Raw genomic sequence first — 144179 nt, forward strand, 5'->3', positions numbered from 1 at the left:
ATTTTGCTCCTTGTTGCCTTTAAGGCCTTTAAGGCAACAAGAAACAAAAATGTTGCCTATTTAAACCAATTTTGGCACTTTTTAACTTACTTTTACAATTTTACGACCTTTTCATACTCTCTAACCCCTTTTCACCACTTTTTTTTAAGGAGAGTTTTGTCACCTGTAACCCATTTTGCCAGTTTTTACTTTTTTGCCTCTTTTTCCAATTAATAAATAAATTTTTTCTTAAAGTTATTTCAGATCCCTCTGAATATATCATAAGGGAAATTGCAGTTAATTGGAGGGAGGAGAAACGTGTGGGCAAACAGCCTGATCTGTTCTTCACTGTGCATTTTTACATTTCACTTTTCTTGTCAGGAAAAATACTGAGCTCTGCTTGCAGCACTAGGTAAAATACCATAATTTTCATCATCACCAATCTTTACAAACACCATCGTTTCAAACATTAGTTAAATGGGCCATCAAAGGACAACCATAAAGCCTAATGAGCTTATAAAAGTCAATGAGATCTAAACAATGATGGCGATGTGTGAGTGAGATGATGGCTTATATTAATGCCCTGCTGAAACACTGCTGAAGTAATAGCAGGAAAAATTAATGCATGATGTGCATTCCAGGAGCCCCATTGTAGGAGAGATTCAAAATAAGTTAGAAAACTGTACTCAGGATTTTAAAAAGTGTAATGACTTTAAAAGTTTTGCACAAACTGTTTACACAGTGTTGCACATGCATTTAGGCAGATATAAACAACACATCCTCCTTAATGGAAAAATAAATACTAGCTATCTAATCATGCATGCTTCCTATTTCAGGCTCCTTCTGAACTTAAAGTCCAAAGGTTTGTGAGAGGATAAAAGATATGTCTGAAAAAGGCCTTTGGTGCTGTCTCAGGGTTAAATACATAGGGCTTACATTTTGAAATGTGTACAAGGAAAAGATGTCAAAAGAAATTTGAGAACATAAAAAACCTCACCAGACCTCTCTGTCATAAAACTCAAGAACAAACTGAAACATTTTATTTCATTTTACAGATTATCCAGTTGCATCAGGTGTGCTCACACAGAAAGAAAGGGAAGGGGCTAATCCTTCACTAACACCTTATCTAAAAACATCTTAAATTAATCTCCCTTCATTTAACACCATTTTCTCTGCCTGCCTTCACAGTGGACTCTGTCAGAGCCAAGGTTGATTCACATCTTTAAATCCCAATAGTGACAGAAGTGTTGCACATGTAACAGAAGAGCTGCTGAATTTTCTCCTATCAATCAGTTACAGAAATATCCTTGTAATGTTATTTCATACGGTGAGAAAAGGGTGAACAAACAACCAAGAAATTAGAGTGATCAACATCAAATAACAGCAGTATTTTTCAAAAGTAATTTTCTGTGATGTGCAAAGAACAAGGGAAGAATGTGACATTGTTTGGAAGAGTTTAGGAGATGACATTTCAGAGTTGGCACTTTGGTGCACTTGACTTTAATTTGCAAGCTGTCAAGAAGATAGACAGATAAATCCACTGAAAGTAAAAGAAATACATATTAAAATCTTGCAGAAATCTCTGCCTTTGCTGGATGTGCACTGGTTGCTTTGACTGACATCAGCATGAGATGACTTAACAGTGAGAAAGAGACAATTTTCTTCTTTTCTGCACAAATGTTTCAAATGATTGCTTATTTCACACAAGGTACAAGCCGGACTGTGTCGTACCCTTTTAAACATTCAACAACCAAAGAAAGAGTGACTTACAGGCCAGTTTCACATAAAAAGCAATCACACAGAAATGTTGCAGGGAAAACTCACATGGCTCGATTTTTCTCCCAGTACAGACGAGTTAGGAAACACCTGCCACTGCTGCTGATAGACAGAGAAAAAATGCAGATTTTCTTTCTTTCTTATGCTGGCTAACAGCTTCCATTTATGCTGTATTAATTATGCAAGCATTTGTCACATAAAATATCTTATTTAATTCAAGTTGTGGGGAAAATCTGAAATAAAGCTGAGGTTAGTCCAAAAAAATACTCTATTTCACCTTGATGTTGTCTTAAAGCTTCTGTGAGGAGTTTTTGTCAGGTATTAAACAAGAAGAAATCAATACTGACACTTCTGTACAACCAAACCACACGATCTTTAAGAAGACTGACGTTTTTTTTCTGTAGTTGATTGATATGCCTGTCAGCTCTGCGGTGGGGCAGGTGTCAGAAGAGGCTGCAGAAACGGCCTTATATGTGCAAAAGATTCATTGTGAGTTGTAAGGTTAACAGTTAAAATAAAGAAGTATGATTTTTAAATCAAAAGGAGCAATTTTAACTAGTACATGACAGGATAAGCAAAGAAATACAAATTCCTGCTTTGTCCACAGGGAGCGCCAAATCAACACAAACAAAAACTCTCCCACAGGAGCTTTAATGATGCTCGATTTAAAGCTTTTTTTGTCTTAATGTGTAAACAACACATAATTCTTTAAACTTGATGTAATTTTAAACCTCAAATTACACAAACTAAAAATGCCCCCCCAAAAAACAATAATAATCTCACCCATGTTGTTAAAAGCTGGACAGATTGGAATAAATTGCTGGAATTGAACAGACAGCACTTTTCCTTTAAATTAAGCCTATAATACACTTTTCATTCAAGCCTACAGGTATGCAATAATCACTGTGGGGCTCTTGAACTTCACCTACATTTTGTACACTGATCAGCAATACCATTATCCCTATGCATCCAATACAACAGCTCTACCATAAAGTCTACTTCCACTTCCTGACTAAACCACTATTGATGAATAGATTTATTAAATATATGTTATGAAAAAGATAACTTTCCCTCAAAGTCCAAAAAGAAAGATTTTACCGTATTAAGACCAAATGGACTGAGGTCCCTTTAAGGCAAAAGCCTCCCATGTTCTTTTATAAACGATTCAAGGCAATGCTATATAAAAAAAAAATTAATAGACTGTGGTTCTTGTTTCCATCTCATTCTGCTTGTGTGCCCAAATGTACATATGATTGTGAGTGTAGTTCTGCAGTTATATGAATTGCTTTTCTTAATAGAGAACATGTTAAAAACACTGAAAAAGCCTCTGCATTGAGAGTTTTTGTTGATATTGACAGAAAAGAGAAAATTCTACTTTATTATTATCATGGAAGGAAGTGGTGGTGTACTAAAACAAATCCTTCTCTATGAATATTAAGAGTGATTTTCTAGTGGTGGGTATGGACCCACAAGTGGGTAGCGGAGCAGTTTTCAGTGCCTCATTAAAGGGTGCCTGACCAAAAGTTTAGGATGTATGGTAGCCCTTGCAAAACTTTTTCTACTGAGAGCCACATACAGAAATATAAAGGGATGATGAAGACACTTTCATATACTTCACCTTAAGGATATTTAAGTTAGTAAAACTATTTTTATGCAGGTTAAGATACGCTAAGTAACTGAGTTTGCTCAGTTGGCTGGTTAATGGCTAATGAGGTCAATTACCAATCATGTTGAGGAGGCCATTCAGAGTCCAGCTGGCCCTGGTTGGCCCTGTCTATTGCTAGCCTTGGGCCTGCTATCAGTACTGCTATTTACTGTGGTAATCAATTAAGGTGTTATAAATCAAGATATTGTTATTTAGGTTGCCAATATGTTTACCATTTCAAGTGTTGTCTCAATTTAGTCACAAAGAACCCCATCAATAAATTCATCTTGCCAAAATGTTTGTTAACAGAATTAGCACAGTAGGCAGTCTTGAACTGAATCTAAGAAGTACAATACAGTCATGCACAAGCTTCATGTTCTGATGTGGGTTATATTTAATTCAAGTTTCAGAGCTTACCGCAGGCCTATCAAAAAATGGACTAATGGTTGCATTGGCTGACAGGCCATAGTTTGGACACCCCTGCCCTAAGTGGACATACAGTGCTTAACAAATTTATTAGACCACCACCCAAAGTAAGGTTTATGCCAAATCCGCCCTAAATTAACAGCATTGGTAATTACTAAAATATTTTTTTATGTTTCTGCAATGGTTAATACACCAATATGTAGAAGCTCATAAACCAAATTGATATCTTTAATGCTAAAATATAATTATTATTGTTATCCATGAATTTTCAAATTTACTAATTTACAAAAAAAACTGAAAAAATAGTAAAGCACATTATTATTTCTGTATTAATATGTCAAATTATAGTTTTTACTCACATTCCTGAACATAAAAATGAGTTTTAGTGGTTGAATGTTATGCTTGATTAATTTCTGACTTCTCAGAGAAGCCCAGAGAGCCGGCTCAAATTTGGGTATAAAAAGGTGAATTCAGTTTGAAATTCCTCATTCCTGTTCAAAATGGTAAAACGGTGAGAGCTCACTGAAAATTAAAGAGTCCGCATTAAAGCACTTTGTCTCTGAGACAAATATGACAGGTGGTCTAATAAATTTGTTAAGCACTGTATGTCCATAGAATTTATTTGAATGAATTCTCCTGTGAAAACAAGAACTATAGATTAAGACTTTTCTTTATCTTGAATCTAACCCAACATTGTTGCTTTTCCCAAGATTACAATAGTATTCCTTGAGAAATAACCAGAACTTCCATATTATTAGGAGAAACGTAGTCATATAAAGTGTATGAATGCATATCTTCCCTTAGTTTCTGTATTAGCTGTTGTACCGGATTGCATAATGCTATTGCTGATTGGTGAATACTGAATAACATCCTTCTCTTTCATACATAAAATAAACAAAAATGTCATATTCATACATGCATAATGCATGAATTCCTGTGTTTATAAATGAATATTCCAGTTTTTATTACTGATCTCCCATTTAAACCAATGCTAGTGTGTGAGACAAACTGAAGCTGACAAACATTAAATCAAAGTGCATCTAATCACAGCCTTAAGTTTGTTTGTAGTGAAAAAAAAACAGAAAAAACATACAGTGGTCTTCATGTTTCAAGCAGTTAATGAATATCAAGGTGAATGAGCAAACAATCCCATCTGTCCAGTTCCTTGTGTTGCGAGGTTCTCCTCATTATCGCCTTCTTTGAGACAGAACTTAATATCGTTGTTTGTTCCAGTGTGTTTCCAGTGACTTAATCAAAAGTGACATCAGAATAAAAGCATGTTTTTTCTGTTTTAAACTGTGACTCTTTCATGGGCTTTAAACAGACATAAAAACATACAAACTGCTCTGAAGAAACATAGTTTGGCTCAGCAGCCAGAAAATATCCACACATACACCCATCACACAAACATGCAAGCGATCATTCCAGTACCAAACTGCACCAGAAATGCAATCTGCCACTCTGCATGCACATTTTTTTTGTTTTCAGGAAAGGGTCTAATGCTGTTCGTAGCTCTCTTTTGGTTCAAGTCACCATGTGTAGCAGATTTGTTGCAGTTAATTAGTTTCAACATGGCAGTGTTTGGTAGCATCAGTTGGACCTGAAAGAGTGAAATCTTCGTTTTTGTGTGCGTACATGCGTGTCTACAAAGAGGCAAGGTGTGAGCGTGTCAAGTGGCTGGTTTTTTCGTGTCACTGAAGCTGCGTGTGCCATCAGGAAGAGGGGTGACAGTACATTCTTTATGTCTCTGTGTTAAATAAAAGGGGGTCTTTTTTTAAGCATTCAAAACACAGTGCTCACCCCTTCATTTTTAGCAAAATTAGTGTCTTTTTTTCCTCCATATTGGCTCAGTGTGGGAGCAGGGAAGTATCAGTACAGTGGTGTTTTTTCTGTGACAGTAGAACATGTTTCCAGCATGTTTTTCCTCTCCTCAACTCAAGTACATACGGTTTGTCTTTATCAATGAGAGGTGCGAGGTTTTTTTGTGTTGAGGAGGAATAAAATAGAAACAGGTTGGGAAGGAGCAGTGAGGAGGCATGTCTGTGTATATGAGGGCAGCAGCGAGCTCCCCTCCTTCTCCCTTGCTATAGCAGCTCTTCCCTCTGCTTTTTGCCTCTCACAGGACCCTGGCCATTCCTCAGAGAGCCGTTCTGGGGCCGCAGGAGATGCCCGCGCTCCTGCTCTGTCCACGGGACCCCACCCTGCCCGTCGTCGCTGTCCAGGTCAGAGTCCGAGTGCATGAGTGCAGAGGAGGTGGGGGCGGGCACTGGCTTCAAGCGGACTTTAGAGCAGGTGGTTGTAGGAAAAAAGAAGGGACAATATGAAATTAAAAGAAGAATATTTATTGAATGCTTCTGTCTAATGGGTTCTTCAAACAGGTGGATCATTTAATGCCAAATAAACAACAACTGTAAATAATCTGAGCTCCTCAGTGGCAAAAACTAGTATTTTTCATGGAATAACTTTGTCTCTGCAGCTGGAAAATATGAAAACATTTCATTTAAGCTCTTAAATATCGCTGACATCAAGCCAAAACCTCCTATCACCAAAATCACCACTTTTGAGGGTATGAAAAAAAAAATTGTTTCAATTGATTTTACTTCTGGATGGTGACAGTCAGCATCTTTTTGACACCTTTTACTGGTTAAAAATGTGGAAAAAACTCACTGACAGATGGAAATAAAAAAATTAAAATAATGAAAAATGGACATATGAGGTTTGGCCCAACGCCAGAAATGGCCCAGGTTTTAACAGACAACCACTACCCTTCAACATCCAATAACCTCCTAAGTCCCTGCATGTAAATATAAGGACTTCACATAACATAACATGTAACATATTTATAATTTTCAACATTTGAATTTTGGGGATGATTGTCTGAAAATTTCATTAGAAGATTTTGGGGAAGTTTGCTTTAATTTTTTTAAGCATTTTTATAAGAAATAAAGGAATTTGTTCAGGGTTTTTTACGCTTAACATTTTCAAGCATTTTGATGGAAATTTGAAAATGTATTTGTAATTTTGGGGAATTTGATTTTAATTTTTGGGATATTTTACATACAGTTTGACAGATTGTAAATCTATTTTTTATATTTTGGGGAGTGAGGCTGTCCTTTTCTGGGGAATATATTTGCAAGCTTTAGGGAATTCAATGAGCAATTTTAGGAGGAATTGGCTTTAAAATTTTGGAGCACTTGCTCGAAAATTTAGTTCAGTTTATATGGAATTTTGGGGATATAATTTATTGGAATAATTTGGCTTTATGAGAAAATTTCACTGAAACATTTGAGGACATTTAGGGGTACTTTTTAAAGGATACTGTGTAAATATGTTAAAGAGATTTCACAGAAAGTTTAGGCAATTGCTTTGAAATTCTAGGGAATTCCTGTAGGTTTTAGAAAGAGAAATTTCCAAGAAATTGTTACTCCGCCTAATCATCTGTTCTAAAAGAAATCCAGTGCTGTATTTTAAGAAACAGGATCTTCTGGAGATATGTGGACATCATTTTGGTCTAAACTACTTCCTGTTCAATGACGAGGCTGAGGTTTTAAACGTATCCCAAGTCCCACTGATCCCAAATAAGATGAGAAACTAAAAACACAGTCTAATCTAAAACCCAGCTGCCAGGAGGCTAAAGTGGCCTTATCGTGTACATTTCAAGATTTATGTCTTCACCCTGTGAAACCTTTGGAGCAGCTTTTCATAATTTAAAAATCAAAAGCCTTACAGTGTATGGGATGTGAGTTAATATCGGTGACAAAATCAGCAGCATGCAGTGTTGTTTGTGATGAGATGGGCGAGGAGCAAGGAAAGGGGTAGATGAAAAGACATCAGGATCATCTACCAGGCACATTTCTTTGATTTTCTTTCACTTTCCTCACTCAACAATGTTTGTTAGCTTGCTTTATAGAGTGGGGATAGTTGTGCATTGATAATATCGAAATTTGTCAATAGATCTGATCAATGCTTTGAGTGAAGAAGAAACTGGTGTTGGTAAGGTTTCAGGACTGATAAATCAGTCCTAAAATGATTTAGGACGTGATGGATTATCATCTGACAGTGATCTAGGGTTCTTTCTGTGGTTAATCAGCTGTTCTTTGTCTGAGGTTAAATAATTGCTCTTGATCACTGCTATAAATGAAAATCAGTGCACTCAAATAATGGGTCAGTTTTACCTGCTGGCTGTTTTGGGTATACAGAGATCCCTGGCAGTTTTAGTGTTAAATTAAAGCATCATTCATTTTCTCAGCTCCTCGACATTAAAGGTAAATTTCACTAAAAAGTATTAATGTGTTTGTGTGTTCTCACCAGCTCGAGGTGGCTGTAGCTCCAGACTGTCTTGCTCATCAGCTTCCAGTATTTTGTACCTGCTTTTGCTTCTTCGCACTTTACTTTTACGCCTGCAAGGATTAAAAAGGACATACCAAATCTCATCAGTAAGTGTACAGGAGAATGACAAATACAATGCAAAGAATTCAAATGGCACATCAACAATCGTCAGAGAAAAAAACTAATGAGCTTTATCCCTTAGGAGGGTTTGGCAGTATGTCTAACTTAGAAAGGATTTGAAGTTTAATGCCAAGCATTACATCCCATGTGTTGAAAATGTCAACAAAAATCAGACCAATATTTGATATTTTTGAACTCTGCTCACCTGTTGCAGCAACACACCATTCCCCAGACCACAGTTGCTATAGCAACCACAATCATAAAGGATGCTATAGTCACATAGAGTACGCTCCACTCTGAAAAACAAAGCAAAAGCAAGTGTATTACTGCGGTTAATTGGACAAGATGTTACCTATAACCACCATTACATAGGTGAGTCTGAAGGATATGGGCTCTATTAAAGTGCTTGAAGAGAAGAATAGTCTCATCTCACCACAGTTGCTTTCTGCATCTCCCAGCTGAGCTCTGATGAAGTTCTCCATCCAGAACGGGTGACAGACACACCGCCGCGTGAACGAGTCACACTCGCCGTGACTCGAGCAGTTTAACTGACAGACTGAGGAGAGAGAAGGGGGGTTAAACTAGAGCTTAAATATGACAGAGTGGAAGCAGACTAGAAGTAAAAGGAAGTTTACAGTATGCACAATACACAAAATAAACCAACAATACATGAACTCAATAAGACAACAGTTAAAAGGTTGCAGAAAAGTGGAAAGGGTAAGATAAAACTTGTAGAGACAGCTCAAAAATCTTAGAAATTTGGTCTTTGCCCTTTGCCACCATCTGACCATTAACTAGAGGTCAAAGCAGCTCTGCTCTTATGATCTGCCTGTGGCTTTTACCTCAAAGCAACCATCGAGACAAACAGTCTAAGAGCACTGCATTCTAAAGAGATATTTAAGGATTTAATAAAGTAAGTGCATTTACCAATCCTTATGTCATTTCTATAAAAGTAGCGCCTGTTTCTCCTCATGTGTCTCTACAATTATCTGGTACTCACTGACTGTATCCACCCGCCGGGCCTTATAGATGAGAAAGTCATTCTTCTGTTTGCGCAGTTTGTTGCGAAGACTGAGTGCAACGCTGCGGCCCGACAGAGGAGGGCGTCCTGGACCGCCAGACACCAGGAAGACCAAACGAGTACTGAGAAGAGAAGAAGAAAGGCTTTGTGCTCAAAAATCAGATTAAGTTCATAAAAAAAGAAAAACTTGGGGAAAGTAAAAGAAAACATGCAGACAAGTTTGACTGAGTTTTTTCCTTACCTGTGCTCATTAAATGCACTGATCTCTCTCACAATGATGTCGCTGTCAAGCACACCCAATAAAACCCCGACTTGCCTCAGCAGCATGTCGCGCTGACGGTGGGACACCTGCGATACGGTGACCTCCAGAACCAGCTCCACCAGGTCGCGCTCCCATATGTCTGACAAACAGAGCAAGAGAGTGAGAGAGAGGTGAGAGAAAGTAACACAGGAGGGCAGAGGAGGAAACATGAATAGGACAGGAGGGTAGTAAAAGAGAGGCTAATGGATCCACCTGACGCTCTGAAATCTGGGAAAGAGGCCAGAGCACCAAGAGAAGGATAAGTCTCTGGCTGGGTTTGTGTCTGTTCACCGTATGCTGCAGTCTGAGCTGCTCAACCTTTTACTGCTGGCTGTTAAATCTCTCACAAGGTAAAATGTAATGTACATACAGGGGCTTTTTTGAAAGAAAAACCAATCTCTCATACATGCAAAGGGATATCTTGTGATTAAATCTGAGTGCATATAACATAGATTTGTGCATACATGTGCTTTTGTGTGTCATTTGATCATATATACACCTCTCAATCTCCTCCTGTTATACAAACAGGTGCTAACATATCACACATCAATGTATTCTGGAGTGCAGAAGCGAGTTCTGACACCACACCCCTTACGCTGACTGCAGCACATATTTAACTTACAGATAAATGTCAAAGAGAAATGTCAGTGGAACAGATTGCTGTAAAGTTCAGTGACTGTATTGTTAGTTTTTGTTACGTTTCCTCTGGCCTTTCCTTCTCTGCACTGCTAATCTGTTTAAGAACGCTGCAAGAGCCTCATTTATCAACAGAGCTGCTCATCACGTTGCTATAGCTACACATTTTGGCATTAAATATTAATTTCAACAAATCTGCACAGAAAAATGAGCATATAGACATAAATTAGTGTCATACTAACTGACATGTTAGATTCCAGATTAGAGAAAACGTATTTTAGGTGTATTTTAACATTCTAGTTTGTCCCATACCTGTTCTGTTAAAAATGAAGGTAGTGGGGCTCATGACCTATACTGCAGCCAGTCAGGAGGGGGAGCTCTAAATGTTTTGGCTTCATACCCTGTCACTTTGTCCATCTTTATATCTTCCTGAGACCCAAACTTTTGTTTGGAATGCGTTTTTTATTTTGAATATGTGGGATCAGAAGAGTATGAAACCTAAGACCTGTCTTTGAGCAGAAAGTAGGCTTATTTTACTGTACAAAAAAAAAAAATGTAATATTTCAATTCTTTACTTGTTGGAAGTGATTTTCACAGCAAATAGGTTTTTAAAGTGCTAAAGATGGCTGCTTCAAGACAAACTCCAGCAGATAAAACTTTGCTGAGTTGACCAGTTGGTACAGGGCAAGGAAGAAATGGTGCTGTAATTTTTCTAATGATGGACCACAAGAACTTGTTAAAGCCAAGTATCACTAAATTTTCACTTTAAGCTCTGGAGGTCTTAGTAATTTCCTTTAAATCGAATAAAGATTTCCAGAATGTTTAAAAAAAATCCCCCCAACTTCCCTAAAATTTCAAAGACAATGTCAACAATTTCAGAGAAAATTCTTGAACATTTAAAAAACAAAATTCACAAAAACTTCCACAGAATATCCTGGAAAAATCCCCAAATATTAGATTGAAACGTTCTGAAAAAAAAAAACAACTTTAGATTTAAATATGAACTTCCCTGCATATTCCATGGAAAATTCCTCAAATTTTCAAGCAAAATTGTGTCAATAATTTCCCCCTTTAAAAATTCTAAAAATTTCCAAAATCCCCCAAACATACAAACAAATTTCCTTAATTTTATTTTTACAAAAATTCAGTAAAGTATTAAAGGAAAATGTCTCTAAAATATCTAATCAAATTTCTAAAAATGTGAACAAGTTCCTCAAAGCCCTTAGGATCTCAGGAGAATATTTAATTCAAAGACATATTAAAAATATAATATTTTTTTTGTCTCATCGTAGTGTAGAGTGTCCAACCAGAAGATGTATTAGTGGGATTTATGTGTAAAAAAAAACACTTAAAAAGGAGTTAGAACCTATTTAAATTCTTGCCAGACCACCAAATCTCAATCCTTTAAAGCAGAGTATTTCACATTGGTTTAAATGGGTTTAACATTTTTTAAAGGTCATGCAGCAAGTATAAATATGTGTGAGGACTGCATCTGTGACTACTGGAACTAAGTTTATACGTCTTATTTTGTTTTGTTGGACTTGAACTGCTGAAGGGCACCCATTAAAAGAGCCTATGGTCTCCGTGGGTCATCCCTGCTTCAATAAAGGAGCATAAATAAAAATATTAAATACAGTCATTTTTATCTTTAAGAGTGAGCCTACCTGGTTTGACCTCCACTGTGCCGCTGTCTGTGCTCGTCTGTCCTTTACTGTCAGTTACAGTCAGAGTAAAGCTGTATTTCCCCTCCACCAGGTTACCAAGAAATAGCACCGCCTGGTGGTCAGAGTTGTTCAGTACATCCTATTGAAACAAATGATAAAAAGCAAGGAAATTATTTATTTCTTCATCTTTAATACTGTAGATGTTAGATGTGTAGCAGATCAGAGTCAGATAAAAGGTTTTTAATATTCAGTCAAAGGTATAAAAGGTGATTCTCACTCCAGCTGCAGGACTGCTGTCATCCCTGGCCCACAGGTAGCTGACTCCACCTTTGTCATCTTTAGAGTGAGATCCATCCAGCATGGCGGTCCTGACAGGCAGAGCGACGGCTGGACTCGAGATGACATGAGCCACAGGAGGCTGGTCGACTTCTAGTAGGAAAAACGTGATGAAACACATGATTAAAGAAAATATCAAAAATGTTGCTGTTGTAACTACAGATTCAAAATCTCTGACTATCCTTCAACAAAAGGTTTCAAGAACCTGATAAAAGACTTAAAGGTGTAGGAGACATTATACAAAAAGTTGGCATGCCAAAGAGGTGGAGCTGAGGCCAGCAGTACGAGTATCTTGAAAATGCAGATCTAGCTTGACGAGCCCTGAGTCCTCTACTCTTGGGCTCAAGAGTAGGGCTCTTGAAGCATAAACTATGGCACATGAGACATGGGAGTGACATAAAAGGCCATAGCTAAGATGCTTTATTTTAGATGGAATTAGTCTGTCAACAACAGTCATAGCAGATGAGTCAAATAACTTTACCTGTAGTTTGCATTCTTTCTTGAATTTACTGGACACTGACCATGGTAAAAGTTGTCTATTTCTATCTTTGTTCCACCAGGGACAGTCATCTTTATCTAAGTGAATTATACTTGCAGCTATCTTTGCAGATCTGAACTGTTCAATTGATACATGATAGTTGCATTCAAGATCTAAAATATGTATCCTATCACAGCTACAGCATGGTCGTCTATCAAAACCTCAGCATTAACCTTGAACTGTAGATCCAGTTCATATTTTAACAATAACAAATGAACCAGAGACAATACAATTACTGAAAGCAGGCTGTCAGCATGTTTCTGTCTGCTGTAAAAAATGGATGTTTTAATATGGGAATCTAAAGAAGAACACTTGCTTTTTGCAGCCAGCTTCAAGCAGACACTCTAAAAACAGCAGCCATGTACACTTCACTATTGGCTTCATGTTTCAGCACCAGTGGTTGCTGCATGACGCTTCCTTAGTTACAAATTTATCAAATCATAATCCTCACCTGCCTGACTTCAATCCCTGTCAGCTGTTTTTCTAAACGGAGAGGGATTAGTCTAAACATCTGCTAACCTTCTCTGACGATGACCGTCACAGTGTCGCTGCTCTGCAGCATCCTCTCATCAGTCACGGTCAGGGTGAACTCGTACGTGCCAACCTCAAGGCCTGTCACCGTGGCAACAGCGCTGTCTGCATTCTCGATCTTTACACCATTAGGACCCCTGATGGAGGAACAGATGGACAGACACAGAAAATGAGAGATTTTACTGTTAGAGGAAATGTAAACCTCATAATAGTGAGTAATCTGATGTGACAACAGGACTACTGCTCACAAACAGGGCTGTTAACAGACTGATTTACCATTTGTAAACTTGACTTTTTTGCACTATACCACTTTAATGATTTAGTATTAGTACACATCATATTACTTTGTTCAATATCTATTTACTGCTGTAACTTTTTCTCCATTTTTGCAGCATAACACTTTTATACCCAGTCAATTTTGTATAACTCTGTTATATATTTATTGCCTGTGTGTTTTTGGAGCGACTGCACTATAACCATGCTGTTTACTCAGTACCGGTCCATTTTATGTAACTGTATATATCAATTTCTGTTTCTTTTTGCAATAAAACAACTCTTGTCACTGGATCTTAATTCTTCTTGCATAACTAAGTTTATTGGTCAAAGATCTATATTTAAAATAATTCTCCATGCTTTTCATGTTTGTATATAGACGTACAAAAACTGCAGTGCTGCTGCTCTTAGTGCCTTGAATAGTCCCCCAAGGACAAACACAATTTTTGAATTGAATTGAGCAGTGTTGGAACTTGTGTTTTATTAGTTTATTTTTTTATAACTGGATTACAATGTACTTGTTGTTAAGCATTTATTTAATAAAAGTGTGTCTCTGACTGACTTGGTTTGTTTCCAGTGGTAGGTGGCAATCTTCTGGTCATCACTGCTTTTGCTGCCGTCAAGCGTGGTCCGATCGACAGGCAGAGTCAGCTCTTTCTCCGGCCCTGCATCTGCTGTAGGAGGCTTGTTGTTTTCTGAGAGGCAGCAAGAGTAACAGGGACATCATGAGGAAGTTTAAATACAATTTCTGTCTAAAAATCCCTGAGACAGACACTAGGAGGCTCAAAGCCAACATGAAAAACCACATGAGAAAAATCCCATTAAACAAACACCAGTTAACAAAGCAGATTCTCCCTCAACTATCAGAAGTTTCGTTCAAATAGTTTAGCACGCAAAACCCTTTAAACTGTAAAGTTAGTTCTAAAATCAAGTAAAGGTACATTTAGCTACTACAGTGCAGTTTTTTGCAACAAACAACCCACTGAAACGATGTCTGTGGAAACTCTCTGCTCTTTTTGAAAGATTTCTTAAAACATTTGCTTTCTTTCAAGTCTGGCAGGTTGTCTTTGTGTGTACTCTAGTGGAATCATAAAGGAAGAAACTTCAATCCTCGATGTGCATCTTCATATATTCACTCCCGGACCTGATGCTATGTTATTAACCCCTTGGCATCCCTTCATTTCCAGTCTCTTTTGAGCTATGCTTTCTTAAAAAGGATAAAAGTAAATGTGTATGGGTTGGTGCAATATCATTTCCATGTATTCTGAATTTCCATATAAAACACAGCTGATACTGCACCTGATACCACATTAAGGGAATGAAGTTGTTTCTCATTATCTGAGCAGGTACACAGAGAAGGCCACGTGTGCATTTTTGAGCTATTTAACAATCATGGGTGACAAAAGAGCAAACTGTAAATGCACAGCCAAATTGTTAAGTGGAGGACTGACTGATGGCTCCTTTGTTGCTCTAACACATGCCAACATGTAATTTCAAGTGTTTTGCATACTGTTGGAAGTTGTGTTACTGAAATGTTTTGAAAGGGTTACATAAAAATGACGTGTAATGGCACATGTATGTTTAAAAAGGCTAATGTTGACTGTTAAAATGTCAGCAACGGATGCAGCTGAATCATGGTGTCAAATGAGTTTGGAGGAGTTAGAGTGAGGGACAGCTGATGAAATAAAACACACTTTGAAAAGGATTTTAAGAATAATAAGGGAATTATTAAGGACTCATACCAGTACTCAATTTCAGTATTTTGACTGAAAAGTGGTAACTCCAGTCTTTACAGCTTTAAAATGCTAAACTGAATTATGAATTTACAGCAGTCTTTCTTTGAGTTACCTGGAATTACACACTTCAACCAACACATGCTGACATTTCCTTAAGATTTAACTCAAACGCTCCACATCCTGTGGCCTTGCAGGCTGGTTTGTTTCCACATAACAGCTCATGTCCAAACACTGAAAGCTCGTCATACTTGTGTTTGCTCTGGTGCACTCTTACAGGGTGCTTATCAGGAAAAATGAACACATGCATTCACATTTACCTCTGTCATTTGGCCATAAAGGTGTAGACCAATTTCAGTTAAGCAAATACAGCTCCCTATCAGCAGTTCAAGTACTGATATGAGCCTCTAACATTATCAAGGTCAAGTAGAAATGCAACAGCACTGTTTTTGCTCTTAACACTTCACGTGAGTATTTGTATAAAGCCTGAGGGAGAAATTAAGAGCCCCCAGCCGATTAAAGACATGAATAAGGGGACAGTGGTAGCTGTTAAGAGCTGTAATTTATTCCCTCTGCAGCTGTTTCAGCCTCTCAGACATTCAGAGTTCAAATGTGCACAAGTGGCATAAACAGGCATTCCCCATTGCTCTTTAAGTGTTTACCTGGTTGCACAAAAACGGTGACCTTGGCAGTGTCCTGCTGTCCAGATGAGTCTGTCACCGTCAGCTGGAAGGTGTAGTCTCCCTCCTGCATTGCTGACAGCTGCAAGATTGGAGTCCTGACGCCCTACAAAGCACAGCAAAGATATCACTATTAGCCTTTAGTCTGGACTGAAACCAGACAAAAACAAGCATGTGTGTCTCACCTGCATCTCCACCACCTTGTCTTTGCTCTCAGGACTCAGGGACCACTCATATGACAGAGAATCATGGTCGTCAGTGCTTAGGTTGCCGTACAGAGTGATGGAGTTGCGCGGCAGCTGGATGACCTAAATAGTAATTAAAGAAAGGACCAGATTTTAGTTGAAAGGAGTGCACTGGCTGAGTAAACAAAACTAGATTTTCCACAGAGCAAAGGAGGTGGATTATACTTCAGACCTTAGTGGGGCCGGCGTTGGCTACAGGCCGGTAGTCCTTGGCTTTGTTGACGGAGAGAGTGGCTTGTGTCGAGTCTTTGGCTCCATCTGAGTCTGTGACTGTCAAACTGAGATGAGACATTTATGAGGAACAAGCACAGGCTGAACACAGACAAACACCCGCAGCCTTTTTGTACGACTAAGATCAGAACTGTCCTTTTAAATCAGGCTTATAGGTCAGGCTGGTTCAGGCTTGGACTTGCTCTTAGTTGTGCTGCTTTAAGTTTAGACCTCTTGATCGTTGGTGAGACAGCCTGTGGCTGTAGACCCTCCGTCTCCAACTGCAACAACTAATAATACCAATCTAGAGTCTTACTAGAGTCATACTTTTATTACAAATGTTTATTTAGATAAAGAGCTGTTGACTTAATTTGCTATAATCAATTCCATCAGTCCTACCTCTTGTATAATCATTTCTGCCATAAATGCTAATATGAGCTGTTATAATTATCATCAGTCTATTATCATTACTTTACTGTCCTACGATTTCACTTTTACAAACTGGCACTCTAACCTTTTGTCTGTAAGCTCTTATTATTCCTGTTGATGCTGTCTTTCCTTGTATCTGTCAGTTTCTTTTGTTCAGCATAAGTCTGGTTCTGCTTGAAATAGTAGGCGATTTCTTTACCATGGCTACTTGTTCCCAAATGCTTTGCTCACAGTGGACTAATCTCTGTAAATAATATAACAAGAGTGCAGTCTAGACCTACTCTTTATGTATACTGTCGAGATAATATTATAATATATGAACTGGCCTTAAGTAAATAAAACTGACTGGCAAAAATCTAAATGAGCATCCTAAACATTTATACTCCCCTCTGAGATAAAAGCACAGAACGTTTTCTTCATATTTTTGTAAGTACAATGATATTTAGGCAAGCACAGGCCATAGATTCCTACTCTTTATATGTTATATTAATGACAGACGTACTGTACACTTAAATAAAATTAAAATAGAGGGAGTGATGTTGTGATTATCATCATTGCTCTGATTGGCAGATGATAATCACAGCAGTGATGAAATAGTGCACAACATCTGACCCTTGATTGTGTTTAACAGTAAATAAAAAAGAAAAACTTTTAAAACATCATTAATACTTTAGTGCAGCCTTTCCTAAACTTCAATGCACTGTTGCCCAATTAGTGACCTGTAATCAAGGGAACCACAAACCCTTCATTCAACTGTAACATGAAAATCACAGTATCTACCTCCTTATCTTTATTTTATAAACAGAAGATTTCAAATGCCTAGTTTTCAGAGACATAAACGCCACAAGAAATTGTTAGCATAGCCATAGGGTACAGTTAATGAGCCATCAGCATTTTTTTGTTTAGACAGGCATCTACTAAGTCATTTATATTTTCTTTCTAATATTATTCTCTTAAAATGCAAGCTGCATGTTAATGTAGCATCATCAGTTCAGCACCATGACACCTGATCTTTACATCAGACAAATTAAATGTTGAAGAAGTGACATGACATGTAAGTTTAATCTTCTATCTGTGTTTAGTTACTTCTTGGACTTTAAAAAAGCATTTTAACATTTAATCAAGTATTTAATGATCATTTAAAACTTGATTTTAGTTTCAAAATTATGTTTGGAGTTTTTATGTATGAGGTAAAAGCCCTCTCAAGGCCCACCTTTAGAGCCCCCAGGGCCCACACTTTGGGAAGCACTGCCCTAGTGAATGAGGGAGAAACCTGTTAACAGGCAGGCAGACTACAGCTACTGCTGTTTCAGAGCGATTTCTGGCATCAAGTCAGTAGGAACAGAACATTGGTCCCAGATTTGACCACTTTACTCCTCTCTAGTTTCAACCCAAAGCAACAGAGCTCAATATAAAAAAAACAATGGAAATCATGACTTTTTAATAATGCAATGCAAACTATTCAGTCATGTTTCTACCACTGTTTTCTAATCTACCGCCATTCATTCTCAGGGCATGTTTTCACCCAGATGTGGGTGCGGTCACTATGGAGGACAGGAGTTGACGTTGGACTGCTCTTATCAATTCAGCTTCTTTCAAAACATCATAACTAAAGCTGACTTTTTGCTAAGTAACTCAAACATTGCACTGCACTGTGCTACTCTCGGTCCTATTTGTGTGATTTAATCAGTCATTCAGGGGTTAAAGGAGAGTCTGTTTACCACCCAGATAAATCATGATAAACTGTGTGCTGCTATATCAACTTACAGTATTCAGAACACTGTGATAGACATCAGTACGGATGGACTGCCTCATTTCTGACTGAAATATACTGAATAGGAACAAATTGTTGTATACCATTTAATCTAGTAAGTAAGATGCTGTATTCTAAATTTCTATCTAACGTGTATTTGCTATTGTGCCATGCCTATCTGTCATCAATAATAAAGCCTTGGGACTTTTTACATTAAATCAATCTCCTCCCTCGCTACAGATTGATTTAGGTCCACCTTTACCTGAAGGTGTAGTTTCCAGGCACCAGACTAGTGAGGGTGAGGACAGGAGTGTCTGCAGAGACCTTCTCCTCCCTCAGGGGACCTTTAACCTCCTCCCAATGCCACGCCACCACCTTATCATCGTCTGTGCTCTCTGCAAGGGGACAGGAGAAGAACACAGAGAAGACATTTAACTGGATGTGATGATTTATTGTCTCTTAAAGTGGTTTAAAATGTTTGCACATGTATTTCTTATGCAGGAAACTCACGGCTGCCGTCTATGACTGTTGAGCTGGTTGGCAGGGAGATCTCTTGGAACTTTGGGGAAACCACGGCAACAGGAGGCTTGTTTACCCGCGGCTCTGTCAGGTGGAAAACAAGAAATTAGCTCGCTTACTGAGCTGTAAACGAGCAGAGGTCGGTGCACAGTTGGCACAAGTCAGTGGCAGCTACCTCCTCAACAAAAGTCACAAACACGACTGTGTGTGGGAGGAAAGCTGCTTCATCCTTGAGCAATAAGATCTAAGATCACTGTCAGAATGAAGCAGAGCTGAATTCATCCAGATAAATTCAAGTTATTTACTGACAGCTAAGAGATAAATGCCATCAAAGGTCAACCATGATGGTCTGCACTTGTACCATTAATATGAAACTACATACGTTAAAGTAGTCCTACATAATAGCAAATTAAAGACCCATTTAAAACATATTTCAATGTGATCTTTTCTCATATAAGCAGAAGACTTATCAGCATCAATATCAAATCTTGCAGCACTTGTTAGAAACAATAACAGTCAGAATACGACACATTTTGAAGCTGCAGGTTGTCCTATAGTCACAAAAATATCTTCGTCATACCACATATCCCTAATATGCCTAAAGGGGCTTCATAGTTTATACAGTATGAAACTCACACTCTTAAACCTGGATAAAGATGAGAAAAAAAAACTCACAAAAAACCCTTGTGCAAGGAAAAAAAGAGGACTGAGAAGAGTGACAGAGGGATCCATATCTGAGTTAAGACAGAAATGCTGCAAAAGAACTAAATTCCAGTTTGATATTCATACTCTACAATTATGTTTAACAAGTATGGAAGTAGGAAAATATCGATGCAATGTGAAACTTAAATAGCATGTCCAGAAACATGTAACATCATTGCTTTGTTATGCATTGATGGCCAACAACCTTGAATTATGCCAAAATACAGATGAATGGATTTTTAGAAAAGTACATGAAATATATGCTATGTTAATATGCTATGTTTGACCCAAAAATTGAGGCTGAAGAAAGGTGTGGATGTGGCAAGTAGGCTGGGTACCATCGAGGGGAAGGAGGATGACACAACCTTGGTCGTGCTCTGGATGTCTTTGCATATTACCAGGGGCATGGTAAAATAATCTGTTGAAAAATCAACAAAGTCCACACCTTTATGACAGAGTAAGGGGTGGATGTGGCAAGTAAGAAGACCCTAGGGCAAAGTGGCAAAGATCTTGGGGGGGGACTTAAACCATGATAAAGCAGTTATTAAGTAGTTTATATGAAGGTCTTTTGATAAGATAAGCGTGCACAGGCCTTTTTCTAGGGTTTTGTCAATGAAACAATTAAAATCTATGTTGATTTTTGGCAGCAGTGTATCACTTTTTCTTCTTTCTTGGGCCCTGGGGGGGCACCGCTTTCTTTAGGTACATGTGGGGGGGCTCCAAAGAAAACACTGCCCTAGGGTATAATCCATGCAGGTAGCAGGGTTGTCATCATGCTGTAGCCCTGTCATATTGTAGATGTCCCAAGGGCCAGAAACCACTGGTGGTCTCAGGGTGCTTCACCAGGGGTGAAAAGGGCCAGCCAAAATAAATGCCATCGAGCTTGACCTTGGCTGCCAAGCGACACATGTGAGTTGACATGTCAAGCTTGACTCTGGCTGCCTCCACCCATTCCAGCCATGGGTCATGGCACATCAGGCCCTGTGATGGATCCTTAGTGCCCAAAATGCGTAGTATTTATGCATGACTGTACATTACCTGGCACTACATTGTTGTCCTACCAAATAGAGGTTTAAAGCCAAAGAATTTATATAAAAACATCTAAAAGATTTAAATTGCAGATAGTGGTCAGCCTTACCTGGTTTGACAGTGACATTGACGAAACCCTCTCCATGGGCCCCCTCCCCATCCACCGTCACCTCAAACTCATACAAGCCCACAGTCAGCTGAGGACAGGAGAGAGTGAGTCAGGTGTGCAGAAAAAGAAGGTGATCATTTTGATAGAACTACAGAAACTGTTCATCTATCAAAAAGAGCTGAGGCTGCATGTTTTATATTTAGCCGACTGTGATTACGATGGCTGTGATTTATACCTGGCTTAGTTTAAGAGTCTTGCTGTGCTTCCCTTCCATCTCCCCGCTGTAATCTTTGGGATGAGTTTTCAGACGCCAATCAAATGCATAGTTTGTCCCTGTAAAAGAGGAAGCAACATTAAATAGAGTGCATTAATCCATTACCAAAACTGCTCATGCATTTAATTAAAATCTATCAGATCATTTACGGCTGGAAGATTTTTGTATGGTTGAAGCTTGTCGAGGAGGGATCAGGGGATTTACAGAGTTATGACGTGCATTCCTCCTCTCAACAGTTTAATCTTTCCACAGTCTGGATTTAAAATTCTCTGGTGTTCAGCATAACATACAATATGATTGTGACTCATGTGAATACATCTGTCAGTCAGCCTTTGCTTCAGCACTTTGAAAACATGCAAAAATATCACAACAAGCTGAATGAATGTGTTTCATACTTATACTGGAAAAGCAATCTCAATTTACAAGAAAACCATTCATAACTATTACAAACAAATGCAAAAGAAGTTTCTGAGTTACAGGCTCCGTTACTTAATGGGATACTTCCACGATGTACCTGGAGGGGGTGTTGGGACGACAAAGGCATTGAGTTCAACCGTGTTTCGGGGCAGCGTGACCTCCACACTCTCTCCTGCTGACACCACCAGCTCCCTCACTGTCAGTCAAAAAATACAAAGAATCAGAGATGCCAAAAAGAAAAGCATGCTAGCTTAAAGATGGGACCTTTCACACACATCAAGTAAAATTTTCCATGTAAAATGAAAGAAATGCAAATAAACTATGTATCTGGGTTAATTTAAACAGGTCAGAAAGATGGACATCTGATGAATCAGTGAGGTATTTGTAAAATCTTAAAAGCAAGGGATAAACATTGGGCCAAATAATCTTGAAGTCTAATAAATGTATGCTTGAGTCAGAGTGGACATTTTTGCAAAACTTGAGGAAAATCCTTCAAATCGTTTCTGAGATATAGTCTTCGCAAGAATGGCCCAAACTAACAAACAGGCATGCATACGAATGAATGGACAACTAAAAGAAGTCTCAAGTTTTGTTGGCACACCTGCATGAAATCTGTCGGAATAATATGCTGTTTATATTTTTTACGCCTGTTATGCAGGCTTAAATTTACACAGATCTTTTATGTTTTTAATTGTTTACATGGTTTTTAAGAGGATAAATCCATAGATATGAAGAATTCAAGCAGGGTTGATTTCAAAATTAAACATTTAGGGGTGCTTAGCTTGTACTCTCCTACGTAAATTATGAGTCCCATCCTCTGTATAATTAAGATTTTTTAAAAAGGACCTTTACTCTTTCAGGGCCTGCTTTTTGTTTATTTTCTTGCTTACTCTTGTTTTTCTTTTTCTTTTTTGGTGTTCTCATTAATAACGTTGCCTCCCTTAGGCATGGTCCTCGGTCAACTACTTTGATGCGTTGTTGTGAAATATTTGGAAAATCAAGACAATTGTAGTCTGAAAAAGATTTTTTTCCCCTGCTATTTATAAAAGAAGGGAATGATTTCCTCTTCATCCTGAAACTAGATATTGAGAATTTAATTTGGTAATTTCTTTCGTCCACTATCACTAAGATCATTTAGTGCTGAGTGATGACTAAGATCACTCAGCTCTGAGCTATCATTCTCAATATTAAAACAGAAAATCATTATGAAAATAATTAACGAGTTAGCACTAAACCACCTAAATGAAGGATGGCCAATGATTTAGCTGGTGTTAAGCTTATAATGGTTCATGTTAACACATTTAGTGAGTCTACAATAACCTCAGAAAATCACTGCTCTCTTTCATTTCCATATCTGTGTTGGGGAAGGGTGGGGAGGTCATCTTCACCAGACCTGATACAGTGCCTTTACAAAGTATCTACCCCCTTGGAATTTTTTACCATTAAATTTATTTCATAAATCAATAACGGACAAAATATGATTTTTTTTTACATAAAACTACAAAAAAACTGTTCAATGTCATAATGAAAACAGTTTCCTACAAAGTAAATTATGTAAATCAAATAAAAATATGTCATGTAAAACAAGTGACTGCATAAATATTCACCCTCTTTGAAGTAATTCAACAGAAGGCCAGCTAATTGGCGTTAGCAGTCTCACAGTTAGTGGAATGGGGATCACCTCAGTGCAGTAAATGCATCTCAAGTGATTGTAGTATAAAGACACCTGTGTCTCGGAGATCCAGTCACTGGTTAATCTGTATTCCTGGCAACCATTACACCGTAAAAACAAAAGAACACCCCAAGCAACTTAGAGAAAAGGTTATTGAAAAGTGGGAGAAAGTTCATGGACTGATGAGACCAAAATGGTGCTTTTTGGCCATCAGACAAGACGCCATATCTCACAGACACCTGACACTGCACATCACCACAAACATACCATCCCCACTGTGAAGCATGGTGATGGCAACATCATGCTGTGGGGATGCTTCTAAAGCTCTGTAAGGCTTGTAAAGGTAGAGGTTAAAATGAATGTGGCAAAAACAGGAAAATCCTGGAGGAAAATCTTATTCAGTCAAGAGAACTAAAGCTTGGGAGAAGATTTATTTTCCAGCAAGACAATAACCCAAAGCACACAGTGAAAGCTTCACAGAAATCTTTCAAAGACAACAAGGCGAAGGTTCTGAAGTGGCGAAGTAAAAGCCCAGACCTCAATCTAACACAGAATTTGTGGCTGGACATGAAAAAGGCTGTTCATGCCAGATCTCCGTGCAACCTGGCAGAGCTTGAACAGTTTTGCAGAGTAGAATAGAGTAAAATTGTAGTCTGAAGATGTGCAAGCCTGATTGAGACCTATTCACACAGAATCAGTGCTGTGATTGCAGCCAAAGGTGCATCTACTAAATACTGACTTGAAGGAGGTGAATATTTATGCACTCACTTATTTTACATTAAAGAGTGTTTTTGTAATTATATTTTTTAAATATAGTTTTTTCTTTTGTAGCTCATATAGTGGCATCATAAATTTGGTCTGTTTCATCACCACAGGAGCCTTTAGTAACAATCACAACTACTAAAATATGTTAACATACAGTTTCCTTCTTGTGTGTTAAGAACTAAACTTACCCTGGCTCGTATGGCTTCATTTTTTTATCTCCACAGTTTCTACTCCAGAGACACTCCTTGTCTGGAAACACTTAAACTATGTCACTCATTCTACAACCGAATTCATAACACAGGCTTTCCATTTAAAATATCTCCACACTGTATCTGGGATTAATTTATTGTCAGGATTGTTTTCTCAGACTTCACAACATCCCCCTCAAACCCACAGGATATTATGTAACTGTTCCTCTCGCATACTGATTACTCCTGATGACATACTGATCAAAATGTGGCACATTTTTCCTTTTAAAGTCAAACAGAAGATCACAAAAGGTAGTCAAGAAAATGGAGTCAGTCAACTGGGTCTTGTTTTTGCAGGTAAACTGCAGCTGATCTCATTCATTAGTGTTTTTATTACCAGTTCAGCTAGTTACTGTTTGCTTGAGTAAATCTATTGTTAGACAAAACAGCTGAAAAGATTTTATCTGCATAATGACATGTATTGTGTTGCTAAAGAGTCCAGGAGGGAATGAAAAGTGATCATACGAGCTATTCCTGTTTGTAGAAGCCTTGTGTGTCTCAGCACATTCCTGCAGATTACAACTAGACTCATTTCACTTCACACCCACAGCACATGATGCTTCCATCTGGAAAAATAACATTGAAGCAGCCCACCGTAAAAATTGTGAGATTTTTTTTTACTTTGCCAATAATGAATAGTACAGGCTCTTTTAGAAGTTTTCAGGGTGTGCTTCATATTTACAGCAATGTAAGTAAATGTGTTTGGTTACTTTCAGTTCATGATGATAAAGTGGGTCTTATAGAGGTGCCAAATATGTCTGCAACTGTTGCCATAGTAATAAACAGGTGTCAATATTGTTTGTTGAGTACTAGAATCATATCAAAGTTTTAAATCTTGGTATTGTGACAACCTTTCTTTTGTATTTATTTCATTCCTGCTAAGTTTCACTCAAGGAGGAGATCTGCCGTCTACCTTGTTGCCCATTTTTTATTCAATTTTGCTTTTCTATAATGCTCTAAAATACCAAGACAAAAGCATTTAATGTGTAATCCTTCCTGCCAAAACTCTGATGATGAGCTTAAAGAACAAAAGTGTATTTTCAGGCAGCTCTAGCAAAGAGAGGATGAGTAAAATCTTCCCCCAAGGCTGCTACGTTATATATTAGCTCATAATTAATAAATGAAGACATATTACTATTATTACTTTACAAGATAGAAATAGGTGATCTCTCTCTCTCTCTCTCTCTCTCTCTCTCCCTCTCCCTCTCTCTCTCTCTGAGAGGCTATATCCTTACCAGGCTGTGTTGGAGTCGGTGTGATGGTGGCTGCAGTCACTGTGGGTGTGTTGACTTCGCTGCTATTGGAAGACGCAGCAGTGTTAGCGGCGCTGACCACCGGTGAGTCCTGCTGTGAATTAGCCGCAGCGATGTCTGAACTCCCATTAACCGGCCAGCTATGGTTCTTCTGGGCTGTTGGAAGAAGGGTGAGGGTGCTGGGTGCTGTTGGAGGCGGGTGTGCGGCTTTAGGATTGGGTGTTCCCTGTAGAAAGGGTTAAGATTTGCATGTTTAAATCATATATACAGTATATTTTCAAGTTTATTTTTCATGGTGCTTTATTTCATACTCCAAATATTGCAAGAACAAGGGTGGAATTGATTTAGAAAAGAATAACAAAAGAAAAGAAATGATTTCAACAGTCTTAGTAAAGTACTGGTATATAACAGCAACTGATTAACCCTAACCCTATGTCATTACCGTGTGGGTCAGCTGTTTCTTTTGCAGTCCTTGGCTTCCTGCATTCTGTGCCTCGAGAGCTCTTCTGCGTCTACTTAACACAGGACCCTATAAGTTAAGAGAGAAAAAGCATAGGATTAGAGAGAAATTTCTGAGAATAATAAGTTCAGCTCAAGTCAGGATATCTGCAGAAATCTGATTATATTCAGGTGGTTTCTCTACAAATCTGTATACTACACTATGCGGAAAGTCAGTACTTCTTTAATGATGGCTTGGCAGATTATTTAACCTATAAAATACTTAGGGTACACCATGTGTATTCTAAACAACCTTGTGTGCAAGAAGTGGCTTATCATCCACAAGTGATGGTGTATATAGTGTATATTATCTATTATACATTATTAATATTACTATTGGTAGTAGTACTAATTAGTAGTAGTAATTAAGAGTGCTGTGTTGTCATGAACAGACAAAAATGGTCTGTTGATATATGGTGTAAACCAAAACTAAAAGTATATTGTCTTATAAAGAATAGTTACAATGCTGAGCTTTATGTTAAGTATAATCTAACCAGAAGACAAAGATCATCATGTACACAGATATACTCAGGACCTTTACCCTTAGCCATAGGGACAGGAAGGTTAAATGCCACCCCAGAGGAGGACAGAATGTGTTATGTGACTTTAGGGAAACTGAGAACAATATTTAATTTCTGTTCTACTGTCTAATCTACAATTACAATAATTTAAGCAATGTACTTCTTAGGAAAATGTCTTTGATTGATGCTGATTTTTTTGTTTGGATATAGGGCTGGGCGATATATTGAGAATACTTGATTTATTGTGGCTTTAGCCACGTACGATGTATAAAATGACTATATCTCAGCGTGTCAGCCGTCAGCGTGCATTTCTCTGGAGTTTCGCTTCTCCCATTGTCCCTGAATGCATCTCTATTACAGCAGAGCTCACTCCCCTGCCCATTCAGAATACTCTCCTCTCCACATGCACGTTTTGTATCAACAGAGGAGAGAGAAGCATGAAAGAGTAAAGGAAGTAAACAGAGAGGCAAGGCGAGTTAGCGGCGTTCAGATGGACAACAATGGACAACAAGAAACAGCGCTGGATCTTTAATCTGCAGCTGACAAATTTGATCCACTTCTCCATAACTATGGAAACTTCTCTCTGCCTAACAGTTCAAAACACCAACAATGAGGAGTTAAAATGGTCGTGCCTCCAAACAAGCTTTTTTCCACCATGAGTTTACTGAATAAGGTCTACAAACGCTCTCGTGTTATAAACTTGTCAGAAACTGGTCCAGCTTTCATCAGCACAGATAACGGACTAACGTAATCAAAGCTGTGAGCCTAAATGGTGGACTAGACTGCAGGGTTTTGGCCTGAATGGTGGACTAGACTGCAGGGTTTTTGCCTGAATGGTGGACTAGACTGTAGGGTTTTGGCCTGAATGGTGGTCTAGACTGCAGGGTTTTGGCCATTGGCTGCATGCAGGATTGGTGAGTTTTGTGTAGGTTTGCTTCATCCTTAATGAGGAAAATATTAACTTCATAATCAGCAATACTAAACATAATACAGAAAACATTTCAGGGCTGTCCATACACTGTAAAAGACTGAGTATTTCAAGATGTATGTATTTTCTATATTTTTGTAAAAAATTGAATGGAGTCCTATTCAAAATAAAACAGTGGGCTAAATTTGACCTGATATTGATTTTTACCCTTTCTGCATTAATTTTTTTAAGAATCCCATAGAACAGTCTATTTTTATCACCAACCTAGTGTCATTTAGGGCTGAATTAAACATTATACAGCTGCTTTGAGGACATTTTAAAATATTGCGATATATATTGTGTATTGCTATATAGCACAAATATATCACAATATGCATTTTTTAGGCCATATTGCCAGCCCTAGTTGGATGATTATGAAAAACTTAAGTTTTGCTTCCAAAAAGGAACTTTTTTTCCATGGCAGACTACATCTGCAAAGCCTGGGAGAAAAGGCAGGATGTAGAAGTTTATAATCCAGAATCAATGTGTATGACAATTTGTATCATATCATGGCCTCTGTATTGTCATACGTAAAGCGCGATGAGGCTGTGGAAAATATCCAGCCTTAGCAGGAGCTCCGCATAAACACAGTCAGGTATGCTAATATGTGCTCCCATTCTGGCTCCTCTGATGCTGGTTTTACCTCTGTTCATCCTTTACAGGAGGCATAGAAGGAGAATCCCCTTGTACCACATTTACACCGCTTCAACATTCAAAGCAGGGATGGAATTTAACTTTTTTGTCCACCTCTCACTGTGGCTAGTGGATTCAAATATCTACTAGCCACTCTATTTTTACCAGCCACTCTATTTTCACAAGCAGCATTTCTCAATAAATTATGATATGATATTCAAGGCTTATAGTATTCAAGTTATAGGCTATGGTTGGTGCATAAATGGCCCAAACTGTTTCTCGTTTTTTAACCAGTTTGTCCTTTTCAACCATGCAAATTTGCTCTGCTTCCTACATAGGCACCGTAAATTCACTGGCGTTTTCCTGCATTAAGCGTGTCAGACTTGCTAGTATTTCATATTTTGTGCATGATTACTGTAGTCTCACTCACAAATTCTGGCTCTAACTACCTTGGACTTCCAACAAGCAAGACATTGATTAAAACATACCTGTAGCGGATACACCTGTTCCACTGAAGAGCTACACTTACATGATAATTAGTCAAACCATCCCAACACACAGCCACCTGTAAACATTTAAAATCAGCTCTGGCACAGGGTCGAGGACGCAGTTTTTTCGGTCAGTGAGCTGCAGGTCCGCTCAGCTTTGCTCATAGAGTCAGCAGGAACAAACAGAAAAAGAGGTTTAATTTCTCTGCCGTTTACTGTCACAAAATCACTTTGTAAGATTAGGTGACGTATTTACTTGCCCCTTATGAAACTAGGCTGAAAACTAAGGGGGACAGAGCTTTTTCAGCGTGGGCACCAAAGCTCTGGAACGATCTACCTGAGGAAATCAGGTCGGCTAACTATGCGCTTTCCGTTAAGTCACTTTTAAAAACATATTTTTACCAGAGGGCTTTTCCTGACTTTATGTAGGGGTTGACTATAACATGTTTTTAAAGTATCAGCTTGTCTTACACTTTGTATCTAATTGGGTTTATGCACCTACCTGGTGCATAAACGAAAGTGTCCCTATGGAATTTGCTGATTTTAATTTGATCCGTTGTGCATGTCTTCTGTAAAGCACTTCGTAATGTCTGTTTTGAAAAGTGCTTTATAAATAAAGGTTATTATTATATATATTATGCACTGTTAATACAAATGTCACAAGGGCATAAATATCACTTTTTAAAAATCATTATGAATTGGGATATTGTTGGCACATTTTACCATTGCATTTTGTTGTTTTTTACTTGTTCTAACATTTCTTTTCCCTTGCCCTTTATTTTGAGTTGCTGGAATGCCAACATTTTCCGTAATTGGATACCAAAATGCTCATCTCACCTCACAAAATCCAATCATTAATTGATGATACCGTTTGGTTTGCAAGTCATTCAAAATATCTTTTGTTTCTGTGGATGGCTGTACAATATGCACTGGTTCTGCTCCAGGTTAAAATTACTGTTTTTCTGTCACTGTAAGGTTGCTAAATATTGTTTAGTGCTAAGCTCATGTTGGATTAATATCAGGTTTTTGTAAATAATATACATAGCATCAAAGAGTACGGTCTACACCTTCCCTCTTTGTAAAGCGTCTTAACATAACATTTGTTATGAATCAGCTCTATACAAATAAAGATTGATTAACTGTTTATCACCAATGTTTGCCATCTGGGCTAAAATTTTCATACAGACATAAAATAGACATGCCATTTAACACATCTGTTTCAGAATTTATGAACCAGTTATCTTTAGACTTAGTGGATTTACTTAGCAGAGGTCCTACCATCAGTATCAAAACCACATCCTCATTTTTATAACTCAAACTATCTGCCTCATCCTCTCACTTCCCCTTAAAAATGCAAAGTATATCAGCTTTAAAATGTGGCACTTCTTGTGAGATAAAATGCTGTTGTTAAAGTATATTTTAAGTGTTTTTTTTTCTTTAGTGGACTTGTTTCAGTGGGAGGTTGGGTTAGGTATATCTATGTGTTCTTTTGCTGTGGACTGGGACAATGACATTTCTTCTTTAAAATCCCTGTAAATAAATACACAACTTAAACTGAACTTTGAATCATACTTGTATCCTTCTTCCAAATCTAAGAAGTTTCCAGAGTCAAAAGACGTGATTAATTTTAGTGTTAAAAGGCTTTTTTAATGTCTGCATCTTTCAAAAGCTTATTATTATGAGGTGAAAACAGGTGTACTGGTTTATCATGAAAATAATTTAATAAAGAAACATTGGAAAATTTTGTAGGAGCTTTTCCTTCTACCTTCGAGAGCAGCTGAAGAAGCCCGAGGGAGTCGTGGTGGGGCTGGGGCAGGATGGAGATGGGGCATCCTGTATCAAGTGTGCAGTGGAGAAGCACGCACCGTCCTCCAAGGCTCCACACGGCGTTGCAGCTTGGTTTCAAGCAGCAATACTCCCAGCATGTGGCTCCACCTTTTCCCATTGCCACAGGGTACCATCCCAAGGTGATGACACTGCTCCAGTGGATCCCAAGCACCCCACCGGTCACACGGCAGAGGTTTGCTGACACACCTGGGCAGAGACAGAAGGAAAATAAGGTTAAGAAGCAGTAGTTGTTTTATGCCTTTGTAATGTAGTTTAAAGGCAAGAATGCATGGTATTTATCAAGATGAGCAAAGTTTATCAACTGCTTACATTTTAGTTTGCATAAAAAAGAAGGAGTTAAGTTTTGGATGTATTTGGTCAATAGAATCGACTAGAGACATCACAGATCTGTCAAAGGGCAGCACCACCCAGGCTTTCAAGATTTTCCCTTGTTTTAATCAATCAAGGCATTGTTGTGTATTTTTGGCATTGTTGAAAGCAAACAGGAAAGCAAAATCAGCTGCCGATTCTAGTTCAAACTTGCGTGACTTTGCACTGATCACATTCTCCACGAAAGCTGACATGCAGTCACAGTTTGAGCTGTCAGCCAAGTCAGCAGCAATGAGAGGAAGTGAGGTTTTTCCCTGACAAAACAAGACGCTGATTAAAACCCAAAGCACAGTATGCAGTAGAGACAAAACCCTCATCCTTTGAGCCAGACCTTATCAGACTCATATCAGCAGAGCAGTGAGCTGGTACTGTTAACAAGAATCACAGCCTCGGGGGGTAAAATAATTCTTATTCAAGCTGCTGTAATATCAAATGAGCTCACTTTGATCCATCCATTGTTCCTGATGAGAAATTCATTGTGTAACCTGGTCCAATAAAACAGCACAGACTATAAAAGTAACACAAGGAGAAATGGGCGGTGTATTTCACCACTACCTAAAAGGCTGCCCGTGCAAATAAAGAGATGAAACCAGCCGTGAATTCTTCTGCAGGACAAAAGAACACAGCTGAGTCACTCCAAAAATTAAACAAAACTGCAGATGCACCAAGAAAATGAATCACCTGTTTTCTTTTTTGTTGTATTTCTCAATATTTATCCCACAGGAGCAGAGCTACTTTATGACTACAAATCAAAGAATGATACACTGCAAAATTAGAGACTGCCCAATATACAATAAGTTATTTGTAAAACCTGTCAGTGGATAGTCATATTGATCTCATACCTGTCACTACTGTATTAATGTCTATATCTGATAGAAATATAAAAAAAAACACACAAATAGCTCTGTCTCTGACCTAACCCTTCCTGTATACGTTTACATTTCTTTCTACAGTCAGCAAACACAGCTTATAAAGAAATAAAGCATTTGTTCAATGATTTCTATTATCAATGGCAAAAAAACCTACTGTAGAAGTCTGGCCAAAAACATAATACAAGACTCATCACTCCCATGGAAACTACCTTTTTACTCTGATGCCCTCTAGAAGAGGTACTAGTCTATTTAGAACCACACTTCTGGATTCTTTCATAGTTTTTACCTGCATGCCTTCAAAGAACTGAACTCACCTCCAATAGTTTAAATAAGAGCAGTAACAAGTGACTTTGTGGACTGAGCTAAGGACTGTGCAGTGTTGACTATTTTTATCATCACAACTGAGAAGCAACCATTTTAGCTGCACAGCTGAGCAAAGGCAGCAAATACACAGAGGCCTGGGCTTTGGCTACACCACTCCAGAACATTCACCTTGCTGTCTCTGAACCATTTCTGTGTTCACTGTACACTTGGGGTCACTGTCTTGCTCAAAAATTAATCTTTTACCATGCAACTGTTCTCTAGCAGATTGAATAAGATTGTCCTCCAGGATTTTCCTATATTTTGCCAAATTTATTCTACCATCTACCTTTACAAGCCTTCCAGGACTGGCTGCAAAGAAGTATCCCCACAGCATGATGCTGCCATTGCCAGTGTTTGGTGCCATACATGGCATCCTGACTGTGGCCAAAAAGTATTTTTCCAATTGACTATGGAGTTTGGAAAACTCTAGTTTAGACATTTTTTTTTTAAGATTTATTTTTGTGCCTTTTTGTGCCTTTGTTAGATAGAGGAGGACTGTGGATAGACTCGGAAACAGGGAAGAGAGTTGGGAGAGCCATGCGGTAAAGGGCCACAGTCCTGATTTGAATGCGGACACAGCTGGATTTATACAGAGAAAGTCCAAAAAACATTGTTAATTCTCACAGAGAAAATAAAGCAGGCTTTGTAAATTAACCTGATTTCTACTTGGTTAAATTCTCAAGTCATTTCTGTGAACGCTTCATGCAAGTAGGCTCTGCTCTGCATTCTTAAATCAGGTCTATATAATGTCAGAATGCTTGATTTATGACTACATCAAAGTCCATGATCCACTGTGTTTTTAGGAAAGGATATGGATCTCTGTCAAGTCCAAATATCCCTAATTTAAGCAGATATGAGTCTACTTTCCCCCCGTTTTTATCTGTCTCACACTGAGCAGACAGCCATGTCTCAGACCATTTTACCATTCAGCCCGGCATAGCAATCGTGTCACATGCAATAAGTGATGTCAGTTTATACCCTCTATTGCCCTGAAGTAGCATGTTTACACCAAATATATAAAGCACTTCTTAATCTGGTTTGTCATGTACTCATTAGTACCAGCTTTCATACAAAGAAAAGGAACTTAAGGAAGGCCAAATTTGATACTAAAAATTGTGTTAAAATCATTTAAAATCTCAAAATCCCTTGAGAACTGTCATGCGAGGTGTTGGCCAATCTTTAGAACTCAATTTCCAGTTTCTTACTCATGGTGCATTTCCGCTACAAAACCAATTCTACTTAAAGAGATCTGCATTCTTATAGGGGGAGCTGGGAAAGCTATTGCTAACAAATTTCTTAACAATTGGAGACAGGAGAAAAATATTGTAGACATAATTTACACAGGACAGGAAGGTATGGGAGCTATGCCGTTCAGCACTTTGCTGCGTCAACCTTGGTCCTGTACAACTGTGTCCTGATGGCCATCTTTAAGGCCTACGCCAGGCCCATGCCCCATCTCTCCAGGCATCCTCCCAGTTGCCCCCTCCACGATGCATGGGGTTGCCCCTGACTGCTCCTAGCGTCTGGACCAGCCATCCAGGTCCTGGGTACCCAGTATGCGGTGAGCTGGATCAGGCCCAGGAAAGCGCATGAAGTGCCTGGAAAAGCTGCCGTTCCCGTATCAAGCAGCAGACCTTTCCAATCCCTGCTCTCCTTAGCACATCAGCATTAGACACACGATCTTGTCAATGAGAAGTTGTCACAAAGGAGACCAGCCAATGCCCAGGCCTTGCAAGAGTATAGTAAGACCAGAAAGACCAAGGACTGAAGGACTCTGACTTTTCTCTGCATGCTCAGATATCGGGAATGCCACCCTGTCTTGCTCAGCGAACCCATCGCCCCATGCAGACAGGTAGGAGAGGAAAAATGTCAACAAAAAGTGCAAGCAAACTTGTCATATGCACACAGTCTAACTAGCAAAAATACATCTATTGGCTGGAAACATTTAAGTACTAGACCTCAATATGTTGCGCAGGTGAGAGACTTTTAAAACTAAAATTAAGGATGCACTGATACCACATTTTTCCAAACCAAGTACGGGTACTTACATTTGAGTACTCACCAATACAGAGTACAAATATGAGTACTTAAATATTACACAACTGTTCTCTAAATTATTTTGAAAGTTTTTTATTTTCATAGATGTTCTTTACTCCTTCTCTTGATAATGTATTCATGCATTACAGTTTTCATTCTACTCTATGTTTTTCCTTCTTGTTTACCAATATCAACAATTTGCAGACAAGGCTGCAACTTTGAAGACATTCTCATTGATATTTGTATCAGTGCATCCCTAACCAAAATTCTGCCAGGTGATTTATATATGTGTCTAACTAGGTAGTTAGCAGGAGTTAGCTTTTGTTATTTTGTACAAATTGGGAAAAAAATAATGACTTCTGCTGCTGTAAAAGGCAGAAATACAATCAATTTATTTTTTTAAAAAGAAGCTATTTGACTCCAGTGGCAACAAACAGAAGTATTTCTATAAATTGTTAGGGTTCAGCTGAGTTTAAGGCTGGTCAGCTGAAGACCAGCAACCATAGCGAGGATTTAAAAAGGAAAGGCAGAAAAAAATTGAAAATAACAATGCAGTTTCTAAGATCATCTAACTGCAACTACCATGGCAACACTAGAGCTCAGGCTGACTTTTTAGTGTAACTCAAGTCTGGGAAAACACAGATCTTGCCACACACAACAACACACAAAAGCAGCACAGTTTGTTAGAGAAAGCACCCTTTGGCCTCTATTTGGTCATCCCACCCCTTGTCCTCTCTGCCCCCCAACCCACAACACACACACATCCACCAAATCCACACACAGAGCCCCATTGTCCTATTCCACATTGTAACCCACTGAGCAGAGTGGCATCAGAGAGAAGGCACAAATACACACACAGTAGGGGTACCATTAGTCCTCCATCTGTGTGCCTCCACATAGAAGGACAGTAAACAACAATTAACGTCCTAAAAGCGGCCAAGTATCATAATAAGATTCTGAGGAGGATGGAGACCCGCCCTGTGTAATCAGAGGCATGTGAATCTACAGTGCAGATGACTGCAGGTATTGTTCACAGAAACAGCTGTGAATTTCCTTATCAGTTCTCAGGAAACAAATGTGGTTATGGTAGTTGAGTTCAAGTGGACTGATGGGTTTATTTTACCTGTGGGAGGAGCCAAGAGCAAGAGGTAGGTCAGCGGGAGGAGGAGGACTTGAGGTAAGCTCCAGGTAAGCAGCTTGTGGTGTGCATAGGACATTTTACACAGGGACCAAAGACCTAAAAGAGGAAACAAAACTTTAATAAAGTGCTTTAAAACTTCAATGAACAGAAATGGACAGACAAGGTAAAGTACCTGAATGAGAAAACATAAAAAATGTAATATTATACGATACGATACAATACACTGCCTCCATAGGGAAATATGTCTTAGACTCCAAGTGTTACACACATTTTTCTGCCTCTAAAGAAGAATCAATGAATAAAAACATCAAAATAAACACAATCAGCATGTAAACAGAAAGCATATATCCTTAGGATATGGCTTTGGGAACAACAGACAGTCAGCCACGCAGCAGAAGACCATATAAAATCACAGAGTGGGGGTCAATTGCTAAGGTGCATAGTGTGTAAAAGTGCATCACAAGTCCAATGCCAAGTGCCAGATGGAGTGGTGTAAAGCACAATGACACTGGACTGTGGAGCAGTGGAGGCATGTTCTGTGGAGTGGCTAATCACCAATCTGGCTGTCAGATGAGCCAGCCTTGGTTTGAATGATACCAGGAGAACGTTACCTGCCAAGTTTGGTGGAGGAGGGATAATGGCTGTTTTTTAGGGTTCGGGCAAGGCACCTTATCTCTAGTGAAGGGCAATCTTTATGCTTCAGCACACCAAGACCTTTTGGACAATGCTATACTTCCAACTTTGTGGCAACATTTTGGAGAAGGCTCTTTTCTTGTCCAGTGCTCCAGTACACAAAGCAAGGACTTTAAAGACATGGTCTGATGAGTTTGGTTTGAAAAAAACTTGACTGGCCTGCATAGAGACCTGAACTCAGCCCCATCAAGCATTTTTTGGGATGAACTGGAATGGAGATTGCAAGCTAGGCCTTCTCATAAATCCTTACAAATGCTCCTCAGAATGAATGGGCACAAATTCCTACAGAAACACTCCTAAATCTTGGGGACAGCCTTCCAAGAAGAGTGGAGACGGTCCATGTTGGTGTAATGGTCAGGCAGCTGAATACTTTTGTTCATAAAGGTTATTTCAATATAGGATGCGTAAAAGTTCTTCAGCCGCCTTACCGTTTTACCCCTGTGTAAAAAATATCTGTATGTGCAAAACTTTTTCACAAATGAACAAAGTCTTTAAACATCTAGATAGGCTTGACACACTGTGCATGCCTGTTTTTATATATATCATACATATAGAAGACTGTCTGCACCTTATCATTTGACCCTGACATTTTTTAGCAGCCATCTTTTTAAATATTCATCAGTTAAATAAAAAAATAGTTCCTTAAAGATTAAAACTCCACTGTTCAGTTCAGTCTAGCCTGACTGACTTTAGACAGACCTTATAACATAATGATTCAGTGGTCAGCACATTTGGAAAATAAGGGACACAATATTCATAAGCACCCAGAGTTTTGTAGATGCTATGATCAGGGCAACACACACACAAGAAGAACTTTTGTGTATCTACCTTTCGGGCTTTGTTACATTGCATTGTTAATAACATTCTTGCACCCTTCTTTAAAAACTACGTAAAATATTTCTAAAGCCCCAATCTTTCACATATGTGCAGATTTGATCTGTTTGAACAAAACATTTTCACAACTGCATGAAAAATTCTACAGCTACAAAACCTTTTCACACATTTACATTTACAAGGTCTAATCTTTTTGAACCTTATTTGACCCCATACTCATTATTGTTTTCCACTGTAGAGAATAATCCCTCAATGTAATCATGATTCCTAACTAATCAAATTCAGCATTACAAACACTGGTTATGTACAGACTGTCTGCTCTGTGTCATTTGATCATGATCTGGTTTGCCAGCAGTCATCTAAATAAATATTGATCAAGTGAATAAAAAACTGTTCTCCTCTTAGATAGCATCTTGTATGAAATAACAGGTTTGTGCAGGATATCCTGTGTTACACAAGTGAGAACTCATTGACAATCCTCTCAGTTAGTCGTGGTATAAACTTGGATTTCAAAAATGCATGTTAGGCCACGGCGAGATGGCCTAAAATTAATACCACAGTATTTTTTTTTGTCCTTTGTGATACAGATTATACAGTGGTATGGCAAAAGTAAGCGATAAAGGCAATAAATGCATATTCTGGTGTTACAACCCCTTTCACCAACTACAACAAGCCCTTAATGGCAGATGCTGACTGTGAAGAACTTGTCAGAAATTAGCATGTTTATCATTGATTTAACTTAGCTTTAGAGGAGGTGCTAGTGAGGGTGCATAGTCCTCATGTTTATAGCTGCTTCTTTGACCTAATTCAATTCTACAGCATGCTTCTTTGACTCATCATGGGCGTTAAACAAGCGAGTCATGAGTTCAACCAGCTGTTTAAGCTATTACAATACAGGTTGCTGCAGTACTAGGGTCATAAGAAGTCGAGTAGATTCATGCAGCTCACAGTTTGTGTCAAAGTCTCAGACAGGCCCCCCTCACATTATGTTGCTGTTACAGGGGGATCAAAACTGTAGTTATGGAAGTAAAAACCCCATTCATTTTCTCAATAGCAGATTTGATTATCAATCATAGTATCAGAAGTATCCAAGTAGACTTACCACAAGCTACCCAAGTGTGAAACGATGGTATATGCTTCCATAGAAAACAAAAATTTGAGAATATCAACTTGTTTCATGAAAAACACTGTTTTTACTCTGGCCAAAAAACACTACAATACCCATAATCCTTGAGTGTCACAGAAAGATCTCTGATTGGTAGGATTTCCAGTTACCATGGAAATGTCTACCAAGCCTGCAAGCTGTCAAAAATACATGCCACTGCAGTACGAAGCAATAAAATACACAAATTATGATACATTATAACATTATCATTTCAAGTGTAAACACTACAATAGAGGTAAGTGTAGAAAAAGGTGCGTATATGGGTTGAAAGCCTGAAAAGCGATCACTAGCAACAAATAAAATGAATTACAGTGGATTGTGGGATATGTAGTTCCTTCCTCTTTGTAAAGTACTGCTTACACAGTCTTTTACTTTCGCCTTTTTCTTCACTTTTGAAAGCTGTTTTTGCACTGAATCGCATGTTTAATAGTCATGAGTGCTCAGGTGGCTGGATAGCTTGGTTCATGCATTAAAAATGTTGCAAGGAGGGATTTAGCTTAACTTCTTTGGGGGATTTGAATGGTAAATTTTACCAGACTCAGACCGAGCTGTTGTCTATCACATATCACCCTGCTCCACTAATAATAATGTGGCTGGAGATAAATTATCTCTGGCATGTGTACACTTCAATCACACCAGACTGGACTAGGAGTTCTACGCATGCTCCAAAGCCTGTGGGCCAGACTCTGATCTGGAAGTAGAACAGCACAAATAATTTTTCAGGATTCTAAAATGTGTCTCTGTGGGGTCATCTTGGAGAGGGGTTTCTGCAGCTCTAATTGAATATTCATTCCACTGAAATTCTAATCAATTTCAAGCAGTTTGCTCTGCCACAAACTTCAAACAAGTATTTACAATCCATGATACTTGACTAAATAAAAATGTAGGCTTTAGAACAAAAGGGTTTTAACTAATAAAATTACTGGGCTTGTATACAGGACAAAGAGTAATATTTCAAATAATGGCCATTATGCTAGGGTCAGGGTTAGTTTTGTTCAGTGTGTGACTCCTTCTCAAAGAATACACTAATCAAGACTGAGTTAATATGATCTACAATTTCTTTCAAGCGAAACCCCAAAACAAAAGTATGTTTCTAAGTAAGAGGATTTTAGTTGGCAGTGCTTGGCTGACTAAATATTGATATATCTCTCATATGTCTCTGTCTGAGGGTAAACAATTCAAAATCAACCATAAAGCAGCCCATAACATCCATGTAGAATCTCTACACATTGTTTTATACCTGAGAACATGTTTCTTAGGGAGTTTAAAGGTGCCTTGCGGGCATATTTTGTTGCCATTGGTGAGAACTGACAAGTCATTTCCCACTGTTTCCAGAGCTTGCTACTTGCCTTAAATCAACAAGACAGACACTAAAGAAAAGCCAGTCTTTTCATACTGACTCTGTGCAAGAAAGTCTATTTATATAATGTTGACCTTTTCCTTTTCAACTGAAGAGTATATGGGCAGCAGTAAAGATGTTGGTATATGGCCTTCACAAAAACATGTAGGGTTAAGAGTTAATTTTCACTCAGTAAACATACAGTGAAAATCAGTTTTCCACCCTCTCTCAGAAGTCCTTGAAGTCTAAAGTGCTGTAAACATCGTTAAAAGAGAATAATAACAGATAATCTGTTTAAGCAACTGAATCTACAGATTGTTTACTCAAATACCTGTCCATAAGTCATCAAGAATGCCAATCAAAACACTCAGTGTTTACCTTTCTCCCAGCCAGGCGGTGGAAGAAAGAGATGTGGGAAGAGAGAGGGAGCGAGGAGTTAGGTTGGCAGCAAGGTGCTGCGAGGTGACGGGTGAAGACAGGTCAACACCAGCTCTCTAAGAAAGAGATCCAACATGGCCGCCTCCGAGGCCTTCACAGGCTCAGCTGCTCAAACAATGAACTGTGGAGTAAAAGAAATGATACAGATCAGAACTTTGTTTATTCATATTAAGATTAATACCTGTGGGTTTTAAATAGCTTAACAATAGTGTAGCATTTAAGTATACTTTATCTCCACACATAGGTCCATGTCCTTCTGGAACATACAATAGATAACAAAAGACAAAAGCAGCAGCATATTGGCATAGATTAGATCACAACAAGAAGTTAAATCAATATAGTTACCAGACACTAGGTTTTAGAGGCATCAAGATACAGTCCTGTACATAAGTTTTAGGCATGCAGGACGCTATGGTTTCATCACGGGGCCCGATGTGCCAAAACCCAACATTGGAGAGGTGGAGGAGCTTGATACATGACGACCCAGGTGTGTCGACATGTATCGAGCCAAGGTCAAACTCGACAGCATCTCTTTTGTCTGAGCCTTTTCAGAGCTGAAACTATGCCTGAAGATCGCTGGTGGTTTTTAGGCCCTTGGGAGATCCAGGGCCACATAGCAACCCTACTACCAGTCCAGACAAAACTCTGCATACCCTGAAATTTTTACAACAACCTCACTGCAGTCGGCAGTGCCACGGTTCTTCTCCAACTGAAGTCGGGTGACCTTGCACACTGGAAGTGTGTCTAGAGTGCTGCACAACTAAGCACAGCTCTGATGAGCTTGAGACAGGAAGGCTAAGATTACAGGAGGGCTGCGAGTTCATGTAGGAATTGTACGTCAACAGTAGGGTTGGGAATCACGAGTGGCCCCAAAATATGATATTATCACAACACTTTGGTTATGATTTGATATTATTGCGATTTTAAACATTTTGCAATACAGTGAGTACTGCAATATCATATATTGTGATATATACTATTTTTCATCTGTTTAGCTGATGTAGCATTACTCTTACCCTCATGTTTGTCGTATTTCTGCAGTATTTTATTTTCATGTAGCACTTCTTGCAAACCTCATGTGTCATGCCTATCTCATTTGTGCCCTGCTTTCATTCCAAATATCCTTCCCCTGGTGCTGCCATGTTTGTGTTACTAACTTTCTCCTACTCTATGACTGTCACCTCTGCCAACCTCCCTGGACAAACAACTGCCCAAACAATTGATTTTATTTTTCCATTATCATAGACTTCAGTTCATATTAGCAATTAATTTAAAAAAAACAATACTTGGTGGATGAGAGTTTACCATATATCACCAGACAAAACATCGCGATACTATGCCGCGTCGATTTTTTCTCCTACCCCTAGTCAACGGTGGATTATTTGCCTTTTAGAGGTTGATTTGTCATTCTTTTCGACATGATTCCATGATTTTATTGCCACGAGTACATTAGGAAGTCATAAGGTTAATGTTTGCTTAAAGTATGTGTGGTTTCATGTAAATTTGGTGGCTTTTAACCTCATAAGTTAACTTTATCGTCAATGGTGCTTTTGTAGCTCTGTGACTCACAACCTTTTGCTCTCACTGCAGTATGAGCAGTAACGTTGATAAAGTCCAACTGACTAAAGAAGGCCTGATTTGCTTTGCAGTATGACTCTCCAGTAGATCGCTGAGCAGGCATTGTATGTGGAAATTGTAGGTCACCATATCCACCCCTACTCCACCCTAAAGGTGTGGACATTATTTTTTCAACAGATTATTTTCCCATTCCCATGATAATAAGCAAAGACAGCCAGAGCTCCACCATTAATCCTCCTACCAGCCCGATGGTGCCCTCAGGCAGCTTACTTGCCACATCTGCACCTTTCTTTAGCCTCAATTTTTGGCTCAAACATGCCTAAAACTTATGCACAACAACGTATTTTCTCACATCTCCAGGAGGAAGAAAATCATATTATTATAAATACACAATCTAGATTGAGATACAGCCACAGTAATACAAATTTTTCCACTCTTATCTAGTCAGATTTGATCATTATATTTTAAACTGTTTGCACATGTCCATCTTTGTAACTTGAAATTTGAAATGCATTATTAAATACCACCTGAAGCTTTTTCATTTTGGCGTTGCTGCAGTTAGACCAAGGTAGCCACTGTGTATATCAAATTGAACAGTAATGGCTTCTAATATAATCATATCGTGTTATTGTGTACAATATTCTGCTGTCCAAATTAATAATTCCTCTTGGAATATAAGTAAAGACAAACTAAATTAGCCACTTGTTCTTTCCTTCGTAAAAATTCAATGTTAAGATGGAGGTAATGCATAAGCATAGACAAAATAATCAGGAAAAAAACTTAATCATATCTTCTGTTGATTTCAGTCATGTTCCTCCACTTGTATGAAATATTCCTCCTCTGCCTTGATTACTGATGGACAAAGGTGCTTCAGTCCTTTAAACAAGCCCTCTTTAGGATATGAACAACCTATAAAACACGACTTGATAATCAAAGTTTATGCAAATCAGACTCAAACTTGAGATACTGTGCAGAGAGCATAACGATGGAAGGTTTTGCACTTGAATGAGTACTCCTAAAATAACAAGTAAGTGACATTTTGGATCTAAACCTTTAAAATCAGTAAACTACTGTCTTGCATAAGCAGTCAGGCCTTGTGCTGTGCTCATTAAAAAGACAGAAATACCCTGACTTCGTGCAGTACAGCAGATATAAAAGTCTGTTTTATGATGCAACACTTCCGTTAATATCCTGTTGAGTATAACATGACTCACAATCCTGTGAGCTCGCTTCTTTGAAGTGTTGACTGGAGCTAATAAATTAAAACAACAAGTAAAGCTTCATACTTAAATGACAGCTATATAATCCCTCTGTCATAGGAGAAGGTCTAACTCAACACATTATGCAAAACAAAGAATTTGAGTGATGCACATCCATCACTATATAGAACATTGCACATCTATTCATGTAGCCTCACGACTCACTACCCCGCCTGTATGTTCATGATGAAGGTATGCTAAATCAGTAGTATTCCTTAGGGCAGAATTCAGTGTTTTAACCTCGCTGTTTAGAGCTTATTTCTCTCTTCTGTACAGCTGACAGCAATCACTCGCTAGACAGCAGTTTTATCACAAGACTGAGCCTCTCTTTACGCTTATTTGACTTCTCTGTCACAGTAAAAGTTGGTCTGTGTTTAAAGAATCAGACATGGTTAAGTCCCATGAGGGATGCAAAGTTCTGCTATCTTCAAATCATGCTCGAGACACAGTCACAGGCTGTCTGAGCTGACTTCTTAAGGCTTAATATCCTCTCTATCAGGAAGTGTGATAAGGAAGTTTGTCATTTAAAAGTGACTGGGAGAGAAAATATAAGCATCTTAACATGCTGAATGCACCACAAAAAGCACCAGCATAGTCTATGTTTTTTCTGCATGTAAGAGTTTGTAGCCTTAAGGAGCAAAGTCAAACTTCAGGTTTGATAAAGACTAAGTGGAGTTTACCCGAGTAAAGGAACCACACTACACTTTTTTCTACTCTTAAATTCTCATGCAAGTTCTTACAGCTGAGGGGAAAAAAGAGTGGTTAGGGGGCGTGAACAGTGCTGGTCCTGGGACACTTTGTTCAAGACGTTAGCAGACCTCTTATCCACACAACATCTCACTGGGAGGCTATGGGGCAGAATGGTCATAAATCAAGACGCTTTTGCAGGCACATGCTGAGCAGACAGTCTGTAAATGTTGGCCAGATGTTATACAGCCATATAGTCTGAAGTTATGCAACTATCTCTGTTGTTCAGCTTTTGAATATATAAAGATGGTGATGATCTTTGCAGAAGTTTTGAAAGAGTCAGCACAGGTAAGGAAAAAACAGGCCTGTCAGCATCACTTCAGACAATAGGGATTAAAATAAAGACAGTGGAGTTGCAAAACAGTAAACACTGATTTAAGTACTAAAACTGGAAAAAGGTGTTTCACATGATAACAACCAAAGTTCTTAAACACTCATTCAAGAGGTGTTGTCACAAACCTGTAGGGTCTTTCTCCATATGTGAATCTACATTCCTGCATACGGACGTCTGAATTCCAGCAGCCTCCACCTGTGATATAATCAACAGCTCAGCAGGAAACAAATCCACAAACAATCATTTGTCCTCCTGTATTTGTTTTTCTCTCAGGTGAGCCTTCCCCCAAAAAAGACCCGGATTAATCCAGCCAAAATATCTAGAGAATTTCAGTTGTTTTTTTTCCACCTCAATGTAAGATTTGCTTTTCTTCTGTGCAGTAAATTCCCACAGTCTGGTGCTGGCTTGGAGTGTGTGCAGCAGCAGTAGCTCTCAGGTGCACTTGGTCACCTGGGCTGATGACAGCTCAGCCATTACGGATTTTTCAAATGGCTACTTTCCCCTTGAGAAGCTCCTGCAAGACAATGAACTCTGTCACTAAAAACTCTGTTATATCCCCAGAAAGGCTGGCCAGCCTCTCTCTCTCTCCCTCTCTCTTCCTCCTCACTTTGGCTGTTTTCTTCCTCCTCTTCCTCTCTCTCACAGTTGCTGCAGTCAATAGCCCACTTGTCAGCTCTGTATTGGCTTCTAGGCAGACAGGTTGGTGGAGCTTTCTCTGCAATGACACCAAGTCCCACGCACAGTTTCTTCTGGCTGCAAAAGGGAAGGCAAGTTAAGTTGGTTTATATTTCACTCCAAGGCAGCAGAGTCCTTGAAAAAACCCACGACACAACAATAACAACCCTCTCATTATGCTGTGACAACTACAGAAACTCAGGAGCTTACAGTAACAACCATCAATCCTCTGTTAACATTTAATCAGTGCAGCACGACCATCACAGTGAAGCTTTTCTTAGGGAATTTCAAAAGCGGGCTAAAAAGGTCATTTATTACAGATTAACCTTAAAACTGATTGTATGAATGTGCATAATTATCTCTGATTTCTTCTAGATCTTACCTTAGAAACTCTCTTTCTTTGCCATAGAAGTCATTTGTTACAGGTATAGGATAAACAGCATGCACAGAGTAATGTTGGTAATAGAGATTAGCATTTGTGTGCATTTTAGTCATTGCCATGTTTTTTTTCTCCACTGCCACTAGAGGTCATTTTTATAATTAATGGTTCTCAGAGTGGTTACTGATGGATGCATCTGTCTGGTTGAAGCTACATCTACCATTTTCAACTTAAAACTCCAGCCAACTAAAATGTGTAATGATGCCCCTACATGACCTTCAAAAGCATGAGAGGCCCTCAGTGAGATGATTCATTTTCATAGTTACTTTTCTTGCTTGTACCTGCTACCACAGCAAACATGTCAGACAAGGTGATAGTGAAACAGCTTTTATTTACATTCTCCATGGTCAGGGTTCATGATGAGTGATAGGTTGGAAGATTAAAAGTGAGCAGGCTGAGCTCATCCAATGAAAAATAACCCAGCCCAGAGAGATTAGAGGGGTGACCTCAACCATAGAGGTGTCCAAAAGTGACACAAACATGAAGTTCCTCAAAGAAGCTGCTGCATGTAAGGACAACAATGGGGAAAGTTAGTTTATACATTGATTTTTGGTCAGGTAGGTTTCTTCTAATTCAGTGGTCACCACTCACCAATTAAAGACCCACTTTGAGATTAACAAGGAAAACAAGATCTACCTGCACAAATACACAGAGAAAAATAAATACTCTTCAACTGATGTAACCTATTCTTACAAGGTAGTGGATAAAGTCTTCAGTCTGCCAAAGTGAGGAAAAAGTAAGGACTGAAACAGTCATATGAGTTTATTTTAATCCTATTCTGTTTAAATCTTCACTGTTCTATGTTACTACAAATTTAAGAATTGCTGCCCATGTGTTCAAGTCAAGCCTGTGGCTCCTTTCCCACATACCTCTTCCTCTCTCTCTGACTCTATCCACTGTCCTCCTCTCAAGAATAAAAGCCTAAAAAGCCCCCAAAATATATCTTTAACAAAAAGTAATGACTGCTTTTAAACATTTTTAAAAAGAATAACAAAAATTTTAACAACTTTTACAGCTTTCCTCCTCAGGGTATGCAAGAGGGGAGGAAAATAAAACAAAAATAAAAATCAACTCATGACAGTATTTGTGTCAAAAAAAGTCCTAAATATATGTCATTTTGATGAAATGAATCACTGAATATAAAGATTCATATGCCTTTTTTCTATGATAATATTAGTATTTAAGGAAAAGAAACATACTGTGTAATCAATCAGTAATGAAAGAAAACTGTACAAAAAAAATTGTTTGCTATTGCTGCTGAGAATCAAATTTAAGACTTTAAGACTCTTTAAGACATGTGCTAAGAAAAATTAATACTGTATTTTGTGCGGTAAACAGGCAAAAATGAAAGGTATGCGAGATTTCTCGGTAGACTGGACAGAGTTAAATTATCTGATTTAATTCACTGTTAATAAAATATCAACTGATAAAGGACAAAGAGATTCTTTGGTCTTAAACACCCAAATTTGATGATTTTGGGCGCATTCAATACATAAGATTTCAGTCCTCTCACTAGTAAAAATAAGACTTTTTATGGCCTTAAATTTAAGAAGTCCAATTTAAGACTTAAGACTTTTTAAGGATCTGCAGGAATCCTGTGTTTATTATAGTCTACATGTTAATTATAAGACTGTATTAAAAACACTGAAAGAAATGACAAAATAAGATTATAAACTTTGAACTGAAATAAGGAAAGATATTTAGAGGGAATAAGCTAAAAAGTGTAATTTTCTATCACCATGTAAAAGGTATTTTAGGGATTGTTTTAAGCAAAGCTCCAACCAGAGGATAATAACAACGGCAGACCTATGCATGGCAGCCCATAGCCACATGGCTCCTTAACTTGAACACCATGATAGGTGAGGACAACGATGCAAATATGAAACACAGTTTCAACTGTATGACTATCCTGAACACTCAGACTTTGACATAATGGCAAACCAGTAGATTGTTGTCTACTGATTGACTCCTCTTCTAATCCAAAGACCCATTTAATAGGGATGTTTGATATTGAATTTTTTGCCTATCCAATATGCCATAGCCAGTAGCCAATATCAGCCCGATAATATCAGCCTACTGATCAGTTGTTCTGATGCTTTATTTATCTTTATTTATTATAGGCTGAAGCTCAAACTTAGAAAAGTGTCACTTCAGGCTCTGGTAGTTTGGGTCTTCAATTATTCTTACATTATGATACAGATGATTGAATTGAGAGCATTGAGTAGCACAAAGGAAAGACACCACTATTTTAAAAAGGCTTGATAAGCACTACTCCATAGGTATGGTTGATCTTTACCATGGGGGTTCTCTGGCTGATTAAAAAGCAAATAGTTGCACGATTGACTGAATGAAAGGGGATCTGTCAGTGAAATGAGAGCATGAGTAAACGCTCTTGTGCTAATATCTCTGACATTTTATCCAAAATGGTGGTTTCGTGCATTATGGATCTTACCAGGCTGAAAAGTAGAGTCAAGGTTTAATCAAGGATCGCTGTTTAAAGCTCACAATTAATATTATAAAGGCCGATAGTTACAGCTTGCGTAGTCGACTGCACTGTCACAAAATTACAAACGAGACCAGGTTGAATCAATAATACAACACCTCTTATGTAGTCCTAGCTCCTCGTTTCGGTTTCTTACAATACACACCGACGTGCCAGTACTGTAACAAGAAGACTGGGTTTGAAAAGCATAAAATATGTTACCTGTATAATCCAGGATCACCCCAGTTTGAGGCACCTTGAGGCTAACAGCTGCTGGCACTCGCTTTCACTACACACCGTGCAGGGACACGGATTCATCCTGTGCGCTTAAACAGCAATTGTCACGACATAATTTAACGCAGATAAAAAGTACAATGACTTACAGTTACAGCAATATGGTAATGGTTCTTGGGTCTGGTCGTTGCGGTTTGTTGTTTGGCCGTTGTTGTCGTCTCCTGTACAGTTAATTAGGTCAGTATTCCTTTCGTTGGTACAGCTGATGTGACTGTGCGAGCGGTGGCAAGCCAATCAGCGTGATAAATACTACTTCCGGTCTGAGGATTCAAAGTAAAGCAAAAACTGACACAGCCGTTGGTATTTATTGTGGCCGTTTTGAGACATATGAGTAAAAACAACAGCTATCTATGATAAGGTAACTGTATAATGAATTAATTCTGGCTGTGTATGATTTTAATTGAGACGAATAATGATTATAGGCTTCCTCGTATCCAATCTTACATTGAATTTAAGCCGTTAAACATTAATCTGACTACTTCCGCCCTGCGCCGCCTGCCGAGAAAACGTCAAAAAGGTTCACCTTGACATAAAGAGCTAATTTTTTACATTTTGAGCATGTCTATGGCAAAAACTTGTGTTAGAAATAAAAGAACGTCTAAATTTCTCTGGCATAACCTTAACATTAAAGCGGCAGCGTTTCTCCAACGTTAAAGCACGGGCCAAAATGGCGCCTCCGCCTCCCAAGTATCTCAATTTTGATTGGTTTCTTGGAATGGTCAAGCGGTTGTCATTGGTTAGTTGTAGCGGAATGTTGACAGTTCTCTTCCGGGTTGTACTCGTGAGGGGATGTAGCGCGTGAAAGGGTTATCTACAAACCTGGAACGTTAATAACCGTCATTTTATATATTAACCGTTGTATTCTTGACAGCCGTTTTTTAAAATACCCAGCACGTCAACTGAAAAACATCGTTTGAATTTTTTGGTGTCGGCTTCGTCTCTTTTGTGCTACGACATGTTAGTCAGTTGGGTTTCGCTTACTTGTTTTCGTTATATTTTCGTCGGTATTCTGTTTAAATAGTCCCGTAATCCCGCAGGTCACAATGTCTGACAGTGCTGAAGTTAACGGTGCACCTGTCATGAGCAGCAGTCCTCCTGCAAAAGAGGAGCAGGGAGGAGGAGAAGGTGGAGGAGGCTCGGAGAGGGATGGAGGGGGTGGTCTGACTGACTCCCAGACAGAGGTGTTGGAGAGGTGTCTTCATACACTCAAGCATGCTAAAAATGACAGTCACACGTTGGCTGCCCTCCTGCTGGTAAGTGTCCAGAGTAACCCTATTTTAGTCACACAGTATTAGCATTGTTGTTGTGTTAGCTGTTTACCAAGAAACGAGGGAATCTACAAATTATACCAGTGGTTGCTTTTCATTATAATGCAATATGTATCTTTTATTTATTGTCAAAGTAAATAGAATATCTATGTACTATGAACCAGGTAGATAAAGAAATGAATAATGGATAGCTGAGAAATAAAGTTTCTCAGCTATTCTAGCCTTTACTTTTTCTTTGACATAGTGTAGTTTAGCTAAATACCCCCCAAAAAGTGGCAAAACGGCTGAAAGGTGGCACTATAGTGGCAAAAAAAAGGTTAAAAATTGCAAAAATAGCCAAAAAGTGGCAAATGAGGGTTTAAAATGTCAGGAAAGGGCAAAAACGGCAAGAATGGGTTAAAGGTGATGAAAAAAAGTTGCAAAATAGGCAGAAAATGTGTGGAAAGGATTTATAAAGTAGAACCACCAGTAAATATCAGAACACATTCATAGTTTGACACTATTTTCAGTTCACTGTTAGTCAGGATGCTAGCACCAGTGCTACTGATCCAACAGACATGCATTGTTACCGTCAGTAATTCACATCTGGGTAGGGCCCATTCTTTGGGTTTGTCAGGGGCCCAGCCAAATCTGTGGGCTGGTCACAGGTACATGAATTGAAACTATAGCACAAGCACCTTTTAAAAAAATATAAAGATCATTAAGAATTAAAAGGATTCACAGCTATTTTCAAGTTTTACAAAGGTATAAAAATGAACTGAGTTGTACAAAGGAAGCAAGGGTTGCTTGTTCAGGTCTCAGCGATGACAACTTTCCACTCACTGTCTTTAGATAACTCGCCTTTGCCCTGCAAACCAGCTTGACAAACCCACCCTGAGGCGCATCTTCGAAGCCGTGGGTCTCAACCTTCCAGCTCGACTTTTGGTGACAGCGATCAGAGGTAGTGAGAACTCCGGTTTACCCCCACACGAGCTCCTCTCTCTGGGAACAGCTCTGTTGGCTGCACTAAGCACGGACCCAGACATGGCCGCCCATCCACAACTCCTCGCCACCATCCCACTCCTGCTGGGTGTTTTAGCGAACGGACAAGTGAACCAGGAAAAACAGGAGGGTCAGGAGAGCGATCCTGCCAATGTGGAAAAATCAGCTACTGAAAATAGTGAGCAAAAGGGTGATGATGACAGTGAAGTTAAGAACAAATCAGCATCACAGGAAAGCGCCTCCCCCTCTAAGCTAGATGAGGCCATGGCCGCTGACTGCTACCAGATTCTTGCAGCTGTGTGTGCCTTACCCAGAGGTCAAGACCAGCTCCTGAGCAGGGGAGCTGTTCCAGCTCTGTGCCAAGCACTGCATCAAAACCAGACTTTCAGCCGTGAGAGGGGGCTTCCTTTGTTAGGTTGCCTCCTCTCTGGTAAAACCAAAGACAAAGCATGGAATAAACACCCTGCAGAACTCCTCTCCTTGCTGGTGCAGCTCTCCAAAGACTTCTCCAAAGCAAGAGACCAGAGCAGGCTGGACATGTGTGCTCAGCTGGTCCAATTTCTGCCCCCAGCAGGTGAGGCAGTAGAGAATGAGGAGTTGAAGGGAGTTGTGTTCCAGGTATGGGGGGTATTGAGACCCATGTTGCAGGCTAAGTTGACACCTAGACAGATTGGACCAATACTGGTCCTCAGTGCTTGTCTGCTGGATTTGTTTGGTTGGGAGCTTGTGGGACCGCCAAAGTTCTGCTGCTTATTGGTGAACCGGGCTTGTGTGGAGGTCAGGATGGGTTTGGAGGAGCCGCCAGGTAGCGACGTGAGCCCAGAGCTGCAGCACACACTCACAGGTAGTGTGCTCATTTTTACTCTGAACAGTTCTCTGTTTGTCTTTGTTTGTGTGCTTGTTCTGAGTAATAAATTAAAATCTAAACGTGTGCACCACCTGAGCTGTAAATCATTGATTATGGATATTGCTATTTTGGACATGAAAGTAGCATAAAGTTTGAGACAGTGGTTTAACTTTTTACAAATTTATGTTTATCTTCATCTTGTAATCAAGTAATATTATGCATAATAGAACAGCCTCCATTTATGTTGGGGTAAAACAATGATGAGAGAAAAACTGGCTGAAATTTTGATCCTCTGAAAAAATACTATGAGCTGTAGCTCAGTGTTCTGCTTTGTATTTGTGGTAGTAAATGTGGTAAATGCTCTGGCTGACATGTCTTTGTTTTTTTATCAACCACTTCTGGGTCATACAACAGTTCAAAAGCTATTATCCTGAAACCATGTTGTAAAGGTTTGATGTTGATCTACTCTAAACTCATCCTTTTGTTTCTTCCCAGGCTGTTACCGGATCATGGAGGCTGCTATCGAGCAGGCCTGCTGTATGGGAGTATCACAGACCTCTGCACCCAATCCTCCGAGCTCTTCCTCATCACTCAGTCTGCAGCAGAGCAGGCAGGTCCTTGGGGTGCTGGAGGAGACTTTCTCTGCGCTTATATACTATCTTCAGCAGGTGAGAGGATGAAATTAAGGTTCATTTCAATACAGAAAGCTAATTGATCCATTCTATACATAGAATCACTAAGTTCCTTCATCCTACTTTTATAAAAAAGGGACAAACCCTTAGATAACAACGTCTGAAAAGATACTGTTATTTACCTTGGCAGGGATATGAGAAATTCATTTTAAATCACAAAATCTAGGGCTAAAAGAAGTATTCCAGCTGAAAGAAACTGAGAACATCTCCAAAATTTAACTACCATTACAAACTTTTTGTTGGCCAAGTTTGAGGATTTGGTTCCTTAGTTTCATTTTCCAAAAGTAAGTTGGACGTTTTAAGATCTTGCTCTGCTACTGGGGGAAACCTGGGTATGTTGATGGTAATTTTCATTGTATTGTAATCTTTAATAGACCTATATTGTTTTAATCAAGAAAATAATCCTCAGTTCATGAATGAAAAAGATTGTTGCAGCCATACTTGCAAACTAGGCCATTTTCCTCATTAAAGGATGCTGTAAATATGACTAGATTTCCATCCTTCTTTTCAGTCCTAGCTATTTTTTACTTGACAAGAAAATAAGAAGTGAAGATGCAGTGCCAGGGGGAAACTTTAGGTATCAAGTGTTGAGGGAGACTAGCGAGTTTTTAAGAGCACAGCAAGAGTAAAATTTGAACCTGAAACTTGAAATACCATACATTTTGAATATGTAGGAATACTTCCCCATTATACTAATAAAAATAAAAGGTAAAATCAAATCATGTAATTAGTCTCCATCAAGATTTCAAACTTCGATAAGGATGGTGCACTGTGAATTATTATTTAACCTATTACAACTCTCCTTACTGCTTCTTTCTTGTCTATTATTGGTCCCGTAGGTGGATCGAAGTCGCTATGGTGACCCTTTTGTTTTCGCCACCTTTCGCTCTCTGTGCTCATGGCTGGCTGAGGAGACATCCTGTCTGAAGGAGGAAGTGACCGGACTTTTGCCCTTTCTGATTGGCTACTCCCGCAGCCATCTGCAGGGTGAGAGCACAGAGCAAGGCCTCTCTGATTGGATGGCTGAGCTATCTGTCAGAGAGGAGACAGAGGCGTGGACAGGAAAAGAAGCTCTGAGGTGAAATGATCAAACACATCATTGCAAAACAATAAAAAATCATTATAGATTCAGCAGTGCTTTAATTTCATGCACTGAATCTTTCTCCCTCTCTTTAGGTATCTTCTTCCTGCTCTGTGCCACCTGTCAGCAGAAGAAGGTCCCAGGAAGGTGCTGCTCACCCTCGACACCCCAGCATTGCTGGTGGACTTTCTGTGTCAGTGCTGGACTTTTCTCAAAGGGAAAAGTGGTGGCGTGTCTAACAGGGATCCCAGCATGGAAACTGCCTGCTCTGCCATCCTTAACTTTACTGTTACAGAACCAGAGAGAGTCAGGTAGCTGCTTGACAAAAACAAAGGCTCAGCTCAAAGCTGCAAATTGTTTTTAAGTGAATACTATCTGTTTGAACATATTTTAAAATCCTCATTAATGCTAATAATTCATGGCAACATAATGTCTCTCTTCTTGTCATCTAGGAAGGATCCATGTTTCAAAAAGCTTGAGTCTCTCCTGGGTGAAGCACTACCTGTTTTGGTTCATAAACCTCGCCTGCTGGTTCTAACAGCTAATTACTGCACATTGGGGCTAATGATTGGAAGACTCAAATCAGCTCTATCAGGTGAAATGCTTTTCTGTATCATGCTAAATTACACACTTGATTTTCATGATTTTTACATATACATATTGCAAGTTGTGATGATGTGAATTCCTTGTATGTTATATTTATTTTTCCATCACTTATGACAGTGTCCTGTTTAAGTGTTTGTAAACTAGCCTATTACAAAAGACGACATTTTACTGTTATGGTAAGAAAACAACTGTTCTGTTCAGATAGCCCAGCCAGCAATCATGGGCAGCATTCATATTCAAAGTGCAATTAAAAAGACACAACTGAACTCAATTAAGATGAATAGTTAATGTAATTGACAAACCTCTTGTTGTATCACCTGCTGAGCAAAAAGGGGGCCGTATCCCTGCAACCTGAGATGAAACAGCCATCACTGATACCATTATCTTCTCTCAAGCTATTCCCTCTCTAGATGTTAGCCCAGGGGAAGGCAGACTAACTGAGCTGTTTGATGGGCAGGATCTCTGCTTCACACAACGTACTTTTACAACCCTCCTTGTAATGTTGATTGAGCTTTTCCCAGCATTAATAAGTCAATCTGATGGCCGTTAATGAAGTGAAATTGCTGGCTACGGTGCCCAGTAAATCCTGGTCTCTTTTAAATGTAATATCTCAGTGTATTGGTTTTCAGAAGCCTTAAATTTATCCAGCAGCATAAGAAATATGGTTTGTCCTCTTACTTTTAGCCTTTTTTTTTGACGGAAAGGAAATATAAATAAACATGTATTTTGCTGGATCCCAGTAATTCAACATGATAGATAGATAGATAGATAGATAGATAGATAGATAGATAGATAGATAGATAGAAACTTTATTAATCCTTTTCCAGGAAATTGCTTTTGCTCACAGCAGCAAAAACATTTGGACAGCCCATCATCAAAAAGACACATAAACACACATAATTGACATATATTCATAAATAAAACTAGCCTATACACATGCGCACAAATGTAAAAACACACATACATCCATACATATGTTCCTACACAAGCACATACACACCACATAATAAAATCTTACAGTGCAAAAAGCGCGGTGTGCAAACAGAGCTTTCTGTAATGAAGTGATAAAAAATGGTTAAGAGATGGAGCTAAACTATTTGAGAAATGACAAGCCTAAAAATTCCTTAAAAACCATGTATACAAAAAATTATAGTAGCATATAAAAAGAAAGCTATTGCACATTAAAAAGTCTTATGACTGCTGGCAGAAAGGACTTCTGGTAGCATTCAGTCCTGCCCCTTGGGGGGATCAGCCTGTGACTGAATGTGCTCTGTCGAAACACCCCAAGAGTGTGAAGTGGGTGTGACATATTGTTTATTATTGAGTTCAGTTTATTGAGCATTCGCACCTCAGCCACATGCTCAATTTTGTCCTGCTGGGCTCCGATGATGGAGTCTGCTTTTTTTTTTAACCAATTTGTTGACTCTGTTCTTATCTGCTGAGTGAGAGGCCTCCCCCCAGCAGACCACCCCAAAGAAAAGAGTACTGGCCACAACAGTCTTATAAAAGGTGGATAACAGAGGTTTTGGGATGTTAAAAGAGCGTAGCCTCCTCAGGAAGTACAACCTGCTCTGACCCTTCTTGCACAGAGTGTTCATGTGGCTGGACCAGTCCAGCTGCACTCCCAGGTATTTGTAGTTGGAGACCAGCTCCACTGCTGTGCCACTGATGGTAACTGGGTGAGGCTCAGCCTTCCTCCTCCTGAAGTCCACGACCATTTCCTTTGTTTTTGAAATGTTGAGCTGTAGATGGTTTTCACTGCACCAGATGATGACGCTTGTTAACAAGAGATGGAAGACTATTCTATATTTTTGATGTTTTCATGACCCCTAGAGGCCAAAGTTAATAGCAGTCAAGAGCATGTTCCACTGCAGGATATATTTGAAAAATGAATTTGTCTATTTCTTGTTTTGAAAGCATTTCATTTCTGCTTATTTTTTATCTTTATACAAGATTTTGCTGGGAAAACTATGAATTTCTTTTAATGAGAAAAACAGCCACTATGATTATACATTTAAAATGTTTAGAAACTTTTTTTTTTCTCACAGCATTGGCAACTATTTTCACTAATTACAAGCAATTTAGGCTTTATAATATCTTGAAATAAGATGATTATCTAAACCTGTTAACTGAAGGTGGCTCATATTAAGTGTTGATTACAAATAAGACAACTGTACTTAGAGATGCATACCATTCAGAGTGAAATATAAGAACTTGTCTGTTATTGGCAGTTTTGGTTTAGGAATATTAGGCTGCACTAACGGTGCATTTTTTTGTTCCAGGTTCAGTTGAAGCCAGTCAGAGACGCTTCTTCTCCTCAGCTCTCCGGTTCCTCCGGAGTGCTCTGGACTCCGGCTCCAGCCCCGGCCCAGTGAAGTTGAGCTCCGGCTGGGAGGAGAGCTGGGACGAGGTGGAGGAGCTGTGGAGGCTGAGTCTACAGGCTCTGGGTGGCTGTGTCCGTGCTCAGCCTTGGATCACCACACTGGTCAGAGAGGAAGGTTGGCTCAAACACACACTCTCCATGTTGAGTCAGTGTAGCGCTCTGCCTGACCAGCACACACAGGGGGCGCTAGAGGAGGCTCTGTGTGCAATGGCAGACCAGTGCCCAGTGTGTAAACAGGAGATCAGAGACACAATGAGAAATGATAGAGGAGCTTTGAGCAGCATGGAGAACCTGAAGAAGGCTGTGGGATGGAAGTGAAACCAAGAACTGGGCTTTTCTAGGAGGAAAAGTTGTAATAAAGGAGGGCTGTTACCACCATAGTTATGTGTTTGTGTACTTTACAGACATGTCTGATTTATCACCTGCTGCTCCACATCTTCTCTTAAGGAATGACAAGAGCCCACACATACATCTCTCTTTGCAAATGACATTGCTTCAAAAAGAAAACACATTTATTTTTACAGTTGAATCCAGTGTAAAGGCTTCACAGATGTAGAAGTGTCCTATGTCTTGTAGATGTCTTATGGATAACTGCTTCAATAAAGAGCTATTTTGTTAGAAAAACAACCACACTCTTTTGCGCTTATGTTTCTTCCTCTTCTTGTAGGTTTGACCAGTTATAACTTTAGCCATCATCTGATTTAACTTTTGTTCTGAAGCAAACATGCAGTCATGCAATTATGAACTCCATTTGTGATAACTCATCATTTTCTTTCTCAAGTTCCCTGCATATTTTTCTTATTATTATAGGATAAAAAAGGACATTTTCCAAGTATAATGAATAAATCTGTCATCAGGATTAAAAGCTTGTTATGGGATCATTCTTTTGTGATCTAGAACAGTGGTTCCCAACCTTATTCCGCTGAGGCCCCCATTCTGTATTTAATAAATGCTGATGCAGCACTAAAGACAAAAAAGATGCCATGCAGTCAAAAATCAACATAAATTTTAACTGTTTCAATGACAAAACCCAAATGAAATAAGTCTACACGTTATTCTTACCTAAAAACCTTTGAATAAACTTCTCAACTCCATATGTGTAGATCTAACTTTGACAACCTCAGCGCATCCTCCCCTGAGATCTTGGTCCTGCCCTGGGGGTCCCAGGTTGGGAACCAAAGACCAAGAAAACAGACCAGACTGTAATATTCCCTACTACCATTATCCAACGTGATGAGGTAAGTTAAGCCTGTTTCTGTTTGTTTTATGAGGATAAGAAATCAGTCAAGCTCACAAGAAAACTGTAAATTTTTTTGTCACGGACAAATAGAACAAATTGTACTATTCAACCTTAATAAGACATTATTTAATGCCAGCCTTATGCCAAGCCAGTAAAGTGTTTTAATTCTTTCAGACTATTTTTAATGAGAGATCACTGAAATTAGATAACAATGAAACTGGTGTCCATATGTTTTAAGTCAGCTTTTTGCTTTTCTTACAGGTTGGTGAGAATCAAATATGTTCATTTCCATCATTTTTTTTTGGTCTATGGTCAATTTAATGTTAATGATTCACATTTTCAAGACTCAACAGATCCTCTCCCTCCTGAACCTCCCTACTGAGGGGATCTCTGCAGACTCGGATCTTGCAAAAAAATGTAGTTCTAGTGTTTTTTTGTTTGATTTTTGCTCCCTTTAAATGGAAGAATACTGTTCTAAATATAAACATGAAATATTTAGTGCAAATAGCACTTTTCAAACGACTAAAGACCACAAAATCAGATTATGAAAGGAAAGCAAAACAAGTAAAAGAAAACAACCCATTGAAACAAAGACTGTTTTTGGCCACCACAGCTTTGACAAAGGCTGTTTGTTTGTGAGCAGTCTTATAAGGAATTAACTGAAATATCTGAATCTACATGAACTCTCGCAAAATCAGACGCAGAGAGATCCTCAGTCTGTGCCAAATCTTTCTTTAATCTCTGATTAAAATATTTTCAGAACCTGAGGGTTTTCATGACCGTTTTTAATAATAATCTTGTTGTTTCACTTAACCATCACAAGATGGCGCACTGAGCCTTGATTGCTTCCACTATGCACTGAAGTTCTTGGTAAGTGATAAACTTTAGTGCGTAAATGATCGGAATCCAAAACTTTAGAGTGGCTTCCATACCTCTTAATTTTCTGTTCTCTCTTTAATTTAAGACAAAGACTTTGTTGTATCATTTTGTACATAAATGGGAGTTTAAGTAGAAGAGGAAGGAATAGAGGAGCCATAGATTGGTCCTGTTTTCAGTTGGAAATACATGGATCTCAGAACAACCATAAGCTGTAAAGGCTTCTGTGACATATCCCAGTTCAATGTTTTGATGTTTAAAAATGTGTTTTTGTAATATGGAATATGTTCGTACTGATTTGTAAAAATGTTCAGTGTTCATTTAAAGTGATAATATCTTATTTCTTTGCTTAGTTTCAACCACGAGACAACCGTTTATCCCCCCCTGCTCCATCAGTGCGTGCACCAGCCTTGAAAACTTTCCAGCCACCCCATCCGCGACTCCTGTCACCTCCCGCCCTCTTTTTTTCTTCTCACCCCCCACCCCCTTCACATTACCCATCCATACAAACTCCTGCATCGTCTCTCAAACTAACGCACTCCTCTCTGTACCTTCAACCCCTCTCCTCTCCATCCAGCGCGCCACATTAACCCCCTCAGCTGCAGCCTGACACTGAAAGTGGGAGCCTCTATCAGCAGCGCCACCATGCTCTGGAAATCACGGACCAAGACTGAAGGTTTGCAGGTAAAAATTACAAAAAAAAAAACACCTTAACGTTATTTTTCTATATTTAAGTAGCGCTTTCAGATTACTTTTATGGCTCTTTATGCGTAAAAAGTTGCACATTGAGTGCATGTTGGGTTCTCTTTAGGAGAAACTAGATCAAGAAAAAGTAGCACTTTAATTTTTACGCATGATGTTGAAAAATGTTTGGAGAAACACATGATATCTGAAGTTATAAAAACAAACTCTTCGTTTTTACGTACCATAACATCTTTGCGTAAAAAGTGGCCCGTGCGTAAAATATCGAAATTTCATGTTTGGGTGTGACATTTAAAAGTAGGTTCTTATGTAAAAAATGCCAAGAAATAATAACTCAAAGTCCAAGTCTGTGCGTAAAATCCAAGGGAAAATCTGTGCCATTTTCCAAGTAAAACAGCAATAAATGTCAAAGTACGTATAGAGGCAGAGTTAACTGTCTGTAATTGAATGAATATATCTCTTTAAGAGAAGTGGACCCTGTCGACCCCTCCCCTCCTCATTCTGCCGGGCGCGCGCAAAACCTATAAGTAGTGCGCTCATGGAGAGACTCGAGGACTCCTTGTGTGTTGTGCGCGCGTGTGTGTATCTGGCAGCAGCTTTTCATCTGTGCGTAAAGATCTCCGTGAATCAGAGAGATAAAGAGGAGAGTAAATAACACGTTTGAGTTTCATGGAGCGGTAAAACAGCCTGGATTACATCTTTGGTGACATCTGTCAGTCGTTGGAGACCTGCGCGTGCTGCTTAGTTTTTAAATTTGGGGGAATCCAGAGAGGTCCAGATGTTAATCCACACCTATTCGGCTATGGTGAGTTAGACAAAGACTTGTTTTGTCCGTTTTTGGATAGCTGATGTTTGCTTGCTTTAATGTAAATTTATCTGAAAGAGGAGATTTTTTTTTTTGGCCGAGTGTCAGGGGATGACACTGGAAACACCATGCGTAAAATGTGCAATTATCTCTTAAACACAGCTCATTTAGAGTTTAAAGCGGCTTAAGATTCAAGCAGTTTGTGCCATTTTAAAACAAACTGTCAGCTTACAGAATAAAAATCACGAACGGGCTTTATTGGTCTGGTAATTGAATGCATTTCTTACGCTTGTTTGACGCTCTCCTGTAGAATCCTGAGTGTCCATGTATCTGAATGAGCCGTTTTGACACTGGGTTGAAAGCTATGTCGCGGTGCATCTGTCCGCGGAGACGCTCTTTGTCTGTGTAGTGTCAAAGCGCGTGAGACCGGCTGACAGTGAAGTGTCCACTCGTCGCACAAAGTGTGACATGCCGAGACAGAATAAGGAGGAGATGTTGTGCGTTTTAAAGCACTAATTTAAAACTTTGTTAGAGGGAAATGACAACACACATGCGGCACAGAGAGGTCATATATGCTGGTTGAGGATGTGCGCGTCTGGCCTCTGTGACTGGCACATAATGGACATTGTTCCACCACAACAACATTGATCCTCCTGACCCAGCTTTTGCAAAAATCCAATTGAACCAGGATGTGTGTGACCTGAAATGTAGGCTAGTGGACTACATGGGATCTCTTTTACAAGAGGGGTTAAACTCGTAAAGTCCAAATCGAATTTCTTCGCCTTTTCAGCCTCAGTGAAGCTTTTCTTCTCCAAATTTAAGTTGCGGGTTTGTTGACACCTTGACAAATTATTTAAAGATGCACTCCCCTTGTCTTCCTCCAGCAGCAGCGTGTAGTCGTTGCTGCTGTGTTGTGTTATACCTGTCCCTCCGCTTTGTGCAGCTCTTTGGTGGCCGTGACCTTTCTGACACTGTTCAGCAGCTGTGCCAAGGGCGTCTTCTGCCAGTGCGCATCACTTCAAGCCAAGCTGCTATTTCTAAACATTTCATAAAAATGGAAATAGACTTAGTTTTAGGTTTTGGTTGTTTTTGGCACATCCAAAGTATTATAGTTCACTTAATCGCGCGCTTTTATGACTTTTGTCACCTTTTAAATACAACTCTTGCGATTTTATGCTTAATTTTTCAAAATTAATTCAAATCCAGAGGGTGAAAACTTTTGGAGTCAAGCTGAAGCAGAATTGCTGTTTTGTATTTTGTGGACAAATATGTGATATAAAGTAAACCTTTTCCCCTTCAGGACCGCGCAGACGGACTAAGCGGCTCTTCGCCGAGTGGGCGCCTCTCCCAGCTCTCCTCCCTGAACCAGGCCGCCTACTCCTCCGCTCCCCCGCTCTGCCACACTCCGGCTTCTGACTTCCAGCCTCCATACTTCCCTCCCCCTTACCCCCAGTCTTCCCTGCCATACTCCCAGAGCCAGGACTCAGCTTATTCCCACCTGTCAGACCCCTACCCCTCCATCAACTCCATCCATCAGCATCAGCAGGCGGCATGGCACTCGCAGAGGTCGCGCTCCGAAGAGGGGGGGCTCCTGTCTCAGTCGCACCGGGCTCTGAGCCTCGACCCCCGGCGGGAGTACCCAGCTGTCCCTCGGCTGCTGCACGGTCTCGGGGAAGGTGCGGCCGCGCTCGGGGACGGTCCTCTCGGGATGCACCTGGGACATCACGGCCTGGAGGATCTGCAGGTGACTACTCATGTTTCTTGATGTCAGATTTCGTTGTTTTTTTTGCTCTGCGCACTGGAAAGACAGCGTGCGTAAAAGTCATCTGGTGTGTAAAAACCTGAACAAAATCCCCTCTTGGCCTCCTGTGTTCTCGTATTATTCAAGTTCCCTTTTTAAAAAAGCAACATTAATCAATGAAATAAGTAGAAAATTATTCTACAAGGATGTTTGCAACAAGGCCTGGGGGCAATTTGTCATTCGTTTCCTTCTTTCCTTAAAGAAATGAAGAGGTGTTCCACATTGAATTTAATAATCACTTTTGATTAAAAATACTGCATTTATAAGTCATTTTTATTTGAAATTGGGCTTTTAAAACTTTTATTATGATGGTAGAAATGTCTATACCTGTCACCCATTTTATCCAGGTTTCCCCATAAACACACGTTTGCTTTTGGCGTCTTTAAAATAAAGCTATCGTCCGTTGTAATCTGCAGGCTTTGATATTAAGGCCTTCATGAACAGTACGTAATAATTCTAAGAAATATATATTTGTATTTCTGAAATGAAAATTTCTGCATTAATGTATAAATTCTTCTTTTTTCACTCTTAAGATTCGTTTAGAAATAAGACTGAAAATATAAAAACAAGAACTATTTCCTGTTTGGTCTTGTTTGAACTGTTACAACGTTATTTTCGACACAATGCCGTTTTAAGATTTCTTTTTAACCTCTATATGTTTGGAGGGAAATGAATGTTAATGTAGTCGTATTCAGGCCAAAGGGTGTTTTATGATTTTTTTAATGCTATACAAATGTATTAAACATCGTTCTTCTTTTTAAGATGCAGTTTCCATTTTAAAATGTCGCCATTTGTCCTTCCTCTTCCTCTGCTGGCAGCCCTGCTGTGTTTTCTCGCTAACAAAGTGTTTGTACTCGCCTTCTGCAGTTTTTTTAGTTTTATTATTGTGAGGAGAAGAATAGTTTGTGGGCTTTATTGAGCAGTCAGCTCCCTGCAGCAGGTGCAGCTGCAGACGCTGTTTGTTGCCTCCTGCAGTTTGAAAAAAAAAAAGAAAAAAAAAAAGAAACACCGAGACCAATTGATGTTTACGGTCATTAATAGAAAAGAAACGTTTGAGAGGCGCGCGAGGCGAGGAGTCAGCGCGAGGCATGTTTGTGCTAAACGCTCCCACATGACGACGACCTTTATGTGATTAATGGATTATATCCTCCGCGTTTGAAGCCTCGTTTAAACTCAGCACAAAGACACATCCGAGGATCATTCTGCTGCTTTATAATAGTTCTGGTTTATCCGCAGAGAATGAAAAGATCAAATAAAACGTTAAAAGCGCCCGTTTATTATTTTAATTTGAGGGCTACGGTGGCCGTTTTTAATTTTTTTTAATCCAATTCGCTTTTTCAAATACTCCTAAATTCGCCTGCTGTGACTAAAACGCTAAGTTTTTTCTTGTAAAGCCGGTGGGATACATTTATTTCTTTGCAAAACATCGAAATTAACACCCAGTGGATAATTTCGACAATTTTAAACGAACCTGTGTTAATTTAATTTAAGCTAGTTGTACTTTTAGCAGAGATGCTAATTTATTGCAGTGTTATTGTTGATTAAAATAGTTAGGAACAAACAAAAAAAATCTTGCTACAGAATGTTTATACACACTAAGGTTAATTTTGTCGACTAAAACTATGACTAAAAATGTTACATTTTTTTCCCATAAGTAAGGGGAGACGACGACTAGCTAAAATAGGTCTTTGGTCATAAACGTCTGACTTAAAGTAGGTTTAATTTTCATCAAACGAGACTAAAAGGCAATTTAGTTTCACTGGACATTCAAAATCCATAGTATTTCTCCATTGTGACCAAATCTGCCAAAAAACATCATATCTAAAGCTAATTGATAACTAAAATCACTTTGTTTAGACTAAAACTGGACCGTCTTTTAGTTTTTGTTGACTAAGACTAGACTTTAAACTATAAGGTGTAGAAATGACTAAAATGTGACAAAAAACAAAAACTTTTTACCCTGAAGACTAAGGCTACAATTAGAAATAGCTGGCAAAATTGACACTGATACACAGAATTAAGTATGTTGATTCTACTTAAAACAACAAAGTCTCAAATTATTTTGTACAACAATAATTAAGTGAATGAGTGGGATCCTTTAGTTTCTGAATTCAAAGAAATGTGAAGATAAATCCTTAAAAAAGAAGCATGTCTTATTAGTTTTGTAAAAAAAAAAAAAAGAAAAAAAAAGAGAAATAAACAGTCTAATAGGCTTTATTTAACATTCTTTAATTTATAGTCTGGTTTCCTTTTTGCACAATGCCATTAAATAGACTAAAAGCAAGATCTTATTCTTTGCCTTACACCGGGAGTGTTTTTTATGTGCTCAGGGAAGAGCTAACGCAAGACCTTCCATCTTGCTTTGGCCTGAGAGCGAAAAATCAGTGTGTGTATATATTAGTGTGTATATATGTGTGTATATACACCTTAGTGTGTGTTTGAGGCCGGTGGATAAATGATAGTGACTGTCTGTCTGTCTGACACAGGGAATGGAGGAAGGATCAGCCTTGGGCATCCTCGACCACTCTGTCATTAAAAAAGGTAAGAGGTGGGAGAGCTGTGTGTGTGTACAGGTGTGTGCATGAGAGAGAGAGAGAGAGTGTTGGTGTGCATTTGTGTCTAAGTGTGCACCTATATAATTGTGCTATACATGCTGAAGGGGGTTTTGTGTTTAGGGGCCCTCCAACACCAGTCTCTCTCTCTCTCTCTCTCTCTCTCTCTCTCTCTCTCTCTCTCTCTCTCTCTCTCTCTCTCTCTCACACACACACACACACTATAAATAATTCTGTTTTGCTATTTCATTTGAAGTCAAGAAGTCCTCTAATACTCAGCTGCAGACTTCACCCCAAAGGCACACATTCTTAATGAACTGTTCATGGTCATATGAGAGTGTGTGTGGGGGGTGGGTGGGGGGGGGATTAGAGCGAAGAAGAGGAGAGAGAAGTGGGGCAGAGAAGAAAAGGGAGGGGAACGTGATAAAAGAGGAGTTGTGGGGAAATTTTGCAGAGTACGATCACTCTAATATTACCGACTCGGAGTCTGCGGGAGACACAGGGGCACGATTAGGAAATTCAAGTTGGATTTGTTGGTGTTGGAGTGAGATACTGATGTGAAAAGACATCACAAGGGGTAGAAAAAAAACTTGATGGGCAGTCTGTTTGGGTGTGTGTAGCTACAAGGACATAATAGCAGATGTTTGAAGACAAGATGAAATTGACTCATATTATGTCCTTAAAATGACAAAAAATGACCAGCAATTCTGCTGACAAGAGTACTGCTTGAACATATGGGTGCTTTAGAGAATTGCCTTTCATGATCGGGGGCTTTTTTCCCCCAAAGAAATCACAGAGGAGTGATCTAAAAGAATAAAAAGTGAATGGGGTACTGCAGGGAGAATATCAACGTGACATACGGGAGGCTTTGTGTCTCCTTTTGAAAGTTGATCTGCATATTTTCTTTAAAAATGCTTGAAGAAATAAGCAAAAATTGTTTTTCCCCCCTTTCTGTTACATAGACTATTTTAGACTCTTTTTAGAAGTGCCGGAGCACCCCTAAATTTAATCTACGCACTCCCAAAATGGCTAGAACCAGAGCTGATTGGACTAAATTTTTTGCAAATATCTTGCTTTTACCTTTAGTCCCTTATTTTTAATTGCTTGCATAATAGTATCAGAAAAACTCAGACGTGAATTATGCAAAATGTACGTTATCTGGTTAAATATTTTATTTAAGGCCCTTTAACTCAGTAGACATGTGTAATTGATTATTGTTTAAGGTAACGTAACTTACAGTGGAGAAAGTAGTGATAGAACACTAAATATACAATTTGACAAGTCCTGCATTCAAAATGTTGATATAATGGGGTTTAAATGTGGCTCTTCAATACTTGTGGCAAGGTGGTTAGAAAATAAGTGTTGTTTTTCATAAAATAATAGTTTAGCAAGAGGATTGCGCACTTGCAAGGAGCTCTGCATGCAAGAATTTGATGAGGAGCTAAGCACCCCTAAAGGCCTGAATGGAACACTCCAAATTATTTCTTAAGCTTAACATAAATCCTAATTTTGAATGCATTTTCCCCCTTTATTCCACATATTTCATTGATCTGCACTCCTAAATTCAGCCAGAACCTCCACGCAAGTGCTGGGTAATGCTGGATAGTGCATGCCATGTTATGCTTATTTTGTCCATAGGTTTTGTCATGCGGTGAATGTTTCAGTGTTTGCTTTTTCTATTTAATATTTACCATAACATTTTTTTTTGTTTTTTTTACCCATTTATATTCTTTATAACTTGCTTTCAATGTGTTAAAAGTGTTAAAGTTTAATCAGTGCGTGTGATTTAGATGTTTTAAATTAATGTTTAATTATTACCAACACCAAAAAAATAATTGTGATTATGTTTTTTTGCCATAATCATGCAGCCTTTATCAGTGCAACATAATTACCTTGGTTGTTGGGAAACCGTATTGACATTTTATGCCGTTTTCTTGCCAAATAACTAATTTATTAAACAACAAAATTCAGTGATTAAAATCCTTCTCTGTCTTGTCTGGATGTGCAGTATTTCCCTAAATCTGATACCCAAAGAAGACAAGGATGCTTGTCCCGTTATTTCCTTGCTCGGTTCAGTGATGCTGCTGCAGACCAGCAGTCATTGGATGAAGTGACAGCGATTCCACTTGTTTGCCAAACGCTCTGAATTGATCCATTACCGCAGCGAGACTCTCCCCTGCGAGCTCTTACAGCAGATAGCAGAGCAAACCTAAAGGCCTCATGAATACGAAAACCCAACAGGGAGAACAGAACGAAGCAGAACATGGGGGGGGGGAGAGAGACAAGGACAGGGGGAGATAAAGAGAGAGAGGAACGAGAGAGAGTCGAGGAAGAAGATAAGAGAAGGAGAGAAGGAGGGGCAGAGAGACGACAAAGAGGAGAGAGAGACTCTGCTTGCTCTGTGGCCTCGGTGGCTGCCTCATCACGCTTGCTTGTGAATGAGGGGATTTTGAGAGATTTTTTCACTTCAGGGGATCTGTGCGGCACAGCAGGGCGTCCTGAAAGAAGCCACTGATCACCCATAGAGACAGGTGGGAGCCGGGATCACAGTGTACAGATATACAGGCTTTAATTTAAAATATAGATGGAGAAAAAAAGAGAAAAAAGAAACACATTTTCATGAAATTAAACACATGTTGCATCATTATGTACACATGCAACACTTATTCACCATAAAACAAGCTATTAGACTGAGTAGGTCTAGTTCTTCCTTAAAAGCAATGAAATAATTATTTTTTAGGAGGGATCTTTGTTGCATGTAGTTCCCATTCTCAATTCCTTTTTACCCATGAAAGACTGGCAGATTTTTCTTGAACAGTCTTGGTGTCCGATTCTAATCCAGCACCAGTTATTAAGGAGGTTTATGACACTTTGCTCTGTGATGGTTGCAGCTAAAAAATGGCATGAAAAAATACAGAAAAGCAAATTTTTTTGAAAACATAGTTTCAGCATTAACTCCACTGAACACACAAACGTTTTTATCTGCAACAAGTGTTTCATCTAACCCGAACTGTTTGTGACCCGTTTCTACAGAAAGTCTTTTTTTTTTTTTAACCAAAAAAATGTCGCCCACTGCTTTAGTTTAGGATTAAGATCTTAAGCATAGGTGCAGGTGTAGTTTCAATAATTTGAAGGCCCCAGGCAGAGGCCAATATGAGGCCCTTCCTCATTTAGCTAAAGGCAGTTATCCTGAGTAAACAAAATGTTTTAAGCATTTTTTTTCTGGTAACAAAAAACTTTAGCACATATCAAAACAATGGTAGCTCATAAGCTCTTAGAAGAGCATTATGACTTAATCTCACCACAGCATATTTTAACAAGTCTGTAGACCAGGTGTGACATCTAAAAATAAGAAATATATGTGATCACTGTTGGTGTAATTTACACTTTTGTGCTACAAATTGTTAGAAAGAATATTTTAATTTATTTCCATAACACTGTTTCAGTGCGTGATGCGCAATGAGTTTAGAGCTGTTGCTAATTTCCAGTTTTTGTCCCTTGTTGGGCTTTTGAGTAAGCGCAGTGTATCAAAAATGTACAACATTCAGTAGCATAAACCAGCAGTTCCCAAAGTTGTGATCATGAGACACTCAGGGGGATGCTCTCCAGAAAATATAAAAATTTCAAATGATTTAAAGTGGTATTTTTATCTATTATTGTAAAAAATCTTAAAATTAGTTCAATTTGAAATAAAACATAGTTAATAAGTGAGATTTGTGCTTAAATATAAATACTGTGTGCAAAAACTCCTGGCACTCTTATTTTGGGGGTCCCCAGCTGAAAAGTTTGGAATCCCCTGGCATAGACCAGCACAATGTTTTAGAGTATAAATATACTGTAGACACATGTAGCACAATACAACAATATACACATAAATTCTATAAACCAGTACGAACTGGAGCTTTAAACAACCTATAGATGAGTATAGCTCTGACTCTCTTTTAGCCATCACTTAATCTTTATTGTAAAGGATTTCAAATCTGTTAATTTTATTTTTGTAAATCCAGAGTTGAAAGCTTTTCATAAAGAAAGCTGACTTTCCAAATGTAGATCTATGATGCTTTGTATTACAGTTTCCAGTTGAATTTTTCTCTTGTTACTCTCCTATCACCATTCTGAGCATATCTGGACAGGGTTTGAAGGGCAAGATTACTTATACTTTTGAAAACAAATCTGACAAAAAGAAATGCATAAATCACAAGCCTATTTATTGAATGCCATTTGACCAAGCAGTAATCCACCAATTCATTGTTTCAATGTAATGACTATATTTTCTTGATGTGAAGACTATGGGGCTCTTTGAGGGGGTTGGACCTTGCTGTTTGGACTCCCCAGGGATTTCTTTTGGATAACCAGAATCTATTTGGATGCTTTAGATTCCCCTTTGGCCCTTTGTTAGTGATTTTAGACATATACCTCACACCTATAATGACTTTATCTTGAGGCCCCAGGCAGTTGCCTACCTTTGCCGAAGGTAAAACCACCTGCACAAGAGTGTCTGTAAATATTGGCATTTCAGTTGAGAAACCATTACTGAGAAACTATATAGATGACTCTGGAGCTGAAATTAAAGGCTGTTTTAAAGAGCAACAGGGTGGATTTTTTGTCCCCGCTCTATACCTTAATGCCTCTAAAACAGACTGAGATGATTCCTTCCAGTCGTCTCAGTTTGGCTAAAATAATTACAGGATGATCTAAGGATGATCTAAAGATCCCAAAGCTGGTGTTATTTATATGCATTACCATTTAAAGAGAAGACACAACAGGAAGAAAGTCCCAACATAAATCATGACTAAATATTAGACCACTGGCAGACTTTACCATACGGGGAAGGTACGCATTTCCCCAGAACCCTGAACTACTAAGAGCCATAACTAAATGTTCCCTTTCTCCTGCACCTGCCTATATTTTAGCCTTTTAAAATATGAAGGTGTTAACACACTTGTAAAGGCACTAAATATGAAATAACTATGGTCATGTTAAGGTAGCATTAGATATTTAGTTAATTAAATTTGAATATTTGTGTGAACTGTGAAATCTTTTGAAACTTTTTCATTGGAAAAATGCCAAAAACAAATCATTTGGTGTCACTGTTATTTAACTAGATATTATATGATAAATATTACACAAATATATTAACAAATAAATATTTTTGGGCCACTTTGTGAGAGATTTTGGGTGCTACACATGACCAAAAGTAGGGAAAAACAATCAAAATAGAACAAAATTTTTTTCTTTAAGTATTTTATCATTTGTTGTATTAACTTAGAGACTTAGTATTACACAGCTATGCTGTCATTTGGTTACCAAATGTCCATTTAGAGTCTCCAAATGGACATTTCTTGTACAAAACAGTCATTTTTGGTTGGTTTTACATTGAGTTACAAGTAGGAATTTCTTTGATGAATATTAATTTAAAAGGGGGTATGACAATGGCTGTAGAGGGCCTCACGTTTGTGTTCACCTAGGGCCTCAAAATCACCACATCCGCCACTGGTTACAACAATACATACTTTTTTTTTCAATTATAGTTTTGATCAGAAAATATTTTGATAATAGATTAAGGTCAACTTCAAAGAAAAATTGACCTTCTCTAAAATGTGATATTTTTCCCCATTTCTTTACCTCATTGTGACAGCAAGCTGCATATCTTAGGGTTGTAATAAAAGATTACATTTGAGCCATCAGCTGATAAAATTTTACCTATGGACCATAGAGACCAAACAAAGATCAGTTTACCAAGATAGAAATCAGCATCGAAACTGATAAAAAAAAAGATCCTAACTAGCATCCCAACTCACTACTTTAAGATTTATTCTAAAGGGAAAATAAGACCCAAGCTGTCATTGCTTCAACAGCAAAGGTGGACAATCACCAAGTCTGAGAGAAAAAAACCCTTTAAAGGCCTCATTCCTCCCAAATTTCAAACTTTTAATTGTGCTCAGCTGATTATCTTTGAGCCTCCTCTCCCTTAAACAATCCAACTGATCGGAGTCTGAAGAGTTCACCACCGTGCAGAAAAGTGACTGTGAACCAAGCTCGTCGAGGTGTGAACCGAGGCTATTTAAGAATGCGCAGCTAAAATGTAACCACCTGCAGTTTAAACAACAGGATCAACAAGCTGCACTCCTGAATTAGAGCTGTCGATGCGGGGGAGAGAACATTACACTGAATAGATTAATCAGGAGGAGGAGTAGTGCTGTCACACGTTCATTCACACAACAACACTGTCACTGCACAAAACATATGTTTGGAGTCATGAGTTTTATTTACGCTTCATCTTTTTTTCACTTGCATATTGATTTCGTTGATTTTTTTGTTGCAAGTTTTCCACCCTGACTACATTCATTAAAGACTAAAAAGGAAAAAGTTCGTAAAGTTTGATTGTTAACGGCTTTTTCTTCTTTTCCCTCTATTTTCACGTCAGTTCCCATTCCTTCCAAGCTGAACGGCTCGTCCCTGTCCGCCCTGTCCATTGGTAAGGAGGGCATCGGGATGGGAAGCGTGTCAAACCCAGCCGAGGTCTTCTGTTCGGTCCCGGGTCGCCTCTCGCTGCTCAGCTCCACCTCCAAGTACAAAGTGACAGTCGGTGAGGTGCAGCGACGCCTCTCCCCACCTGAGTGCCTCAACGCTTCTCTGCTGGGTGGAGTCCTCCGCAGGTGAGAGGAGCATGCTATGTAGTTATATCCCGTATTCACACATGCATTCCTAGAAAATTTCAGGACAGCCTGACCTTGACATTTCCTGCACTGCTTTTTCAAACATATCAGGAACAAGACGGAGAGGGAACCTTGATCTCACCTTGAGTTATACACACATTTTACTAGAGGGCTAGCTGGAAAAAGCTTAGGAAAAAAATAAGGAAACTTTCAGGAGTTTTGTGCATGTGTCACATGAACTTCTGAGTTGTTTGCAAATTGAGACATTTTTATTTATTTAACCTTTATTTAGCCAGGTAAGTCCTACTGAGATCAAAGATCTCTTTTTCAGACATTATGTCTGAGGTCAGAGTAAAACATCCACCATCTTTCAGTTGTCAGTTTATTCACTAATATGACACAAATTGACACTTTTCTTGAGAGGATTATGTCCATTTAAGTTAGGGAATAAATTGCGTTGTTTTCTCTGATTTAATTTCAAATTTAATTTAACTAAGAAAAACCTGTTAAGATGAAAAAGTTCTTTTTCAAGAGAATCATGGCCAAGACAGGCTGCAGCAAACCGACACCAGATAGGTTCTGTCAGACACAGTCATTACAGGCCAATCAGAGCCACAAAACATATGACTTCAACTTTGTTGTCCCCTAAGTTAAATTTGCTTTGCAGGCAGGCAAAAAACATGAAACATGAGAAACACAATCAAACTCAGACACAAGACTGAAATTCAAAATACATTAAAGGACAACTGAAGGCAAAACCATCATTAAAAGACATCTCCAGACATCTGTAGTGGAAATTAAGTGCTTTATGTTTGTTCAGTTTTAAAATTTAGTTGTGTAAATGGCTTGAGGGATGAGAGTTTATCCTCCTGTGATGGGGAGTAAACTACATAACATGAGCTCAGCAGGCAATTGTTGTCTTTGTTCTCTGTCAGGAGTTAGTTGGTAAATCAAACTCATCCCAAAGCCAGCCAGGAGAAGAGTAAACTCATCTTCTCCACCAAGAAAAGCTTTCAGTGTGGTTCTTTGCTCTTGTCCAGTTCTGATAAAACTGCCGCCATAGCTACATCTGAACTAATCTCTTCACAGATAGCCATTGTTTACTAGCTTGCAGTCCAATTACTCCATACCCATAGTACTGTCTTATTCTTTTTAAATGTTACTGATTGGTTCAGTCATTCTCTGACAGCTTGAAACTTTAAATGATGGACCCACCTGATGACAGACATGGAATCTGGCCTATCAGCTTTGCAAGGTTAAGGCAGCAGCACAGTTAACAAAGTTAATGACAAACAATGAGCAGCACAGAGCAGTAAATAATGATTATGCGTTACAAAGTCATGAAAAATATAATCAAACTTACAAATGTTAGCAAAAATTACTACAGCCTTACATGTTTTATATCTCTCTCTATCTTTTACCTTTCCTATTAAAAACAACATAACGTAGACTTTCTATTAGGACAAAGATAGGACAGTGGATAGAGCTGGAATTATAGTTTAAAAAAACAGTTCATATGTCTTCTAGTTCAACAGATTTTACAGACCTTAGAGTAAATAAAGATTTAGAGTTTAATACATGTTTAATACATATGAAACCTCATTCTGAAAGTTATATGTAAGTGGCAACTATTTTGTTTTTTTTTCCAAACAGCCTGAACATAACCTGGCACGCCAGATGGATGTGTTTCACACATCCATCTGGTAAACCACTCATAGACAGCCATTGGGAAAGGGCAGAGAGTTTGAAAACCTTGGAGGGTGATAGGATGAATGTTCTGTCTGTTACATCTTTACGGGCCAATCAGAGCAACGAAACATGTGATGTAGCCGCTACCATGCCGTGCCCCTACCGAAGGCGGAAGTTAGATATCTTTGGATATATTTCAGAGCAAAGAGTCTAAAGATTAGATTTGTACACTTTAAGCTGTAGTGTATGGAGTTAAATGGAGAATAATTATCTTAGGGTTTGTGGGAAATGCAGTCTTGAGAGAACAACAGTCAGATTACACTGCAGGAGCAAGAGAACAGCTGCAAAAGCTTTGTGAGTTAATTTTTTTTTTTTTGTTTAAAGTAGTTTTGATGAATGTAACAATAGTACGATGACACAATAATGTTTTTTATTTGAGCATAGAATTTGTTGACAAGAATTATGATCTGATTTTTAGATATGTGACACTCCAAACCACATGACAGCAGCTTTTGGTGTACACATCCTTTGCTATGAACTATGGCCTCTATTTCCCGAAGCATTTGAGAACAAAGCTCTTTAACTTTACTATAAGGCCTCGGCTGACGACCCAAAATGGGTCATGGGACTAAATCACAAGAGGAGCAATGTGTTTTAATGAACCACAGCCCCGGGGCAAAAGAACAACTTCATGATTTGGTCTGTGGGCTAAAATACTTTAAAAGGACGTCATTAGAGGATGAGAAGTGTAGAAAATATTACAAACCTTCGTCAGCAGAGACAAACAGCTGCTCCACTGATAATAATACATCACTGTCCATCATTTTGAAGGACTTTACTTGAGTTTTCCCATTGCTGCTCTACATTTCAGAGTGGAAATTGAGTTCTGTGCAACTGTTTGGGATCTTGAGTTACTTACAGTCCAGTAAGTTAAGATTTGACAAATGATTAGCTTGAAGAAAGTATTTTAGTAGCTAAAAAACATCAAATGATATATGCATTAGCTAAAACAAGAATTGTTTCAACTATAATACCAAATATCAAATCTCAGTGGTAATAATGCTTGATTCATTTTGTAAGGTTTCTGGAGTATAAATTCTTTACTTTTATTTACCACTTTTAATTATTCCTGTGTTGAAAATAAGTCTGTTATATTGCATTTTTCTCATGTTGTGCAGGCCCGACTTAAAGTCCAGACTAGTTTAATGATGATTGTAAGATTCATATGCAAATTGCTCATATTCAACCCTTTAGAAACTTGCTGTTTTATTTGGAATAACTTCCTGTTGTGTAAAAATCATTAACAGGAAGAAAAGCTATCGCAATGGCATTTTTTCCGTATTGTTCAGCCTTTTTCTGAACACGTTGTTTTGTTTTCCCATGATAAGAAGTCATTTCGGTTGTTTGCTCAAGATCTTATTTCTGATGTCATTTCAGTCCAACTACTCATGTTTGTTATGGTTAAACATTTATTGCAGCGGCAATAAAGTAGCTTGCATCTAGTGTTTGTGTTTTAACCTCATCACTCCTTGCTGATTTACTGACACGTTGAACTTGCTGAAATGGTATCTTTCACCCTCATGGATGAAGCTCAGCACAGCTCGAGCTGTCTGCCTGAGCTAACTCACATGTCTCACTCCATTTTAAGATATATCTTCTTATTACCAGTGATTGCTGTTTAATTTCTTCAGATTTTGAAAGAAAAACTGAAATAAATTCATTATGGAAACCCCACTTTGTTATCCTGAGATGGTAGCCTAAAAAGCTGAGATGTTAAGAAAGTAGAAGTTATCATCAAATATTAGGAAAACTTAACAGAACAGAAACTCAAAAATAGAGTAAAATGAACTATACAGAGGGATGTCCTCCAGCAGGTTTTTTGACACTACTTATCACAAAAGAAGTCTCAGAATATGTCCTCTACCAAAGCTACCGACCAATTAAAATTTTCAATTGTGATTAATCTCTAAATTTCGATCATCATCGTGATTAATCTCCTTGAATTCCTACTTAGAAACAGACCTACTTTTGTTTATGGATTGAAAACAAAAGTGGCAACAAAGGGAAATGTTTGATATTAGTGTTGCATGATTTGGTAGTAATGTGCAATTGCAAACTTTTATTTATTCATTTTATGTAACCTGTATTTAACCAGGTAGTCCCTTGAGATTAAAGATCTCTCTTTTGAAGGGGACCAGGCCAAGACATCACACCAGTTACAACAAGAGGAACATCAAAATACAAACAACACGAGAAACAATTTGTTTTAACTGAACATTTAGTAAGTGTCCATTTGACATAGTTTCAAAATGATCCAGAGAGACTAGATTTTTCAGGCGTAGGGTGCTCTGGAAGTTATTCCAGGCTGAGGAAGAAAAATAAGCTGAATTAATTAACCAAGCTCAGAACAAACCTTTGGAACCTGGTTGTGGGTTGTGTTTATGGAGTGTCTTTAACTAAGAGCAAGTGACTTCCTCTTCGGATACAGACCTGCTTTTATTTTGAAAGAAGTAAGGAACTTTGGGTAGATTATGAGATTAATTTAACCACAGAAAAAAGGAACTTGTTATGGATTGAGAAATGAAAATAAGGGGATGGTTAAAAAAAAGACTTTTGGCTTGTCCACTGATTGTCTATGAGTTTTTAAACTGAAATGAGACATTAAGGAGCAGTGCTAGATTTATTTACATCACTGTGGCAGATTATGGACCTTAATCTCATTGTGATTAATGCATTGATGCCCTAATTTAGAAGATCTATATAAATTCCTGTGAAGATATCCTTAAGTTTAGATGTATAAGAACAAAGACAGGGTCCAGTGAAGGCAAAAGAAAGTCAAGCAACAACAGCAGGAAACACCAAAAAATATAAGATGCTATCAGTGTTGACAGGGAGCAGACTGAAGGAAGATTTGAGCTTCACATTCACTTACATTAACACACAAACACAAACACGCACACACCGTGACAAATCTCATAAAGACAAACAGACACAGAGCTAAGACACACACACAGAAGGAGCATCTCCTAAAAACTGCTCTCTCCATCTCTGTGTCCCCCTCAGGGCGAAGTCAAAGAATGGTGGCCGCTGTCTGAGAGAGCGTCTGGAGAAGATTGGCCTCAACCTGCCCGCCGGGCGCCGCAAGGCCGCCAACGTCACTCTGCTAACATCTCTGGTGGAGGGTAGGAGGAGCACGCTCACACAAACATACAAACAGTGACCTGCATATACGCTGACAGAAAGAGACACATATTCACATAGAAATATCCCTGCATGAGCACACATGAATAAACCGTGAGATCATGGGTGGATGCATTCGTGCTGGGCAACACACTATCACAGGGGGGCCGTCTGTAAAGCCGGTGTGCGTCTGTCACACAAAGCCAAAGAGCAGTGAACTGTTTGAGTGGTGAAAGTGAGAAAAACGGCTGCAGAGTTTGACCCAAGCTGATCCCCAGCACTCGCAGAGGTCAAATAAGTGCCATTAAAAGGGTTTTTACAGCTCATTATTTGATTTAAATCTAAACTGAAGCCTAACCAATGCAGCATGCTGTTCATTATTGCACTATGAGAGTTTGTCTTTGTTTCAGTGGATGCGTTCTCACTCCTCTCCTCCTCCTTCTCCTCCTCCTGCAGGTGAGGCTGTCCATCTGGCGCGGGACTTTGGTTACGTGTGTGAGACAGAGTTTCCAGCCAGAGCTACAGCTGAGTATCTGTGCAGGCAGAGCGAGCCCGACCAGCTCCCAACACGGCGCAGCATGCTGCTCGCCACAAAGTGAGTGTTTCCTCCCCACATCTGCAGTTTAACATACTGCCTGTTTTTATTTGTCAAAATCAATTTTGAAGTCAATTCTGACAGAAAAAGCTACAAACTATCTGTAAATTGTAAAACACATAAAATATAAAAGTCATGATGACAATAAATCATGACAGTTGGAAAATGTTTGTTAAAATAGCTCTTTCTGCATCAAGATTGAATTTGGATCACAAAGAGCCACTAATACCTTTGAGATGCTCGCGCTTACGCTCGTAACACCCTAAATTACATCATTCAGACTGGAGGATTTGAGTTTTTACGGCTCTAAAGTGTAGCCTCTGGCTCTGAAGAGTTAAGTCAAGTCTTTAAAAATCCAAGATACATCCCTTATACTACTTCAATGGGCTTAAAGACTACAAATTATTACATGAGAGAACCTGAGCCTTGCACTGAGCCAAAAATGTGGAAGCTCTAGCAATATCATGCTATTAAGGTGCATGATGGGAAGTGTAGAATCCGATAATCTTGGAGCTTTTACCAAACCTAGTAATCAGGATATTTTGTCTTACGTTGCTTTAGTTGTGACCGTATTTTGGACCCCCTCTGCTGCATCATTTAACTTAAAATGTGTATTGATAAACTGTCAGAAAACTTTTTAAAGAGATTTTCAAGACAAATAGTGTTTGATACAAACAGGCAAGATCAATGCCTGATCCTGATAGAAATAATGATGGTTAAAAATATGTTTTGGCTGTTGTAATGTAAAGTAAACATAAAAAACAATGAAGCTTTCCAGGGACCCCAGGCCCGCTACTCAAAATGTTTGAATTGTGGACTCTATTAAATAAAAATGGCACTCCATACAGTGTATCTACTAAATAGTAAACCAGTTTTTTGATTACATGGATACATTTCATATAATGAGGGAGAAAAGCGGTTAAAAGTGTCCTTCTTTGTTTGTGTGCTTAAATCCCAGTGTTAATATTTTCATGGACCAAAACTATGACTGAAACTGTTAGTGGACTACGTTTATCCAGGAGGAAGACTGGGCTAAAATTAGCTAAAAACGGATCTTGAAGAAAAAAAACTGAAAAAAGTAAGTTTAGGTTTCATCACAAAGACTGAAACAGGACTAAAATGATAGTGCTGGACTGTTGGACATTCAGAATCCATGATATTTCTCCTCTGTGTGTATAAGGTATGTTAGTGTTTTAATCAGTGTATTTAAAAGTTATTAAAGTATTGATAGTGCATTAATTTTAGTGTTTTACATTGATATTAATTTTACAATTTTGCTCATTAAATTAGTTCAAAGAAAATAAAGGCCTTGACTAAACAAATACTGAAATGTAAGGACTTTCTTATTGGCTGAAATTGGACTCTAATGTATTTGAGTTGTTGCCGACTAGACAAAAATTTTCAAAAGAAAAAATGACAGAAATGAAAAAACCTTTTTTAATTTAACCTTGAGTGCAGTTTTAGTGAAGACAACCAAAAGGAAAGAGTTAATATAGCATAGATCAAGGTGAGAACAATCAGAAAAGTGTTTAAAAACATTGATGTTACTCCAATTAGGAAAATATGTCCTTTTTAAGATTATTGTACTCAACAATCAACTAAACTGCTCTCAGCTGAAGAAGTGCCCTGTGAAAATATGTCCTACAATGCAGGGTTTCCTTTCAGTGTACTTTTGGAATTAGTAAAACCTGATTTGCCTCTTCTTATAGGGTGTAAAAGTTTTCTTTCAGTTCCTTAAAGATGTTTTTTTCCATGTAAAGGTGCACTGGTTTTGGGAAGGGTGGATTAAAAATGTTGGTACCACTTTATTTTCATGAGCCCTAATTACCTGGTTATTTTATAGTAAAATAGGTGGAAATCATGTAGTAATTTCCTCATGAATAAGGTTATAATTACTTAGTAATAAGGTTGCATTTTACTAAGTAATGAGTCAGAAATATGGTAATACAAATGGAGTATTTACCATCAATAATGTATTAATTTTTAAGTTATTCCTCATAGTTCTCCCTAACCCTAAAAATTACTTTAGGATTATACAGGTAAGACTAGCTTTTATTTACTGGGCTAAAATAAAGAAATAACCAGGGAATTAGCAAGCAACATGTATAGAAATTAACACCTTATTTCTAAGAAATGACTTAGTAAAATACAATCTAACTACCAGAGAATTACCATAATATAATGAGGGTTAGGGTTAGGGTAAAATGCCACCTTACTATCAGTGAATTGCAACAATATTATGGGGGTTAGATGGTTAGGTTTAGGGTCGGGTTAAATACTACCTAACTACCAGAGAATTGCCACAATATTGCAAGGAATTACTTGATAATTAATACATTTTTAGTTGTTAAATACTTCCTTAATATTACCATATTTCTGAGTTGTCACTGTTAAAATGCCAGTTTAATACTAGGTAATTACCACCATATTCTCAAGAAATTACCAGTAATTTACACTTAGTACTTTAAAATTACCAAGTAATTAGGGCCCACTAAGGTAAAGTTGTACAAAGTGTTTAACAGAAGCTGTAAGAGATGCTGGTAGTTTCTATTTGGTCCGAGTGCCCTGTTGTCCCTGAAGAGGGTGGCCTGGGCTCAAATCTGGCCTGTGGTTCCTTTCCCAAATGCCCCTCTCAACTCTTTCTCTGTCCTCAGTTTCTGACTCTATCCACCATCCAGTTTCTCCAGTAAAGGCATAAAAAGCTAAAAAGTAAAATTTTCAAAAATAATAGCAGTAAAAACAAGTTTAAGGATTATCTTTTATGCTTTTTAAAACAACTAAATATACATTTTCTCTAAAATCTTTTGGGGTTTTTTTTTCCTCTCAGGGAGATCTGCAAAGAGTTTGTGGACCTCATGTCCCAGGACCGCTCTCCGCTGGGCGGCAGTCGGCCCACCCCGTGTCTGGAGCCTGGTGTCCAGAGCAGCCTCACCCACTTCAGCCTGCTCACCCATGGCTTCGGCACCCCCGCCATCTGCGCGGCGCTCTCTGCCTTCCAGAGCTACTTGATGGAGGCGATCAAAATGCTGGACAAGGGCGAGGGCGGGGGGAAGAGCCACCACGAGAAGGAGATGAAGCACCGCAAATAGACGGAGGATGAACTGCTGTGTCAGTGAACGAGAGGCAGAAAAGAAGAGGAAAGAGGGGAAGAGACTGACTGGTACCACCCTCTCTTTTTCTTTTCTTTTGCCCTCAGGATGAAAACTTTTACCTCCCAGAAACCCTTGCGGCCCCTCTGGTGGAGGAGGCGGGGTTTATGATGATATCTGTACTGTAATGTGTGTCCACCTCACTCGACATGACGCATGGACCTCTCTTCTCAGTAGCTGGTTTGTGTCATGATGGCATCTACAAAACATTTCTTCAGGATGAGTTCCTACATATGGCTGTATAGTTTTGTTTCCCCTGACTTTGACCTTTATTTTTAAAATTTTGGTAAACATGTCACCTTTATCAGTGTTTTAGAAATCCCTGCTTCCACCAGTCACGCTCTCTTTTACACAGTTTTTGGACTGAACTCATCTGGAAATCGTCATAAGCCATATCTGAGACAACAAACCTGCTCTTTGCTCCTTTGGAACTTTGGGAGATTTTTAACTCCACCTGATTGGACGAGCACAGCATCCATTTGTAGTTCTTCTTACCTGGTGGTCATGGGAAATAGAGTTCTCCGTGAGTGAGAAGTGGAGGAGTTAAAGGCAGCTACGGAAGATTTTTTTTTCTTTAATTTTTGAAGTGCTGCGTGTTGGTAACTTAAGAAAATAAATCATTTTGTACTTTCTGTGTATGTTTATTATTAATGTTATTATTGTTGTTATTATTATTGTATTACGGCATAAATGTAATATATTATTAAACAAATAAGAACCATTTGGTTGAGTTTCATGAGTGTGTTTTTATGTTTTGATCTTGGTATAAAGGACCTTGATTTTATTTAAAAAGCTCAGAGTTGTTCTGACTGTAAATGTTTTCCCTTTTCTTTTGTAGCAGTATTACATTTTTTATGTTTCCCAGGAGGGAAATTTGACTGTGACTTTAACAGGAATGTCACATTCTTGGCTGCAATGAACATTTTATTAATTGATCTGTTAAGATTTTAATGATTATTTAATGAAATCACTGATTTTTGACATGCCAGAAACTTTTGAAAAATTCAGCCAGAGCATCTTGAAGCCCAAAAACGTTTCTTTAATCTACAGCCAAAAGTGTTAAATTCAGTTAAATTCAGGTCCAAATCAAGTGTCTAAAAATGAAAAGGTTTGAATTTATGTCTGCTGAGCTCATTAAAAACTACTTCCTAAGTGGAGCTGTATAAACTTGGAGGAAGTCTCAGTGGCATTACTGATTAGTTTTTGAAGCCCAGAGATGGTGGTTGCCATATTGGCAATGCCGTCCAGATGTAAACATTCAGTCAAACTAGACGCAAGCTACAAAAAGGAGCTAAGGCCAGCCTTTAGCCTGCTGGCAAACAACTACAACATGCCCACCTGTCAGTCAGATCAGATATGCTTATAATGCTTCGCTATTACTAGCAACATGGAAACTTTTGAAATTTAAAACACCTTTTTACAGTCAATAAAAACAGAAATTAGAATCATATAGATATAACATCAGATAAGCAACAAACAATGACGATTGTCACTACCTGTAGCGGGCACCAGTTTAGCTCAGTTGGTAGAGCAGGTGCCCACAAACAGAGGCTGTAGTCCTCGACACTCTGGTTGCTCGAGTAAGTCCTGATCTCACCACTGTTTGGTGCATGTTTACCCCCCACTCTCTCTCGCCAGATTTCCTGTGTCTTCAGGTGTCCTGTCAGAATAAAGGGAAAAAAAACCAAAATAATCTTAAAAAAGTACAGTAGAGCACAGAGCAATGAAGACATGGAATTCCTTACGACTGGGGTAAGGGTCTGACTGCAGACAGCAGCACTCAGAGGCCCCTCTTGCAGACCACTACTGTTATACACCACCATCATCAGGACAGAGTGACAGATGTAGAAGTAGTTACATGAAGGATGGCTCTGTTAGCTTTAGCCACAAAGTGAAAGCAAACATAGCTACGCTAGCTAAGTAGATAAGGTATTACTATGTAAGCCATTCTAGCAATGGCAGCTTTAGCTTGCACAGCTAATGCAGCTAAAGCTAACTTAGCTACACGGCTATGTAGGTATTTTAGCCTTAGCAATGTTAGCTTTGGCAAGGTAAGCTAACTAGGCTTTGTAAGCTTTAGCTTTTCATAGAAGACAGGCTTCTTTGAGCCTTTTGCTTCAATATTACAAACTTTATTAGTTCTTTTTATTTTCTAAAGATGTTTTACTTTTACTTTTAACTTTTGGTGTCCTAACCCTAATCAGTTCTGACAGCAGTGGTCTTCAGAGCAGGCATCTGAGAGAGGTGGTCTGCAGCCAGAGTGCCTTTTGCCACTTTTAATGAATAAATCAACAAAAATCTATTTAAAAAAAAAAATCATAATTTTTTTTTTTTTTTTTTATATAGTATTTCTTTTTTTCTTATCCTATCCTGCATTAAGAATGTGTTTTGGATGACATAGTTTGATGGAAATTGTTAAAAAGCTTAACATTTAAAGGATATTTGGAAAGCTTCTTGATTTATGTAAAATTGTAATTCACTGTCTAAATTGTGATGGTTTGTACAGATGGTGGGGCTTAAATATTTTTTGAAATGTACATTTATATGCCTGTAAATTTATTTCTTTTTAACTCAGGGAGACTAGCTGAGTTCTAAGGTCAGCTAAAAGGGGTCCTAATCAATTAGGCAAACAAACAAATGCAAGTTTATTTGAAAAAAAAAAGAAAGAAAACTACAGGAAGGAATTAGCAATTCTGGTCAACTTATTTTGTGTATTTTAGTATGAGTATTTATGGGACTTTAGCTGGCAGCTTCAAGTGGACACTCAAGGAACTGCATTTTTTCATATTTGTAGGCTTTTTTGGGCCCTTAAAAAAAAAAATAATAGTCAAGTCATGGCCCTTGTATGCATGCAGCTCTCCAGCAGGGTCCCTGAGCAGCAGCAGCATCACAGCTGTAACCCTGAACTGAACACTGAACCCAGGACTTCAGAGACAGTTGTGTGACCCCAAGCGCCCAACAAACCACACCTCTGTTCCCCCCTCACCCCATCTGTTCTGCATGTCCCCCACAGACCAGACCTCACCACTGCTGCTTCACTTTGTTTAACCGGGACGAGATACTCAACACAATCACTGCTTCCCAGGGACCCGCACGTACACGTGTCACCTGCTCCCATACATCACTCAATCTTTACCTGCCGTATGTCCCTCTCTCTCCTCCCATCTCATTACCCTCCTGTGTCAAGCCCCCACCTAGCTCCCCCCTCCTCCTCCTCCTCCTCCTCAGCCCCCTCTCCCCTATTCTCTCCCTCTATCTGACACTCAGCGGGGCCGCTCTCCATCTCTCCCCGTGCCTGCAGGCAAACATATGCTGCTCTTCCCGTCAGATTCCGGTGTGTTTGAGAGAGGAGGGATTGTTTAATGTTTATTAATCACCTGTCTGTGCAGCAGAGAGGAGACGGCGATGATAGAGCCACACACACAGCTCGTCTAACTCTCTCCCATCTCCGACACACGCACACACCGCCTGTCTCACTTCACACATTTAGATGTGTTATTACCAGCTTGGCCTGGTTTCTCCGTTTACAGCTGTGTAGAAGTCTGCTCTCTTACTGTAACACTCTGTCAACACAGTCAAAATATATGGTTTCATATTAGAAAGCTGCTACATATCAAACTGAAACCCTACAACAGGTCTGTTTTATCATTTAAAGACAATTTCACCGACAAATGCAAGAAAATTAAAGATGTTACATTACTGCACACTGTCGACAAATCCTCCATCTATAAACCCCATTAACAAAACATCAAAACTACGGTGAGAGCCATTATCCACAAATGGAGAAAATTTGGAACAGTGGTAAACTTCCTAGGAGAGGTCGGCCTACCAATATTACTCCAAGAGCACATCGACGACTCATCCAGGAGGTCACAAAAGAACCCAGAACATCTAAAGACCTGTAGACCTCACTTGACTCAGTTAAGGTCAGAGTTCATGACTCAACAATATGAAAGAGGGCTAAAACGGCATCCATGGGAGAGTTCCCAGGCTTAAACCACTGCTGACCAAAAAGAACACAAAGGCTCATCTTAAATTTGCTAAAAAAAAACATGATGATCCTCAACGCTTTGGGGAAAATATTCTGTTGACTGACAAGACAAAAGTTTAACTTTTGGAGGGGTTTGCCCCGTTACATCTGGAGTTAAACTAACAGCATTTTATAAAAAGATCGTACCAACACTCAAACATGGTGGTGGTAGTGTGATGGTCTGGGGCTGCTTTGCTGCTTCAGGACCTGGATGGCTTGCCATAATTGATGGAACCACAAATTCTGCTCTCTACCAGAAAATCCTGAATGCACGCTTGCATGGCAAAACTAGTTATTTGGTTTCAGGGGCAATTCTTTTTCACGTAGAGCCAGGTAGGTTTGGATGACATTTTTCCCCCTTAATAAATGAAATCCTCATTCAAAATCAGCATTTTGTATTTACTCATCTTTTTGTTATGTTAAAATTTGATGATGATCTGAAACATTAAAGTGTGATACATCTGCAAAAAAATAAAATAAAACTTTCCATCGCATGGTATGCTGTCTCTGTGCTATTACCAGTTTAAAAAGTTTGTTTCAATAGTGTCTCGAAATAAATCCTGTCTGGATTTATTGCACCACATATTTTTTGACAATGAAAAACAAGCAATGTGTCCTCACTCAGCATGTCTACATTTTTGCAGGGATTTAATGCTTAAAAATAAGTTTTAATATGCGCCTGCCTGTCAAGGAAAAAACTTAAGGAACTTTATTTCATTCTCTATTTCTAACTTTTTTCCAATTATTACAAAAGCTTTATTTTGATTTTAAACTTTGTTCACCTCAGAAATGCTTGCATAAGTGAAGCCCTTAAGTAATGAAAGATATTGACCTTGAGTGAAGATGAACAGCAAGAAAACACACAAACACTGGTGTTTATCTGCATCTTTAGCTTGTTGACCTTCCTGCTGGTGGAATAAATATCTGATAATGCAGCTTACATAAAATAAACCACTTTCCCAGGTAGGACTGTGGCTCAAATTTATTTAAATTCAGGGTGTGCTGTGCATCGGTTGGCCATGAAATAAACAGAGGCTCTAGAGTACAATACTTTAAAAATACATTTCTCTCCTGAAGCGGTGTGATTTGTTTTTGAAGAGCAGGCAGAGGTACACAGACTGAATCACCAACAAACACCTGTACATCACCTGATTCATTCGTTCTGCTGCTGATGCTGCACACTCTCTGTGCAGGTTATGATTATTCATTTACTGACACCGTGGCTGAGGTGTTGATGCAGCTCCATGGTGATGTTTTAGGATGTCATTTTGACATGTTTTAATTAGCTTCAAGGAGAAGAGGCTATTTTTAATTTCAGGGTATCAAATTTGATTTTAGCTTTAGAGTGAGAATACAGCGACCTTTACTCGATCTTATAGAAATAGTGATACAAAAATATATTATCAGATTATGTGAGCTACATTTTAAGAGCCCTAAATAAAAAAAAACAAAACAAAACAAACTTAATTTAACATGTTTTTCTAAATAAGAAATATTTCGAAGGAGTTTGGTCGTTCAGGGAATAAACAAAATTTCGTGAAAACAGATAAAGTAACACTTTACGTGCATGCGTGTTTTGTTCCACGTGTACAAGCATGAGCGAGTGTGTACATTACGCACACTCGCTGAGTACAAGTGCAAAAGTACACAGCCAGGAGGCTGTTCTCTTTCCATGTGCAGATGAGCAGACGAGAGAGCAACGAGAAAGCACCACAGGGACAAAGAGCTCGTATCTCAACTGTGTGTCACTTTTTATTGGAACAGAAAGAGCAAGGAGGTCAACGGTACAAAAAAAAAAAAGAGAGAGAAAGAATCGAGGGCGTGAGGGGTTTGTAGTCAAGCAGTGAGCGGTCACTTGGCGCCAGAGGTGAGCTTCTCCAGGTCATGGATGCCCTCCTTGTCAATCAAACGGACATTGAAGGAGGGGAGGTTGAGGATGAAGCGCTTGTTCAGCTGGAGGAGGGAGAAGGAGACGAAGCAGAGGGAGACGTTAGAATTAATCCACAGAAATAAAGAATAAAGAGAAATTAAAAAGAGGAACAGTGACTATTTAGACCAAATATAATAGCATTAAATGTAATGTTTTAGATGCTTCTTTCTAAAGTCTGCATCCACAACAGCTATGATTTTTTTAACAGTCTATTTTTTGTCTTCTGGCATGATTATGAATAGCAAGACAGCTAAAACAAAAAGTTATGAATGGTATCTGGACGATGGGTCGAGGCTGTCAGTGCTGCTACCAACTCTCTGCTTTCACTGTGGGCAGATTCCAATAACCTCAATAAATCAATAAATAAAACAATGGTGATGAAAACTTTTATTTTTCATTGAATTTCTGCTGTCTGGTGAAGAACAGCAGCTCTCCTCTCGGCTCCTCCTGGAGGTCAGGATTGTTGAGGGCCCAACTACAGAACCGCTCATGCCACTTCTCAAAGTTCAAAAGTCAACTTTTTGTCAATTCTGCCACTTAGAGGGACACGCAGAGGATCGAAATGTTTCTCTGAGACCTCTGTGCAGGCAGACGAGCATTTAAACTAATAAGAAGGCTTTAAAAGTGCTAGAATGTCACTTCTCCTCAAGCTTCTTCGATTGTCGCCCTCAGAGATGAACAATTGAATATCACTAGAAAAGAGAAGTTACTAAAGAACACATTATACTTTTGCGGTAGAATTAGCCCATTTTCAGCAACTACTTTTCTTTCTTAGAAATTCACTTGTCTCACATATTTTTACTTTAAAATAGTAAATTAAAGGCAAGGTGAACATTTAAAAAATGTGTAAAAAGTTTGGCTGATTCCTGCATGGAGAAGGACAAAAATCAAGGCACCAATGAAGAACAAAAACTGGACATTTAACCTTTCATAGACGACTCCTCCATCCAAAGATGCTGCTCACTTTAAAAAATCAAATGTTAGACTTTTAAGGCCTCTGGAAGACCCAAAGAAAGAAAATAAATACTATCTTTACAACATTTATCATAGGTGCTTTCTGGATTTCATGATCCAATGCCTTTGATTTACGTCACGCAACAAGCCTCACATTATCATAAATGTGTAGTATTTTTAAATGCATATATGATCCATGCGGTTATGCCTGCTAACAAAACTATCAATTTGATCAAATTTAAGAGCTTTCACATCTACATCAATCCTTTTGCTCCTTATCAATCAAAGCTGAAGACTTTTTTTTGTTTTAAGTATTTTATTTGGCTTATTGAATGAAATTAACATATGAATAGACAAAAATATGAATCAAAACTTTCAAGACACTTTATAGTCGAATTTTTAAAATCTGATTTAAGAACCCAGCAAAAGTGAAGCATAAAAATACATCATATTTGAATTTTCAAATTTTGCCATTTTATTTTAGCGGAAAATAAACACTTGTCATGTTTTTCTGAAATTCCTGTATGTTTTCCAACTTTTGATCAGGTTGGCTCTCTCTAACCAGGATGTAAAATTTGCCTTGAACCCGCCCCTTGTCGGCATGATTTTCAGTCACAGACCCAGCGCTCTGATGTTAAGCTACCAGCTAAACAGACAGGCATGTGTGGTACATACGTAGGTGAAATAGCTGCATGACTGAGCTTTGTGTGAGCTTTGTGTTACAGAGATCCTCTCTCAAAGTTTCTGTGAGTTCTCACAGTTTTCATGTACGCTTTATACACTGCCTGGCCCAAAAAAAAGTTGCCACCTGGATTTAACTAAGGAAATAGGTACGAGCCTCCTATTGGATAATTACTGCATGGGCGATTATCTTTCAGCTGGCAACAAGTTATTTAACCCCAGCTGATGCAATGAGTAACTTCTCATTTTTAAACACTGGATTTTTTCTACCCTAATGGCACGGGCATATTCCAAGATGACAACGCCAGGATTCATCAGGCTCAAATTGTGAAAGAGTGGTTCAGGGAGCATGAGACATCATTTTCACACATGGATTGGCCACCACAGAGTCCAGACCTTAACCCCATTGAGAATCTTTGGGATGTGCTGTAGAAGACTTTGCGCAGTGGTCAGACTCTCCAATCAACAATATTAAAATTAATGCAACACTGGATGGAAATAAATCTTGTGACATTGCAGAAGCTTATCGAAACAATGCCACAGCGAATGCGTGCTGTAATCAAAGCTAAAGGTGGTCCAACGAAATATTAGAGTGTGTGACCTTTTTTTGGTGGCGACTATTTTTTTTTTGGCCAGGCAGTGTATTTGGTCGTTGTGATGGAGCAGCAAACTCTGTCTCTCATTTCTTATTTACTTCTAATACTTTATCTATTTAGTAATAAGAGCAAAACAACTTCTACCAATTTAGATGAATCTAATTCTATTAAAAGGCTTCATGTGAGGGAAAATTTCTCTATCAACAGAGACCATCCACTTTTTTGTCATCTTTGGTTCCAGACCTAAATTTCAACAATTAAATCTTCCACTGACATTTTATAAAATCCTTTTATCAACATTTTTAATCCAGGAATGAAAACAACCGGCTACCGGGATACTTTGACTATAAAACATTTCATTCAGTGTGAAAACGAGATTGGAAAACAGAGGAAAAGAACAAGCCTGAACTACACATCCCACAATCCACTGCAATTTGGTCAATTCATTGGGAATGGAACCTAATTACGATTTCCACAGACCTTCTTTCAACATTTAAACTGATTTGTAGTGTTTACATAGTTAAAAATAACATTAAAGTGTATTGTTTAATTAACATGAAGTATAATACTGTTTGTGTAAATTTCATATTGTGAAAATATGACCATGTCTAAATAATCCCCCATTATTTTCTATGGACACACCCACACAGGTGGTGGCCAGGCTGGATGCACCAGTCCTATATTCTCAGAGGCTGGCTGCTGAGTAGCAGCTCTGTTTGAGAGCACAGGCGAAGAAATTTAGCACCCTGTTCTGTTTGAGGTGTAGAATAAAGGAGGAGACCTCAGCTGCTGGTGAATAACCACTGCTCTGGTATCAAGAACTTGACCCAGCGAAGGCTGGTGGGGAGTTTGATGGGTGACGCATTGCCGGTGCGTGCTAGGGGCATCACTTAAGGGGTGACGCTGCGGGGCCGATGTGTTTTGGGGTTTATAGTTGTCATCAGAAGCGACTGCTGAAGTTTGTAGCATGGTGAAACCATGATAACAGCAATCAGAGATGACGCTGTAACACTATAGGATTGTGGGTAGTATAGTGTAGATGAGGCTGATACATGAACTTTGGTCTTCTACAAGTGCAAGTTTGGCAAGTTTACCTTTTACTGCTACGACATTATGGCCAACAATCAAATCCACAACAGAGAAAATGTGCAGGATTTTAACTTCTGGAACCAGACTGATGAGCATCACTTCAACATTTCATGCCACTAATTGATCAGATGACAATAATTAACATTTTACACTTTAGTAATAGGAAAACTTGTTGAACTTACCTCCTCAATGCACTTCTTCAGCAGATCTATGGCTTCTTCTCGGGTCAGATCTTAAACAGAATAAAAAGTCAGAATATTTTCACTATAAAGCAACACACTGTTAAATACGAAATGCTTTTAGAAAGAACATTTTATCTAGCCCCCGCTTAGAATGACATCAGTATTTAGAAAGACTTAAGCACAAATAAACTCCATAGCTGCTTCTATAATCGATGTGACATCTCCAATCATTTCTCTATTTCTGTTCTGTGTCCAAGCAGTTGCTGTCATGGGATCAATAAAGAGAAACAAGCATGTATGAGGCATTTCTCTGCGCTGACCTGGTCTGTAGTGCCTGTCGAGGATGGACAGAGTGAGGAAGGCTCCGTAGCCGTGGGCAGCGAAGGGGGCCTTGGCCAGGGAAGACAGGTAGTCCATGTAGTAGAGACCGGGGCCATCTGTGTCATCGTAGCCCGCCAGCAGCAGGTTCACATGATAAGGAGTCTGAGAGGAGAGAGAGGGAGGGGAGGTTTAACATTTAGATCTAGAAGACGGATTGTAAAGGTTTAGCGAGTAAATAATGTAGAGGATAAAGTCAAGGTGTGAGTAGAATATAAAGTGAAGAGTCATTAATGAAAGGTTTGCTTTCACTTTGTGGGCTTGTTTAGGGTGAAATTGATTAAGAAAAACACATTTCTGAACATTGTGGTATTCAAACCAGCTGTAAGTCCACTTTGGAGCTGATTAAACACCAACAAATTGTTATTTAAACCTTTAAAATCTTTTTTTAAAAAGTCATCAGTGCACAGTGCAATGCAACAAAGCCTTGGAACAAAGCCTTCAGAAAAGAACAAGCAGGGCAGATGTTCAAACTACGCTACGTTTGAACTCAAGCATAGCTGGTGCAACCCACAGCAGGTAGCTAGCTGCTAGTTTAAGCCCAAAACACAACAAAGCTGTACGAAGTGTGTCCGAATGACTGCCACCATTTTTTTCTGTGTAGAATCCCACACTAGTGGTAGCCAGACACACCTGGATGCAACGTGCCATGAAGCGTTTTCTGAGCTGTTTGAGAACACAGACGAATAAATGTAGGGCCATGTTGTGTTCAAGGTCTAGAATAAGTTGGATTTCACAGCTTCAGGTGACATACCATTCCTCTTAGCAGTTTTTTTCGTGAGGAGTGGAGGCAGGCTGTGAGCCGTCTCTCAATTCTGGTATGAAGCACTTGGCCCAGCTGTGACTGGCAGGGAATTTTGGGGCTCTTCAACTATGACTTTTGGGCCCTCTGATTCAAATAAAGCTGTGCTGATTCACTTTTCTGGTCCTGCTCTGAAGCAGGTGTGATGTTGCAGTGGTATGTCATTATCCTGGGACGCCCTGCAGATGTGTTCAGGTAGCAACTGCTGCGCCAAGGAGGGCACATACAGTACCTGCCGAAATACCAACAGAAGAAGAAGAAACTTTGAAATAAAAACGATGGGTGCTTCTTCTTGTGGCAGAATAAACCACTGCGTCATCAGCTAGACACGCCCTCAAACAGGTAGCTCAGTTGTGGTGGAAAAGCAAATCCTCTGCCATGCAGAGTCAAACCGAGTAGAGCCAAGCCGTTCGATGCAATGGAAAAGCACCATTTGACTGTTGACATGCTACTGTAGGTGTGTGTTAGGGCTGCTATGATACTCAAGCCTCCATCCCACAAGTAAAATGTACACTGGCTAAGAACTGAAAAAACTGTGAATAAAATGTTTTTCCTCATTTATAGCAATAAAGTCTTGCAGTCAAAAAGAAGAAGAGTCATCTGAAGTATCCTTAGCAAAAAGGATTCCCATGTTTAAATTGGCAGAACATCTTTATTCAGCTGCTGACTGGAGAAATCCAGATTGAACCAGTGTCGAAGAGAGCCAGGTTTGTGAACATGAGTATGCTTTGTCTAGTAAACTGTCACAATACATGAATTAAACATTTATAGTTACGTCTTCTCTCCAATTAGACGTGACAACATTATAATTAGCATAATGCTTGGCTATGTTGGCGTCACTGAACGCATCTCAGCTTTGTTACCCATGCACTCCAGATCTTTCTTTTTGTTAAATATCAGGACGGACTGCCTGCCACCAACAGCGGACTTTCTACCCAGAGATGGCAGGAAAAATTCTGGGTAAAGCTTGGCTGTAAACCCTCTGTTGCGCATACAGCTCAGCAAATTTTCCTGAGTTTTTTGTCTGTGAAAATATCATTAGTGGCCTCTCTACAGTTTCATTAACAAGTTCACAGCATCTTAGCGCATAAAAAGTACAACTTCTCTCTCTCATTTTCTCCAAAACTAATTGCTCCTTACTAATTTGGTTCTAAATTTGGCAGAGAAGTGGAGTGGCATGAAGAGCGGCAACATTAGCGCAGCATAAACAGCAATGAGACAGCAGAGCGGAGTGGAGGGAGAAAGGTGTTTCTGGGTGTCACTGACAGTGTGACATCTGCTGGGAGTCAGCACCCCTGTTGCTCCCTCCATCGCACCCTCCCCTTGTTCTTCATCCCTCCCTCTCCTCCCCTCCTTCCCTCTCCCCTCCTCACCCTGTGCCCTGGAGTAGCGCCAGGGCTCATTAAAAACTTCTGAAGTCGTTTCTCTTGCCCCTTCCTCCCCTCTCATCGTCTCTTTTTTAAATTACATCTTTTACGCTCGCAGCCTCTTCTCCCTTCTCTTCCTCCGAAACACTAATTTTCGCTCTTCGCTGCTGTTCCCCCGTTTTTAAAAAATCCCTTTAAAGCAAGACATTTTTCAGGGGTTTCAAAACAACTTATGGCCTAAATTCTTGAAGAAATGCTGTAGTTTTTGATTAAAAAGCAAGAAGAAAAGGTGAAATATTGTGCTCTCAATGAGGCAAAAATGATTCATATGACACCAGGCAAGTTTCAATCCACACCTGGCCTCTCATTTTAATTTAGCTCACCTCAACTGGCTTATTTCTGACTTTTGTTCGTGTTAGCGCCGTGTTTGCCACAAGGGCAATAAGGATTGTTATGCTCCCTGTGGAGAAGGCTTTAGTGTATGTGTTAACCACAGACGTGAGAAAGAGAAACAGTGTTTATGTGAGGCGTGACTCTCAGGATGGATATCTAACTACGTGTGTGTGTTTATGCGTGTGTGCTTTAACTCCTTCGTGAGCTTGTGAACACCCCAGTGGCGTCACCCCCACCCACCACGCACCTGTCCCACTGGTTACAATGTAACAATAATACGGACTTGGCATCAAAATAACCTTCTCTTCCCATGTCACCTCAGAGGAAACCAGGCACCTTGTTAACCCGCCACCTGAACTCACACCCAGCTTCACATGCAAACAATACACACATATGTTTATTCTTTATATGTTTGTAGCCCCGCTGTGACTCTGCGCCCTCAACCAAACAACAAGAAGACCGTAGAAACAATGGCATCACCTGCCATCATCACATTACAGCAGACGTAAAACAAATCTATCAGGGATGTTTGGTATCAAATAAATCACTATGATGTGCTTGTTTTGTTAAGAGGTTTTATAGAAGATTGATAAAATGTCAGTTTAACAAAAATGTAGCTGGAAAGCTCAAAGCTTTAGCTTAGCTTAGCTCAGAACAACCACTGTGAACAGAGGAAAATTGCCAGCCTGGTTCTATTCAAAAGGAAAGCAGTAACAGCCATAAACCACACTAATTAGCTCTTGCTGTATGAAATGTGTTGGTTAAAATGTGAGGAAATGTTTAATCATACACTAAAACCATCTCAAGAGAGATTTAAGTAACTTTTACAGCCTCCAAAAACAAACAAAGATGATTCAAACCTCTTCAAAGAGAAATTTTATAACTTTGAACCTGTGGAGTTCCTCAAGGTTCAGTATTTGGACCCAAGTTATTTATATTTTATTCGACAAATATTAGTACAGTAACTGATACATAAAAAAGGTTGCTTGTTTGCGGATGACACAAATTTATATTGTGCTGGAGGGAATTGTTAAAAACAGTAAAATAGAATTAACCAAGTTAAATAAATGGTTTGCTTTAAATAAGCTAGAACTAAATGAAAGTAAAACTGAACTTTAACAATCTTGAAATTGAAATAGTTGATGAAAGGAAGTTTTTGAGAGTAATTATAGATGACTAAAATTGTCGGAAGTTTCACATAGAACATGCAAAATGGAAATTATTGACAATATTTACATTCTTCACAAAACAAAGGATTCACTGAATAAAAACTGCCTTCACTGACTGCACTGTTCACTTGTAATGCCTTATATGATATACTGTGCTGAATTTTGGGGAAATGCATACAAAAGTAATTCAGATCCAATAATGAAACTGCAGAAAAGAGCTATCAGGATGGTGAATGAAGATTGATACCATGGATCTACAAATCAGTTTTATATAGGCTCATCCACACAAACATTTCTGAACACTGTATTTTCTAAAACACCAGCAGTTATCTTTCATGTGATGAATAAGAACATCCCAGTTTGTATTCAAAACTAATTTAAACTAAGAGAGGGGACCCATAATTGAAGGGGATTGTTAATGTTTAAAACTTGCAGTGAGAACAAATCTTAAATACAGATGTGTTTCAGTTTTGGAAGTGAAGTTATGGGACAGGCCTAATGATAAACACAAATCATGTAACTGTTGATATTCAGAAAGACTTTAAAATGTAAAATAATCAAAGCTTGTGAACTGAAACTGAATGGTAGTTAAAGAGTTCTAATTAAAAGTATCATGTAACTAGTTTTTCATTGCATTGCTGATTTTCTGGGTTAATCCTCACATGGTACAGAATAGGCAAAAAGAAGCCACTGGCTTCAGCCTAGTCCTTCACCGTTACTGACTGACAAATCTGATGTAAAATGATCTTGTTTGATGCTTGCTTTGTTAACAAGTATGTGACCAAAATAAAAACATTCATTCATCCACAAATCGTCAGTGGTGACATTGTTCAATCATTAAAACAAGAAAAACTACAAAAATGGCAGAGTACATTTTCATTCGACCCATGACCAATGCTGTACAGGATAATTTAATTGAATAACCTGTCATTTCAAGACAATGATGATAACAAATTCTTACATATTTTAAAATGGAAAATAGACAGTACAGAGTTTGAAGTTTCAAACTGATGGATTTTCTCAAAATGTCTGCTGTTTAATTTTGGCCACTTGATTCGTCAGTGAAACTTAAATTCTGTCAGCAAGCTATTACGGTGCTGGTGGGGTGGTTCTGTAACTTCTAGACAAAACAGGCTTTGCTATTTCTTGCTTTTACCAGCATTAACACTAGGTTAAGCTAATCTAAGCTAACTTAAGGCTATTTAGCTCCTGCTGGTAGCTCCACTCTTAAAGAAACAATGTTAAAATTATGTCTGATGCACTTTAGCACCTATTTTCTAGTTTTCTCATTTTCGCTTCTTGTGTTCCAGCCTTAGCCGTTAGTCTAGTCTAACTGGCTTCTTTTTAACAGATGGATTGTGTGTGAACTAGTGCTGTAAAGCTGTCTGCACACCAATCTACTACCTAAGTTGCACAGTGCTGAAAGCAAGGGACTGGGGCGCTCTGTGGAAATGGTATTGACTCTATTGTCCCTGTTGAAAGTTGTTGTGCAGTCAGATAAACTTTAAAACGACCATTTTAAGCTGTAAACCAAACAGCTGCATAACGTTGCTTTAAGCCCTAGACACATATGCATAACTATTGAAAACTTCATCAAATGTTCCAAGTGCTGCTTGTTTCAGAAAAAAATTAAAAACAAGCATTTTTTTTCTCCTGCCAAATTCCTTAAAATTTTCTGCAAAGTTAGAATGAGATTATGTGAGAATGTAGCAGCAAATGTCAGAGCATGTGGTTGGGAGGGGGCATTTACTTCCATTTGCATTAAAACATATTTTGATACTGTGATTCTGCCGAACGACACACAGCATTCATATAAAAGCAAATACTGTCATTACAGCATTATACAGTGGATTCTTTGCATTGTTCTTTTCACATCATGTCTTGCCTTCTGAGTCTCCCCTTCCAATCAACAGGGACAGTCTCCTGCTGTGAGGGACAAATCTGAACAACAGAACTGTTCAGAATTATTTCAGCAGCAGCCTGCCTGAAATTTTCTAGAAATTTTCACAAGTGCATATGTGAAACTGGCTTTTATGTACTGTTACTGATTGGTATTATATCCTCCCAGTTTAAGAGAACTAAATGAGCACTAGTCTTCTGAGAAAGTGACAGATGCAGGTTTCGAAGAAAAAAACTCTACTTGTGACACAAAATAAGGTCAGGTTTTTTAAAAAATCATCACAGACTTATCCCCAAAAACTCTCCTTTCACGTTCCAGCATCCCCTCCCTTTGTCTCCCCCTCCCTCCCCCTGTTTTTGCACCCTGCCCCGGGCCATGTTCTCTTTATTGGCATTTCTCCTCAATCTGCTGTATTAATTGTTCATCTGTGCAGGAGCAGGGGAGCTGCGTGCAATATGGCGCCAGTAATTATTTGTGCCCACTGTGTGCCCGTGCTACAAAATATCTTACAAAGCCATATGGGGCCAGCTGTAGATCAGCATCACAGCAGCGCAGAGGCTAACTGTTGCTGCTAACAGAAAAGCTAGAAAAATAAACAGATAAAACTTTATCAACTTAAACTTTCAACTTTTTTCAACAAACTGCAGAGTAAAAAATGCCTTTATCTGCAAAATCTGACAGCCGTGAGGCCTTTAGGCTTCAACGTTAAGCCCAAAAAAATCCAATGTGGTACTTTTAAACCATGTCTAAACCTCCTACCTACACACGCCTTTACTAAACCTGTCAAATCAACATCAATACAGTGTAAATTTGTATTCAGTTTGAGCTAATATTCCAGCACATCAGTCAGTCAGCTAAAACAAACAGAAGCTGAGCAGATGCTGAGTTTCTATGCCCGTAAAACTTTGCAGTTGTTGTTCTGCTTTGTGGGGAATTTCATGTGTATCATTACTGATATGCATGCAGCACAGCCGAGGCCTCAGGTGATTTTTTTTACTCTGTGTGTGTGCGTCTTTTCTGTAAAGCCTGAGTGAACGCTGCACTCCAGAGGTTAGCTGAGTTGTTTTTGTGGACGGCGGGCTGGTAAGTAGCACACAGTCATATGTGAACGGGGGTTTCACTCGCTCTGCACAGACATGCTCTGCTGACTTTAGCTAACTACACCTCCCGGAGGTCTGCAGCCACTCGGGTATGACGTCTTTCAGACTAAGGGACTCATCTGTAATTTATCCTGCAGGAATAAGGCCATCAGAATTAACAATATACCACTGATTAATTTATCAGCCAGTGGTTTTTAACCTAGGGGTCTGAACATGCCTGTGGGATCATGTGATGATTTTGGGGGGGGGTAGGGGGGTTCAGAAGATGATTTAAGGATGGTTAAAAAGAAAATGTACAAAAACAGATCATTATCTTTCCTCTTTGTCTGAGCTAAACTTTCATCTGCAATGATTTAATCAGATTAATTAAAATAAACTCAAACATATGCAGCCTGTTCCAGCAGACAAGAACAGAGAGTAGTCTTTGGGACTACGGGCGCTTTTTTTTTTTTTTAAATAAACATTTTGTTTTAGTCGATAAATGCGCTTCATCTCCACTTCACAAACCAGCTCGTGGTGTCAAAGTTTACTTATGCTAAATATGTTGCATTTCAGTGGAAATGTGCTCTTTTATAAAAGCTTTGTGGATCCAAACAGAAGAACTACACAAGTACGGTATTTCATCATTTTCACTTTTTTTTCAATGAACTTTAAAACCTGAAATCTTACAATCAAAGACATGAAGAGGACAGAAGGATTTCACTGATTTGGATAAAATCACTTAAAGCTCCTTTGACAGCTTTTGGCTGATTATGAAATCAACTAAAATAAACACTGATGCCTCTTTATGATCTACAAAAACAATAAAGATCATCAGAGACAGGATTGATAGTTTCTACACTTTAATCTTTAATGCCTAAGATGCACAATATTATTGACATACCGCTATCTTAAAAAGTCAGTTGGACGCAGGTTTAGCTCACTTACAACCAATAAATCAGCTTTAAATATTGGCCTATATGGTCTGTGAATATCCACCATATCTATGAACAAGATTACAGAGTTTAAGCAGGACCACAAGGCCCATGTCTGCTGAAATCTTTCTCTTTGTTCAACCTTAAACTTTAAAGAATGTTTTAAGGACTAAAGTTTCAGATCTTACCTATATTTATTTATAGGTATCGATAGTGGTATTGGCTAAAATAACTTTGTGATCAGCATACCAGATACAGGCAAAAATCCAATATGGTGCATCCCTTACGACTACAAAGGCTTAAGTGAAGTGATTAAAAGCATGCTGCCAAAAAAACCTGCCCTAACTTTTATGAAAGATACTCAGAGAGTGATACATCTGACTGTTAAAGCAGACATGATGAGGTTTGTCGTAACATGGATGCAGCCAGTGAAAGTTATCAGAACTGAACAACAGTTCTGTATAAGGAGAGCAAAGAACTACTCAAAGCTTTTCTTGGGGTAAAAGATGTTGTTGCTCTTTTCCTGATCTGGTTTGATAATTCACTTTATTAACTGGCTCCACTGATAGTAAAGAATCGTCTATCAACAGCTGCCTGTTGAGCCCATGTGACAGAGTTTACCCATCAGCAGTGGTTTTAACCTTCTACGTGCTCTGATTGGCCCATAATGAATGTGAGAGACAGAATCATTGTCCAGTCACCTTCCAGGTTTTTAAGGGTCTGCCCTTCCCAAACGCCATCTATGATGAGTGGATGTGAAATATATCCCATGCCATGATGTGGATGGACATGTGAAACAGTCTATCTGGCTTGTCAAGTGAATTAGTGTGTTTTAGTGCCTTTGGATATTTAGATTAATTTATCACTTTATGTTTGTAAAGCACCAATCATATCATATCATATCATATCAAGACACTTAAAAAAAAGAGCAGAGCTAGACTGAAATCCTCTAAACATCATAAATATGCCACTTTAAATTACAAGTATTTAGATCAGGTTTATTGCATGTCATTTTTTTGTATCATACCATGCTTGATGATAGCACAAGTGTTGAGAAGCTAAAGTACAATAAGTCTGATTATACATAAGTAGTTTCAAGCTGGTATTGTTTATACTTAAATTCCCAGAACCTTCAATCAAGTTTTTAATCCCTTGTTGTCAAATTTGTTCAACTTTAGTTTTTTATTGAGCCTGAAGAATCACCTTGAACACATTACCTTAAACTTCGTGAAACTTTGATACCTATTTTCTTATTTTCTGAGACTTTGTAGAGAAAAAAACATTAATTATTCATCCACATTATATCGTAGACTAGTCTATGATAGAAACTCTAAATTGTTGAATTAATCCTTTAAATCCAGTCACTTCTTCAAGGAAACTAATTATTCACTCTTTAGGACACATTATCTCCAGTTTATTGGTTTTAAAATACACTTCTAGCTGACATAAAGCGATTCAAGGTTTCTTAGATGATTTCTCTTAGTTTCACACTCAAATGGACAGCACACATTGCATACTCTACATATTCAAGATGTTCTGGGGGTTAAAAAAAAGCAGAATAAAAAAAACCTGTTTATACAACATAATTTGCAAATGTCCGTGTACTCTGGAGGTTGATGAATGTGAGAGGAGCATAGCTGCAGGAAGGTGTGGGATGCAGAGGAGAAAGTGCTATTGCTTCAGTTTCTGAGCACTCCTGAGGACGCAGCGTTCGTAAATCCTGCACTCGTAAAACCAAATTCATAACCGTGAGGCACAAAAAATAACGATACACTCGCTGCTTATGGCAAGACATGAATATAAATGTTATCCTCCACAACACGTACAACCTTGACAGAATAAAAACGATCCTGATCCTATAGGTCCCTCTGTGCGCTGGCTGCGCATTGTGTTTGTGTGTGTGTTGACTCCTACTCGTTCTCACACTCCAGTTTGTCTACTGGGCCTGCTTGCCTCCCCCCTGGGACCCCTCTTCTCCTCCCCCCTCCTCCTCTACCCCCTGTTCGATGTGTCCCACATTCCCTCCTCTGCCACACTAATTGTTTTTTGTAATTATTTTCACCCTTCTGCTATTGTGACAAGCAGCGGCTGCACTACTCTTAACAAATTAGTGCAAGAGACACAAAGTGTGGGATCAAGCAGAAGTGACTTAACAGAGCAGGTTACCACTGAATACCAGTGGCAACCTGCATATATATCAATGCTATATATGCACATTTGATGGGAATAACTGAGATGGAAGTGATCAGACACTACATGAGTGCCTATAAAAAAAATATTCACCCCATTGGATGTTTTACCCTTTTTTGACGAAGAGACTGATGTGTGACGAGTGGTAGATTTACATGATATGTCACAGTAAAATTTGAGTTTTCATTGGCCCAAAGCTGACTTATGAGGGAGTCATTGGTTTAGTATGGTTGTTTTATGGCACTGCAGTCTTTATATGTATTTATTTGCTTTTTAATAACATGGCATTACTTTCATAATTTATTTAAAATTACTTTGCGGACCCCCAGGGGTCCCTGGACCCCAGTTTGAGAATCACTGCCTTATTCGACATCAGAATAACTAGTGGGTTATCCTTATTCTTAAATAATTACGTTAATCCACTAGTTATTTTGAAAAACTAAGTAATTATTAACTATTAAACAACAGTGAACTGATGGCACCTTATAGAAACAGAGCAGTTTAGCACCATTTCAATCTAGAAAATGGGAATAAAGTTGCATGTAGAACAGGGATGGGTAACCATGCCTGTTTGTGATAAAACACATATGGTTTCAAAAATTGTAGGTCCTAGCACCTACATTTGATAATTTGCTGATTTTTCTTTGTCATATATTTAAGTAGAAGAGTTCTTAGACTGCTGTACCTTTAAAGAGAGAAAAGGGGCTATTTTAGATGTTACTTTTGCTGTTTGGAAATAAGAGAAGCATTTTTACTCCATTTTGCCATGTATTATACCTAACAATCCATTTATAATAACATAATCTAAATACATATCAACCAGTATTTTATGATCTAACTCGTTTACATCAGATAAGTGAACAGAGGTTAATAACAACTCAAAACTGTATACTCTCAGTCAGAATCCAGTGAAGTTTTCAGCATGTATGCATCTACTTCAGTTCTTGTGTGTCTATTTCTGCCTCTACTGCAAGGTCTGAAGTTTGATTTGCTCCTGGAGCTTTCTCAGGTCTCTGCAAAGCCTTAAGGACACACATAATAATTTCAAAAGGCACTGCAGTTTCTTAAGACATGTTCAGCATAAATAAACAAGCCATCTCACAAAGACACAAACATAAATTATCTGGCTACCTCGCCTGGTTGTAAATCAAAGCTTACATGGGTAATGATCGGAAAAATCTGCACCTTTAACAATTTTTTTTTTACATATTTGTTTGTTTAAATTTGTAGTTGAAGGTCAAAAACTCTGATATTCTGATGATGCATGAATAGTTAAGTTTGCAGTGGGGGGTGGGGGTGTTGCAGGATCAGGTGTTCTCGTGAAGTCTCAATGGACAAAAACCTTCATCACCACTCACAACAAGCAGACAAATGTACCTGGCTCTGTCAAAATGCATCACCTGCTTCAACTTAGATGTCTCAAGCTGATAACTAGAGAATAATTACAACTTAGACCAACTTAATCCCACTGGACCTTCAGACCGAGTCTGCATCTCTTAACACGTCATCAAGATGAGAAAAGTCTCTGTTGTGTTAAGTGATTCAATTGTATATATTAGCCAGGAATTAAAAAAAAAAAAAAAAAAAAAAACGAAAGCAGGACTTTAACACATTTTGACATGGTCAAGTAAACCTCTCTCATATGAGTGCAGGCCCTTCAATTTGAAGAGAGTGTAACTTTAACTCATGGGAATTAATTTGTGATTCTATCATCCGTTCCCTCGAGCAAAATGAGATTGCGAGAGCTAACAGAAGAATGTAATTAAGCTAAAATAGGAATTAAATGTTTTATAGGTATGTTCACTCATCACTCCATGATGAATTCGCTTAATTCAGAGAATGACCACTGGTACAGGGGATTAATTAGCTGCTGAGAAAATACACACAGATAACTAGAGTTGTAACTATGGGTGGCGGTTTTGCTCAAGCACACAGGTAAAAAAAAAAACAAAAAAGAATATTACAAACATAAAGATGGAGCACATCTAAGAATACATGATGGCAACATACTGCAGTAAAAAAAGCAACTAGATCGATTCACATTTGTGGAGGCCCCAAAGGCCATTCAGCTTATTTTCTGTGACTAATAGTGTGTGGTCTGAACATTCAAGGACAATTGCAACTGTGACATTAGTATTCGACCCTGTAAAATAAAGACATTGTACTGAATGAAAGTAGAACAAACATAACTGGTTGCCTCTAGTTTTGAACTGTATAAAGTTAACTTGAATTTGAAACACTTCACAAAAAAGTGTACTTTATCTTTAATTTGAAAAGAATAAATTGAGCTTTCATGCATGGCCTGAATCAGATACGCCCTGCTGAAAACAGATAAACATATATAATCAATTAACCCTTTGTTGGTGTTTACCAAGGAAGACAGGGCTTGACAATTGTCTGCAAATTTCACTACATAAGAGTATTTAACATTTACAGTTAGAAAGCCAGACTACATCACACTCATTAAATTCCTCAGAGAGTAGGTGAAACAAAAGCAATCATAAGACATAAATTACATGTTTCAAAACTGGGCACAGACAAGAGCTGCAGCAGTATTTATCTTGTTTAATTAAGGCCGATGGAAAACACGTCTAACCTGAATACACACCTGGAAAAACATAAATATATGTTGAAATCAAGACATGTCAGTGAGTTCTTCAGTTCTATTTTTGTCAATATACTGAGCAAGTTGAGGATTAAAAATCAACGCCACGACTGAATAATGGTGTCAAAACTCACTAAGCTTCTTTGAAGCTGTAAACATGCCCATACCGATGGGCTGTACACTGATCTGCTTCATTTCCTCAGCAAATCTGCAAGCTATCAAATTAGTGAATATCTTCTCTGAGGCGTCAGAGTTGAGCAAAGACATAAAGTTTAACTGTAATGTTTTTGTAATTTTAACTTTTTGAAGGAAATGTGCACAATTCAAACAACTATTTTGTTATGGTTATTGTCACATTACTCCTTCACTGTTCTCTGAACTAGGCATTTCCAGGGATTAAGAATACAGTTCTCTCAAAGCAACTTTTACAACCACTGCTTTATGAGAAGCTGGTGGCAGTTTAACAGACAGTAAAAGACCCCAGCATTAGATGTAAGATCAGTGCTGTCAGAGACACATGATCTCCAACAAATGCAGAAAAAAGCTAAAACAACTACATACAGTTCTCAACAAACCTACCAGCGTTGTTATGCTTTGGCTCTTTAAGCTCAGCTGTTTCTTTTTAAAACCAGTGCTGGTCAAAATGGATAAAATAACTATCTAAAGGCAAATGGTATAAGTGGTGTAGAAAATGGATGGATGTTGTGTAAACTATGAATGGTCTCCACAGGGCCTACAAAGCAGTTTGCTGGTCAGTTAATAGACACACTCCAGGATATTTGTCTTCAAAAACAGCTAAGAGTTCAAACAGCTACTTAAAGTGGATATTCAATGTATGCGTCTTCCCATGATTGGGTTGTAAAAGAGGAATAAGTATTTTGTCTGATAGTTACCCTGCTCCGAAGGTAGTCTGCAAGATTCTTTCGTGTGAAGTTTGCCGCTGCTGATGGACTGAGTTCATAACCTGAAAAAATAAAAAATACAAAATTAACATGACAGTCTAGGAAAAGAATAGGGTTGTTTTTACCACCAGACAATATTGTTGCCTGTTTTGATACCACAGCAGCAAAAACACAAGTCCTAGGCACCCAAAATAGGGAAATTTCCTGTTTTCCGTGATCAACAAGAGAACTTAACTCCTGCACACTAATGAATTGTACAAATACATTAGCAGAAGGAGGACTGAAACAAACCTGTAGATGTCTTTGCGTATTATCAGGGGCATGGGAAATAAATCTGTTGAAACATTACCAAAGCCCACACCTTTTGGGAAGAATAAGGGGTGGATGTGGTGAATAAATATAGCCTAAGAAACCATCTGGGCAGGTAGTAGGGTTGCCACAAGCCCCTGGTCATGCTGTGGATGTCCAAGGGCCCGAAAACTGCCAGCAATCTCTGGACATATTACCAGGGGTGAAAAGGCCTGGACAAATGAGATGCCATTAAGCTCGACTTTGGCTGCAGAGCGACACACGTGTGTCGACGTGTATCGAGCTCTACTCTGGCCCCCTCTCCTCCCTCTCCAGCCCCGGGTTGTAGCATATCGGGCCCTGTGATGAATCCTTAGTGCTCGACATGCCTATAATGTACACACATGGCTGTATTTGTGCAATTTAGACAGTTTACAGGAGTTAATGGATTTACTCTTCTCTCAAGTGCCTTTCTTGAGGCTGTATTGTTTTACACACATTGTATTAACATTTTAAAGTAAAGGCCGAGGCTTCAGAGAAACAGGAAGAAGGGTTTGATCCAACAAGCCTATTTTCTTACCATTCCTCATTTTGTAGAGCTGAACATTTTTCTGGATATACTCCGCAAACTGTACTGTGTCTCCAGCTTCTCCAACACACAGGAGCAAGATCTTCTCACTGAGCTTGAACATCTTATCATAGTCTGAAAAACAAAGAGCATTTTATCTGTATTACCACCAAGCTAGATGAAAATTACAAAAAAACCTGACAACTTAAATCATATACATTTACAGATTAAAATATCCAAAAAGGTGTGACACTCTGGCTTATCACACCCAGCGTTTTCACAAAACACATAAGGGGTTGGCCGATTAATGGCCTGATTGATTATTTAGGCCGATATTTGGCATTAGGCCAATTATCTGAATCAGCATTTTCTTGTCCTGATCAATTATAAGATTAATTAATGAAAAGGTCCACTACTTTGTTTTCACTGCAAAGTGTGTCTCCCACTCTGGCTTCATTTATATTCCCCACAGTCTCAACAACTGTCCAATCTGATTCACTTAAGCCTGGGTGTCACTGACACAGTGAGTGTATGGCATCAATTCCTGTTTTCCAGCTTCTTACAGTGGTGATTTGTGCCTTTTCTCTTGCTGATAAAGCTAGGCTGAATTGTTTAATTTGCTTCATTTCTTTGATCAAGCAATTTTACTTTTGCCACATTAAGTACATTTGTATAATAAATGCATATTGGTTCCAGAGGTGGAAAAGTACCAGACTATTGTACCCAAGTAAAAGTAGAGTAAGTGTGGTTAAATTTACCTAATTAGAGTTAAAAGTACTCATCTATCTACTCAAGTAAAATTAAAAAGTAAGTCATTTAAAGGTGACTCAAAATACGGAGGAATAAGAAGCTACTTTTTGAAACCCAAGGGGATTACACAGTAAAATACAATTTTTACTTAATGTGCAATAACTACAAGAAACTAGAATGGCCGTCTGAGGCAGCAGACCCACGCCTAAGCCGAGGAACTCACGCTCCCATTGATTACTATGGTGTTCAAAATTGGAAGTCAGAGAAAAACCGAACAGGTGCGCGGATCATCACCAAACTCTAATCGATTCTTTCTTGTCACTATCCCAATATTCCCTGAGAGTTTGGTGAAGATCCGACTTTCCGCTCTCGAGGTATCTTGTACACATACAAACAAACAAAGATACAGAACCCTTTACATGACCCCCTGCTGATTTCATCGGCGTGGGTAAATATAGATTTCCAACAAGGTTGTTTATTTTTCGGTGTGATTTAACCAAAAGTAAAACACAACAGCTGATTTGAGAGGAAAAGTGGCATCATGCACTTGCAATGTGCTACTGACTGTCATGTGTTGTGAGAGCCAAATGAATGGGCATTTTCTTGCTGTTGGACCTCCTCATTTTGGCATTCAGTGTTTCCATTTTTACTCAGTACTTGCATCTTTTTGAAATGTAATGAAGTAGAATACTTCTCCAAAAATATGGTTAAGTAAAGGCAGTGATTTTAAAAAGCACTCAAAAAGAACAAGTGCATAAAACTACTCAACTATACTCATTTGAGTAAATCTAATTAGTTACTTTCCTCCCATTGGTTCCAAATATCGTAATCAGTACCGATACCACTAATACTTGTGTTGTATTGGCATTTGCCCTGAAAAAACAATATCAGTAAAGCTCTAAAACATCCACTGTTAAGCATTTTTTAACTACATGCTTTAAAAAAAGAAAATGTTTCAAATGACTCTTGTAAAGAAGAAAACAAAACTGAAGTTCCAACCTTTTCCTAACATAAAATGATCAGAAATAGATAAAATGTATGTCCCAGTCTTTCACATATACCTGTTGACACGTATCATCAGTGTTTTTGCTTGTCACCTTGTCTTTTGACCATTTTTAAAATGAACCACTAAAGGCCGAAATCTTAATCAAAGTTATCCCAAAGGTTTGGACTGATGTGAAAGCCCCACACAGACACAACATTGCCTTAAATGTTTCAATACTAGAAACAAACAAACAGATGCCTGTCCCCTAAATAGTTGGTCTAAGCGGCATTATGCAGATGTACAGTAGTGAGCATCATGAAATCAGCTACTTTCACTTTCACTGACAGGAAACCTGTTTAGGCAGATCATGCTAACCTTGCTAACTTGAATAAAACATGTTAAGATATTTATTTAACCCAAAAAGCAACGTAACGGTGGCGTTTTATAGTCTGTTTAGGGCCATATACATTGAAATAATCGGAGGAAACAAAAATATTAGTTATAATAGGACGGTTAAATCGCTATCGGCTCCAATACCTAATCACTGCTACATATGCTAACTCATGTTACATTCATACTTTGTGGTCAAATTGCAGTTATGACAGAAGTTACGCTAAGCTATAATTTCACTGCACTACAGCAAACTTTAAAGTACTTCTTCTGACTTGAAAACACGGAGTTAACTTAAAAAAAATCAACTATGAAAACAGGTCTTTTAACAGGTGTAGCTAATCAACCGGCTGAATGGCTAACTGCTAAGCTAACGCGTTGTCATACCATGTTTCATCTGAATGATGCTGCTGGCTGCCACATTATCAGCGGCGACGAGGACGAAATCAGGTCCCTGTATCCCGATTAAATATTCCATTCTGTATGACAGCTATGAAGTTGGAAAAACAAACAATTTTATGAATTAGCAGGCGTCCCTTAGCCTCGTCTGAGCAGATTACACAGCAAAAGTTTGCGATTGGTGTCGCGGAATGGTGTCGTCACCGGAAAACACCGAGTCGTCGTATCTGTGCGACTCGGGCGGGCAATTTGAGCGGACTGTTGCTGTTGTTGTGGCACCCGTGCGGTAAATCGTCCCAGGAATTTGCAAGGAAAGTCACAGATAATCGGAGATTTCCAGAAAAGAAGGTCACGATGAATGAAAAGGAGGCTGTAAGCGTAATGGTGGAATGTAACGACACTAATGGCTCGATGCGAAGACGGTCAGCGCGGTTGAGCTCTTCTCCTCAGGCAGACGTTAAAAGTGATAACAAAATGGCGCTGGTTAAACGCTCTATTACTGTAAGGAAAATAGCGCCCAGGAAAACAGTCGCTCCGTCGGAGAACAACAAAGAAAACACACCGAGGAGATCTGGGTCAGAAGTCATTCAGCAGAAGAAGCCTAAGGTCTCAACTCCAGATGCTATCCCAGCCCGTGGAGGCTCCTCCTCGGCCAAGAAGAAGAAGTCGGCCGTTATGCCCTCGCCGATCCTCCCATCCTCACCGCCGCCCGCCTCTTGTCCTCCACAGCCGGCTGTAGATCCAGAGGACGCGGTGTGGTCACAGAAAGTACGCAGATCCTACAGCAGGCTCAGCGACAGGTCCTTCAACAGCCCCGACTCCAGGGAGACCTTGTTCGGGTTTGAGAAGCTGAATACCCCCGAGGTGGTCCAGAAAGTCAGACGGTCCAAACCAGGCCTGGAAGTTTCTGGGTCGTTGTCTGGTCTGAACTCTTTCACATCTCTGCTGGAGGCGGAGGATTGTGCACCTGAAGTGGACCCAAACATCCCAGGAGTGGCTGTGGTGAAGGAGAAGAGGAGGAGGAGGAAGGTCCAGCAGATAGACACCACAGAGCTGGACGCGCTGGCTGCCCAGATGAACGCTGAGTTTGAGGAGGCAGAAGATTTTGAGCTGGTGGTCGAGTAAATATTAGGCCTAAATGACTGTTTAAAGCATTTTTTCCACTCACAGACTCTTGTTGGACAATACATACCCGTTGATTTCATACTAGAAAATATCAAGTTTTTCTATGTTTCCAGCTCTACATTTTGTACATGTAAAATCTTGGTAGTTTCATGTGTTTTGTTTTTGATTTAATGCTCTTAATGTGGTTGTTTTGGTCACTTTGTGATGGTATAGTGGCACACTGTTTTCACATGTGAGCGTGGTTTTCATATGAGCTGTTGTTATACAAGTATAGAATGTTTTCTGCTCTGATTATTTTTCAACCATTTATACAGATTTTGTTCCCTTTAAACAAATAACTTGAGTTTTCTTTTTTAAAGGTCCAAATTGACATAACTGCATTTTGTGTGTTTTTTAAACAGGCTATAAGTGTTTTAATGGAGCTTTTAATAACAGAACGCCTGATGACACCCATAAGGGGGGATTAAAGGGAGAGCTTTCTGGGGCCAAGCCAAACAGAGGGCCCATGGAGGTCAGCAAAATCATGGTCCACTGAAAAGTTAAGCTTTGATAAGCATATTATATTTTTTTAACCTGAATGATACCCACTCTTAACAAAGGAACAAAAAATGAATTTCATTTATTATTTTCTATCTAGTCAATATTGCTTTTTTAAAAACAGAAATACCTTTTTACTGTTAACAATGTGGATGGGCAAACTGAACTAAAAAATTAAGAAAGTAATGTCAGACTTCATAGCTAAGCCATGATGTGCTCTAATGCCAGGGTGCCTGGTGTAAAGTTGTGTAAAGACACTAAGAAAACTTTCCTGGAAAATAATCACTTTAAGTGGGCAAAAATTGATTAAGAAAGAAGTGGCAGAAATGGTTGGAAAGTGGTAATAAGGCAGTAATAAAAGGGGAATTACAGCAAAAAACAAGTTCTGTGGGGGTAAATGGGTAAAAAGCAGCACAAATGAATGGAAAATGGGTTAAGAGTAGCAACAGCAAAAATGGTTGAAAAATAAGTTAAAAGTGCAAAAAGATGTGGCAAAAATAAGTAAAAGGTGATATTAATTGGCAAAGATGTCTTAAAAGATGCTAAAAAATGCAAAAAGGGTGATAAACAGGAAAAAAGGGGTTACAAGTGATGAAAAGAAATTGCATAATGGACAGAAAATGTGTGGAAAGGGGTTAAAAAGTAGCATCATAAATATAATTTCAATATCAGAACCCAGTAATAGCTTGACACACTTTTCAATTCCAAAATGAACTTACTGTTACCCTGGACACTAGCCCCAATGCTACTGTTCCAGCACACATGCATTGATATCATCTATAAATCCCAACTAGGTAGGGCCCATTGGTTACCAACCTGGAGTCCACCAAAGATCTAAGGCATAGTCTGCTCTGCTGCTGCCAAAATTACACTTGCAAATATTGACTAAAACCCTAAAAAGCAGGTATTAAGTAGTTTATAAAACGGTCTTTTGATAATAAAAGCATGCCTGGGCCTTTTTTTTTAGGGTTTTATCAGTGAAACAATTAAAATCTATGTTGGTTTTTGGCCACAGTGTGTAGGGGGGCTCCAAAGAAAAATGAGTGGGAAACACTGGTCCAGCCAACTCTGTGGGCAGGCCTGATGGAAAGCTACTATTTACATTTACTTGTGTCACTGTTCTAAAGTATCTTTTTTTTCTATACTACAAACAACACATCAGTGTTCTTTAACAATTATTTGTCTATGATGCCCGTCACTTTTAAACATAAAATAGTTACATCTTTCTTGCCAGTAAATGTGATTAAATATCCATTTAACTCACTAGAAGATTTTCATAAATTCTTAATTGTGCCATCAGATGATGGGGGATTTTTTACACAGAATTTAAAGCAACATTGATTTAGATGAAAAATCAAAACAACTTGTATTTTACTCAACTCAAAAACATGATCAAGTACTGAATTTTATGGTCCGTTTTGCTAAAGTGTCATGACAAGGATCCCAGATGCCCTGGAAAACCTTGGAAACAGTTTACTAATCTTCCAGTGATGGAAAACACGTGGAAATTATGTTTTTAATGTACTTTAATTTAAAATTTTTCCTTATTTGATGTCAGAGTTCCCCAACAGAGATAACATCTTCACCTGAAAAGGCTGAACTATGTTGAAGTTTATATCAAACAGTGATAGAAGATTATAGACAATAATATTAAGAACAGGCTGCATGCTAGCTCTAAACTTGGAAAACTGTACATTTCAGCAAAAGCTGCTATGTTTTAAGAGAAAAATCAGGTTATAAATACCCACACCATAATTATAACCTACCATAAGATTTAGAACTACACATCTGCAGGTGTGTTTAAATGATTTGTTATTGTTTATAAGCATGTGAGAGTACATTATAGCCAAAGGCTGCAGTTCTTTTAATTTAGACTTCCACAGAAACAAAGAGGTGTCTGTATATTATATGTCCCTGTCTTACCTGTCATGGAAATGAATAGGAACCCTGAATGAGTTTTGAGAGATCTCCATTTATTTCCAGTCTTTAACCAAATACATAAAAACAAAAACAACACAATAGTTGGGGAACACTGGCATTAAAAATTGACCTCCATCATCAGCCAATAGTACTCTGAGCTATGAAACCTGAGTGTTGGTGTGTACTGCCGAGATTTGGGGCATGAAGACTCTAGTTAGTGATAATGATAACATGCAGAGGGTTTAATAAGGTCACAGCCAGACATGATGGCTAACAAAGCATTTCTATAAACAGCGGTGGTCTCCAGCGACTGATGAGGCACACTGAATGAGTGAGTGGGCGATGTGTCTGGATTTAATGAGAATGCCGGACAGGTAAAACATTTCCTCTAGAGCCTCTTAAAGGTGTAAGTGGATACGTTGCATAATTTGTACTAACAAGAGGGGGGATGTAATCGTTCCTTGTGGCTGCCTCTACCTCTGCAGCCACATATCTCTATAGTGTATGCACTGATGAGGTTAAATATGAATGACAAAGCAGGTGAGATATTTAATGAAAACCCATATTATTTAAAATACTGAGCAGAGGTAATGAGCCGTTTCTTTATAGCAACATTTGCACATCATTAGTTATGGCCTACAGAATGACCATATATTACAGTTTCTGCTACATAATGGATGATTAAATCAATTATTCTGCACTTTCACACTTTTTAACGTCAATATACTAAATTGGCCAATATCATCTACAGAAAGAGTGAAGGAATAATAAGCAAGGTCAGTTCCCATGTTACCATGCTACAGCAGCACAAAAGCAGTAATTTTAAACTCTAAAAATCTATTAACTCTTAAAACTCGTGAAAATGATGCTGAGGAGAACAGCTTTCACTAGAGAGTCCTCTTGATTTCAAACCAGCAGCTAAAGCACTGTTTCTCAACTGGTGGGTCAGACCTAAAAGTGGGTCATCAAGCCATTTTCAGTGGGTCACTGATGTGTGGAAGAAAAAATGAGTGGCAAAAAGTCAATGATGTGCTTTTATTCTGAAGGAAATGTCTCCATTTCTTTGCTTCACCACATCTTTTAATCTATCTCAGGTTCAAACTAGGGCTGAATGATTGGGGAAAATAACAGAATCGCCCCCAAACATTGTGACTGCAATTTAAAAGATTTTTTTTAGCTCCTCATTTTATGTATTTTCCAAAAAACACAAGCAATGATTATCTATATCATAACCAAAACAATAATAGACAGATTAAAGTAGGGCTTGACAAGTTTGAAAAAACATGTAATTGTGATTATTTTGACACATTTTGCAAATTCAATATGAGTTGTATTGAAGAGAGTGATCATTTTTATGTTTCTCATTTTGATTAAGAAAAACATACAAAAATGAGGAAATTAGGATTTTTATTTTTTAAGTATTTTGTAGGATTGCTAACTTCTCTAAAGAACACCCGCTGACACCCAAGTTCACAGGCCTGTGCTGCTCAAGACAACAAAGAGGATCATTCACCTCATCCCCTTTTACTTCTCTGTGAGGTTCGTTGTGAAGGGTGTAAATGTCATGGCAATGTCAAGAGCACACTCACTTGGCAATTCATACCAAAATGACTTAAAATAATGCACAAAGTGAATAAAGTTACTGCCACATTCTTTGCTTTAACCCATTGTGGCGACTCCTACGCGCGTGTCTGATGATGCCTCCCAGTGTCCAATGCAAAAAAGTGCAATTCCTTATAGATGGAGAGAAACTAGTGATGGGAATATGGCTCTTTTCAGTGATCTGGATCATTTGGCTCACACAATCTATCTTTGACACACACAATTTATATAAAAATTAAGTTGGTTAAAAAAATGGTAATATTAATGACGCGTACTTATTTTGTGTTTCTTTTTTCACACAAATTGTAGGAGATGTTTTTTCCCTTGACATGTTTTGACTGTCATCTGCAGTCTTCCTCAGAAGGTACAAATAACATTTCCTACAATTAGTGTGTCTGCAAAAAGAAATACAAGATAAGTAATAAAAATAAGAAGACAAAATTAACTTACTGGATTTAATAGTAATAATAAAAATTTGAAACAGATCTTAAACGGGATCCGGCTCTTTGAACTGGCTTGTTCATGAAGGACTCATCATTAACAGAAACCTGCTACAAATCACCCGTAGCCATGGGGAGAGGATAATTTTTATCCTATGTTTAGTTAGGACTATATTTTCTGAGAATTGCCAAAGCATTTTGAAATTGTGTATCAAAATACTTATGAACAGCCAAACAAGCTAAGCTAACTTACTGAGTAATTCTAATGTTTGGTTTTATGTTACCTAATCTATTTTTGCTTAAATATACCGTCTAACTTTCCCCTTAAATCTTCTAATAAATGTCAAACTGACAAGATAATCTGGCTGCACTTTATCCACTGATAAATCTGAAAGTATTTCTTATCAAATGCATAAATTTGACTGTATTTCACATCAAGCTAATGTAAGTTTACAACTCATTGTAGCCTGTTAGCTAGTTAGCAGTTTGTTTGCTATCACACAGGCTCTCCACCACTAAAATTACTTTTTTTTTTTTTTTCTTTTTAGCATATTCATGGCACATTCTGGGCAAATAAAATGTAGTTTGGCAGGCATGTTAGATATCATGGAGGGAGACTGGGCTTCTTATAAACTGTGTATGCTATAACATGATGTGATGATATAGCCGTGCTCAGGCACGGTTGGGCCTGGAGTACAATGAGTGCAGGCCGGTGGGGGATTAAAGAGTGGGGATAATCGGGCCACAGTGATCGTGCCATGGGGCCGCTGGCTCTAGTGAGAGTGTGCTCTAAGTACTGAAGTATGCCCTAAATGCATGCATACTGCCTTAAACATATTTAAGCCATACCTGGCTAACTTACAACAGTGCAAAATAAAAAAGACGGTACTTTCCATGTTCATAAAACATCTCAGTATCTCTTTGGGTTTGATTTCTCTTTAAGAGGAGTTTTATTGACATTTTTTGGGTGGATTACTTTATAGACCTCACAGGGATTCAGCTTTTATGGCACTACAGGATTTAGTAAAAAGTCTGCTACTCTGCCCTACCAACCTAGAACAAACTTCATCAGGGTTGACGAAAAGTGCATCTGTATTTGGAATTTCACTTACAATATGCCAAGATACTCTTTTACTCCACTTACAAGTTTGAGACCTTATAACTCCAGCTGTTGTGGCAGAGCCCCATTAAAATACAGCCATTACCTATACAGGTTTTAAACACAATAACATGAGGTGGAATAATAATAAATAAGCCCCAACATCATTATTAAGTTAAAGAAGCGGTGCACAGCATGCTGACAAGCACAACTCCACCTGTTATACCAACCTTGTTTTCATAAGCTCTGAAGTCTGTTATTTACATCTGCCAAGAGCACGTACGCTTGCTGATAGTATTTGTGTGAGCGTGTGAGGAGGAAGAGAGGAGAGATAATGAGTGTGTGTTTGGGTGTGTAGCAGCAACTGAGTAAATCCACAGTTTGCTCACGCATTTTAGGATGTGCTCTGTTTTCCTCCTCAGGTGCCATTTCATGTTCATACCCTTCATTTGGCATTTCGGCTTCCTTGGAGAGGAGACTTTTTTTTTTTAGCAGAGCGACAACACATGACAGCTTGGCTTTAGTATATTTTTAACAAGGTGTTCTTGTCTGCTGTCACTTTAGCTGAAAGTTACAGACATAGTGAAGTAGGAAGGTGTTTTTGAGCTGCAGCTGTTCCGCTTGTGCCTGCTTTTTTGAAACTGTTCCTGCTCATAAAAAGTTGTAATACTGTATTGCAGGTAGCACGTCTTATAAATGTGGGTTATATGACAATATTTAGCCCTCTAATGCTTCTTTTCTGATAAGAAGCTGTACAGATAGTCCATAGTAAAAAATACTCAAGCCCTTATTTCTTGTAAATAACATATGAGTAAGCTACAGCTAAAGCTAGCATTTAGCCAGTTCCAAGCTAACGTGAGCTAACGTTACGTTAGCTATGGAGTGAAGCTTCCTCGTTTGTGTTATGTAACACCATCTGTTTTTCAGCCACTTCTTAGCTAATATGGATGAGTTTTTTGCCTTTTCTTTCAGAGCAGGTTTGCTTTTAGTTGTAGCAGCAGAGTATTCTCCTTTTTTTTCTTTTTTTTTTTCTTTAAAGGTCAATTTTTCAGCTTTTTGTGCCTTTATTTATAGAGGAGGACAGTTGATAGAGTCAGAAACAGGGACGAGAGAGCGGGAGAGACATGCCACAGGCTGGATTCAAGCATGGGGCGCTCTTTAAACCACTAGGCCATCTGCACCCCAAGTAGCAGGGTATTCTTATACCTGCTCTCAGCTTGACTGAAAATTGTTAACAGAATGTAGTAGGAGGGTATTCCTGTTGTTTCAGCTTAGTCTCAGCTTTGTTTCAGGTATTTTCTATGTGTCTTTTTATATTGTTATGTTACTATATTGTAGGTTCATAACACTGAATGTGATCAACTGGCTGAAAACCATGGATCTCAGATGCCCTGTCTTGCAGATGGTTAATTTGAGATGCTGTCTCTGACAGAACAGACGTGCCATTATTTGGCGGTACGATGTATTTCCTTTTTTTAAATTCAACTTTATTGATCAACAAAGACTGACAGTTTCATTTATGAAATAACCACATTGCAGACATTACAGACTAAGCAACATTTCATAAGTAAAACGGAGAAAAGGTCAGAGGTCAAATCTGGGATTAAATTATAGACCTGTTATAGAGAAATGTGGTTCTCTTCAGCTTCGTTAGCATCATCTTAAACTAACATAGCTACACTAGCTATGTAGTTAACGTTACTTCATAAGCCACAGTAGCGAAGTTAGAATTGGCATCTTGAGCTTTAGCAAATCTAATTTAGCTACATAAACTAGATTACATAGTTTACGTAGCTAGTGTTAGCTTTGTAGCTTCACTAGTATAGATTTCAACTAACCTGTTTTTAAGCCATGAGCTTTGTGAGCTTTTGTTTTGCTATGTAGCTCTGTTATCTATGTAGCTTGCACAGATAACAGAGCTACAGATGCTATGTTTGCTATGTTAGAATGTTTAGAGCTTTTTCCTGTAAGCAGACTGTTAACTCAGATTTAAACATTTTGTAATCAGGTATTACAGGTTTTAAATTTCAACTTTTCGTATCCTAACTCTTACTTTAGCCTTTACCCTAACCTACGGATGACGGATGTGGCGTCTTACATTAGTAATCTATGAGACGGGGCATCTGAGATCTGCTTTTTGCAGCCAGACTTGAGATCCAGCTAAAATCTGAAGGCCCACCATATCCATATCCCTACAAAAAGCCTCTTTTAAAACATGTTACTGTAACTTCAGTTGTTACATAGTTGAAGTAATATTGATGTTTGTACAAATTCCCTGGCACACAAAGACCTGTCTTAAGGCGCACCAGAGTGCCTTGCCATGCCATTTGAGAACCACTGTCCTAACTACACCCAACACAAGGGACCATCAGCAACCAAAGTAGCTTGGTTATACTGATTCCTATTGTAGTATTTTTTTAGTCCACAAGCAATGCAGCATGATGCTATGCTATGCTTTTGCCCTGTTGTGTTGAGATTGGTGAGAACACTTAAAGAGAATTTGTTACATTTTGAACAAAGTTTTGAAAAAGATATGGGAGACACCATGGTCAAGTGGAAGAGTTCTTTGGTCTAATGAGACCCAAATGTTGTTTTTGGCCATTAGACTAAACACTATGTAAAGGATGCACATCACAACAAACACTATCCCCACTGTGAAGCATGGTGGTGGCAGCATCATGCTGTGAGGATGCTTCTCAACAGTCAGCCCTGGAAGGCTTGTAAAGGTTGAGGGTGAAATAATGCAGCAAAAAAAAAGGGAAATCCTGGTGGACAATCATATTCAGTCTGCAAGAGAACTAAAGCTTGGGAGAAGATTTATTTTCAAGCAAGACAATGTACCAAAGCATACAACAAAAGCTACACAGGGATGGTTCAAAGGCAACAAGGTGAGGTTCTGGACTGGCCGAGTCAAAGCCTAAACCTCAATCCAAGAAGAGAATTTGTGGCTGGACTTGAAAAGGGCTGTTCATGCCCGATCCCTGTGTAACCGGGCAGAGCTTGAGCAGTTTTGCAAAGAAGAATGGAGTAAAATTGCAGTGTCCAGATGTAAAATCCTGACTGAGACCTATCCCCACAGACTCAGAGTTGTGATTGCAGCCAAGGGTGTATCTACTAAATACTGACTTGAAGGGGGTGAATATTTATGCAGTCACTTATTTTGTGTTACATATTTTTGACCTTACCTTGAAGAAATTTGTTTTGACTTTGATATTAAAAGGATTTTTTTTTTTTTTTGACTTTTTTTGGGTCAAAAAAGCCAAAATATATGGACCATGTTTGATTTATAAAACCAATAAAAGGGTAAAACATCCAAGGGGCGGAATACCTTATAGAGGCACTGTATCAGCTAACGGTTTATCCACAGCTCCTAATTTAGCATGGTATAACACAAGATAGCTTTGATTATGTGTATTTTTAACAACATATTTATGTCTGCTTGTCACTTTGACTAAAAGTTACAGAAAAAGCAGAGTAGAAAGATGTTTTTGAGCTGCTGCTGTGCTTGCTTTTGCTTTTTGAGTCTGCTCATGCTGAGTTTTTGGGTTAGGTCTGATATTTTACACTAATATTCATGTGTTTTTCTTTCCTCCCCTCTCTCCTCTCTTCTTTTTCCTCTCTTTTCTCTCCCCCATCCCTCCTCATCCTCCCACATTTCACTCACGGCAGTTGTCGCTGGTTCAGCTTGACTGCTTCGTTAGGGCTCATCATTTGCATTCAGATTAATTATCTAATTACCGACAAATGTCCGGCGGCCACCCCACACTCCGGCTCGTCAGCTCTCAGCCTGTAATTATTTTAATCATTTACTTTCATCTGGAGCGTTCCTGCCATACTCCTGTGTTTAGAGGCCATTCTTAATTACCCTGCCAAGACACTCTTTTCATGAGAGGGAGGGAGGGGAGGATGGGGGGAGGAGAGGGGAGGGTTGGTTTGAGGGGAGAAGAGAGCAATTGGGTGAGGGAACATGTGTGTATGTGAAAGAGAAAAAGACCAATGGGGACATGATCCAGAGGCTTTGACAGCACAGAGGAAGCTCCCTGCTCTGCTGGATGCTCTTTCCTCTCTTTTTTTTCTCTTTCCCTCTACATACACCCCCCCAAAAAAACCTCCCCCACCACCTCCCCCGCCTCCCCAACCAACTTCCTCATCTCTCCTCTCACCCCCACCTCCCTCCTCTACTCTACACCCCCGTTATACTTCCTCCCTTTTTTCCCTTTATCGCAAGCACACACAGGAATCGCCCGTGGGCTTCAGTGCTCTGACTGCTAATACACTGACACACACTTACACACTTTTACACAACACGCTCAGAAACAGGCAGACAAGAGAGAGAGAGAGTCATGTGCCCTGTTTGTGGCACTCATCAGGATGCACACATCTTTCCACAATCTGCCTGGAAAATCTATACTCTTCCCTCAAACTTTGTCTATCTCTCTCTTTCTGTCTGCCATCATCCCTCCATCCTGCGCACGTCTATCTGCCTCCCCTTCATCCCTCCTCCTCTCCTTCTTATCCCTCCGTTTGGACAGGCCTGCTTCTCCCTGTCCTCTGTATTCACCATATTCACACAGCAAACATTTTCCTGCTGTCACGCTCAGGGTTGGAGCCTCTGATAATTTTGCTGTGTTGTATTGTTGTTTACATAGAGTATCTGATAAACTTACCCACTCACCTCTTCTAGATAAATGATTCACTGGGAACACATGGATAATGAAAATCTGGATGTACACTATATTGCCAAAAGTATTCGCTCACCTGCCTTGACTCGCATATGACCTTAAGTGATATCCCGCTCTTAATCCATAGGGTTTAATATGACATTGGTCTGCCCTTTGCAGCTATAACAGCTTCAACTCTTCTGGGAAGGCTTTCCACAAGGTTTAGGAGTGTGTTTATGGGAATTTTTGACCATTCTGCCAGAAGCGCATTTGTGAGGTCACACACTGATGTTGGACAAAAAGGCCTGGCTCTTAGTCTCCGCTCTAATTCATCCCAAAGGTGTTCTATTGGGTTGAGGTCAGGACTCTGTTCAGGCCAGTCAAGTTCATCCACACCAAACTCTCTCATCCATGTCTTTATGGACCTTGCTTTGTGCACTGGTGCACAGTCATGTTGGAACAGGAAGGGGTCATCCCCAAACTGTTCCCACAAAGTTGGGCGCATGGAATTGTCCAAAATCTCTTGGTATGCTGACGCATTCAGAGTTCATTTCACTGGAACTAAGGGGCCAAGTCCAGCTCCTGAAAAACAACCCCACACCATAATCCCCCCTCAACCAAACTTTACACTTGGCACAATGCAGTCAGACAAGTACTCTTCTCCTGGCGACCACCAAACCCAAACTCGTCCATAAGATTGCCAGATGGAAAAGCGTGATTCGTCACTCCAGAGAACGCGTCTCCACTGCTCTAGAGTCCAGTGGTGGCGTGCTTTACACCACTGCATCCGATGCTTTGCATTGCACTTGGTGACGTATGGCATGGATGCAGCTGCTCGGCCATGGAAACCCATTCCATGAAGCTCTCTACACACTGTTCTTCAGTTAATCTGAAGGCCACATGAAGTTTGGAGGTCTGTAGCGATTGACTCTGCAGAAAGTTGGTGACCTCTACGCACCATGCACCTCAATATCTGCTGACCCCGCTCCATCATTTTACGTGGCCTACCACTTCGTGGCTGAGTTGCTGTCATTCCCAATCACTTCCACATTGTTATAATACCACTGACAGTTGACTGTGGAATATTTAGGAATGAGGAAATTTTACGACTGGACTTGTTGCACAGGTGGCATCCTATCACAGTACTATGTTAGAATTCACTGAGCTCCTGAGAGCGACCCATTCTTTCACAAATGTTTGTAGAAATGTCGACATTATTAAATCAGATCTTAGAAGGCACCTTCAGTCGGGGCTATGAGGGGTCCAGTTATTTCTGTGGGTGGGCCTGCATCCAACTATTGCATCATAAAAATATTTGAGAAGGTTTGAGTCACCAGTAGATGAAATCTTAAGCTAACATTTAACCACTTCCAAGCTAACATTGTCACCTGATGGTAGCCTACATTGTTAGCTAGGTCGCTAACAACTAGCATGTCCCAAATCACATACGTTTGTTATTATTCTGTATTACAGCACATAAAAATGCAGTACAGAGTACTTAATCACAGCAGGTTAGTTTTATCCCAAGTTGTGCACTGCTAGCATTACAGCAAGTGTCAAAATTATTATGTTCCCCCTCTACAGCAAGTTGTAGACAAACGCCAGGCAATTATATTTGACAGCTATTTTCAGTCACCATTAAATTCATGTTCTTGTTTTCTATATTATTATTCTCTCAAAGAAAATTGCCTTCATTTGCCTCAATGCCTTTTTTCTTAGTTAAAATGTGCTGCCATTGCTAATCTTTTGCTAGCTAGCAGATGCTAAGGTGGTAATATCTGCTGTGTCACCAATATGGCATTCACTGAGGACGCAAAGCGCTCCCCCTTTTTGGACAGTTTTGAGTGGGCCAGTATCTGCAGTTATTAGTATGTGTGAACATACTCAAATATGTCATATTCAATACAGAAGTATGCAATTTGGGACACACTAAAGGATATTGTAGCCTCGAGGGACATCAGAACTGATTTTAAATTAGGCTATATCTAAAGGTATGATAACCCAGCTGTAGCTAGTCAGCAGAAAAGCTAGCTAGTACTTCTGGCTAACAATATGTTATCCAGTGTTAGCTTACGTTAGCTCGATTGTTTATAAGAATAATTGATGTTGTAGGGATGTGTCAGGGCATATTTTAAGTTCCAACTGAATTTATGATCATCCAGCCATAGCTTTATCAATAGCTAAAGCTAGTTCTGAACCAGTTCCTGGCTAACATTATGCATATTCATTTACATTGCATAAGCTAGAATACAAATGTTATTTTTCCAATTAACGTTACTTTAACTAACATTAAGTTTGCAAGGAGATATATATTTTAGGTCTATTATTCAGGTAATATTTTCATGAGCTAATAATTTACACTTTCCTTTTTAAGAATCGGTTACACTTACAATGGTACAATGATCTTTCAGCAGATGGCTAACAGCCAAATAATACAACAGTCTAATAAAAAACTGAAGTGGCTGAACGGATATTAAGGCTGTGTCCAATGGCTAATCAAAACTGATAAATTTTCTTTGTATGATCTTATATTACAAAATGCTAATATAACCTTTTTGCCACCTGACAGAAACCACATTCAGTAAGTGGCTGGGTGCTAGGGTTAGCTTATTTTTAATGGGTAATAAAATACATTGCTTTTCCTTTGACATTGTGTAACTCCACTAAATACAAGTTTTACCTTTAGCTACTTGACTAGATGTAAGAATTAGCCTACTTAGCCTACACTTGCTGTGTAGCTATCAATGCCTGCTTGCTCAGCCTTACGGGTTACTGAATTATTGCGTTAGTTAGCTAGCATTGGCTAGCATTAGCCAGCCAGCCACTTTCTTGTGTATGGATGCCAGCTGGCTCAGCGCAATAGCGTACAGTTTAGCAGGTTGCCGAATTGTTTGCAAATTTTCTTTTCCAATGTTTAATCAAATCTGTTGTTTTTCTTTAAGTACAATCCATTCAGCCGCTTCCTTTCAGCAACAGTAGGCTATACGTTACTGGGGCTATGCTAAATGTAGTTTGTTGGGTTTTGAAATGTATTATAACACCTGATGTCCAAGCTTTATTTAAAATAAAAACAACACATTTGTGGCTACAGATGGCCTAGAGCAGTGTTTCTCAACTGGTGGGTCAGGACCCAAAAGTGGGTCACAAAGCTCTTTTCAGTGGGTCGGATATATGTGCCAGGATAAAAAAAGGTGGCCCAAATTCAATATTTAGAAGCCCTAAATGGACAAAGGAATATTCATTTATTTACAGTGCTTAACAAATTTATTAGACCGCCTGTCATAAAAACCAGAAAACATAAATATTTTAGAAATCTTTCAAAAACTTGTTTAAAACTAAAAATGTTATTGTTATTTATTTAGCAAATAAACTGAAACAAATAAATAGTGCTTTTTCATCATATAGTAACCAAAAAACTTCATATTTTGTATGGCCTCCTTTGGCCTTGATTTTTGCTGGCATTGTTTTTATGTACTTTTCCACAGTCTCTTTTGTTATTGAGTTCCAAATAGTTTCTAGCTGTACCCACAAACTTGCTTTAGATGAAACTTTTGTGCCAACAATCTTTGAATCTACTAATTCCCAAATTTGTTCAGTAGGATTCAAATCCGGACTTTGACTTTGCCAGTCCATCAGTTCCAGTACTCCAGATTCCTTTTTCTTGGTCAAATAGTCTCTGCACAGCTTTGAAGTATGCTCGGGGTCATCGTCTTGTTGGTATATGAACCCACGACCAATCAGATTCAGTCCAGAAGGGATTCCATGATGCACTAAGATGTTGTGGTAGACATTCTTGTTCATGATACTGTCCATTTTCACTCATTTGCCCATGCCATATCCACAAATGGAACCCCATACCATAATGGAATCTCCTCCGTGTTGCACCGTGAGTGCAATGCATTTGGCATCAAAATGCTCTCCAGCTTTTCTGCGGACATAAACACGACGATGCTGACTGAAGAGTTTAAACTTGGACCCGTCCATCCAGAGTACCTTCTTCCAGTCATCAACAGACCAGTGTTTGTGCTCCGTGGCAAATCTGAGGCATTTCTGGATGTTTGCAGGCCTCAATAATGGCTTCTTAGCAGCTATTCTTCCCTTTAAGCCTTGTTCCATCAGTCGTCTGCTTATGGTCATTCTGGAGACTTTCTCAGACTCTGATCTAGAAGCATTCATCTCTGCCTGAAGATCAGCAGTGGTCTTCCTTCTGTCTCTAGTACTTAAAATCTTGAGGTGTCTGACATCTGCTTCAGTTAAATTTCATTTCCTGCCTTTTCCGTGGCGCATTTTGTAAGTACCAGTCTCTGCATTTGACTCCAAAGCATACTTGACCACACTGTGAGAACACTTTATGTCTTTCCCTATTTGTCTCAAAGACCATCCAGCATCATGAAGTGCTTTAATGCGGACTCTTTCATTTTCAGTGAGTTCGTGACGTTTTACCATTTTGAACAGGAATGAGGAATTTCAAACTGAATTCACCTTTTTATACACAAATTTGAGCCGGCTCACTGGGCTTCTCTGAAAAGTCAGAAATTAATCAAGCATAACATTCAACCTCTAAAACTCATTTTTCTGTTCAGGAATGCAAGTAAATAAGTAGAATATGACATATTAATCAAGAAACAATAATGTGCTTTACTATTTTTTCAGTTTTTTTGTAAATAAGTCAATTTGAAAATTCATGGATAACAATAATAATTATATTTGAGCATTAAAAATATCATTTCAGTTAAAGAGCTTCTACATATTGGTGAATTAACCATTGCAGAAACATAAAAAATTATTTTGGTAATTACCAATGCTGTTAATTTAGGGCAGCTGTGGCATAAACCTTACTTTGGGTGGTGGTTGAATACATTTGTTAAGTAGTATATATATATATATATGATATTTTTTTTTCTAAGATAACACAGAAATTCCTCAAGAAATTACCAAATTTCCATGTTGTGTTTTTTTTCATTCAGAGCCCTAAAAATGTATAAAATAAATTTGAGTGGTTGAACATTTTCAAAAAATCTGGGTTGGGATTTCTCTTAAGGTGGTCATGGTGGGTCCTGATGCCCCACCAGTTGAGAACCACTGGTGTAGAAGTTGTACCCCATGGGTGCATGTGGCCGGGGTTCAAGGCTGGTTTGTGGCTCCTTTCCCACATGACATTCCACCACTCTCTCCTCCTAGTTGCTGACTACGCCCACTGTACCCTATTAACAAAGGGGAAAAAATAAATCTAAAAAAAAAAAAAAAAAAAACAATTACACATTTAATAAGATATTAGTGACAGACAACACATAATGCTAGCTTTCAACCACTTACTAACTTCTTAGCTAGATATCTTCACATGGTAAAAAGCCTTGAATTTCAACTTGCCATACTACTTAAAGCTCTTTTTCCACCGCAGGTCACACCTACCCATTCACACCCATTCATTCCACATTCATACACTCATGGCAAAGGCTGCTATGGAGAATGACCATCAGCATTAGCTAATCAAATTCAACAGATCCATATACATTTACACAGCACTGATTCAGTAGTGGGAGCATTTGGGCTTAAGTATTTTGCCCAAGGACACATCAATGTGACTATTTCTATTGTAGCCGGGGATCAAACCCCTAACCCCTCTGGTAGTGAGACAGTCACAATTGCCCCACAACTAGGTTGAGGTTACCATTCTCACAAGAGAGAACCATGTGAATGCCTCTTCTGTTATTTCTTCACTGGGTTGACTTTTCTAGAAAGCTTTGAGTTGTGGCGTCATGTTGCTGTTGCCTTGCGACAGAGCTCCCATATGGAGACCAATCGAACCCAAAGCCTTTTCTATAATTGTCTTAACAACATGACTATGAACCTGAGATACCCCAAATCTGTGCAATATGTAACCTGGAGCACAGAAGTGTAACATAAAGGAGCATCATCTTCCCACCTTGAGCAGAAGAAAATGGCTGCTGTGTGAATATGGTCAACAAGGAGAGACAACAGGTCATCCTTTTCTCCCTCCAACCCGTGACCAAACCATAATGATGCTCTCACTCAACCCTTAAGCCACTCGCCCCTCTCTCCCTCTCCTCCCCTACTGACTGCTCTTGTTAAGAAAAGGGAGAGTGTGAGAGAGAGGGAGAGATACAAGCTCTGTAATTGGGCTCTTGAATATTTAAGTCACTGGGGATGAAAGTTTAATGAAAAGATGATTATCTACCAGTTTATCTCACCACTGTTTCATATTTCATTTTCACATTCTCGTTTCCAGACACAATGTCCATTTTGGCAGCTGTGGGTACAGAGTTTGGGATCCTGTCAGTGTGAGTTGAAAAATATGAAGCAAAATGTAGAAAACATCTGAAATGTTAAGGTTATGGTGCATCTGATAAAGATGTGCATTAAGTCAAAGCTTAAATCTTGACTGTACTCGGGATTTTTGGTTACACGGACATCGTTACCACTTGAGAAAAAGTTAAAATTTAATGTCATTCCTCATTCACACATAAAGACTATTTGGAAGTGGTGCTTACTGAAAAAATACTTAATTTTACAAGGAAAAAAGAGGAACAGAAAATTAATACTTTCAGATATCATGTCAACAATAAGGATCAAAAATGCCTTGATCTATTGGTCTCGTGGATTTAGAGCAATTTGTCCCATGACTTGCTGTCTTGAGGCCATTCCTGTTACTGGGAACATTGTCCCTTTTGGCAGCTGACTGATTTATTTTCCAGTGAATGTGGGAAAAAAAAATCCCCAGAAGACTGAAGAAAAAGTGCAAGATAGAGAGAAATGTTTGGGTCATAATTCAGAGGAGACAAATTTAAGAAATACACAGTGGAAACTTTTTGAAGAATTAGGGTTGTAGAGTCTTAATTAAGTCTCCTAAACTGTCTCCTTCATGTCTATATTTCTTGTATACTTAATCCAATTATTGAACTACATTTCATCCTGTTCACAAAAGGGCCTCAAGGTGGTTCAAGTGTTTTGTGTGCACAGCTAATTGGCCTTTTCCAACACTGTCATAAGAACAGCAGGAGAGAATAACCTTAAAACATAATGCTATTTTACATGTTAATTTCTTGTTAGAAAGGCTAGAAGCAGATTACAAGTATCTTGTAAGAGACTGTAGCACTGAGTAAACATACTAACTTTAATAATTTGGTAAATGGACTTGAGCTTGTATTGCCCTTTTCTAGTTTTCTGACCACTCAAAGCACTTTTTACACCCAGGTCATATTTACCCATTCACACCCATTCAAACACGGATGGCAAAGGCTGCTATGTACAATAGAGTTGCCATCAGTGGGTGCCAGTATAGCTCAGTTGGTAGAGCAGACTCCGAGGCACACTGGACGCCAGATTGGTTCCCGGTCTCTCCCTATACTTCCTGTCTCTTTTCAGCAGTGCACATTGACTCTTAACTTATGCTTCCTGACTTCAGGTTGTAAGGATAATTATAAAACTATCCCGTAGATAGAGAGCAGTGCAGCCACTGATTTACAACAATAGCTCACTAATCAAAGTATTTACAAGAGATATGAGACATTCGAACTGAACCATGGTGGCTTCATTAAGGTGCATGCAGACCATTCTACCTATAGACCCTTTGCATCTTATGTCACAATGTCCCTCCCCAGCCTGGATGGCAAAAAGGACGTGTTACTGACTGAATACCAATGCTAGATAAATACTCTTGTCCACAAACTCCTCATTATAATCTGTAGTGCACATCACATTCAAGGAAAGTTCAGGTAGTTTTGTCAGAATTAGAAACCTACAAAACCTTTTTAAGAAGCATAAAACAATATATTCCATAGCAACATCACTTTTGAAGCACAGAAAGGGCTAATGCTATCAAATGCCAGTGCTACAGTTTAAACTGTGACACTGTTTACTGGTGACTTTCAGCTGAGTGGGAGCTGAAAACAGACAGAGTACTAGATAATGCCTCATTTTGCAGTTTTCCATGAAATGCATGTCTGATGAGCATGTTTTGGTGAAAAAATAAAGAGATATTGTTCATAAAAACCGCTGCTAAGAAGGCATCAAAGCTAAAACTTTCTAAAAAAAAATTTTATTAAACTTCTGGTAAGGGAAAGGGTTATGATACCAAAAGTTAGGTCAAAAACTTGCTCTGCAAAACTCAATTACAAAATGTTTAATATGACCACTAAACTGTCACTGCCATAACTTTGTTGTTGTTGTTGTTCTTGTTGTTGTTTTTAAGCACTAATACACCTTTTTACCCATTCCACTTTGTATACCTCTGTTTATTTGTTTTAATTTATATTTTTATATTTTATTTGATTGCACTACAACTGCGTTTACTCTGTATTGACACATTTCACATTACCCTATTCATATATTTATTTCCAGTGTAAATCTCTCTCTCTTTACTCTCCAACCAATCTGGGCTCTCAGCTGTTTTTACTGAAATTACATCCTGGTTAATAATTAAATGCCCAATAACTGAGAATAACTTTAAATCATCTGTTGATAGTTTTTGTTGTTCATGTGCTGTATATATTGTTTAAAAACTTTCGTTTTCTTTATAATGCATGTATAACTCTAAAAGTGTTTTTTGTTTTGGTTTGGTTTGGGTTTTTTTGTTAGACTTCTGCTCTTTGTTTTTTGTAATGCTGCTGCTTGAAGTGCCTTGAATTGCCCCCCTAAGGAAAAAAATGTATTTTTTAAAAATTTGAATTTGAATTAAAAGAGACTGCACACAGGAAAGAAAAAAGCTGTCATCCATTAAAAAAAAAAAAAAAAAAAAAAAAAAAACTTTAACACAGCGAGCAGAACTAAAGCTAAAGCTAATGTAACTACATAGCTAACTTATCTAACTCTAAAGCTAGCAAAGCCATGTTAGCTACAAAGGCTATGTAGGTTACGTAACTAAATCTAAATCTAATGAAGCTTTGTCAGCTATCTAAGCTGTGTAGGTTACAAAGCCAAGTAGATTAATCTAAAGATGATGAAACTGTGTTAGCTACTTGGGTAATGTAGCTACATAACTCAAGTAGCTGAAGTTTAAGCTAACAGCCTCGTTAGCTGTGTTAGCTCATGCTACATTTGCTAAAGCTACTTGAGTAGTTGTTACCAGTGGCTCACTTTAGCTCTGTTAGCTTTTGCTCAAGCTAGCATAGCTACTTTGGCTTACATAGTATGTTAAGTACATAGGTAGCCAAGCTATGTTAGCTTTAGCTAGATAAGATAGCAAAGTTGAAGTGAACCAGCTTTTGCATAGCTACTTCTAAAATGGGTGTCTACATAGCTTAATCCAGGATTAGACATCAGACCTTTATTGTTCTATTTATGAAATTTTTCTTGGTCTGTAATATCTGCAATGTAGTTAATTCATGAATGTAACTGCCAGACTTTGTTTATGAATAAAGTAAAATAACAAAAAATACTCTAAAATTATATCACTTTTTCGTCTGACAGATGTGGCGTCTCACCGTGTTGATCTACAAGAAGGGGCATCTGGGATCTGTAGCAAGTCCCCTCTCAGCCATGCTTTAAGTAATCAAATATGAGCACATGAAGTCAGAAATAGTCATCAGACTTGAATCCCCCTACTGCTAGAAGGGATTCAGGTCTTTAGAACCACTAAATTCACACAAGTAAAAAGAGAGAAACTCCAAAGCCTCTGTGTTGTGTGATAGAAATCTAACATTTCGTTGCCCTTCTTGCACAAAAACAGCAGTTCTCCTTGATTAAGAGATTAATTCAGTGCCAGTATTTTGGCTTAAACATCAGATGGTACCCATAAGCAGTTGAGTATGAGGTTAAAGGACACTCTTTCCTTTATTTAATGGTGCAGGATAAACAGACGGCTGTTTGTTATTCATTCTTTTTATTCATAATGGTGGAGACATTAATCCCTTTTTGCGAGAAGATGGTGTGAAAAAGCAGCGTTGACGTGTAGCACTTTTGCCAAACCCCGGTGGAATAATGTGGACTTTGGAGTTTTCAGGGGGGATTATGTCGCGGTCCCACACATCGCCTCGGGCCACAGTTTGGAAGCGGACACAGTTTGGACGGCAGAGATTAGACACCAAGGTGCGGAGCAAAGAGGCCACTTCCAGGAGGGGTCAGCATGGGGGATCTCCTCTGATAAAGCAGTTCTGCTAATAATACGGAGACTTTATTTTGAATGCTTGAAAATTAAGATAAGAGGCGATGCTCCTCTATGAGGCCACAAAAGATTAGTTTGTGAATTAAAGTGGTGCACAATTTGCATTCTTTGTGTTATTTGATTAATTTTGGCAAAGTTGCGAGATAAATTCATGAGCTGCATTATTAAACAGCTTCAGAGCGCCATATGTTGATGTGTGCGCTTCAAAAATCCAATAACCTGTAAGAAAGAAGCCTCCAGGGACCGGAGTGAGACGGAATTAAAGAGTGTGTTAACCCTGCCTTATGAGTTACTCCGCATTCATTTAGTCCCGTAAAACTCCCTCCCAAATGTGGAATCTGTATCGTTTTTGCTTGCTTATCAGTTTAATCCACGATTTCATGGCGCAGAGGCGGCTGCGACCTTCACTGCTTGCTGCTTTTGTGGACAGGGTGTCACCGTTTAGCCCCGTATCTCCTCGGATACCGAAATGAGGAGGGGGGGGCCCTCTTCGTCTTTAGGTTGTGAAAGGAGGGAGGAGAGAGGAAAGAAGAAAAAGAGCAAGTTAAATGGAAGTGACAATCTGCAAACATTCCTGCCAGCAGCTGCGTAGCATTCTGCATGGTCACCACCGGGTTCCTTCCCCCCCTTTTCCCCCCTGCGACCTCCCGTGCCTGGCACACGCACCTGCCGCTTTCACCGACAGCCAGATAATCTATGGGCGGGTCCCGGACGGGGCTCCCACTCAATGAGCTCTTGAGAAAACCCCTTATGCGTGAAAAAGCCCCCTTTTCTCTGTCTTTTGTCCAACACAGTTTTATGGGACAACATCGGGCTTTATGAGGTTGGGGGGATTTTTCACGGGACTCCATAGAAGGCGATAATCCTTTCAGGCACGGGACAAATAAAAAAGTTTTAACCTGCTGTTTTCATATTTATTAGCTGGTTATAGCAGACGAGGCAGCTGAACCGTCACCACATGCACGCCCCTCCTCCTCCTCCTCCTCCTCCTCCTCACAGAGGCTTCAAGTCCTGGAATCAAACAGTTACATGATGCTGGGTCTGAGGGGGGGTCTCATAATGGAGCTGATTGCTTTAACTGAATTAGTCCAGAGAGTCAAGTGGGCCGCTGACACCGGGGTCACAGAGGCCTTAAATGCTCCTTGTTAGTCAACAAGTCGTTCAGACACATTATTAGGTGAAAACTGTCAGAATTTGACCTGATTTGGCCTTTTTATCAATTAGAGTCCATGCTCGAGCACAGTTTTCAATTTAGGCCTCAAATTAAGTTAAATGATGCCATTATAAACCACACTTACTGACAAGAGCAATTTATTTAAATGCAATAAAATAGCTCTGCAGGGATAAGCAAAGATCACAAATCACTATTAATAAAATGGATATCATACAAATAAATAAAGAGATAATTAGACAAAAAGGTTAAAATTAGGCATCTGATTAGTCAGGATAGTTGTAATCATAAAAATTTTAAGCGATTTTGTTTTTTATTTAGCATCAGCAGGTGTCTTGAGATGTAAATCTTTTTTTAGCATGTGTTTCAGCAAACATAATACTTTGATTATTGCAATAAACAAAGTGATATACTAATAATAGGTTTACTCATCCTTTTATGAAGTTTATAGAATAAGGACAGAGCACATAAATCAACATATTAGCAGCAGCACAGCATGATGCACTTTAACTTTGATGGGAAATTTGTTATTCTAGAGTCGATGTCTTAAAAAAACACTTTATCCTGACTTGATTTAACGAGTTATGTTGGCTTAAACGTTTCAGTGCTAGGTTCTAACATATTTGTCAGGATCTGTCTTGAACTGTGATTTTACAACACTTTGGAACGTGAAAACTCCTGTATCCATAACAAATTGAGATTTTTAGGCACTAATTCAGACAAACTGAGCTAGAAACCATTACCTATCAATGTAAATATGCTTGAATTAGCACACTAGATAAATTGTCCTAAGTAAGATTGTGGAACAGTCCACAAGACAGCTTTACAAACAAAATGAACACACTTTGTACATGACATGTAAAAACCCAGGTACAGTAAGATAGATCAACTGAAAATGTATTCAAAAGTTTTAAAAAATGGAAATAATCCACCAAAAATACATATACTGCTTATATAGGATTGATGCACTGATGACTGATTTAACCCCTACCAACTGCAGACTGTCCAACTTGCAAAAACAAGCATTTTTATTTGCATTGATTTGGTGCTAGTTTGTTGAAAAGGGCAGGACACCTGAAAAAGGAAGCAGTCGCACACCTGCCACCAACTTCTCATGATGATGTCAGATCTCGTCATCAGCCTCCTGACTGAGACAGTGACTATGATGAAAGACAACTAAAGAGAGCACATATGCATCGTCTTACTTATGAAAGAAAATCTCACTAAATGAGACCTTTCTAGAAAAGTTCAACAACGTAGAATCATATACACATAAAGAGGTCACTGCTTCAACCCCCCAAGTTTGTAAAAAAAAAAATTCAAATTAAACTTTGTCTTTGATTGTCTGTGTTGTTAGAATTAAGACAGCAGATTTTCACAGTAATATATTTACATCAAAGAACTGTTATACTGACAATGGAAAAATGGATGATTTTAAGAAAACCAACAAATTTATTCCCCTGAAACAGTTTAAACTCACTAAACATGATACATGCTACTAATACGGGTGAAAAATATTGGAACACCCCCCAACACACACACACACACACACACACACACGCAAAGACAGTATAAATACAGTATCTGGAGCTGAAAAAAATATATGGAAAAGTTGGCAACATTTCTGAAAGAGCAAAAACAAAGACAATCACAACAAAACAAACTCATTTTACATTTCTTATTGTCCTTTTCCCACATCATTTAACCCTTTAAATCCAAAAGGTTGGTATAACAGATGGAAATGAGCATTTTTCCCTTAATTTATTGTAAGTGAAGAGCTTCAGACACTGTCTGAGTGATCGTGTTGAGATGACAGTTGGATCCCTAAAGGACACAGACTGTGCACCCACTGCAGCCAACAGGAGGTGGAAACAGCACTTTCTAACCACCTGTCCTTTACACAAGGACATTATAAACAAGTTTTCACCACATTTCACCAGCAAACAAAAATGAACAACAAACAGAAGCTTCCACATCTGCTGGGTGAAGTGCAACAGTGTACAAATGTTGCAGAGAATTGTGAAAGCTGTTGCGATCAAACAAGGATCTCAAACACAAACAGGACTCTGCAGACATTTACATTATTCATGTTTTTTTCATAGAATTTAACATTTGTTTTTACCATAATTTCGAAGTGTAATCCAAAATTATTATACAGTAACCAATTCAAATTATTTTTTGCCCTATTATTGTTATTATTTTTATTATTAATAATAATTCATACACTGCCTTGGTAATGAAATCTCATGTTTTCCATGCCACAAAAAGCTTTATAAAGTTAAAGAACTTGCATGAAAGAATTTAGAATTAGAATTGATAGAATTTATATTGAGGATGATGTAAAATATATGTTTCTAATTCCCTTTTGACAATTTTAACCCCTCTTTTCTACAAAAATCTTTAAATTCTGCAAATTTCCCAATTAAAATGTATTTAAGAAAGACTATACGGAAATAGCTAAAAAAAAATAAGATAATCCCAAGCAAACAAACAAATTATACATTTCCAATTTACCCATTGAACAAAAATATCAATAATTTCAACATCTATCTATCTATCTATCTATCTATCTATCTATGCTTTTATTGTTCTGTGGTTGTGTCTGTTGGTCTACATGTTGTGTTGTTTCTCCTCTGACGACAGGTCTTTCTCTTCAGTTCATCATACTCAGGCCTCAGGCCCGCGAGCCTCTCCTCCTCCTCCTCCTCCTCCTTCTCCCCTTCCACCCATTCTCACCCCTCCTCACCCCTCTCCAACTCCCTTCATCCCTCCCCTCTCCTCTCCCCTCCACCACCCCCTTTCTGTCAAAGCTGATTGTTTCCACGCCAGCAGAGTGCTGCGGGCGAGCACACTGTCACACTACATCAGGCAGAGGGAGGAAGGGGAGAGAGAGGGAGGATGATAGGGTGTATATGTGTTTCTGCGTTAGGGAAAAAAAGAAAAAGAAAAGCTAAAGCTCGGGCTGCGGCAGGGATTCCCAAACTTTTCATGTCAAGGGCATCAAAATCTGAGACCTCTGACTGTTTGTCCTGAGGAGTCTTAATGTGAGAGGACTTTAAGCTGAACAGAGTGATGTAACGGTCCAAAGACAGGAAGGTAAATCTGACTTTAGAGGGAATAAAAGCTTCATGCAACCACAAATCTAAAAAATATTATGGACTGATGCTATTACAGTAGAGATTAGATAAATAAGAGTATTAACATATTTTATTGTTCTGATTTTATCAGTGTTTACTCAATCCAAAGGAAAAAGTAAGAGCAAGCTGAAGCATTTTGAGCCAAAACCTCAAGTTTTACATGTGCAATACCTGCTAAATTTGTCTGGACACGTGAATAATGTTCTGAAAGGGGAGAAACCAGGCACTCTGAGTATAAAAAAACTTAAAAATAAGGCAGAAAATACCTTTAGGTCTTGTTAAAATGCTTAAATAATGTGAATAAGCCAACATATTTTAGTCCCCCCTGAAAAACATTTTGTGAGGCCTGACCTCAATGGTTGACATGTGTGGGCTCTTTAAATAATTTTGCCATTACAATGAAGGTCGTTTTCATATAGTTTCATTCATTGAGGGCCTGGCTTCTTCCCTTTAAGTGTGTTTTACAACCTGTTTTTTCCAAGCACATCCAAAGATGTTGGATCTTCGTTTCATCTACTTTGACCACACTGAGCAACCAGTTCCCTGTGGAGTTCCCCAATGATCCCTTCTAAGACCAATTCTTTTCTCCTGATAGCTCCTCGCCTGTGGGCTGATTATCAAAAACATGGTTATCATACCACATCTATGCAGATGACACTCAAATTTAAGTTCAATCCAAACAACAAAAGTTTTATGTTTCTATCATATGTTTTTGATTAATTCTATATGTTTTATTGTGTTCATTTTTGCTTTTATGCTTTTTACTAATACTTTTATTTTTTTACTTTTCCCTGTGGAGTTCCCCAAGGCTCCATTCTAGGACCACTTCTTTTTTCCCATACCACCTCCCTTTTGGGTTGACTGAAAAACTAACAAACAAAATGGTATATCAAACCATTCATATGCAGAGAACACACCAATTTAATTTAATTCAAAAATTTTATTTGTTTTTGTGTTTTTTATCATGTTTTTTTTTTAAGTCATTTGATTGATTTTTATGGTGTTCTTATTTGCTTTCATGTTTCTTACAAATGTTTTTATTTTTACTGTTTTGTGTTTTTACTTCTGTGTTTAACTCACTATGCAACGCTTTGGTAAACTTCAATGTTTTTAAAATGTACCATATAAACAAAGTGAATTTGCCTGGATGTGAGCCTAAAACTGTCATTTGTCTTTAGTTATGTTAGTTATGTTATATTACTTTATGATACGATACAATATGATGTGATATGATACAACACAGTTCAATACAATACCATACGATATGATACAATACGATTTAATACAACGTGATACAATTCAGTACAATACGATACAGTATGATACAATACAATACGATATGATATGATACGACATGACATGACATGACATGATATGATATGATATGATACGATATGATACGATACAGTTTGATATAGTTCTATATGCTACGGTACAATATGATACACTTTATTGTCCCCGTAGAGAAATCTGTCTTTGACTCCAAGTGCTGCACACTCTAAGCTGCCAGCACGTAAGTAATAAAAAGAGCAATAGCAACAATAATCCACCTGTACACAGAGGTTCACATATCAATAAAAGATCCAACCACATAACTCATATATTGCACATACACATATTGCACAGATGCTTATAGAAATAGTTCCGAAAAATTATATTAATAAATAACAATAAAAAACATTTAAGAAGTGTTTTCAAAAACACTGTAAATCAGTGTTAATTTTGTCGGCTAAAACTATGATTAAAAATGTTTGCTGACAGTCTTTTTTCCATGATGAAAACTAGACTAAGACTAACAAAAAATAGATCTGTGATGACTAAAACTGACAAAAAGGAAGTTTAGTTTTCATCAAGGTGACTAAAACTAGACTAAAATGTAATTTAGTTTTTGTCGGACTTTAAAAATCCATGATACTTCTCCACTGTGGGTAAATCTGCCAAAAAACAATGAATCTGTAGCCATTCTGCCTCTCAGCAGTAGAAAGAAGGGACCCCAAGTTTGGCAGAGTGCAGAGAACACACTGCCATGATTTGGTACCAGATTCAGGCAAGAGAATAAATGCTTGGACTAAAAGTAAAGACTGAAATGTGAGGACTTTTTATGGACTTAAACTACACTAAAATGTTTAGGAGTTTTTGTCGAATAAAAATAGACTAAAACTAAAAAGGGTAAAAATGACTAAAATGTGACTAAAACTAAAAGACATTTCATCTAAATACTGAATAACATTGAAAATAGCTGCCAAAGTTAACGCTGCTGTAAAGGAAACACATACGTCCATCAACCACTAATCAAGCAGGCTTTTATGTTTTAAGACATTAAAGTACAGATTAGGCTCAGCCAACAAAAGCAACATTAGTGGACAAAATGAAGCCATTGACTTGTATAGTGACTTTAACCCATCATTGTGTCAGTGGGTCAATACTGACCCAGTGATTTTTGGTGTGTGAACAGCACAAACCCTCTAATGTTAAACTCAGATTCTAGTAGCATAGATCCCTAGCTTTATTAAAATGAAATTTATCAGGGTATGTGTTGAGTTTTGAAAATTTCTCTTCCAAAACATAGAGGATTGACTGAAAAGCTGACACAGCATAGAGTTTATCATGTACTGTGATAAATTTGAAGATTTTCCAACTTTTTAAGTTTTGGCTGCTCATAGGAAATTTAATTATGGGCAGAAAATTAACACCAAGACAATGTTTCTCTTAGTTATCTTTAAAGATTGACTGTTTACAACTGACTCAAGTTTTTTGTGATGTGATTCTGTCTTTTGATTTTCGAAGAAAATGTTATCTCCCACTAAATAGACATGATAAGAACTGAGCAGAATGGATTGATTTAACATGTTAGTCCCATCTCACTAAAATATCTTCGTCATGGACAAACAAGTAATGCATACTTTTTAAAAATTACAACTTGAACTACTGCCTGGCAGTTATATACCTCTGCTAAGTATACACCAATGACCTTTGACCTCCAAAAATGAATCACTTCAACCTCTTGTCCAGTTGCTTTGTGCAGAATTTGACAAAATCCCTCAATGCAAGATAAATACGTGCTCAAAATATTTAGGGTGGCACTGACCTTTGACCTCTAAAATGCATTCAGTTAATCCTTAAGTCAGAGTGGACATTTACCCAAAGTTTGAAGAAAATCTGACTGTTCTTAAGATATTACATTTACAAGCAAGGGATGAATATGATGCCCGATGCCCTTTGACCTTCCAAATCAAATCATTTAATTCTTGAGTCAGAGTGGACGTTTCTGAAAAGTTTGAAGAAAATATCTCACAGCATTCTTGAGATTCAACATTCACAAGATGGACATAAGACCTGAAAACAAAAAGTTTCCAGTAACTGTTATAAATAGTGTGGAGCAATAAAAAACCAGTCCAAATATTAACAAGTCAGTCTGAGTCAAACTGACTGAATACATCGAACAAAAATGTCCTGAAATATGCAAATATGACCTCTGTGACCAAGGTAGTCATGAAGCTGTGAAGATTTTGACACTGTTTTCTTTCTTTCTTGCTCTAGAATATCTGGATAACTTCAATAGCAAAATAAATAAAATTTTCTCAAAGAAAAAGAAAGTCCTTTTCAAGGATTTTGTTTGTGTTTCCTAAATACCCTGGTCTGTGAGCTGTTGGAACAATGTCATGCCCACAAGCCACCCCTCGTCACTGCTTTATATTTCTAAGTGATCAAAGCAAAATAAAGCCTTGTTTCATCAGGACATTTTCTCCACAAGAAATCAAAGATAAGAGGTGAAAACCTCTTATTGTGTGGAATACATATGGCCCCCTCTCCTCCTGTAAGGCCCCTCTGATTTCGCCACATTATATCATTCCACATGTTGAGAAGGACAATCTTCCCAGTGGGAAGCTTTCATGGATCCCAGGTGGTCTCCCATAAAAGTGCACAACTACTGCACACTGACACAGAACTACACTCCTGTGTACACTGCTGCCCCCTGGTGTTCAAACACCGGCACAACAACAGGTGGATGTCTGACTAATGTTTGTCTGTGATGGGGTGTCTCCCCCTAGTGGGCATGTTTTAAAGCTGTCTCGCCTCACAAACAGGCTCTAGTGAATTTTCTAAGCTTGAGATTCATGTTTTTTGTCCATTAAGTGTGAAAGTCTGAATTTCACCTTATATGTAATGTTTAAATTCTTCATGCTTTTCTAAAGTGGTAGTACAGCTAAGTCAGGTTTAGTTATTGTAAACTAAATACCAATAAGATTTCTTCTTTATGGTATTTATCCCATATTTTGTTGAATCTGGATCAATATGTCATGAAATATCAGTTGTTTCTTATAACATTGTCAACTAAAAGTGAAATATTTTGCATTAAACATGTGCAGTGATACACTATTGAGTGTTTTCTGTCAGTCAGACAGAAAACTTTGACTAACGTGTCTTTTACCATTCAAACCCATGAAAAACAGAAATACAAAGAAACAAAACTCGATTGGTTTCTGCTTATTTCCATAAATATGCACTGTGAAAAACTTGACTTAGATTTAAGTTGGACAACATTTTCTAGGGGCTCAACTTAGATAGTTGGTTCAACTTATTTAAGCTGAGCCAACTGAAATACAATATATGAAAGCCCTTTATCATCAAATAAAAAAGAAAAATTTGTCAAAGTAAGGCAATTCTTGAAGAATAAATTCCTAAGTCATATTTACAAGATGAAAAGTTGAAATTATGAGATGAAAATTATGAGATAATAACTCATAATTCTGACTTTTTATCTCATAATTCTGACTTTTTATCTCATAATTTCAACCTTTTATATCATAATTATGAATTTATATCTCATAATGTTGACTTTTTATCTCAAAATTATGACTTTTTATCTTATAATTTCGACTTTTTATTTTAAAATTTTTACTTTTTATCTGATAATTTGGACTTAGGATTTTTATTGTTATTTTTATTTTTTTAATTGCCTAACTTCCACGTTTTTTTCACTAAAAAGTGGCAGAAATGGGCTTCCATAGCAATATATGTTTAAGGGGTGATTGTCAGCTAATTAGGGTACATTTTAAAGAATACTTAAAATGATCAAGAGCTGTTAACCTAAAACTAATAATGCGTTCTATAAACTCAGGATAAAAGAGCTTGAATAGCTACTTTTGATTTTTAAACAACCTTCAACTGCTCTGTCTGTGTACAGGGATGGGCAACTTTGTCTCCTTAAAGGGCCACTTTAATTTAATGTCAGCCCCAAAGGGCCGAAGTGTTAAAATTTGTAGGGAAACACTCTTAGTAAGTCAATAATGATTTAACAATGAACAAATCAGTAAAGCTGTCCACATAATTCATCATACACGTATTTAAGTTTAAACTCATGTACTACATTTACTACAAACTACATTTAAACTTCAAATTTTTAAACAAAGCTTTACAAAAGCAATTATACTTCTATTATTTTCTAAGAAATAAACACATAGGAGAAATCTAAGTTATTTTTATGGGAAAATCCTGAATTTCATGTCTTCATGGCATATTTTTGTCAGGCTTTCCTCATGTTTACATTTTTTGTGGCTTCTTTAAAATTGACCTGAGGGACACTTTGAATGAGAAGGGCCCTTAGGCCGCCAGTTGCCTACTCCTTGTCTACTAGGAGAGGTGCCAGTTTACATCCTGAGCCCTGCAGTGCCGCTGAGTGAGGCACCAAATCCCCAGCTACTCATATGCAGAATCCCCTCACTCCATTTTTGTATTTCCATTTAATGCATAGGATCCTGTTAGTGCATGTGCATGAACTTCAGCCTATGTATGCGTGTTACATGTTCAGTAACAGAGTGTAAAATCCACTTACCCCTTTAAGTCTACCCTCCTCTTCTTCTTCTTCTTCTCAAGTGGTCCTCAACTGGTTAGGCATCTAAACTCAACACCACCTCCTTACTGGCAAGTGTGGCCCAAATTGAAAAAAAAAAAAAATCAACCACCTAGATATATTTCATAAAATAATTAGCAGTTTGGATGCACGATGGTATAATCATGACTGGACAGTGCATGTTACATTTGATTTCAATCCTTTTCCCAGAGGTAGCATGGGAAGTTAGGTGGTTTTTCCAGAGATGACCTCACTATCTGGGGAAAACTAGCTTTGCTATCCCAACCCTGTAAGACTGAACAGTAAAAAGTTGTTTTTTAAAAAAACAAGCTGAGTTGTGATAACTTAAAAATCCAAAACAGCTGTTTCAGTTTTATTTTTCTGAGTTGATGGAACATATTTTAGTTTAAAGTCAAAAGTTCATTTAAGTATTTTTGTTATTGTACTCAGATTATTTGAAAAGCATAACCTTAATCTGTATAGTTTCCCCAGAATGCCTGTGGGCATTAGACACTTTTGCACCATGAGTTACGTTACCCACTCAGTTAGATCAACGGGGAGGAACCTGTATGGGGTGTTGAACATGATGTAAGAACACTTCCTAATTTAGTGTGCATCTTTCAGCATTATTATATATATTTACTTATATACATGTGAAAATGACTGTACTCCAGAAACATGTAGCTTTAAGAAACCAGCTTTGACATGTTGTATTAAGTAGGATTCAAACATCTGCATCTCTACCTTTTAATTGGAGAATAGTTCCCACAACTTAGTGGAACTAAAAAAGTTACGTTAACCTAACTTAAATGCCTGTTAGATATCTGCTACTTAACAAATACTTTTTTATTTCTGTGAGTTTTCCTTAGTTAATTTTAGGTAATCAGTTTCCTCTAATATTTTAATTTGTATTAACTTTTTAGTCTTAAGATTGGAGCAAAGGAGATGGGTAAATGGAAATCTTGAAAAAATAATCAAATTTAGGAAAACAACATGGAATAAATCTGGTGGCTGTATGGTCTGTCCACTCAGGGCTTCCATACATTATAGACCACATAGATGCTACAGTTCATGATAATAAGGCTTTTACTGCAGAGATTTTACTTACACTGTAAAAAGAAATACGGAGGCCACATGTAAAATAGTAAATTAACAAGTTTAACTTTTTTTTTTTTTTTTTTTTGGAGATTTTTTGAGAGGCCCAACTTGAAACATCATGTTACCATTTTGTTGATACAACATGCTCAAAGCTAAAAATGTTGAGTGAGCAGAAATATTTTCCAACTTAATCTGCAGAGTTTTCCCAGAATGCCTTTGGGCATTAGACACTTTTGCACCATGAGTGAAGTTACTGACTGAGTTAGAGAAGTCCAGCCTGTGTGGTAGAACCACAATGTACAGGTTACTGATCATGATAAAAGAGAACTTTCTGGTTTAGTGAGCCCCTTCCAGTTATCATCACTGAAGTTCTCATTACTGTTCAGATGAATAATGCATAGTTTTATGAGAAGTACTTGAAAGTGTTCTGAGTAGGATTTAAAAAGAATTTTTCAGAGTGGAAAAGCTTCCACATTGTAATTCAACTTAAAAAGTCAAGTTAGCTCAACACAAATGTAAGAGTAATGATCACTCAAAAAAAATGTCCACTTCTTTAAAACTTTGAGGTAATCAGTATCAGCAAAAAATTTGAGTAGTTTCAGTTTTACAGTGTAGTAGACAGATTTCCAGACTCTATTTGGGCTTTAACTGGCAACCAAGTCCTTTTAGACTGGCCCACTGCCACCCCCAGTTAAGCATCCATAAAAAAGTAATCAGCTCTTTACTCCTTGCCCTTATTGCCATTCCCCTGCAGTTTTGCAAAATAATCCAGACAACTAATACCATGCATTCTCAAGCCTGATTCTGCTGCATTTACACTTTATCGCAGTCTGAATTGGCAAATAGATTTCCTCCCATCGCAAGAAGACCAAAAATGTTATTTAAAGTACTGAAAGTATGACCTCAAAGATTGCACCTGCTTTATGTCATTTGGATGTAAGAAGGGCCACAAGATTGTCTTTAAGAAAAACATTAAATACCGAGTAGTAATTTTATGGTTTAGTTATTCACAACTGAGAAAACCAAATTTTGGCTTGTGACAAATGCTTGAATCATGTTTATCAGTCTCCACTTTGTGTTGTCACCTCTTTAGTTTATCACAGGATCATGGGTTTGACCTTTGACCTATTGAGAAGAAGGGCTGGAAAACATTAAGTGGGTCAGAACCTTTTATTTGTCCTTCTGTTAATAAAAACAGAGGCTGAACATCTATAAGCCTCCTATTTTCTTTAATAAGACTGCAGTGGCACTGATTTTTATGGGTTGGCTTGCTACTCTCCTTAATTCTCAACAAATGGGAGAAAGAGTTAATATAGCTAGCATCCATGGCTGTTATGAAACAGCCCAAACATCTAAAAATAGTTGTTTTCTGAGGCGGAAAACATGAGGTAGCACCTTGTGTGTGTAAATGAGCAGCTCTTTTATCTCCATGTTTCATGAGCTTTATTTGGATGCATTCATAACCTCACTAACTAGCCTGAAATCACGTTTCGGTGGTTTACAGAATCATCAAAGGCGTGTTTGTTCCTCCATGTTGTCCCTTTTCAGTGAGGTGGCTTCTCGTATGTTTCTAACATGTTAGTATTTAGGTGTAAACGTGTTATCCGCGCGCTTTCATGCCTCTTTTACATCCACCTTCAGCCAGCAAACAAGGGATCAATATGGAAATCAGACTCAGACGTTCAGGAGAGGCGATAAGCTTGGAGAAAAAAATAAACGAGGAGTTGGTTTTGAGGCAGCCAGAGCGGGGGATTATCCCAAACTTGCCCCGGGGTTTGGCTCTCCTGCGCGCGACCGGACCGGCGTCTGTTCACCGCGGCCTGGCGGAAGCTGCAGCCCGGGGCGCTGACTGACAGGCTCCCCGGGGGCCCCTAGCCCGACTCAGGATGGAGATTACGGGGTGGCAGCGCGGCTGGTATCTCTCTTAACACGCACATAGAAAAAGGTGAGATGATCTCGAAGTGCCCGCGGCAGCAGCCATGCCCATAAAGATTGACGCCTCAGCCTCACACGGCTATCACACACCCCGCAGAACACACTCTCCTCAAACCCTCGTGTGATGAGCCGATACAAGCCAACTTTGTTCGGCCGACAAAGAGGCAATTGTTAGCTGAAAGGTCATTCGCCTTGGGGCTCGAGTACAGCAGCAAGTACAGCTCCAGCAGATAAAACCGAGCCTTTTTTTTAAAAAGTCATATCTGCACTGAGAGAGCTTTGATAAACCTGCTCCTTTAAATCAACATGCTTGTGTGGAATTAAATGAAGCCTTTAGGGCACTTTAAGTGGCTTTATCAGGCAAGTCATTGGACTTTCCCTCAGTTTAATCTATTTTTAATTTGATTACAAAACCTCAAATTACACAAAATTAGATTTCATGGAAAAAAAATATGCACACAAACATTAAGATATAAGAATTTTATTTTTATTCTTTGCAATTTTCTTATTATCTCTCTATACACAGCATTATCTTATTATATAAATCATCTCTGATGTATAATCGTTATATTTTTCAACTCTTTTGGTACAGCAGGGTTTTTCTTTCTACACACATATCAAGACAAAGAAGAACAGCATAAACACACTGACTATTTTTGACATAAATATCGTATTTAGCACACAACAGTGTTCATCATCTCCAAGTACATCCTTCGTCATTAGTTTGAGGTTATTTCCAGTTCTCTTAATGAGTCTGATACATTTATTAAGCTCAAGGTAGGGCAGCGGTAAGGAAATTGAAGTTTTGTGACAGAATAATCAGAAACATGACCATGGAGTTTAAACCTGTAAGACAAAATGAAAGGACATATTCGCCTTTATTTCACAGGAAATACTTAGAAGGTATAATATGCAACATTTCAAATGCTTATACAGGAGATATCCAATATACTCTGACTAAATATATCATTGAGTATTGACTTTCTATTACATGAGTGAAGTAAAGCTCCCTATGGGTTTGTTGTTCCAGCACAGTGTTCACAATGATGGCACCACTTCCACTTCCCAGCATGTTTTACAATTTTTTCCCCCTCCCTGCCAAACTATAAGTCAGACCACCACATGGCTGAAGAGAGGAGACCCTAGGTAGAGACTCTGTATGTACAGATAATGTCAGAAGAATAGTCAGTGTACTTTACAGCCAATGCATTTTAAAGTTGAAATGAGAAATCCAAAATTGAGAAACAAGCTGTTGCTGAGCAGTTCATATCAAATTGGGGATCAAAAATTGAGAAAAATCCCACTTCAGATTTCTCGTTTTTTATTTTTAGTTTCTTTTTATTTTTTAATCAAACCAATAGGAAAAAATGAAAAAACTGTACCTCTTTCATCTTATTCTTGTTCTGATCAAAAAAGAAGATAAAAGAACTGGTGATGTAACATTCTTTCATTACAATACCTGCAGTGGGTCACACATATAGGAAAGAAAGAATGTTATATTACCTGCATTCTGTTTTTCATTTTTACAATTCTTTCGAAAAATTCAAAAAAAGTTTTTTTTTTTTGTTTTGTTTTTTGATTCTCAGTGGAATATGAATTACCTGAAAGGGCCAAGGGCAGGTTTCCCATGTTCCCCTTGCTCTTGATTTTGGATTTCCCATGTCAAATTTGAAATCAGCTGGCCATAAAAGACATTGACCAAGATCCAATAGGTTTTTCAAATCTAAGGCTGAACCCTAATTCCCACTTATGTATGTGACTGATGTCTGTATATCCATAAATATACAGATAATACCTCCATGTGTCCAATGCAAGGAAGTGCACTTTTTAATACAGTACCAAATACAGGACTGTGCAGAACTTTTAGGCATAATTGGGCCCAAAATTGAGGCTGAATTAAGGCATGCAATGGCGAGTAAGCCTGCCTGAGGGCGCCATTGGGCAGGAGGGAGGATTGACACAACCCTGGTCATGCACTGGATGTCCAAGTCCACACCTTTATGGCAGAGTAAGGGGTGGATGTGGCGAGTAAGCATGGCCTAGGGTAGTGACTGAGTGGGTAGTAGGGTAGCCACTAGGGTGGGATTGTGCTGTAGATGTCCCAAGGGCCTGAAAACTGCTGGCGTATCACTAGAGGTGAAAAGGCCTGAACAAAAGAAATGCCTTCAAGCATGACCTTGAGGGCTGAGAGACAGACATGTATGTTGATATTCATCGAGCTTCAATCTGGCACCTTGTGATGAATCCTTAGCGCCCTGCATGCCTAAAACTTATGCACATAACTGTATATTTCAAAGTGCCAAGATGATCTGACAGCACTTTATATTGACTGATGATCTATATTTTACTCATCATAGCCTGTTAGCTAGTTAGCAGCTTGTTTGCTAAGATAGTACACTGTCACACAGTCTTTTGAAAGTCAAAAAAGTGTTTTTTTTTCTACATATTAGCAGGAACAGCAGCATTCATGAAAATAATATGGAGGAGAGGAGTTTCCCTGGCACATCCCACTTCACAGAAATTCCCATAGGAATGAGTGAACTTCTGGTTGCCTCACCTTTGTAACCATACCTAAGTGGAGACAAGGGGGTCAATCCCAGTCCACCATTTGCCTTCCATACATCCCTACATCTTGTTTTAGTGCTGCCTTGCCTCTTGAAACAGAGTTACAAGGGGTAGTGGTCATGATTCCCCATGAAATAAGACTCTTTAACCTCCTGATGCATTATCAGAAGCTGTCGCCACCATAACATAAACAAATGCCAATATGGGACTTTCAACAACAAGCATTTTATAAAATGTCAGGAACTATGAAAGATTTCCATAACAATCAATTTGGAGTGTTCCTCTGGAAAATCTCTGTATGAAGGGCCACGTAGCCCTAGAACTTTACCCTGCCCCTAATTGCAACAACAATCAGAACAACCTACCCCTAGATGTGAATATGCAAAATGGCAAAATGTAGGGCTCAGTTTGTCAGGGCAAGGAGTGAACTGGGACTGAGCCAAATAAAAGAATTTGTCTGTGGCACTTGGTTGGATCAGTGAAGGAGGAGTAGGGGAAGTGGTGCGCTGAGGGACAGTAAAGGCATGTCCAAAGAAAAACTGTTTGGGTCGGACAGGCTGGAGCTGAAGTGAAACAACTGTGGGATATCTACTCTGACAGTTGTGTATTATACCTTTAAGAATGGAAGAAAACAGAGCAAAAGTTTTTCATCCCCTTCCTGTCTCAGTCTCTCCTCTTCCTCTCCTTCTGTCTTTATGATTGGCTGACAGCAGCAGGGGGTGTGGCATTGGCGACAGCGTTAGCAGCGCCCATGCGCAGCAGTTCCTTCCTGTGTGTGAGGATGACATCAAAGCTGGACTGCAGGCGGTTCTGCTGCTCCTGGATGCGGTTCTGCAGTGTACGGACCCAGCGGATCAGAGCGAGGCGGCGGTACATGGTGAGCTGCACCTGGTGCTTCTCCATCTCCTGGGCCTTGAAGTGCTCACGGTCTCGCAGTGTCCACACAGCATCCATCAGCTCCGGCATCTCGCCATCGGAGTCTGAGGAGCGGTCGTCGTCTTCATCTTCTTGTTCTTGTGTTCCCTCCTCTAGAGGATTTCCTTCAGTCAGAGATTTGCTCTGGGCCTTTCTTTGTCTTCCAGATAGTTCTCTGCTGCTGATCCTGGTTTGGTCGACTTCCTGGAGGGTCGATTTTGGCTCCCCGACTCCAATGCGATCCCAGCCTCCCATAAGCATCCCTTCACCTGTGCTGTCCATGTTGAGGGAGGACATACTACCACCAGAGAACTCAGACTCAGAGTTGCTGTCGCCCCCCCATTCATCACCGTCTTCTTCCTCTTCCTTGATTTTTCTCCTCTGCTGCTCCCTTATCTCCCTCTGCTTTTCCTCCATGTCGCTCATCATCACCCTCCTCCCTTCTTCGTCCATTCTGCCCTCCTCTGCCCCATCAGGAGGAACCCGGCCGTACCCATCATCCCCGGTCTCGATTTCAGGCAGGGGCTCTAGCGGGCTCCAGCATGGCAGGCGGGAGCGCGGCGACAGCACGCTTGAGTTGGGGTGATACCCAGAGGATGGTGAGGAGTTCGGAGGGTCGCGACCAAGTGGACCTAAGTTGCGTGGACGCACCTGGTTTCGGTTCTCGTCTCCTCCTCTACTTCCTGTGTGGACCTCGTTGTC

At 38.7% G+C, this 144179-nt stretch overlaps 6 protein-coding genes across 13 annotated transcripts in view; 3 read left to right on the plus strand and 3 right to left on the minus strand.

The window, feature by feature from the left end:
- Window positions 1–4320: 4320 nt before the first annotated feature.
- Window positions 4321–47851, minus strand: kiaa0319l (KIAA0319-like ortholog). Of its 4 annotated transcripts, none has more exons than XM_041809662.1 (26): window positions 47717–47851; window positions 44345–44490; window positions 43863–44251; window positions 39760–39940; window positions 35333–35446; window positions 30486–30754; window positions 26056–26142; window positions 25596–25839; window positions 21773–21871; window positions 21220–21317; window positions 20985–21072; window positions 19136–19228; window positions 18888–19020; window positions 16406–16511; window positions 16174–16296; window positions 15971–16094; window positions 14138–14270; window positions 13291–13439; window positions 12175–12326; window positions 11898–12036; window positions 9538–9697; window positions 9276–9418; window positions 8709–8831; window positions 8481–8571; window positions 8135–8226; window positions 4321–6107 (listed from the first exon to the last, which is right to left on the minus strand). In XM_041809662.1, the coding sequence occupies exons 5-26, from the start codon at window positions 35424–35426 to the stop codon at window positions 5911–5913; spliced, it is 2937 nt and encodes a 978-aa protein (XP_041665596.1). In that variant the 5' UTR covers window positions 35427–35446; window positions 39760–39940; window positions 43863–44251; window positions 44345–44490; window positions 47717–47851; the 3' UTR covers window positions 4321–5910. The 4 variants fall into 4 exon arrangements, with proteins under 4 accessions (XP_041665596.1, XP_041665598.1, XP_041665595.1 ...); XM_041809664.1 differs by having other exon boundaries at window positions 43863–43932; window positions 44086–44490; XM_041809661.1 differs by having other exon boundaries at window positions 43863–44490.
- Window positions 47852–48381: 530 nt separating this feature from the next.
- ncdn (neurochondrin) lies at window positions 48382–56295 on the plus strand. The gene is made up of 7 exons (XM_041809782.1): window positions 48382–48880; window positions 49727–50720; window positions 51219–51391; window positions 52255–52493; window positions 52592–52807; window positions 52949–53091; window positions 55385–56295. Exons 1-7 carry the CDS (start codon window positions 48671–48673, stop codon window positions 55801–55803), a joined length of 2394 nt encoding a protein of 797 aa, XP_041665716.1. The 5' UTR covers window positions 48382–48670; the 3' UTR covers window positions 55804–56295.
- A 301-nt stretch (window positions 56296–56596) lies between these two features.
- Window positions 56597–79439, plus strand: tfap2e (transcription factor AP-2 epsilon). 3 transcript variants are annotated; one of them, XM_041809419.1, is made up of 8 exons: window positions 56597–56723; window positions 58179–58285; window positions 60409–60852; window positions 63396–63450; window positions 69889–70120; window positions 74873–74991; window positions 75446–75584; window positions 78412–79439. In XM_041809419.1, exons 2-8 carry the CDS (start codon window positions 58247–58249, stop codon window positions 78671–78673), a joined length of 1290 nt encoding a protein of 429 aa, XP_041665353.1. In that variant the 5' UTR covers window positions 56597–56723; window positions 58179–58246; the 3' UTR covers window positions 78674–79439. The 3 variants fall into 3 exon arrangements, with proteins under 3 accessions (XP_041665353.1, XP_041665352.1, XP_041665354.1); XM_041809418.1 differs by lacking the exon at window positions 56597–56723 and having other exon boundaries at window positions 57829–58285; XM_041809420.1 differs by lacking the exons at window positions 56597–56723; window positions 58179–58285 and adding an exon at window positions 59016–59108.
- Window positions 79440–84490: 5051 nt separating this feature from the next.
- Window positions 84491–105502, minus strand: psmb2 (proteasome 20S subunit beta 2). Its single transcript, XM_041809939.1, has 6 exons — window positions 105284–105502; window positions 102784–102906; window positions 101907–101977; window positions 88516–88678; window positions 88196–88245; window positions 84491–84716 (listed from the first exon to the last, which is right to left on the minus strand). The coding sequence occupies exons 1-6, from the start codon at window positions 105372–105374 to the stop codon at window positions 84615–84617; spliced, it is 600 nt and encodes a 199-aa protein (XP_041665873.1). The 5' UTR covers window positions 105375–105502; the 3' UTR covers window positions 84491–84614.
- Window positions 105503–105528: 26 nt separating this feature from the next.
- On the plus strand, window positions 105529–106790 carry cdca5 (cell division cycle associated 5). The gene has a single exon (XM_041809938.1). The coding sequence runs from the start codon at window positions 105650–105652 to the stop codon at window positions 106418–106420; it is 771 nt and encodes a 256-aa protein (XP_041665872.1). The 5' UTR covers window positions 105529–105649; the 3' UTR covers window positions 106421–106790.
- A 33705-nt stretch (window positions 106791–140495) lies between these two features.
- LOC121524478 (UPF0500 protein C1orf216 homolog) overlaps window positions 140496–144179 on the minus strand; it is a 6820-nt gene continuing 3136 nt past the window's right edge. For all 3 annotated transcript variants that reach the window (XM_041809897.1, XM_041809895.1, XM_041809894.1), the window contains exon 2: window positions 140496–144179. This exon is cut by the window's right edge and continues 151 nt beyond it. In XM_041809897.1, coding sequence (XP_041665831.1) covers window positions 143256–144179 — 924 coding nt within the window. In that variant the 3' untranslated portion in view covers window positions 140496–143255.

Source organism: Cheilinus undulatus, linkage group 16 (assembly GCF_018320785.1).
Source record: "Cheilinus undulatus linkage group 16, ASM1832078v1, whole genome shotgun sequence".
NCBI lineage: Eukaryota > Metazoa > Chordata > Actinopteri > Labriformes > Labridae > Cheilinus > Cheilinus undulatus.

Bases quoted from the DNA above. Each gene is read 5' to 3' on its own strand.
- kiaa0319l (XM_041809662.1), bottom strand. From the start codon at position 35,426: ATGTCCTATGCACACCACAAGCTGCTTACCTGGAGCTTACCTCAAGTC. The intron at 25,840-26,055 runs GTAATGACATAG...CCCTTTCTACAG, and splicing joins AGAAACAGCTGACCCACACG to GGAACACCCAATCCTAAAGC. The intron at 12,327-13,290 runs GTTAGCAGATGT...TTTTCCTACTAG, and splicing joins GACGGTCATCGTCAGAGAAG to AAGTCGACCAGCCTCCTGTG.
- ncdn (XM_041809782.1), top strand. From the start codon at position 48,671: ATGTCTGACAGTGCTGAAGTTAACGGTGCACCTGTCATGAGCAGCAGT. The intron at 50,721-51,218 runs GTAGTGTGCTCA...GTTTCTTCCCAG, and splicing joins GCTGCAGCACACACTCACAG to GCTGTTACCGGATCATGGAG. The intron at 53,092-55,384 runs GTGAAATGCTTT...TTTTTGTTCCAG, and splicing joins ACTCAAATCAGCTCTATCAG to GTTCAGTTGAAGCCAGTCAG.
- tfap2e (XM_041809419.1), top strand. From the start codon at position 58,247: ATGCTCTGGAAATCACGGACCAAGACTGAAGGTTTGCAG. The intron at 70,121-74,872 runs GTGAGAGGAGCA...TGTCCCCCTCAG, and splicing joins CTGGGTGGAGTCCTCCGCAG to GGCGAAGTCAAAGAATGGTG. The intron at 74,992-75,445 runs GTAGGAGGAGCA...CTCCTCCTGCAG, and splicing joins GCTAACATCTCTGGTGGAGG to GTGAGGCTGTCCATCTGGCG.
- psmb2 (XM_041809939.1), bottom strand. From the start codon at position 105,374: ATGGAATATTTAATCGGGATACAGGGACCTGATTTCGTCCTCGTCGCC. The intron at 101,978-102,783 runs GTAAGAAAATAG...TTATTTTTTCAG, and splicing joins GCTCTACAAAATGAGGAATG to GTTATGAACTCAGTCCATCA. The intron at 88,679-101,906 runs GTAACTATCAGA...CTCTCCTCTCAG, and splicing joins CAGACTACCTTCGGAGCAGG to ACTCCTTATCATGTGAACCT.
- cdca5 (XM_041809938.1), top strand. From the start codon at position 105,650: ATGAATGAAAAGGAGGCTGTAAGCGTAATGGTGGAATGTAACGACACT.